Genomic DNA, 144,179 nt, shown 5'->3' with positions numbered 1-144,179 from the left:
TGCATGTTTACCCTGGGTATCACTTCTATGTCACTGTTAGACAGAGGCACAGTATACTAACCTTGAAAAATGTCATGGCAAACTCCACTTAAAATGTGTGTTAAAAGCCAAACACACTCTGGCTTGGATAATAAATGCCCTAGGGCAGATAGCCTAGTATGAACCTATGAAGAGAATCACACACACCAACTAGTACAACTGTGGTCAATGTGGAGTACTGTTTGGCAATGTCCACCCAAGTTGGTGAATACACAGCAATGTTGGACAAGCCTGGTTTAAGTAGGCCATAGCTGAACAAAATGCAACATGCTCATAGTTGCCCAACTGGCCCTTAACCAGTCTGGTCTGCTCAGTATGAACATTTAAAGCAGTGATGTGACTCAGACCCATGACACTGTGCACTATAGTGAAAGTACTGAACCAGTACACCATGACAGTATTGCAGTGTTCAGCCAGTATGAAAGAATGTTGACAAGTCTTTGCAAACTATCCCATGGAAACACTTCAGGCACAGCACAATCCCTGTTGAATTATGACACAAAGGAGTCTGGCAGTAAGAACACAACATGACTTCCAACACACACAGTATAAATGTCAATATTGGTCATGTTCACACACAGCCACAAATGTAGTGGACTTCAGATCACAGCATATGGAAAGATCACACTGGGCATGCTCACACACGGATAAATGAGACATATGTCAGGCAACAAACCATGGAAAGCCTGAACTGGGCATGCTCACACACTTAGGCCATGTCTGAGTATAGCAGTCAGCCACACATATCTGGCAGTTGTATATGTTAAGCCAGGAACCTCCCACGATCCAGCAATCTGCCCTGTGCACACAGTTAAATGACAACAGACACATATATTAATATACTGGAACTTTGCCATGATCAAACATATTACGCAGATACACAAGTTGTTCATAGAAACTGGGAAAGCTACAGCAATAAAGACCTGCAAACAGTATCAGCAACAAATATTGTGCATCCCCAACATAAACATAGGTGCAGAGGTCGATACTAGGCTGTCTGCCCTAGGGAATTTATAAGCCTAGGCAGAGTGTATTTGGTGTCCGCCTCCCCATTAGAGTAGCCTACTGTGCCTCTGTAAAGTAGGTCACAGAAGGCACCCTTTAAGGCTAGTTTGCTGTGCCTCTGTCAAGCAGGGACACAGTGGAGATCCCAGGGGTGAATTTGCAATCTCCCATCCATGCGGCTGGATTTTGCTGGAAGAGGGTTGGCGAGGGGCTATGTCTAACTTTAATTGGGATTCAATTCCAGAGTGAGGGGAGCCTCTGGGTAATGAATCTGTCCCTGCAGCATGTCCTATTTAGTTTTGTGCTGAGGTTTAAGTCCCTGGAGTGTGTAGCTCTAAGGGTCTTGGATGTTATGAGGTGGAGCATGTCCATTACTTCTGGGTTTGACATGGCTGTGTATGTCAGGCATAGATTACCTCTGAGTAGGCATTAAGCAACTGAGTAGAGCTGGAGATCCTTTAGTTGAGCTGCATAGGACATCTGTGTGTAGTCCATGATCCTCTTGGGGAAGTACTGTTGTGGACACTGTAGTTGCTGCAGGTGTTGGGTAAGGTACACCCCAAAAGGGCCATTGTAGTCAAACATGGGCCTGATGAGTGACTAGTAGAGGGCCACAATGACCTCCCATGATCTACATGCAAACCCCCATGTGATAAGGAGGGCTATATAAAGGTCTTTGCAATTTCTCTGTCAATGTGATTAGCAAAGGAGAGGTTATGATCTATGTTGGTCCCCAAATCTGTAAATACATCTTCTGTACTTAATGGATTACCACTTATGTGGTGATTTGTGTGCACCTTGTTTTCCCCAAAGGGGATGACTATGCATGTCTTAGCATTTAGCACGAGGCCATGGCTCTGGCAACAAGCATCCATCTCTGTGAGACCCTTATGGAGGAAGTATGTGTCAGCTGCAGTGTTGCTTATGGCCCCTGGTTAGCAGTCATCTGTGACGTTTGTTAGACATAATCCCCCCATGTTAGTCTGAACCTCAGAGAAGTACATACCGAACAGGACATATCCCACAACTGAGTCCAGTGAGACACCAGTTGTAACTGGTCTGGAATTGGACATGGCACCTGCAATTCTGACCATGTGGGTTCCATCCCTGAGGCAGATAGCAACACATCTAGTGATATAGGGGTTGATATTTAAGCTGGTAAGCATATGTATGATGCCTGAGTGGGGTATTGTGTTGCTGGCTTCTGCAAGGTACAGGTAGACTGTGTGAACTACCTTGCCCTCATCCATGGCTTCAGTAACAATTTCAAAGATATGAACTATGTGTAAGAGGCAAGATCTGCCCTTAACAAAGCCGAATTGTGTATGATCCACTGTCTGGCGGCTCACAATGTTTTTGATTATGACTTCCATGATAATACGCTCCATAGCTTTTTCTACCACACTAGTCAGGTGTATGGGGTGATAGTTCCTGTGGTCCGTTGTGGCACCACCTTTGTGGAGTGGGAGCACTGTATCTGTATGCCATTTTCAGGGTACATATCCTGTAGTAAGGCTAAGTTGGAACAGTGACTTAATGTGAGTGTTCAGTTCTACTCAGAGCTCGTGTAGGACACAGCCTGTTCTACTCAGATCTCGTGTAGGACACAGCCTGGGACACCGTCCGGTCCCATACATATGCTGTGTTATTTGCTGTGGAGAGGGCACCTTTCACCTGTGCATCTGTGATGTCAGGAAGTTTACATTAATTTGGGATGGGCATCTGTACCCTTGGGGGGTAAGGGGGGCATTTGTGCAGACTCTGTCTGCCAGGGTGTAGGCTATGTCTATAGGTTTGGCATATTTTGTGCTGTTATGCAACAATTCAGAGCATATCTGGGTTGTTTCCACACATATTCCTGACATAACTAAAGAAGGCCTTGTGATTATCTGTAGTGTCTGGTCAATTTCACTGTCAAAATGTGCAAGTAATGATTATATGAGGGATTGAAGTGTCTTGCCAATACTGTTCAGAGATGTCCTCCCTCTGTGGGATATTTCTCTGTTATGTAGTAGCTTCCTCCTTCTGTTGTACAGCTTATATATGGCCGGGGTCAACCAGACAGGTCTCCTGTTTTGGAGGAGTCATGGTTTTTATTTGGGATAGCATGATCAATGCATACCTGCAGGTGCTCATACAATGCGTTTGTAAAGGACTCTGCAGATTGGGCTGTATTATCCTCCAGCATGGGGCCTTTGAAGTATTCCACCCCAGTCTTCACAAGTGCAAAGTCTGCTTTTCATAGGTTCATAGGTTGGTACTAGGCTATCAGCCCTAGGGCCTATACAAGCCTAGCCATAACAATTCCCTGGCTATTTCTTTCCACATTATTTACTTTCCTGGACCCCTGTCTAGCTGGGCAACTGACGTGATCCCTGGGGTGAATTTCCTTTTTCCCATCCAATCGTCAAGGTTCCTCTTGAAGAGGTCCAAAGAGGCACTCTGCTTGACATGTATGGGCAATCTATTCCAGAGTCTGGGGAGTCTCTGGGTCAGGAACCTATCCCTCCAGCATGTTTTGTTTATTGTGATGACAAGGTTTAGATCCCTGGAGCGTGTAGCTCTGAGGGATTGGGATTTCTTTAAGTGTAGCATGTCCAACAGCTCTGGGTTTGACATAGCCTTGTATGTTAAGCAGAGATCCTCTGAGTAGATATGTGACAGAGTATAGCTGAAGTTTTTAAGGCGGTCAGCGTGGGGCATCTGCTTTAGGCCTATGATTCTTTTAGTGAGGTATTTCTGAGGCCTTTCCAGTTGTTGCAGATGTCTTGAGAGGTACATACCAAATGGGGCATTGTATTCTATAATGGGTCTAATGAGGGATGAGTACAGTGGGACAATGACCTCCTTTTTTCTGGATGAAAAGCCCTTCGTGATGAGGTGTGCCACATAGAAGGATTTCCTGACTGTTGTGGCAATGTGGTTATCGAAGGTGAGACCACTGTCCACCTGTATCCCTAAGTCTCTTATCACACTTTCTGTGTTTAGTGTACTGCCACCTATATGGTAATTCATGGATACATGAGAAATTCTTTACAGTGATTTCCTTGGCTGGGTGTGGGGATGGGATATGGATGTCCAGGGAAAGTTGTTTATGGTCTGATCTTAACAATGAGGGTTCTACCTCTGGTGTGGAACATAGAGTCCCCATGTTGGTGATGATCAGGTCCAATATGTATTCCCCCTTGTGGGTGTGGTGACTGGTTGTGCCATAGCACATGGATCCACAAACTGTAGTGGCTGTAGGGTGATGTTGTTGAGGGCCTGAGTAGTATCCCCAGTCAATATTTGTGTACCTGACGTCAACCACTATAATGGTGTGTGTGAAGACCTTAATATCCTACACTGTTCCCAGAAAAGCCGAGTGCGGTTCCTGGGTATGGGTGGGTGGTCTGAACTACACACCAGACCAAAAGGCAGTTTTGCACAATGGTAGTTGTATATGTATGGCCTGTCATGCTTAGTGCAGTGGTACCAACCCAGAGGTGTGTGTATCTGTGATGTATATGGATACACCACCTACTTGTGTTGTGTGTTACAAGTCCTGTGGTCATGAAGCATGGCATAGAACATAACCTGGCAGTGCCAGTGTGCATATGTGACCCTGAACTAGGCATCTGTTAATGCACAGATATTGTTATCCCCCATACTGAGGGATAGTAAAAGATGTACATTCCTCTTTGGAAAGACTGATGATGTCAGCACCCTATAAATACAGCAGGAGAAGGGAAATCATCCACTAATGTGAATAGCGTGCTGCGCTAATGCGTCTCTCTCTCAAGTATCATAACATAGTTAGGTAGGGGTTTGAATCCTGCAAATGCTGTGTGTGTGGGGTGCCAGGGGGGTGTGTATGTATGCAATTCTCTGTGAAAGGAATGCCCTTTTTGAAGACTGGGATAACACACTAAAAGATGTACATTCCTCATTGGAAAGACGGATGATGTCAGCACCCTATAAATACAGCAGGAGAAAGGAAATCATCCACTAATGCGAATAGCGTGCTGCACTAATGCGTCTCTCTTAAGTATCATAACATAGTTAGATAAGGGTTTAAATCCTGCAAACGCTGTGTGTGTGTGTGTGTGTGTGTGTGTGTGTGTGAGGGGTGGTAGAGGGATGTGTATGTATGCAATTCTCTGTAAAAAGAATGGCCTTTTTGAAGACTGGGATAACACACTAAAAGATGTACATTCCTCTTTGGAAAGACTGATGATGTCAGCACCCTATAAATACAGCAGGAGAAGGGAAATCATCCAGTAATGCAAATAGCGCGTTGCGCTAATGCGTCCCTTTCAAGTATCATAGCATAGTTAGGTAGGGGTTTGAATACTATAAATGACATGTGTGTGTCCGTCAATGTGTTGCATGTTTTGCTTTTATTATTGTATGACATATTATTATAAAAGTAATTTCAATGCACACATCAGGTATGTGTGTGCCACATACAGATATGTACCTGTGACCTTTAATTGTTCCTATGTGTGAAGCCTGCCTCATATGATTACATTTGTTACCTTTGCCAGCATGTGCCGCAGCTTACCAGACCTTAGGCCATACATGTATGTTGGTGACAATGCAGGCTACTGCAGTGATCTGTGTCCTAGGCCAACTATGTGACACACATCCATGAAAGCTTTGATAGATTAATGTGGGTGAGGGTTCATGTCTGGAGTATATGTCAGACATGTGAAAACACAGCAAAGTCTGTGAGTGATGGACATCCAGTGTAGGTGAATGGCAACGGTTGCCGATATGCATACAGACACCGTCTTGCTTAGGTGATACACCGAGGGACTGCAGAATACCTTTGGAAATGTGAATATCACAGGATAGACAAGATAACACTTGTCCACATGTACACACCATTACCCATTCTACATGATGGGTGCTACCACCTACATGGTACTGTTGGACTACTATGTTAACTACATGCTGATGACAATCCTACAGTTGCGTTACAGCAATATAGCATGGCTTAAACAACAGGTATCTGTCTGTATGATACCCTTGTGGTGGTTAGGTGTGTGTCATGTGTAGAATGCATTGTAGGCCACTGTATGCATGGACATATCCATAGTGTGTTGACATGTACGTGAGACTGCTATATGCCAAAGGGTATTGTTCCCAGGGATGTGTGGGGCTCAGTAAGAATGGCTACTGGTATAGTGTAGTACTGCAGGGATATCACTGACACCAGGTTCCTACATCTGTGTATCAGTTGAGGAGACAGCATGTAATGACCACGGAATGTCAGGCTATGTAGGCTGTGTATAGTACCAGAATGCACACCATTGACATATGGAAACCGTATCACCCACAGCATACTGTCAAACCATGTCATGTTCCATGCTAACCATGTTCACAAATATACACCTGCAACTCTGTGCTGCAAACATCACACATGTACTGTCCACACCCCAACACATGCAGGCACAGGTACACACAACAGCCATGTGGCACATGTGCAGACAGTACACCTTGGGAATTAACACTGGTGTATACAAAACTACAATGACAATCATAGTTAATGCATCATGCATGCTCGAATATACCCACAACGATATCATTACACTGTACTGTTAACAACATGATATTATTACTACAGTGCTATGTAGTCACCCTGTGCATCAGCACCATGCTATCCTGTTCCTGCATCAATGTTACAGATGGCAGGAGGTGGCACAGTTTCATCATATGCACAGGCTGTGTATTTGGTTTGCCAGAGTCTGCCACTGACACATCCAATCGACATGTATGTGTGTGTGTGTGTGTGTGTGTGTGTGTGTGTGTGTGTGTGTTAGTGAGGGACAACAGTACAACATGGGGCAATGTTGATGCGATGTGTGTGTATGTGTTAGCCCTAGGTGTTAGCATTATGTGTGTGTGTATGCTTGCACACAGTTCCACCACATGGCTGCCATATACGGGTGTTTGTGGACAGCCACAGACTGTACCTGCCAGGTCATACAGATCACGGTCTCTGGCCACGGACACTGTACCTGTGCCTGGCAGGGGTGCTACGGACAGTATCAGGTACTAAGCCAGACTGGGTACTGTCATAAGAAGCAGTGGGTTGTTGACTGGACACATGTCCCTGCTGGGACTGTCCAGAGCCATGTGCACGTGGTCTTCTAGGACGGTGTAATGACAGCACAGACCCAACATTGCTGAGGCTGGTACTGGCACTATGGGAGCGGCTGTGGGTTTGTTGTCATCCGCGACGACTGCCAGCTGATGATGTTGCTGTCATATGTCCACGTCGATGCCTCAACCATCCTGCATTGTCCTGGCTCCTGGACATGTAGTTGTGGAAGAGATCTAATGTGCCCCCCCAACGTCTATCAATGACCTCGCTGATATTACGGATGGCAGCCACAACGTCATGCATAGTGTCATGCATAGCGGTGCAATGTGCTCTAAGCTCCCTCAGACCCTGTCTGGTGTACCGTTCCATACGTGCCTGTGCCTGCATTACAGCCCGGAACATAGCTGAGGTTGATAGACCTCTGTGGGCACACCTGACAGGGGCAGTATGACCACGGATTCTCCCACGAGAACCCCTGGACATCTGCCTGTGTGGTACCATGTCAAGAATCTGGCCATGGCTGCTGTGAGGGGATGCATGTGCCAATGATACCACACTACCCTGGTCAATGCCCACTGTATGCTGTCCCTCAGCTAAGGACATTGGTGACAATGGATGTATCGGCAGGATGACTGTGCGCATTGATGGGGTTGACTGCTGTGTAGTGTCGATTGGCTGAGCAACGACAGACCCTGTCACACCTCCCTGTGCCATTACACATGTATCATCATTATCACTATCCCCAGCAGTGGCTTCAGGTTCCCTGCTGCACTCCAACAGAGCAACATCAGAACCTTTGAGAGGAAGATAGGAAACACAGTTTACAAATGTGTACACGATGTTGGCACATATGCACACAGGCACAGGCACACATGCATACAGGCGCACAGGCACACAGGCACACATTCACACATGCACACAGGCACAGATGCACACATGCACACATGCGCACAGGCACACATGCGTACAGGCACACCTGCGCACATGCGCACATGCACACATGCGCACAGGCACACATGTGCACATGCGCACATGCACGCAGGCACACTTGCACACATGCACACAGGCACACATGCACACATGCGCACAGGCACACATGCGCACATGCCCACATGCACACAGGCACACATGCACACAGGCACACATGCACACATGCGCACATGCACACATGCGCACAGGCACACATGCACACATGCGCACATGCACACATGCACACAGGCGCACATGCGCACAGGCACACATGCACACATGCACACAGGCGCACATGCACACAGGCACACATGCACACATGCACACATGCGCACAGGCGCACAGGCACACAGGCACAAACACAGACACACCTGAAATCCAACACATACGCAATACTGTTTGAGGGTGGGTGACAGTATCACAAGGAAAAACATCACTGCACACGTGTCAGCATGCAGATTATGTGTTGAACAGGAACATGCAGTGCAAGTGTAGACAGCCCTTGTTAATAACAGTATACATGTACTTGATGGTTGTGTGTAGTTGTTCAGTGATTGTCTTCTCCCTGGGACACAATGTGTACAAGGACATAACAATGTTGTGCAAGTGTTACAAGCTGTGGGTGCATATATTTGCACACACACACACAACACATGACGGAGCTATGCAATAACTGCTATGTGTACTTTTGTGGTCAGTGGAACTGGATGTGGTGTAGTAACGTGAGCCATGATCAACATGCTTCTTGTGGTCAGTCAACAATAATAATGTGTGCCAGACAGGCAGCTAGCATGCTGTACCTGAAGTGCAGTAACATGACTACATCCACAATTACACAGCCACTTGTTACATGTGTGTGTAAGGTGGCCAATAGTGAGCATTGCCTAACATGAATGTATTATTTGTTCAAGACTGTTGCACAAAGACATGGCAGGCTTCTACCCCTCAGGTATATTATGTGTGCTGCCTAGAGGATAAGTGGGATACTGAAGGGTGGCCATACAGCAGGTATCATAATTGGACATGTGTAGCAGGCTAAGGTGTAGTGTCTATGCCACACATGTGTGTGTTGTGTACATGTGTATCAGGTATGCCTATACAATGTCCAGTACTGTGTTGCCACATATGTGTGTCATGCTCTGTGTATTGCATGTGAGTGAGGCAGCTACTGAGAATAATGGGATATGCAAAGTCTCACAGCAAAAATGCACAGCATGCATTATGCGTAGGTGTTACATGTGCACACACTACACCTCCATATGACATGCACATGTCATTAGCAATAGTATTGTTATTACACACTCACCAGCATGGATTGGCTGCCTTGCTGTCACTCCAGAGGGACCTGCAAAAATATGACAGTGATTGCCAGTGGCCACAACTGTGCCATTGATACTGTGAGTATGATAAAGTACAGTAGTACAACAGGTGGCTTTCACAGGTGTACAGATTATGCTCAGAATATCAATCTTGCAGAAGAATAGGCAGGTTAACAGCTACACACACAGTACATATCTCACACATGCATAAACTACCAGTACAGAGAACAGTCAACTACAGATATGGTATGTTACCTGCACACTCCATTTCAACATGCTGGGTGGCTCCGGCCTCCATGATGACACAGGTTTGTGGATGTAGTTGTTGTTGGCCTGGAGCCACAACACTTAGGAGGTGCTCCTCCACACTGGTGACGGGGGGGGGGTGGATAGGTACCCCACCACTTGTGGCAAGTTGTTGTCTGCGGATATCAGATGCATGCTGCTGGACATGTCTAATTAAAATACCTGCAGTGATGGCATACCTGCTCATATGTCCAGTTATGCATGCCTATATCATTTACCCAACGGACAAGATCTTGCCACAGTGCAGCCCTCTCATGCTGGTTCTGGCTGGCCCTGGAAAACAGCACAGAGAAATTCTGCACCAGGCTCTGGTGGATCTCCTGATCCTCTGCTGCTGTATAAGGTGGGTTACGCTGATATACCATCACCCTGGAAGGAAAAGAAAAATATGTGAGCACGTCATGTGGCACACTTAATATTCTAATGTACTGATATCACTTAACTGCCATATATAGCATCTGTCTGTCTATCAGGGGATACACATGTTCGATGCCACATATCAGTGCTCAGCCCACAACTGTCTGACAGTGCCTGCCACACTCCATACAACAAACTAGTATACACCATCACTCGGCACAATGTTTGGGATACAATGCACAACCTCACACTGGGGGTATGTATCAAGCTAATGGATGACATTGTCATCCCATGCAATGAATGCAATGCACATTTAACAGTTTAAACGGTAATCCACCCTAGTCTTTGATGCCATACCCCTACCTGACATACGTGCACAGTTGTTAATATAGCCAGCATACTGCTGTCACAGAGTATACATGCTGCCAGGTACACACACATACCCTGTAACACACATGTGATTGCGGCCATGGTACAGGCATCATTACACACACATTACCATACATACAACACACAAATGTATGATGACACAGATGAGCATTAACTGTGTACCTTATAGTACTGTGTGCCCCTACTTACAGATACCTATGCATGAGATATGTAATCTGTGCAGACTACAGGAAACACACCAGACAGTGTTACCAGGGAATGTGAACATACACTATACTGTAGTGTTTAGGCCTACAACTTCAGGTAGTACAACAGTTCATATGTGAGCTGGATTCAATAGCAGTACCATTTACTGAGCATACATGTATTGCTTCAGCCTACGATGGGACACCGCAGTCATACACAGGGAACTACAGCACAACATATGCCAATCTATGTTTGCATCCCGATAACTGACACATCTTTCTCTGGCCTCACACCTACGACACAAACTACCATGACAGACACAAACCCACGCTAAGCTATCACACCTTTACAGACCTTGCACACAGTCAGTGTCACACTCATTCAACCTCACATAGCTGGTATTGCACTGAGTACATGTGTGTGTGCATTGTGTCATAGCTAGGTACTATGCTATTGGCCCTGGGCCTAGGGCAGCCTAGCCATATGCTACCCTGCCCTTTGGGACACATGTAATGTGATTTTACTTGTTCCTGTGAAATGGTTACACAGAGGTGACTCACAGGGCATATTACCTATCTCCATAACATTCATCAGGGGTATGTATGATGTCTACTAATAAGAAGCCTTGTTTGTTAATGCTGGGTGGTTTAGTCCAGGGTATGGCATATTTGTGTATGGAAACCTGTACCTCCAGCATGTGCTGTTTAGTGCGGTGACAAGGATTAGGGTCCTAGGTCATGTAGGCTGGACAGATTGTGAGGTGTTGCCATGGTGGTTGGCCGACTGGTATGGGTGTGACATAACTCTGTATGTCCAGCAGTGGTAACCTCTGTGTAGGAAGTATGCAAGGCACTCTAGCTGTGGTTTTGTGAGTCAGTCTGCATAGGGAATGTATTTGAGGGCATTATCAGTCTTTGTTAGGTATGTCTGTGGCCTTTCCATTTGATGTAGTTCCCATGGGAGGTACATACTGCATAGGACATTGTGAGGTGTAGAGGGACACACTGACTTACATTTCCCTACCTGACACACCTTTTGCGATGACACGTACCATGTACAGGGATTACAAGACTAGTGTGCCACTGTGGATATCAAAGGGGAGGCTATTTTACACCTGTGTCCCATGTTCCCTTCTGACACCTACAGTGGTAGGCAGGCAAACACCTATGTGGTAGTTAGTGGGTAACATGTTTTGGAATGGGGTATGGTACTGCAGTATCAACACTGGTGTTCAGTCCATGCCTTGGTCACCAGGCACCTGTTGCAGTACATCTGCCCCCATGCCCCCCTCTCTCACTCTCTCTTTATATATATATATATATATATATATATATATATATATATATATATATATATATATATATATATATATATATATATATATATAAATATATATATATCAATATATACATATCAATATATATATATATATATATATATATATATATATATATATACATACATACACACCGCTCTATATAACCATATCTATATATATATCTATATATATATATATATATATATATAGATATATATATATATATATATATATCTATATATATATATATATATATACATATCTATCTGTATATATGTATGTATCAATTATATCTATATGTATATACATATTCTATCTATCTATCTATATATCTCTATCTGTACATACCTCTCTATCTATGTACATATATATATATATATATATATATATATATATATATATATAGATAGATATGTAGATATATATATATATATATATATATATATATATATATATATATATATATATATATATATATATATATATATATATATATATATATATATATATATATCTACACACACTTCTAAACATCCATTGCTGTACATATACATGCACATGTAGGCACATAGACTGCCCACCTTTCATGGTGGGAATATCACTTCTGAAACAGTTGAAAGACATACCATTCTGTAATGATATTGCACAGTGTTGTGCAGAATGCATTATGCTGTCCTCAGGCCGTATAGCTGTAGCAGGCCTCACTGGCTCAGTCCCACAGACGTTCACCACCACATGACAAATATCTGCACTGCATGCAGTTTTCAATGCCACACACACTACAACCTATATTGATATGTGCACATAGCAACCGTCAACTACATATGTATGTCCAGCCTTCACTAACAGTTGCAGTATGTCCCTTGCCCTATGCACATCTGCATATACATATAGATACAGACTGCTAACACATATGGAATGTTCACAGTATGTTGATTTTTAGATTATGTAGTTTACATTACCTTTGTCTCTGACAGCTTTTTTCTTTTGGCTTGCTGGCTGGCTTGCTCGCTGGCCTTTGGTCTCTCTCTCTCTCTCTCTCTCTCTCTCTCTCTCTCTCGTAATTGCAGTTCTCACTGTGATTTCAGGACACTGCTATAAAATGATAGGTTAGGTAGGCATAGGCCTTTCAGGTTTGCAATGTGGGAACCATGCTGGTTTGCTGTGGACACTGTTGTGTCAGTCAGAAGGTTGGTATATCTCTCATATCTGAGGCTGTGTTGTAGCCACTGAAATGCATGTTGTACTGAAACCTGACTGTTGTTTCTTCCAGTGCACTCTTCTCAGTGTGTATGTTAACTCACACCTGCTAATGCTAACACTGGTTACATGGGAGTATGTACTTTCCTGTGGGATTTGTGGATTAACTGACATACAACAGTAGTTCTTCCAATGTGTTGCTATGGCTTTTCTATTTTCCCTTTACATTCACTCCTTGAATGCTTGATATTTGTCTTTACTGGAATGTGTTGCTATGGCTTTCCTATTTTCCATTTGCGTTCACTCCTTGTAATGCATGATATATTTCTTTCAGCATTAAGTTCTTGTATGTTTGGTGCGATTTGGTGGTACTTCATGCAGTCTGGTAAGTCCAAGGTCTGGGGTTTGTCACTTACAAAGGTAGTTTATTTTGCTGCTGAGCAGTACTGGGGCCTTGTCATACAGAGTGAAAAAGGCACTTTTAAACAGTTGTAAGCAGGAAGCAGGAGATCATTGGGGACACCAGCTAGGGATGTGCAGGCTGGGTGTAGGGAAGGTCCATAGCTGCACATTTCTTTAACTGCAATAGCTGTACATATGTTTGACATTTGCTGTGACATTTCAAACGTTCCACCCCTGAGAGAGGGGTGAGGACAACTAAGCATATTGTCCTAACAATTATGAATATCAGGCACATGCAGTGCTTGTGAACTGCTATACTGTCATTAGTATGTTAGATGGCTACATCCTTTGATATTTCTGTGTTGTACTCCTACATAAGGGCATGCTTGTGGAAGTAATTCTACAGCTATTCACAGTGTGTAACAGGAGACAGGCTGATATGCCTGTGTGTTTCTGACACTTCCAGGCCTCAGATACTCTCAGGTATATATTTGACCAGCCTTAGGGAAAGGTAGATATCAGTGGGATACACCTGTGATATATTTCAGATATTCTGCAGTTGTGACTGTGGGGTATTTTGAGCATATGTATTACTACACCATTTCTGACATGCAAGTAGTGTCTACTGTAACTTATTGACAGTTACTATTATGTGGGATTACCCACCTTTCTGCCTACTGTGAGTACATTTCACAGGGAGTCAGTGGGGCACAGGTAACATTTGTTTGCAAATCAGGGACATCCCTGTAAATCAGTCACAGTTGGGAGGTCTGGCCTCTTACCTATTCAAATATAGCAGTGTTTATCCTGCTCTGATACTGTGTGGGGTTTGTAAGGTGCTACTGTAACATTATTACCTACTAGCATGGCTGTTTCCCTTATCACACTAATGTAATGCAATTCCACAAGAATTGCCAGTAAAGATACACAGAACAAGCTTTGTGTAATGGCCTTCCTATTTTCCCTTTACATTCACTCCTTGTATTTCATGATATATTGCTTTCAGAACCACACTCTTGTATATCTGCTTTAGCTGAGTGGGAATTCATGCAGTCTAGTGTTTCCAAGACCCTGGGTTCGAGACTGACAGGGGTAATTTATTTTGCTGATGAGCAGACTACAGGCCTTGTCATACAGAGTGACTAAGGCACTTTTAAGCAGTTGTAAGTGGGTTTGCACGAGTTTGCGTGATGCTTAGCTACTCTTATCTACGCTTAGCTAAGCACACACAATCGCACACCCGCTGACTACTACTTAAAAGTGCTTACTCCAGCTAACACCCGCGCTATTTTCTTTTAAAGAAAAGAAAATGGGAAAATAGGAAAGTGGTGAAAAAGGGGTCACAAAGAGGGTAGGACAGTAGGAAAACAAGCTCGGGATGTGCAGGAAGGATGTAGGGAAGGCCCATAGCTGCCCAATTCTTTACCAGCAACAGCTGTGCATATGTTAGAAATTTAGAGTGAGATTTGACACCTTCCACCCCTGAGAGAGGGGTGAGGACAACAAAATATGTTGTATAGCCAATTGTAATTATCAGTTTACATGTCCAGCAGACATGTATGTGAAATGGGCAGCTATGTATGGGGCGTAATTTTTTTGTGGGAACAGAGTGCCCTTTTTTTATTTTTTTTTTCAGGTGAGAGTGGAATGTGAGGTACAGGAAATAGGTATATTTGGGGAGGTAGGTTGGGGAGGTTAACAGACAAGACAAACAAGACGCAAACAGAGGCGGAGTATGACACATGTGGGGGGTAAACACAATTGAATAGGATGGATGTTTGGATATCGCGAGCCCATGAGCCCACAGATGGCAACAGTGGAACTGAGATCCTCACCCATGGGCAGTTACCACTGCGCCTTCACAGCCCAGGCCAGAGCTGTGCTGGGGGCTGGATAGGATGGGCAGGCACACCTGTGAGTTGCGCCACTCTCGCCTCAAGCTGGCATAGGGGGATCAGTCATGGAACACCTGATCTCACTATGCACCACAGACCGGACCCTATGGAGGGTGAGTGGAGGCTCTCCTCCGGCCACACTTGCAGAGGAGGGACGAGCCCCATCCTCTGCACTGCTTCCACCCGAAGGTGGCACAGGGCCACCGGAGGAGGAGGTCCCGGCCTGGGCACTGGTGCCAGGTGCACTCGCCAGCTGAGGTGGGAGAGGTGGGTCAGCTGGAACCCGCCTTCCCTGTTGTCCTATGTTTAGCAGTATTGTATGGTATTTTGGGTTAGTAACAAACAACACCATTCAAAATTAGTTGTAACAGCATGCATCAGTATTCCCATTAACCAAACACACATGAATTCTGAACATTGAGCAGCAAGCATAACACATGCATATTTAGAACAACAGTGGACATTCCAACAGCATGCAGAGTTGATTGGTGGCAACAGGCCATCAGGTTTGGATATGTGAACAGGGCACATGCATCAACGTACATGCAGATATGTATAATCCAACAGGATAAATGTCCATGGGAATTAATTGTGAATACACATACCCAGTTTGGTGTGGAATGGCATAATTTGTAAAAATAGGGTAGGGTGGAGAAATATTACATTAACAACTTAAACTACCTATACATATACTGTACATTCCTAGTAGATGCAGATATATATCCCCTACATGTATTAGTACAGTTTCCTGTATGTAACCTTAGGAATGTTGGTGATGGGGATGTTACTGCGACATTATTATACATTCCATTTTTATTCATATATGTTCATATCTGGCTGTGATCAGGTAAAGCATCCTGCTACATTTAATAAGAACTAAATGACCAAAAAAATGTAAAAACGAACCAAGCAGCTACAGCATGGACTGTTTAATGTAAGCACTTTCAGTTAAGGATATTCCTCCACCTTCTTCAGACATATACAATTCAACAAACCACAGCACCACTTTTTATACACAATGAGTAAACTAATTAAAAGCAATTAAATAATTAATTGTTGTAAAAACCTCATTACCTACAACACAATTAGTTAAAGAGCTAATACCTTTAACCACACACTGAATATTTTAAAACTGTGTATATAGTGATATCATTGACTAAACAGTGTTTACTTATGGTATTAACAATATTAAAATTAATGAAATAGTACAAACTAAAAAATAGTAATAAAGTGAAATAAAATTAATTCATTTCAAATTCTACTTCTATCAACCCTCCATAATGCATGTAAGTATTTTCTTGTTATATGACCATTCAATACAATTGATTAATCCTACATTTTTTATATGGGAAGCTCTATGGGAAGTTGGTTGCACTATTATAATTAATATTTATGGATGAACTTATAAAGTCATCGTGCTTCCCATATATAAAATGTAGGATTAATCAATTGTATTGAATGGTCATATAACAAGAAAATACTTACATGCATTATGGAGGGTTGATAGTAGTAGAATTTGAAATGAATTAATTTTATTTCACTTTATTACTATTTTTTAGTTTGTACTATTTCATTAATTTTAATATTTGTTAATACCATAAGAAAACACTGTTTAGTCAATGATATCACTATATACACAGTTTTAAAATATTCAGTGTGTGGTTAAAGGTATTAGCTCTTTAATTGTGTTGTAGGTAATAAGGTATTTACAACAATTAATTATTTAATTGCTTTTAATTAGTTTACTCATTGTGTATAAAAAGTGGTGCTGTGGTTTGTTGAATTGTATATGTCTGAAGAAGGTGGAGGAATATCCTTAACCGAAAGCGCTTACATTAAACAGTCCGTGCTGTAGCTGCTTGGTTCGTTTTTACATTTTTTTGGTCATCCTGCTACATTTGATTTATATGGGTCTAGACAACTGTGGATGTTCAGCATTCCATAGAACCATACTATCTCCATAATGCAAGGGTACAGCAACATATCCAAATTGTGGGACGGACGCAGTCCAGGTTCTGTACTTTATTAAAGACATTTCACTCTTTGGTTGTGGCTGTCTCATTCATTTCATTATGTAGTGAATGCAGTATACCTTTATTCCAGACTTATTACAGCTTTCTTGGTAGTTTCAAACTCTCTCATACTCTCTCACTTATTTTATATTTACATTTCAGGATAGTACTTAATTCTAGGCTTTATTAACATTTATTACTGGGTTACAACAATCCTTTCCAGTTGACTCACATATTTCATATGGCAGAATTTACAAGGATGTATTTGACAGTTGTCTATCCTTTGTGGATTGATTACAACACTCATTTTCAGGCTGAAGCAGTTATCTGATATTACAATACAGGTGGAAACTCTATTTGAGACTTGTTTAATCTTTATTACTGGATTGCAATACTCTTTTCCATACTGCATCACTTATCTAATCTTACAATACTAGCAGAATCTTTCTTCTAGACTTATTTCACCTTTATTACTAGGTTACGACACTGAACTGTTTTACAAGCTGTCCCACTTATATTCTATAACAATACCAGCAGAATAATTACTAACCTGCCTGGTGGAGCAACCTTGCCAGCCTATCAGCATAGGCTTGCCGATTCGCGGAACGAATACCTGCAGCTGTAATATAAATGAAGGAATATTGTAACATACCTATCCATACTATAGGCTAGGATAGCATTTCTTACATACTTACTTACATGGATACTTACTCAGTAGTGGGGCATTGGGCATTTGGCGGGCCTCCTGGATCCATCTGTTCAGTTGGTCCTCCTTTCGTCACTTCAGGTCCGCATGGTGGCGATGGACCTGTTCACCAGTCCTCGGAATGCCTGTGGCACTGGTGAGATCATGTGCCAACCGGTTCCACACCTCTGCCTTATACGCTCCCCATTGAACCTGGCCCTGCATGAGTTGCGCTTCATGATCATGGACTAGGAGCCAAACCATATATTTTGACTCCTCAACACCCCACCTTTGTGCTCTAAAGCAATTTCCCTCTCCTGCACCTGCCATCCTGACTGCAAATGGGTACCACAATCAGTTATGGTGTGTATTCCCGCCTATGGGGCTTATATATGCCGGTTTTCCCACACTTATCTGTGATTGGCCATTTTGGATATTTGTCTGCTTACAGCAAACCTGCTTTGTCATGGTTATATTTTCATTCATTCCTATATGCATGGTAATACTGTATTGCTCAGTACAGCTGTCATGGCTTAGTGGTTCAGTATTATGACTATGATGCACAGTATCCCAGGTTCGATCCTTACCATTGCTTTTTGATTTTACTACTGTCTAGACAGGCTAGTAGGTGTGTCTGTGTAAAGGCGACTTTGCGACAGGTTGCCCAACGGTAAGCTGGTTGGCATGCTGAGCAACTCCGCGCAAACGGCTTACGCTGGGTAATGCATTATTTAGCCATAAGCACTCATATTAAGCTTGTTAAAGCGCCGCTCAGCTACGGGCTCTCATATTAAGCTTGTTAAAGTGCTGTTCAGCTACAGGCACTCATATTAAGCTTGTTAAAGCGCTGCTCAGCTACGGGCACTCATATTAAGCTTGTTAAAGCGCTGCTGAGCTACTGGCGATTATGATCCTTTTTATATATACATCATATAGGTTTTGTTCATAAATACATGGGCCATTTCATTACATTTTACTTAAATTAAATTTATATATATCGGGGAATTGTTTCATACTTATTTAAAGAAAAATGGAGGGGGATGTTGCGGGGCTCGAACCGTGATTACCTATTCTTTGGGCGATGTCTCTACCGCTACACTATTGCTACTTTGCTTAATTTGCATATGTAGATCTTATATGCTTTTCAATGTCATATCTGCTAACTGTGGTTGAGCGAAGGGCATACCCGCACAAACGAGCGCAAATGCGGGCAAACATTTTGGAAATTATGAAAAAAAAGGAAACTGCTATTTTTACATTTTACATATTTTCAGTAGGGTTTATTTAGTCTGTGGGGATGTGTGGTGTTGTGTCCCTTGACATTTCAGCAGACTCGCTCGTGGGTGGTTACTTTCAGGACTCTGACTCTTCTGCGGGCGTGTCCCTTTGCTGTACTCGGTGATTGGACACGCCCCCTACTTTCCTACACGGACCGTATTAGACTTGGGTATGAGTTAGCATGCCCTCATGAATATGCATGACATGCTGATGTCATACCGTTCAACTGCAGCCTCCGAGTAAGACATATTAAGTCTTACATGGAGGTTTCGTGAATCCGGCCCATTAACTGTTGTTTTTGTTTTATTAATTTATATAGATATAATTTTCACATTTTTCCAAATATCTCAACAATCAAGTAACACAGACAGAACTCCTTACCCTCATGTGAAAGCTCTCAGCAAGATGAATAAAATGCTGCTGACAATATATGCATAACATGAGTGTTTGTGGAGATATTGTAAGTTGATTACAAAATATTACAAACATAACAGTCATTCCCCCGGCTTCTGCAAGCCCTGCATGGCATGCAGGACTAGTGCAGGAGCTCCAGCAGGCAATATGTCTGCCGTGCGATCCAGGAATAACCTGTAGGGGGCATGCAAGAGCACTCCTGGACTAGTCCTGCACAGACTCAGCTCCTGTATGCAAATTATCCCATTTGCAGGAGACATGCATGCAAATGAGGTGAATTTGTGATCCAGGAAGCTGGAAACCAGCCGTGCAGGACTAGTGTAATCTGCAGAAATGTACTCCGCCAGTAACGGAGTAATTACAAAATGGAGCCATGACAGCTCCAAATAAAGGGTGGATATCATGTAGAATGCATGCCATAAGGCCATTGGCATGGAAAACACTTGCAAAAATAAAAAAAAAATCAACTTTTAATTTTTTTTAGCCAGTCTCGGCTGTTTAAACTTAGGGCAGCAGTGCGTAAATGGGATCGGGGGGAAAATAAGAAAAAAAACATAAAATAAGCATTCTAACCAAAATCACTATTTTGCCATTATACTCAATGACAGGCAGAAGACAACATGGTCAGTGAATAGTGGTTAAGGGGGAGGCTTAGTGTGGGACATGGAACTATGCATTAGCAGGCAATCCTATGCAAATGAGGGGAATGATACTGAATCCCAGATTTCCCCTGCATGCTAGTCATCAGCTAACAGTGTAAGAGCAGGAATAGCTTGGTGCAAGCCTAGTAGTTAGCTGACATCATAGGAGTGTATGTCAGGCATATTCTAAGCGGATTGGAGCCATGTGGCTTGGGTTTGCTCCTAGCTTAGCAGAGCTAAGCAAGGGAGTGTGTCCTGAGGCTGCCTAGCACTTTTTACATTGCCTAAGTGTGTGTGTGCACTGTGCACCGGGTTTTAAAGACAAAAAAAAAGTAAACCAGGAAATAGCAGCTCTGTGCACATTTGAGCACTGTGTTTGCACGGTATGCCCCCGGCCTTAAACAGGAAGGTGATGGGAAGGGATAACAGCAGTAGGAAGGTAATCTAGGAGAACTAGCATAGCTGGCAGGTGAAATGTATCAGACTCAGCCAATTACACAGGCAGCAGACCAGCCCAGCTGGGATCACTACTATAAACTATGCAAACACATTTCCCTTTGTTTTTTCCCATACTCTACATCATAGATGTATACAAGCAGGGAAATTTTAACAAACAAAACAACAAAATGATAGGGGCTGCAATAGCTATCATACAACAACACGTGGAAGAGGCTGAGGGTGGTGAGGATGTGAATGCTGTCAACCAACCCACAGTGAGGAGATGGAAAAGGGTGTACAGACCCAGAGTAACCTACCAGGGGCTACATGAGTTGGAGATAGTGGAGCGCTATAGGGTGGACAGGAACCTCTTACAGCAAATTGTTGAGCTGTGTCTGCCACTCCTGACACATAGAGCTAACAGAGGGCAACCCATCCCAGTGGATACCAAGGTATGTGTAGGCCTAAGAATACTAGCTACAGGTACCTTCCAAAGACCAACTGGGGATATGATGGGGATCTCACAGGCATCAGCATCCAGGGTACTCCACCAGTTCCTGGATGCCATGTCAGCACATGCCGGTGAGCGCGTATATTTCCCCAACACCTGTGAGGCGTTGGCCAGCAATATGCAACTGTTCCACTAAATAGCAGAATACCCTGAGGTAGTGGGTGCTATAGACTGCACGCACATATGAATCAAAGCACCAGCCGGTGAGCGGGGTAGGGTCTACATCAACAGCAAGGGCTTCCCCTCCATCAACTGCCAGGTCATGTGCGATGCCCAGGGCATTATAATGAATGTGTGTGCTGGCTGCCTTGGAAGCTATCACGATTCCTACATCTGGCATCTGATGCAGCTGTACCAGAGATTTGCCAGTGGGGACATCCCTTACGGTCACCTATTGGGGGATGCTGGTTACGTACTGGAGCCGTGGCTGATGACACCCATCAGAAATACACACACACCTGAGCAAGAACTCCATAATGAGGCACACGTACAGACCAGAATTATAATAGAGCGTGTGTTTGGGATGCTCAAGTCATGGTTGCAGTGCCTGGGCACATCAGGTGGAGCCTTGCAGTACTCACCAGCTACATGAACCCAAATTGTCATCATATATGCCATCCTACACAATATGATCCTGCAGAAACAGCTGCAGCAGGAACAGCACAGGGCAGGGCCACACAGCTCCCCACCATTGCCAAGGCCTGCACAGGCACAGAGTGACTCAGAGGAGGAACAACCTGAGCCTGCCCCAGTAGGCAGAAGGAGGCATGCCCAGTATGCCCTGGCCTTGGCAAAGAGGCAATGCATAGCACATACACTGACAGAGGAGGGACCCAGGGAATTACACCTCTCTCTGACTCACACATACAGTAAAATGGATGCCAAACATGACACTACCTGTAGTCAACCATGTGTAGGGAGTGTACTATGTGCATCCGACATAGGCAGCCCTGCAGCACCACCCTCAATACTGGCACACCCACAAGGTAAGTCACTCAACCTACCAATTGCCGAATGGAGTAGTATGTGTTGTTACCTGTATCTATGGTATGGATGTGAGCATGCAAGGGAATCGGGTGGCTGAATGGTATGCCAGCAGATAGTAGACACCTATAGTGGCACCATGAGATCTGTAACAAATACTGATGTCACCATAGTAGCCAGTACTACACAGGGCGACAAAAGCCACTGCAGGAAATGTGCTGGGCCACATGTGTGTCCATATGACTCACACATACCAGTCAGGGAGGTACACATAGACAACAACAGTCTCAGCCAGCAGGACAGGTGTAGACAAATGCAAACAAAGGCTGTGGTATGGCCTTTGAATGATGCCTATGGGTAACCCCCCCACCCAGGCCTACACAGACAGACTACATTAGGTCAGGCAGTGGGATGTTAGTTCTGAAAGGTAGGAAGTCAGAAACTAATATGTAGGTCAATCAAACCTAAGACCTGTAGTACACTGTTATGCCTCTAGTCAGCATGATAGGTTAGAATACAGAATGAAATGGAGTACCTGACATACCAGTACAGTCATAGAAAATGTGTAGAAGTGTCAACTGTGCCTCCCCATCCTATGTAGAGATGTAGAAACAGTCAGGTGTGCCCCCCCCAATCCTATGTAGAAATGTAGTAACAGTCACATATGCCCCCCCATTCCTATGTAGCTATGTAGAAACAGTCAGGTGTGCCCCCTTCCCCCAATCCAGTGTAGAAATGTAGTAACAGTCAGGGTTGCCCACTCTCAACCTCTGTGTAGAAATGTAGAAACAGACAGGTGTGCCCCCTCCCCCAATCCTGTGTAGAAATGTAGAAACAGTCAGGTGTGCTCCCCCAACCCTACATAGAAATGTAGCAACAGTCAGGTGTGCCCCCTCAAACCTATTTAGAATTGTAGTAACAGTCTGGTGTGCCCCCCTCCAATCCGATGTACACACGTCGTAACAGTCAGGTGTGCCCCCTCACAACCCTTATGTAGAAATGTAGTAACATGTATGTGTAGGTATAATACCAGTGGAGCACAGATGCCCAGTGTGGCCAAGGTAGCAGGATAGATTGTAGCATTTGCACTATATGCAGGTATGTGTGTGTTACTTTGGTGTTTGTTTCATATTGTGTGAGAGTGGTCAGTATGTATGCATTTTGAGGTATGACCTGGTGGCCATTGCCCACTACTTCTGATGACAGGGCCAAGTCCTCACCACTGCAGTGCCAAAGACAATTCCCACCAGTATAACACATGCTAGCAGTAAGCCATTGTAAACGTATGGTGGTAATATGTGTCAACATCTGAAAGATTGACATGGCATGGCTGTTGGCCTAAATATACAAGCAGTACACAGGGGAAAGAACCCCAGGCATACAGTATATATTGTGTAACTGTGAAATGGACACACCATTGAAATTGTACAAACAGGTATACATCACATTATCTGGACCTGTAGTAGGGGATACTGGTGTTGTCTGTCCGAACACTTACAGATCACAAAGGAGGTAGGACTGATGTATTGGGAAACAGCTGGTGTACCTGCACATGCCAGCATAACTGGAATGCCCCATGCATATCTGTGTGTCAGATGCAAATAGTGTCCATAGCATGCATGCACCCAGCTTACCCAAACACCACCCACAGGTACCTCCCTGGTCATATCCATGCTGTGGGGAATGGGTAAAATATGACCCCACCAGTGTATCATGATAGCAAAAGAATGCACCATGCAATGCAGGTGTCCCATGCAGGTGTGTCCCTAGCCATAGGTAGCACCCTGCCAGCATCCACACCACCTGATCAAGACTGACAGAAGGTATTGGCATGAACACCTAGCACACCTACCCTGTCACCCCAGGGGAATATGCTGTATGGTGGTCTGAGACTGTTGGACTGACAGAATGCAATGGCCTGTCACATCTGCCCTGCATCAACACCAAATGGCCCACAGGCCTCTGCCAAAAGTCTGTGTCTTACATGTACTGCCAATGCATGTTATATCATGGACATCCAAATAACATACACTCCACATAAGCCATATGCAAGGCCATGTGGACAAACCACAGTACCATGTCCACCATGTCCCACTGCATGAACTGTGGACCAACACCAAAACACAGCTGTGATGGGGTGATAACCTTAGAGAAAGTATCAGAGAATGTATGCATAATGTATGGAAGAGGATAGAATAACAAGGGGGGTGGGAGCATGGGCAGCATGGAATGTGCAAGGTCCGACACAAAGCTGTGTGCACACACAATCCCTGGCTGCAAACACATAAATGGGTGGCTACATAATTGCCCGTACACCACAATAGGGGTAATGTTCTGACTCATGGCCCCAGCCCCTGGGTAACCTGTGTGAATCTGTAGAGCTGTGAGGTATTGCAAGATAAGGCCATACTGTCATGTCAATGGATGTACAAGTATGGGATCCTCTGCCAGCACTGTACCAAGGTGCTGAATCGGATATACAGACCCAGCAGCAAGGGTCTGCAGCTCCCTGTCCAGAATGGCATAACTTACCATGAATATGTAAGCATCTGCCCACAATACCAGTCACAGCTGCAGTAACCCTTGTCCTCCAAGACATCACTGTGAGCAAGAATGTCCACCTGACAGTACATGAGGACAGAAAACATCACAGTGTATAACAGTACACATGTCTGAATATCTCTGCTAAAAACAGTACCATGTAGCTGAAGCAGCACAGACACAGTCACCTACAGTAGACACAATCCCCTGCACAGTTTGTCCCCATATTGCCAAATGATCGATGAATACCCTGCAGAAACAGTTTGCTACCTGTAGGTATACAACACTAAGGTCTACACTGGAGTACAAACTACCTGAACTTGATCCACACATTCAATACAGAAGAGCATACTGAGCATGCTCACACACACAAACAAATGAAGCCCATGTCTGCAAACAACAGTGGATCATACATATCTGGCAGTTGCAGATGTTAGTGCGTACAATCTTCAGTATGCACCAGTCATACTTTGCACACACAGTGGATAGGAATACAGACATAGATCCAAGGAAAACACACTATAATAAGCCAAAAGTAGATGTACATAGATGTGTGGAAGAGAGTGACTGTGACAAGGAGCCATCCATCATGAGGCCTGTCCCACCCAGCACACAGCCAAATGGCTACAACCACATGAGGTGGAAATATCACTCACTGTAGACAATAGTCACCGGTAACCATCAGCATTACAGACTATGTGGTGCAAGTGCTAGCTGTGCAACATCACTGTACAAGGAAGTAGTCATCTAGCAGCTGTATACACGTACCTGCGGAATATACCCCTGCGTGTGCCCGCATGTGGTGTGTCAACCTCTAGATGAACTGGTTATGGCCCAAGCACACACACTGCCCTCCCCCTAGCCCTACTATGACAAGCCTGCTGAGGTCATCCACTTTGAAATACACTTTTGGGAAAGGTGTAGTCCAGTAATCTCCAAGGCGCATCCTATAACTGCGTACTGCTGTAGTGTGATAAACTAGTTAGGTAGGAGTTCTAATGGATGTTTGTGTGTGTATTTCTGTGTCTGAATAGGGAGCAATGCTTTTTAGGCTAGTCACACTCACTACAATTTAAATGCCCTACTTTGGCAAGCCTGCTGATGTCATTCACTGTGAAATGCATCTTTGGAGAAGAAGTACTCCAGTAATCCTCGTGGTGTGTCTTAAGACAATGTAATGCTGTAGTGTGATATAGAGCTCTGGTAGGGGTTCTATTCCCACACATGGCAGGTGTGTATGTGATTCTATGCCAGTGTAGGGAGCAATGCTTTTTAGGCTAGTCACACTCACTACAATTCAAATGCCCTACTTTGGCAAGCCTGCTGATGTCATTCACTGTGAAATACACCTTTGGTGAAGGCATATTCCAGTAATCTCCATGGCGCATCCTCTAACTGCATAGTGCTATAGAGTAATAAACTTGTTAGGTAGGAGTTCTAATCCCAGACATGATGTGCATGTGTGTCTGTGTTTATCATTTGTATACTGTGTGGAGGTGGCTGTGAGTGTGTAACAAATGGGCTCATTGTGGAGTGGGTTTTGCAAATTTCTTATATGGTGGCCATAGTATATGTCACAATGTCCACCTTACAGGGATAACAGATGTGAAATAGCCGAGAGGCTGGGGTACAAATCCATACCCCTACATGTGACATCAAGTCCTGGTGAACAAAGTTGGAAACGCTTGTATTACCCAGAGAACACTCTCAACCCATGTCTCATACACACACACACACACACACACACACACACACACACACACACACACACACACACACACACTTGCCTAGGCAACAACCGCTATGTTGGTAGTACCCTGCATATTGCCCATTGATAGTAACCATGGTGTGAATGCAGTGAGCTACAGAGTGCATGGCACACTGTCTATAAGTCCAGTAGGCATGTACATGCAGACAGTGCACCTTCCCTATGTTCCCCGCTGGACACCTGCAATACCTATGGTGCCATCAAATGTGACCCACAAACGATATACCATGCCTTAAACACATGCCCTATATGGACAGATGCCACTGACACCAAAGAATACCTGTATCAAGCTATCAATGTAGGTGCAGGGTCAACCTGCTGTCCATTACCAGTTCCCGCCACATGAGGCCAGGACTGGCACATCTGATGATAACAATCTGTGTACACAACATGGGCCACAAACCCCAGGTACAGTTGCACATGTCACTGTACATACATGTGGGACATGTGCACATTCCAGACACAGTCCATGTCATGGACTAAGGAACACATACATGGCACTCAATGCACAGGAATGGCCATACACAATAGTTACCCAGGTGATTGGATGGTGGATACAATACCCACCTGTGTGGGCCAATCCAGACACTACACCCCTGAACCACACTGCAGACCATTGTCATGTAGTCTGATGCCAAAGTATACCCATCACCTAATTTTTATAGCCATCTGGCACAGTATACCACTACACACTCGTGAAGCAATGCACCCATGCATGTCAGTACTGGCACCCTGTGTCTGTGTGTGGTGTATGATGCTTATGGCCACATTCACACTCACCACAACCCTCATTGGCATACTGAAGCATGCTGTCTGATGTCAAAACGCCTCCATATACCCTTTGCTCATATAACCACCAGATAACTCCTGTGGTGCATGTGATAACTGCACGGTATTGTATTGTGGCAATCTAACTAGTGAGGAGTTGTATTCCTGACCCTGCCAAGTGTATCAATGTGTGTGGGTCCCTGAGAGTGTGTGGCTGTGTTGATGCTGACACCTGTTCATGCAGACAGGCACATGTTCTACACCTACCATATAGCTACCATATCACTATTGCAGATGTCACTCACCATCACATATACATTTGGTGGGCTCCTTAACATGTAACCTATGTGGTGCATCCAATGACTGCATAGACATGTGATAGCAAATACATAATCAGTCAGGTGTTTGATACCCTGTACTGGTACATGCGTGACACAAACATGCTTAAATTTACTCTCCCACCCCTCCCTGACCTATTTTTGCCTCTGTCTGCCTCTCTCACTCCCTCTCTGGTGGATGTGGAGACTTACACCTGCTTTGCTTATGCAGCAGCATGTGTATTGTAAGTGATGCTCATGATCAGCTGATGGCCTCTGCATGAATTGCAGCCATCCTCTAGCTGATTGCATGTGGAACAGCTGTGGTAACATTCCTATAGCCAATTACATGGAAACACACTCCAATATCTAGGAACATCATGTTGGTGTTGGGCCTTTTCATTCACTGTGAGCAGGACCTAGATCTGTTGTTTGGCAAACAGCATCACAGATGGATTGGGGATTTACCTCTAACAACATACACTGTGGAAACAGGATAACACACAGGAGGGGGATGTGGTTGACATGACTACAGAATGTAAGTGCTGCTATACTGCATTTGGAGTAATGTTGGTTTAACAGGGTGTGTGTGTATACAGCTGTCCTACATGTTTTAATACCTGTCATGTCAGTGCTATGTTTATGAGGAAACCCCCATCTTTAGGGTCATCTGTAGACTGGACAGTGTGTGGTGTCTTTTGTTTCTTGTGTTACCCACAGAGCACCTATCTGTGAACTGCAGAAGCATAGTGTGAGGATTGCAGTCAATACATGGTGACAGCCATGAGAGTTACTGACTTCATATCCCTCATAGGACATATGTTGCAACAAACCCTGTTACAACATATATGTATGAGGTTATCACAGCAACATGTCAATATTGGCCATGTGTTTGTGCCTCCAGCTACAACTCTGTCAATCTTTGTACATATATCATGCAGTAAGAGGTGCATATGTTCTGTACACCATATTTATTGACATCATATCGGATTACAAGCCAGTGAGATATCAGACTGCTAAACATGTTATGTATAGTAGGGATTATATTTGAGGATATAACCTGGGCATTCTGTGGTTGTCTGCACAGTACTGAGGTCTGTGTACATATGGAGATTGTCGACAGTGTGTGTATTGTGAATATGTACCTTGGCTGTGTACAGACTGTGGTAGATATCATTGTTCTTGGTCCTGTTCTATCTGATGTTACATGCTGCTCCAATGAATGTTACCCTATCGGCTTACATGTTTGTAGGGCCAAACACACATATGTCCCATGCCACAGACAGGCATTGGATCACACTGTGTAGCAGCCCAGTATATGTAGGGTTAGTGTGTGAGTGGCACATATGAGAATGGTGTTGATCATATGGGCCATATACTGTAATATTACACTAGCTTACCATATGTGGCTGGGGCTGTGTTCACATTGGTTGTGGTTATGTACTTTCACACAGGTGTCTGTTACTCTCTGCTGTGAAATGCATGTAGAACCTGCTATATTTACAGGTACATGTGTATTCCCCCATAGGAAATGTAGGCCAGTGTTGTGGCAGTCTGCCTGTAGCCTGCACAGTGCTTTGTTACATGCCTAGCAGCTTAGTGTACATACCCAGTAAGATGTTATGTACAGATACTTGCCAGATGTACTGCTGCTGGGCCACCATAACAGTCATGTATGTCAGACAAAGCAGTGAGATGCTGTACAGATGTATGTCACTAACTACTGGGTAGTATGTGGCCATGGCACCTCTGTACCAGTGGTTATTATGTGTCAGGACAGACAGGGATGTGTAAATGCATAACCTATGGGGCCAAATGTATACCACTATTTACGTGATATACCCATCTACATGGCTTTTAACATCCACATTGTCAGGCTTGGTCCACATGTCTTGCACTAAGGGGTTCTATGTATACCTCTGGATTGACCAGAGTGTGTCAGACTGTCCACATATATGGGCCATATCTCTGCTGTAGTCTACAGGATCATTACTGTGCTAGCAGTGGTACTGTATTATGATGTCCTTAGGATGTCTATCAGTAGCCAATGGTGCACATGTTAAAAGCAGATGTGACCTCCCACACACAACATGTCTGTGAAGACAATCTCTATTACAGTAACAATAGTCTACAAATATACCTGAAATGCATACCTGACATCCCCTTGCACTAATAGGTTGGGGCAATTGGGGCTGAGGTAGGTCTCCACTCCATGTTCAGGATATATGGTGAACATATATGTATATATAATTATCCATATATTTATATAGATATATATACATATACATATCAACATACATAGATGGATATTTATACGTACATATATATATATATATATATATATATATATATGCATATAAACATTCAGATATATACATATAAAGAGCAATATATGTCTACACATATACAGATAGAGATACATGTGCACATATACGTATGGATGTCTACATATGTATTGACAGTAATAGATGTATCAGAAGAGATATGTATGCACATATAGTTATAAATATCTACATATATATCCACGTAAATAGGCATAGCTGTACACATAGGATGTGCATACATATATATCTATATATACACATATATATATATATATATATATATATATATATATATATATATATATATATATATATATATACATACGAAGAGATGTACACATGGCCATATATATGTTGCACTATATAGATGTGTATACAGACATATGTATGAGTATACATGTGTATGTACATGTAGACATATATCGACTTATTATATGTATATATCCATATTGCTGTCATGTGTAAACCTCACGGTTGTGTATACCTCCCAGATGTATCTCACCATATGTATCTGCTATGTGTACATTATGATAAAGCTACATATGCGATGCAACAGTCATATTAATAACAAGTACTACACAATTGTGGAACTAAAGGCAATTGTTCAATACTACTCAATATGTGTATTGACAGATATATTGGGAAAACACAAGCTGCCTTCACAGTGGTCATGGCATAGTGGTTATGTGTTGTGACTATAGTGTACAGGGTCCTGGGTTCAAGACTTGCAAGAGTCATCCATTTGTTGCTGGGCAGAACAAAGGCTGTCGAATACAGAGTGGTTAAGGCAGTTTTGAGAAGCTTTAAGTGGGTTTGTGCGGGTATGATTGAAGTTAAGCGGTGCTAAGCTATGGGTAAACATATGGGCACTTACACAGTGTAGGCTTCACTTACCAGTGCGCAAATCAGCTCAGCTGTTACATTGCAGCAATGTTGATACTTGCTAAGCATGGCTTAGCCCTGGTAACCAGTTCACACCACCCAATCTGATAACATAGCAGGGTAATGACATTTGTAATAAGTGCATGTATTGCCATGTACAATACATGTGCCTATGTGCTGTCATTACCGTAGCAAGGTGTGTGAGTGTCATGTGTGGGACACAGACATATATGAGGCCTGTACAGCACTGCCATCTATGTGAATGTGTTACATACAGGTGTAGTAGCCCGGGGTATGTGCTGTCACACTGGCATGTAGTGTATCATGGCAGCACTACTGTTGACAGTGCTTACCCAGGCAAGAGCAGAGTGCTAAATGTAGTACTGACAACAGGCACACCTGCAGGCATAGCTGGACTCTGAGGCCTCCCTGTTGTATCCCTGGAGTGTGAGCTGTATCACAGTATATAACCCCTACTGGGTAATGATCTGACATGTGGAATGTGACTGTAGACTACCTTCTGTACAGTATGTTAGTGAGGGTTTCTGACATGAAGTTATTGCATACATATTTTTGTCAAACGTCTATCTGTCAACACACTCATCCTACTGCATAGCTACTTGCCAAGCTGGTGACTGTCAGAACCCTGTACAGATGTGCAGATGGCAGGTATCCAGCTGGGATATGAACAGGCAACCTAAGCTTGAATGACACCGACCTGTCTGCCCAGCTGTGTAAAAACTGGAAGAACTGGCACATATTGGAGATGACACCCTGTACACACCACATGCCATGGGTACTTCCACTATACTACCACAGTCAACAGAACATGCTTGGGTACAGGTCTCTATCACAGACACTAGCCATGTGTTGTAATGCATGTTGCATACATGTCAAATTGATCACTTCAGTGGCCATGTGCAGGATGCACTTGGAGGATTGGCTGATGCATGTCATTCTCAGCCTGAGGGCTACCACAGTAGTGTCTATTGATAGATTATCTGCTGCCACATGGCAGGTGGCAGGATATCACTGTACACACACCCCCTACACAACCCATCTCTCCTTGAACAATAGCTAGGTACACAGCTATGACCACCTGCAGTGATGCACCCCTGTATTGACACATGTGTATGTGTGCATGACTAAGTATATCAGTGTCTGTGTGTTAGCACACCTGTACTTGGGAATTCCATGAAGGCCTTCACATCCACTGCAACACCCATAGCCATAGTCAGTTTTGGCTGCTGCTGTATGGGACAGTACATGTACCCTGTTATGCTCCTCTCCATACTGGCTACACAAGCCTTGCAGTACCAGCACAACAATGTTGTGCAAATGGGTTGATAGGCATGGGATACCCATTGTGTTCTGGCAAGTGTGTGTATGTGTGCATGTCCGTATATCTGTAGGGTACAACATTCCGAGGCCACATACTCCTATTACAATACCCATTGCCACACAGTAGTACAGATAGTGTTGTTGCTGCCCATAGGTGAGGCATGACAATGCAACACCCTACTATGCGTGTGGCATGTGCATTAGATGCATATCCCTGTAGTACCACTGTTGGGGTATACTATGGGTTGTATCGCAGTCATGGCCAATGTGTGATGGTGGGTATGGCAAAGTGTCATCATGGGTTTCAGGGAGTACAATATCCACTGGGGGATGTGGGTGCTGTGTACGCTGTCATTACACCAAGGTACACCCGGTATATGTCCCATGTACCACATTATGGTTACCACTGTCACCATCAACTATGCACGTAACTGATATCACAATCCAGGCCAGTTATACATGTGCTGTATGCAGCCTACCTGTAACACATTGGACACACGGTCAAGTTAGTTAGCAGTGATAGGCCCTGGTCTCTCAGATGTGTCTGCCTGTTATGTGTCTGTTAATGTGTATATGAAGGTATGTCACACTACGTATTGTCCATATACACCCATTACATACCCTATTAGCATACTGTATATGTCTAGGGATGTTGAGCATGTAACATGTAACATGAGACACACCTCACCCTAAACGCTGTGTGGTGTGTGCAATGTAAGCCACACACTTCAGTATCACTACATACCTAGGTAGGGGTCTAGTCCCAGTATTGCCAAGTAACAGTGTGCGTGTATGTGGATGGGTCTACATCAGGTTGTAGGGTATACATGCCCCAGTGGGTCACCTGTCCATGTGGCACAGGCAGTGACTGTTATACTAAACTGTGACATGTGTTCAACTGTACCCCAGATATGTCACAGCCATGGTGTCACCACAGTGCCATACCCCATTGTGGAATACAACTGCAGACCATTCTCGTGCTGACATGTACATCTACAACACAAATGGATAACATTATAGAGGCCGCAATCAACCAGTGTTACTAACAGCTATAATGCATCATTGCTGGATGGCTACACCACCTGTCATATATCCATTACACTTCACTCCTTACATGTTACACTGCAGTACTGTGGTACACTGTAGTACAGTCACTGCGTGCATCTGAACCATATTAGCCTGTCCCTGCATTGATGGTATGGATGACAGGGATGTGGCACAGGTATCATATGCACAAGGCATCCTCATGCTGTCACATGTACACCTACAACACAAATGGATAACATTATAGAGACCACAATCAACCAGTGTTATTAACAGATATAATGCATCATTGCTGGATGGCTACACTACCTGACATATATGCATTACACTTCACTCCTTACAAAATGTTATACTGTAGTACTGTGGTACACTGTAGTACAGTCACCATGTGCATCAGAACCATATTAGCCTGTCCCTGCATTGAGGGAAAGGATGACAGGGATATGGCACAGCTATCATCATATTCACAGGGTGTGTTGTTGGTTTGCCAGAGGCTGAAGGTGGGCCATACATTTGACACCATGTGTGTGGGTGAGGGGTGTACTGAGTTGAGCTGGGCATGGTGATGTGGTGTGTGTAGGTATGGGGTTGCCCTATGTGTGTTTGTATAGTGTGTGGGTATGCATGCACACAGTTCTGCCATGTGGCTGCCCTACACAGGTGTTTATGGACAGCTGCAGACCATACCTGGCAGGGTGTGCAGTTCACTGCCTCCGCCCATGGACATGTGGACTGTGCCTGCCAGGGATTCCATGGACAAGACCAGGTACAGGCCTCAATGTGCTACTCTCACCTGCCAATGACAAATGTCCACTGGTACCAGGTCCCTCCTGGGACTGTCCAGGACCACGTGCATGTGGCCTGCTGTGGTATGGTGTGGACAGCACCCCCCACACTGCCGGGGCTGGTACTCTCACTACGGGTTCCCCTTGGTGTCGTAGCATGTCCACGTTGACTGCTAGCTGTTGGTGTTACTGGCCTACGTCCACGCAGCTATCGCCACACCCCCCACCACATGTTCAAGCATGGACATACCATGGGCAATGAGGGCCATCATTTCACCATGTCATCTATCCATGAGCTCTGTATAAGCATGGATGGCACCAGACAGTCCACGGATGTTGTCACTTACAGATGTGAGAGCAGCCCTCTGCAACCTCAGACCCTGTCTGGTGTAACATTCCATACATGCCTGTGTTGCCATGACAGCCTGAAACATGCACTGGCTGGTACCAGCTATGTTGCCTCTGCCAGGAGCATGATGTCCAGCATCCCTACCATGAGCACCCTAGGACATCTACCTATGTGGTGCCCTGCTGGACATCCGGCTATGCCTGCTGTGACCAGACACAGTAGGCATGGTTAACACACTTTCCTGTGCACTGCCACCAAATGCCAGCTGTCCCTCCACTACAGACTGGTGATGGGGTATGTATAGGCTGTTGATTGCTTCCACTTTGTACAGTCCCTATGGTAGCCAGACTGTACTGCATGATATATTAGTGATACCGGCCTGACATCATACAGGTGGGAAGGAGTACTGTTAACATCTTGTGCCCATGTTGTGTCAGGTCCTGGTTATGGGATCTGCAACAGTTGGTAGCGTATTGCAGGGCAGACATGTTTGGCTGTGTGGGGGGGAAATACCTATTCATAAAAGACGTATGCTGTTTGGGCCCCCTCAACCCCATTAATGGTGCATGTGGACATATATGTTTTGGTTATGTTCCCATTTTTATCTACAGATGTATGTTTGTATATACTTATATATATATATATATATATATATATATATATATATATATATATATATATATATATATATATATATATATATATATATATATATATATATATATATATATATATATATATATATATAGACATATAGATGTAGACATATATATCTATATCTACATATATAGTTATGTATATACCTATTTAGATATTAATATATGTACACACATACATCTACATGCTTACATTTCCTGCACTGTTTAATGACTGGGCAGGATGATATGTTTGTGAAAACATCAGGGCTGCATATGTCTGACATGGCTTAGTGGTAAATCACTTTGGCTATGTTGTGCAGGGTCCTGGGTTTGAGCCTTGCAGGGGCTATTTGTTTTGTTGCTGGGCAGAGCAAGGGCCATTGGATACAGAGTGATTAAGGCACTTTTAAGCAGTTGTAAGCGGGTTTGTGTGGGTTTGCATGGAGGTAAGCAATGCTAACTGCCACTTACAGTTTCTTATACTCAGTTAGCTTCTAAATTGCTTAACCTGTGTAGGCATTGCTTACCCCCGTGCAAACAGGCTTAAACCCACTTACTGCTGCTTAAAAGTGTTTACTCCTGCTTACCCCCCGTTAATTTCCTTTAAAGAAAAGAAAAAAGGGTTGATAGGAAAGTGGTGAAAAAGGGGGACAAAGAGGGAAAGACAGTAGGGGAAAATAGCTAGGGATGTGCAGGAGGGTGTAGGGAAGGTCCATAGCTGCCCATTTCTTCTACAGCAACAGCTGTGCATATACACTGACTTTGGAGGTAGATTTGGACACTCAAACCCCTGAGAAAGGGGTGAGGACAACATTAATATGTTGTGATGCCAGTTAGACCAGACTACATGTGTCCAGTGGACACGTGTGCAAAATGGACAGCTATGTTTGGGGCAATATTTTTATTGGGGAATAGATTGTCCTTTTTTTTTTTCAGGTGAGAGTGGGATGTTGGGGAGGGATAGTAGGTATATTTGGGGAGGTAGGTTGGGTAGGTTAACAGACAAGACAAACAAGATGCATACAGGGGCAATATATGACACGTGGGGGTAATCATCTTGATGGGGAAGGGTGTTGGGAAATCGGAAGTTGATGAGCCCCCTAGTAGAAACAATGAGACTGAGATCCCCACCCATGGACAGTCACCACTGCACCTTCACAGCCCAGAAGGTGGCTGTGCTGGAGGCTGAGTCAGAGAGCCAGGCCTATCCTCCAGTCATGACACGCAGCCCTTGAGCTGCCGTAGCAGATCTCCAAACTGCTGAGCAAGCTATCTATGCAGCACGACCTGGACCTGGCGATGGGTGACAGCTTCCTGTCCACGCCTGCTCCTGGGGGGGGCAAACCCCATCCCCTGAGGCGGTTCCACCTGAAGGTGGTGCAGGACCAATGGATGAGGAGGTCCTGGGTTGCGCCCCAGACATGCTGGTGCCAGGTGCCACGCCCAGCTGAGGTGGGAGAGGTGGGTCCGCTGGGACCCACATTCCTATACGTGCTATGGTGTTTATGGTGTATCAACATATGTGGGTTAGTAATAGTCAACACATTCCATGGTTAGGTATAACAGCATGCATAGATATTCACATTAACCCAGACACCAGATACGGGACAGTTGCATAGCAAATAGAACACATGCATATATGGGACCACAGTGGTAATAACAACAGCATGCAGGTACATTGATGGCACCATGCCACCAATGTTGGAGTAATTCAAAATAGCACATGCATGGAAACAGATTTAAATAATTATCAACCAATAGGACATATGTTCCAACAGAACAGTGAAGTCATCACATACCGGTTGAGGTAGGTATTTAGTTTATTGTTGGAGATATGCTGGGGGGAGTGAAAGACGTCAATTAACAACTAGTATATTCCTGTAGTTTGCATTACTTTCCTAGTCAGTGCTGTTATCTGTACCTTACAAGTATTACTACAATACCCTATTGCCTTAGTTTGGACAGTGATATGGCTGTTATCATCTTTATACATGAACTGGTTTTACCTGCAGTATACACTTCTTACCTGATATACCTGTGGAGGAAATGTTTAACACTAACTGTTTCTACACATACTCCCAGATTCCAGGTTGATGGTGTGCACATACCTGTCCATCCCTTTCTGCATAGACTCTGGCCATGTCTTGACCACATGAAGGTGAACAGGGACATATCTAGACTATTGCCCTCTTCAACCTTTAGTGACTTACAACACTCTTATACAGGCTTTCCTACACAGTTATATTATGTAGCACAGTGTGGGTGACACTGATCAGTGATACCTTATTATTCAGAGCAACTGCAACACTCACAATTCCATACAATACCAGAGTAAACAGTACCAGTACAGGATATCAAGCTTTTTATTTCTTGGCACAGTGTTCGTATCCGACGTACCTGTGGGAGCAATGTTTGTTTGCACTACCTGAATTTTGCCACACAAAGTACCAGATTACACATTAGTATTATGCACATACATCTCACTCTGTTACTGTACACACGCTGGTCACAGCTTGACAACATGTGGGTGTAGATAGGACATACTTGGCTTATTACTCTCATAACAGTTTTGGGAGTTGCTAGAGTGACAGGTTTGTTCTCATAGATTTGTGACAATCAGTTGTATTCCCTGTTTGCTGCCTAAACATCTGAGATCATCCCACTGACTGCCCAGGGGGACAAGGTGACAGGCAGGAGATACGGGCTCATATACTGGACATTCTCGTCTTATCTGTACAGTTGTGGGGTATGATTCTGTATGCAGCTTACGTTCACTCCCAGGATTCAGACCATGGCTGTGTCTGCTAAAACTAAAACACTGTCCATCACAGTTGTGTGTGCTATATAGATATTGCTGTGTATCTCCTATCTACTTTCTATCTTATAATTCTCCTGTGGTTTTTACATTCTCACCTTGTATTACAACACTCTTATGCAGGATTTCCTAGACAGTTATATTTTGTAGGACAGTGTGGGCAACAGTGATTAGTAATACCTTATTATTTAGAGCAACTCCATCAGTCACAATGCCATACAATACCAAAGTAAACAGTACCAGTACAGGGTATCATTATTTTATTTCTGGGCACAGTGTTCATATCTGACAGACCCGTAGGAGCAATGTTTGTTAACACTACCTGAATATTGCCACACACAGTACCAGACTCCACATTACTATTATGCACATACATCTCACTCTGTTACTGTACACACTCTGGTCACAGCTTGACAACATGGGGGTGTAAATGGGACATACATGGCTTATTGCTCTCATATGATTTTGGGGAGTTGCTAGTGTGCCAGCTTTGTTCTCATAGATGTGTGTCAATCAGTTGTATTTCCTGTTTACTGCCTATACGTCTGGGATCATCCCACTGATTTCCCAGGGGACAGGGTGACAGGCAGCAGATATGGGCCACATTCTGGACATATCTGTGCAGTTGTGGGGTATGATTCTGTATGCAGACTACCACCACTGCCAGGATTCGAGCCATGGCTGTGTGTACTAAAAATACAACCGTTCATGTCTCAGTTGTGTGTGCTATTTGGATTGTGTTATCAATCTTTTCACTGTTTTCTGTCTATGTGTCTCTCAGTTGAACTAAATAACCTCTGGGGATTACACCAGTCATATACAGACATTCCTACACATTTTATTCATGCTGCACAGTGTGGGTAACAGTGCTTAATACAACAGTACTACTAAGTGATTGCAAATCTACATTACCATATGATACAAAAGTATACACATGCAGTCCAGCAGTTAGACCTTTACTGTCAGGCTATTATGCTTTTATTTACATACAAACTATATGAGACTCTTCCTGCCATATTCTCCAGTGTATGCTGTACTTGCGTTAAACAATACAGGTTTTATACTGGCAATTACCTTTCTAATGCTTTTAGATTTATTTCCTATGACAGTACATGCAAGAGTATTAATGACTTGCCCCACGTCGCAACCTCTCCAGGCAACAGCCATGGGCTTCCTTGTTCACAGCCCACTCACTTGCCACTGTGAAGGACATACGCGGAATATTTATCCATACCTATCTATAATATACATGAGCTGACAATTATTACACACATAGTGGAGTGAGACGTACACACAGCTGGGACAGCCCCTGCCTTCCTAGTCTCTTGGATCCACTGCTCCAAGAGGTCCCCCTTACGTCGCTTCAGTTCGGCATAATGATGCCTGACCTGCTCACCAGTTTGGGGTATGCCAGTGGCAATGGTGAGGTCACGGACGAGATGGTCCCAGGCTTCTGCCTTATATTGGTAACCCTGGTACTGTCCCTGCAGCAGTCTCTGCTAATGGTCATTGACAAGGAGTCCTGCCATGACTCTGGACTTCTGGATGCCCCAGCACTGCACCCAGAAGTGTACTCCCTCTCCCCTTTCTGCCGTGGTGCCAGCAAGGGGAAGCTACAACCAGTTATGAGATGTATTCCCGCCTGTTGGGTTTAAGTAGGGCCGAATTCCCGCACTTTTCCATGATTGGCCAGTTTTGAAAAGGCTAAGCTATGGACAAACCTGCTTACCTAAGGTTGGCATTGTTTAAAGGGGTATACCACTGGGCACATTGAGTTAGCTGGCCTAAACATTGCTTAGCGTTGCTTAAATTTGACTTTGCATTATATCTGCTTTTTGGCATTGATTTATTATTCATTACATCTTATATATATGTCTGGTATCCATGATGCATGTGTACGTACACTGTATGGGGTCCTTGTGTTTAGTGGAGGACTTCAACACTCTGTTACATTTCACCTCACATCTGGGCATACTTCAATACTCCAGTTCACATATTTCTGTTATGTAGTGGGTTATAGAACATTTGACTGTATACTGATTCCTTTCACATGTTCAGTTTGATTTTACTACAGTGAGGATTTGTTTGGTGATACCTCATTCTTATGTACTGCTGTGATGGCTTGGTGGTTGACTATAGTGTATAGGGCCCTGGGTTCAAGACCTGCAAGGCTGTTTATTTTGTTGCTGGGCAGAACAAGGGCCATTGGATACAGAGTGATTAAGGCACTTTTAAACAGCTGTAAGTGGGTTTGCACGAGGGTAAGCAATGCTAACCTCCGGTTAAATATGCTTACAGAGAGTTAGCTTCAATATTGCTTAACCTGTGTGCGCATTGCTTACCCCCACGCAAATGGGCTTGAATCTGCTTACTAGTGCTTACGTATGCTTACTAATGCTTAATAGTGCTTACACTTGCTTACTAGTGCTTACTCCTGCTTACAACTGCACTGATTTAGACAGTAATGTCTAATGGTTCTTGGGAAGGTGGGGGATTTGGAAGCTTTGTGGAGTTATCATTTGTTACACATTTGACCTTCCATTTGTATCCATGATTCCTGTGTACATATACTATATGGGGCACATGTGATTATCTGTGGACTTTGCAACATCATGACACTGACACCTCACATCTGCATTTAATGCAATACTCAAGTTCACAAATATATGTTATTTAGTAGGTGATGCAACTAAACTATTGGTCATAACGTGATTTGACATGGAAAATGGAATGTTCTGCAGTGGAACTCAAACTGGGAATGCCTGCTTGCAAGACAAATGCTCTGCCCACTACCCTATTGCAATACTGCTTCGTTTGCATATATCTTCCTTGTTATCCTCTTCAGCCATTTAAGCTGTATTAACTGTAGCTAAGCAATGGGCAAACCCACGCACCTACGATTAGCTTTAATCAGATTCATAAAAAATAAATGGTATATTTATTTTCTTTGTATTTACTATTGCTGTTGTACACGTGGGGGGGATGTTGATGGGGGTATGAGGACACCTATGAGCGGTCTCTCTCATTCTTTTGGCCTTTCTGCTGTTCTTCATTGCGGGGGCGTGTATATTCTGAAAGCTCTGCTCTCAGACATGCCCCCTGCACTCTTACACGCTCCATGTATGATTTGGAGCTCAGGCAGCCCATCTTCATTAATATGCATGGCGTGCTGCCGTCCTGCTCCTAAACAGCCCCTTCCATGCAGGACTAAGCTTGTCCTACACAGAAGATTAGTAAATCCGGGGGACTGTGTTTACTGTGAGTTATAAAATTCAGTTTAAGACTTATAACCTAACAAATACTTGTTGTTGTTGTGTCTTTGGGCTTTTCCTGGTTAGGGGTCGCCACAGCGGAACTCCGGTCTGCTAATGATTGGCAGTAGATTTTTACATGCCGAGTTGCCGGCCCTGATGCATAACCTTCAAAGAAGGTACGCCCATTCACGCATGTCTCCACACAGAAGACGCTCTTGCTGAGAATCGAACAGGGCAACGTCTTACTGTGAGGCGACAATGCTACTACCACTATAAAAATAATTTGCGCTGAAGGGTTTGCCATTTATACTTCTTTCATAACCACTATGGTTCCAGAGATAGGAACATTTTGCTCCATTGGAGTGAATAAGTTGAATATCTAACAGAAGCCAAGCTGAGCATTACAGAAATAAAGGACTTACTGTGGGAATAGAACCTCCAAACACACAGCAAACAGGAGTGGAATTACTGACATCACTTTGTGTGTCAACCAGCCTATACTACATCCTATTGATTACATAGGCACATTTATTGTAAAGCAAGTGTAATGCCATAACAATAATTTTTGATGCATATTTACTTGCAGTGCTCACATATTTCAAACTCATTCAGAAGGTAATTTATGTGAACAGTTGCAGTTATTAAAGAACATTTAAGATGGAGCTTACATATTTTGTTTTTCCATAAATATTGCAAGGGAATCACGATGAGACCAAGGTTAAGAAACTGCATTGTATGGCTCAGTCACAAACTGTTGTGGATAATGAAGAAATGCATAGTCATCTGCAGCCTAAATGTATCATATTTTGTAACAGAGAAATGTTCTTACAGAAGCTTTGCTAAACAAAACATGCCTAAATGTCTAATAGAAACCATGGTGGACATTACAGAAATGAAAGGACTGCTATGGGAAGAGAACCCCCAAACAGAGCTACAGTTGTTAGTAATGAGAGTGCTACCCCTTCAGCCAAACCACAGTGTAAGGACTGCATATGCATATTTCCAAGAAATCCAGTGTAAAATCCATAAGTCACTCATTTTTAATGCACGTCCACCTGCAACATTCACATATTTCAATTCTAACTCAGACAGAAGGTAATGTATGTAAACAGTTATTGCTGAACATTTAAGACTGAGCTTATATATTTTGTTTTTCCAGAACTATTGCAAGGGATTCACAACAAGATTCATGTTAATAAACTATACGGAATGAAACAAAAATGTGGATAACAAAAAAATTGTGAGCATCAATGCACTCTGTTAATGAAACACATACACATTTTCATACATCAGCACCCAACCATGCAACATAGTAATTTTATGTGAAGGTAATATAAATAAGTGCAAAACTAATCTTATTAGCAACACTTTTAGTAGTTCTGAACCCACAGACACAAAACTTCAATTCATGATACTACATTGCTTAACCAGTTCAGCTAATGGTCAACAGTGTTGCTCTGATTGCACTAGGGTCTCTTAATAAATACCACTGCTAAACAGATGTCTCAAACACATACAGTCATGAATGAGAAATGCTGTTACTATAAATTCCTGCCCACATGCATTTCTGGCCTTGCTTATTTGTGGATAACATTTGGATGTGCAGTTGGATGGCCATTAATGGTTTACTACTATATCATTTTTACTACTACATTCTATTTTTTTATTGCAGCTAACTTACTGATAGCATCACATATATACCTTAAATACACAGGAATTAAAAATCAGTGTAGGATGAATATGGCACTTAACTGTAGACATCCAGGAGCCATAATAGAACCTTGGCGATCCTCTGGTGCAGCTACTCCTGGGCCCTATGATGAAGGTCAATATATTGGTGGTGGACCTGCACACCAGTCCTAATGATACCAGTCCTTCTTTGGAGTTCTCTCACAATCCATTTTCATATGTCAATCTGTGCAGTGTTCCTTTGGCATGCCCACATCCTCTGCTCATGTCTCACGTAGACTGCCACCATCTGGAGTGCTTCCTTGTTGGTCCAGTCGGGTGCTTGGATACACTGTACCTTCCTGTCCATTGAAACCAACTTCAAATGGTAGAAAGAGATTCAATATAACATCTTGCACAAAATGCTTACTGAGGTACCTCTCAGTTCTCAGGTAGGAAGGGTATGATCTGGAAATGTGTCAGTATCACATTTTAGAAGTGGCACACAGATGGTGGTAGCAGTCTATTGGTGGGCATTGGGTACATGTTCCATATGTGCACATTCACTGATAACTATTGACATGTTTGCTGAGCACTGTACACTTACACCTAACTATTGGGTAATGCACCAGACTTACATGCTAATGTAATTGCAAAACATTGTATGCTAATGGGGTCTATATTATATCCTCAAAAGTTGTATAGAGTGAATGCTATCTACAGCTAAAATGCTGTGCAGTGAACTGTAAATAGTGAGATCGCACTACAGTGAAGATCGGAAAATTTGCCCTTTACTCACTGTAGTGCGATCTCGGAGTTGGTATATATAATTAGTGGGGGGTGTTAGGGGGTGCAGCCCCCCACAATAGTGATTCACTGAACGGAACTTTCACTGTAGATAGCATTTGCTGTTTACAGCTTTCGAGGATATAATATAGACCCACGCTAATGATGCTCATTAATTATGTATGGCACAAATGGTACTTAATAGCTGTTTGTGCTGAGGTAACCTCACTGTTAGGTATAGTTTCCTGAAACTAAGCATAAGATAAGCTGTCATGGGGTCAGATGCTTATATTGCTACTGTAAACTATTGTACTTTTTATTACTCTATGATGTTTATAACGTCCTGTAAATACCTTTTAAGTCATGTTTCATATAGTTTGCAAAGTGAAATCATCTGAACATCAATATGTCAGTTACAAGAATGGGAGTGTTGGCTTTCCCCCATATGCATACACATGGATACATATTCATCATTGCCAGGGAGGTTTTCCCCATATTCAAGTGCATGAATACAGTCTCACCAGCCCCAGTGAACTGTAGATATGGACGTAATCTGCCTCTCTCTGCTGTTAATTCATTTTCACCTGTAAGCCTATAGTACTGTCAGCATATAATGTCAGTTTACAGGACTGTCCACAAATTGTATGTACAGAGTATGACTTGTGGATATTCACTGATGCTTATTCCTACATTGGAAGCTGCTATACCATTCAATGTGATTGTGAGGACATCCTGATGAGTTAGCCTTTTACTTTCTTGTTGTTTTCACATCTTGCTATCACAGCAAAGATATTCATGTTCATATGCTTACTGTGGTGGTGGTGCTGCAGTAGCGTTGTCACCTCACAGTAAGATGTTGTCCTGTTCGATTCTCAGCTAGAGCGTCTTCTGTATGGAGACATGTGTGAATGGGCGTACCTTCATTGAAGATTATGTGTCAGGGCTGGCAACTTGGCACGTAAAAATCTACTGCCAATCATTAGCGGACCGGAGTTCTGCTGTGGCGACCCCTAACCAGGAAAAGCCGAAAGACACAACAACATGCTTATTGTTCTGAGGTGCTGTTTGTCACATACAGCTACATAAGTTAGTTACATTTGGATACACAATTGTGCTGATCTTTGTTATTGATTACATTGACATCTGTTTCATGTCCACAATGGTTGATGTTGACATGGTAAGGATAGTTGGTCCTGCATATTACTACATTATTATATTATTCTGACTACAGCTGTGAATAAACCAAAGCAACCAAAGCTGTCTCTGTTGAAGTGTTGATGCCATGGTTATGTGATTGGCTCATAGTTGTCAACAGTTTTACAGCACTGGGTTCTATTTCCACCTCTGCATATATGACATATCATAAAATATGAAATGGAATATTTGCTGTTCACATGTAGGCTTTACATGTCATCATGTATACTCATTAATTGCTTCATGCCATTTATGTTCGGCCTGCTGATCTGTATATGAAAGCAATACAAATGGCATTGTATAGTATATGGGGGCCAGGTTCCTATGAGTACAATGAAAACACATTTTGTCGAATGCGTTTTCGTCGACACATGTAGAGTGAACAGGCAAAACAGCGAAGCGGCTATTCAGCGGAGTCTTTCCCTGGGAAAGAAGTCGCTTGACCGCTTCATTGTTTTGCCATGTTCTCAAGTGTAGTGTGGTCCCTTGTCCGGTATAGCTCCCGAGTGTGATTGTGCAACAGTTACTGACCTTAGGGTTAGGGTGCGGGTTAAGGTAAGTGCATATGTATGGAAGTGTTTACTATTTTATGTTTTGTGTTAGATATATGGTTGAGTTACATGTGTATGTGTTTTCAGCTGTTTACTTTTGTTTTGGGGGGTAGAATTAGGGTTAAGGTAAGTGTGTATGTGTTTGGAACTGTTTATGTAAATGTGTGAGAGCTACTGACCTTAGGGTTAGGGTGCAGGTTAAGGTAAGTGCATATGGTTTAAAATGTTTATGGTTTCTTTTTCGTTAAATGTATGGTTGGGTTATGTGCATATGTGTATTTAGTTGTTTACTGTTTTTTTTTGGGGGGGGTATAATTAGGATTAGGGTATGGTTTGGAAGTGTTTAATGTTTTTTATTGCGGGGGTTGGAACGATTTCTTTCCCTAGGAAAGAAATCGCTGTTCTGTGGATTCGACATTTTCAGCTTTCGCTGAAAATGTGTCAATGAAACATCGTTCGCTGTTTTTAGCATTCGATGTTGCAATATAGACCCATGGGGGCCATTATATCAATATTTGATTCAAAGGTTGATCTTTCAAAAGGAGCACTACATGCATACACCCCGATATGTGGAAATCACCTTTTTACAGATGTCTACAAGACACATGCAGGATAACTTTGCCCACAGGGAAGACAAAATCATTCTGGAGGCCCAATGACAACATGGCCAAAATTTGCTAAGACAAATGTGTGATACATTCTGGTGGAACCAAGTGTGGAACAGCATTATAAATATGGTGAACACTGTGGGTGGGTATAATCTGTCAAGGGAAGCCTGTCACTATTGTTGCTCTGAAGTGATCCTTTATGCACCCAACAGACTCCATCGCTATGCGGGGGAAGAAATGTCACTTGAGATGGGCCACCTTTACCTCCCCTGGATGAAACAACAATATTCCTGGCCTCCAACCATAACACTTGCAAGGATCATCACTATTGCTGGGGAGGGAATGAGGCAGGCGTTCTTAGATGTACGGGTATAGCCACTATTCACAGACAGCATAATTCAATTGTCATTCATGGACATTCATTCACACACATCTTATCTGTTTTTATGCATGTCACAACAGCACAACAAAGTCATATATGCCTGAACATCATGCACGAGGGAAGAACTGATAAGACTACTAGAATGCTTTTTTAAATAGACACTGCTTAGAGGACACTGTCAGCACCATGTGCACTGATGTTTTATTCACTTTCACAGTTACAGCAACATCTGGCTAACAACATTACAGATTAGGTATGTGTCTCTGCACTTAGTTAGGCTGATGAATATCCTTTGCCTGCCACCAACTACTGTTATATGTGAGATGTACTCATTTGTTGCTTGTGTTCCACTATAACCCATAGGTTCAACACTACGTTGATTGCTACTAGTCTCATCTGAGGATGACAGACCTGGTAAGCTAGTCTACATAGTTGTTGTACTGCAATATCTGTAAGCATCACAGTGACCATTATGTGTAATGTTTTTTATTCACTTTCACAGGGCCATCAACATATGGCCAGTGTCGGCAGACATCAGGTACGTGTCTCTGTACTCATTTAGGTTAATTTTGCCTGTAATGCCTGCAGTTAAGTGCAAGATGTACTTACTTGCAGCTTGTGTTCCTCTATAACTTACAGGTTCAACACTACATCGATAGTAATTAGCCTCATCTGAGAATGACAAACCTGGTAAGACAGTCTGTGTAGTTGCTATACTTCCATATCATCACGTCATTGTGACCTTTATGTGCAATGTTGTTTTGCATAGGACACTTGCTTTATAGGTTCATAGGTATGTACTAGGTTAAAGGCCCTGGAGCCTATGTAAGCCTAGCCCAAGAAGATTCTCTGGCATCATGTCGCCCAAAGTTAGTTCCCAGTGTCGTTGTCAAGCAAGGCCACTGAACTGATCCCCGGGGCGAACTTCCTATTGCCCATTCACTTGTCAAGATTTGTCTTAAAGAAGGCCAGTGAAGTGCTCTGCTTGATGTGAATGTGAAGTTTGTTCCAGAGTATGGGAAGTCTTTGGGTTAGGAATCTGTCCCTACAGCATGTTCTGTTTATTGTGGTAATGAGGTTTAGGTCCCTGGAGCATGTGGCATGGAGGGATTGAGATTTCTTTAGGTGTAGCATATCTAGCAGCTCTGGGTCAGACATGACTTTGTAGGTCAAGCAGAGATTGCTTCTAAGTAGGCGATAAGAGAGAGAGTATAGCTGTTTTTTTTATCTGTCCATATGGGGCATGTGTCTAAGGCCTAAGATCCTCTTAGTGAGGTATTTGTGTGGCCTTTCCAGTTGTTGTAGGTGTCTAGTGAGGTACATACCAAATGGGGTGTTGTATTCTATAATAGGTCTAATGAGGGATGAGTAGAGAGGGATTATGACCTCTTTCGTCCTGGATGAGAAACCTTTTGCAATGAGATGTGTCACATAGAAGGACTTTCTGACTACAGGGGTAATGTGGTTATCAAAGGAGAGGTTTCTGTCAACCTGTGTCCCCAGGTCACTTATCCACCTTCGGTGTTTAGTGGACTACCGCCTATGTGGTAGTTCATGGGCACTGAATTTTTCCCAAAGGAAATGACAATGCACTTTTTGGCATTATGTTTAAGGCTATGGTTCTGGCACCAGTTATTGGTGTCAGTGAGGCCTTTTTGTAGAATGTCTACATCATTTGGAGAATCAATAATGGCTCCCAGTTTGCAATCATCTGCGAACTTGGTCAGCCAGAGTCCCTTTGTGTTGGCTTGAACTTCAGAGAAGTAGATGCCAAACAGGAGTGGATCTAGGACTTCTCCCTGTGGGACACCACTTGTAACTGGTCGGTAGTCAGATTTGGAGTGTGCTACTTTCACAGTGTAGGTTCTATCAGTGAGCCAGTTGGCAACTCATCAAATGACATAGGGGTTTATGTCTAGTTTAGTGAGTCTATCTATGATTCCTGAGTGAGGGATGATGTTGAAGGCCTTGGCAAGATCTAGGTAGGCTGTGTGAACTACCTTGCCCTCATCCACAGCTCTGGTGACAGACTCGAAGAAGTCTATCAGGTTGAGCAGGCATGATCTACCTTTCACAAATCCAAACTGTATGGGGTCCAGAGTTTGGAGATTCCCTATGTCCTTATTTATAAGGTTCATAATGATGCACCCCATAACCTTACATATCAGACTCGTCAAACTAATGGGGCAGTAGTTCCTAGGGTCTGTAGTCACTCCCCCTTTGTGGACTGGGATGACTGTAGCAGTGGACCATTCAGTAGGAACAAAGCCTGAAATGAGGCTGTGATTGAACAGGGTACTCAGGTGTGGTGCCAGTTCACTTTGTAATTCATATCAAACACAGTCAGGGATATTATCAGGTCCCATGGAAGCTGTATTCTTGGCTTTGGACAGTGCGGTTTTTACCTGTGTAGCTGTGATAATAGGGACTTGGCATTCATCAGATATTTTGATAGGCCCTTTAGGGGGTGAAAGGGGGTAAACTTTGCACTGAACCTGTCGGCCAATATGTTGGCAATATCAGTTGGTTCTGTATATGTATTGTCATTGTGCTGTAACTCAGAGCAGATCTGAGTACTGGCATGTAGATTCTTGACATAACTATGGAATGCCTTGTGGTTGTCTTTAGAATCTGCAGCAGTTTTGTTTTTGCAGCTAGCTTTAGAGGATTTGATGATGGATCTCATTTTTTTGCTGAGGCTAAGAAGGGAGTTTTTCCAGTCTTGGGAATTCACCCTTTTCTGCAACAGTTTTTTCCTTCTGTTGTAGTTTGTTTATGTTGGGGTTGGGGGACCACTAGACTGGCTTCCTTTTTTGGAGGAGAGTGTCTTGGTTCTGTTTGGTATGGCCCGTTCCATGCACTTGTGTATGTGCTCATACACTGCATTGGTGTATGATTCAGCAGTCATGCACCTATTTTCCATTTGCATGGATGTCGTGAAGTTAGCCAACTCTGTTTTTAGAAGCCCAAAATTGGCTTTGGAGAAGTTGTTTATGGTGGATTCCTTTGGGGGGCGGGGGTGAGGGTGGGATGTGGATATCCATGGTGATTAGCTTGTGGTCAGATCTAACCAGGGAGGAGTTGAGCAACTGTTACTCATGTTAGTAATGAAAAGGTCAAGGATGTTTCTACCCCTGGTGGGGGAAAGAATGAGTTGGTCCAGGGCATTGGAATTAATGAATTCCAGAAAACATTGAGCAAGTGTGTTGGTACATGAGTAATTTTCCTAGTTAATGGAGGGGTAGTTAAAATCTCCCAGTATAACAGTATTGGGTTGTAACCTAATATTTTCCAGTGTGTTTAGGAATGTGGAATGGGAGTCTTGGGACATGGTGGGAGATCTATATATAGCAAGCTACAACCTGGATTGCAGTTTTACCTAGTGTTAGTTGTACCTGAAGTATCTCTGATGTGTTATGTTGGGCTACTAGTCTGAAGGTGTGCATATCCTTTATGAATATGGAGACACCACCGCCTTTAGTGCTTCGGTCCAGGTTTAGGGGCCGAAAGGTGTGGTATGAATTATAGCCTGGTAGTGCTGGGGTGCTCTCTGGAGCCTTGAACCAGGTCTCGGTCACTGCACAGATGTCGATGTTCTCCATTTTAAGGAGTGCTTTGAGCGAGTGCATTTTGAAATTTAGACTTCTAGCATTGAGTAGCATAACCCTCAGATTCTGTTTGCTTGTAGCTGTTATGGTGGTAATTTTTGTCTTCAGGACATTGCCTAAAAAAGCCACTATAGGGGTGGCAAGAGCCTTGGCCAGTATCCAGATTCCCTGGGGTGACAAGTGCAGGATATAACTGGTGAAGCATCGAGGTCTGTCGATCATGTCATCCCAGGCAGACAGATACCGGATCCCCTTAGAATGACACCAGAAACTTAGCCAATTGTTGAAGTCAATCATTTTCTTCTTGTACTGTGGTATCATTCTTGGTGATGGTAGGATGCTACTCAGAGCTAGGGTCATACCTGCCTGGGCTACAAGATCCGAGAGCTCCTCTATGTCTCTTTTCATGTAGTCTAGGGTGGTACATTTCATTCCCACCAACATGGACAATGACAGAGTCATATTTGTACCTGTTGCAGATTTTTATTGAGCACTTCTGTGAAAGTAGGTGTGTGTTTTGTGTTACTATGTGAGGGTTGTGGTGGTGTAAATTATGGAGGGGTATGTGTTCAATGTGGTGTGGTGCAGGTGTTAACCTTCTCCTCTTCACTGGCAAATCCAGTCTTGGCTGGAGAGTGTTTGGCTTCCAATTTGGCTATATATGTGCAGCTCTCACAAGTCATAGTGTTGAGAGGTAAGAGGAGAAGGTTGTCTGTGTACATGAGGCAGTTGCTACATTGCCTCAGTATGCCCAATTTCACCAGGTTGACAGGAGAAAGCACAGGGAACTGACCTTTAGACATGCCTGGATATAAGCTCAATATGCTAAGTACTGAAGCCTTTTACAGGAAAAATGTCAGTCAAGTGTCTGATTCTGTACAGAGCACTGCCAAACACTTAAGGAGAAGCTATTATGTAGACCCTGAAAATTTAAGGATGAAGTATTTAGGCAGATATTCTAAAGTTAGGAAGAAGTCAAGCAGTACCTACTGAAAAAAAGAATTAGCTTGTCAAGAATGGTGAAAAGAGGGGAGTCGCATGAATGGCTACTGCCTGGCTACTACTAATGCTGGTTTCAGCACAGCTTCACTCTGTTGGGATAGAATACTCCTTTGCTTCTTCTCTCACCAGAAGTAAAATGTTAACACCAATTCCAAGAAGAGAAGCAGACCACAGCCTGTTTGATGATCCACAGTCTTGTTCCAGATGTTGCAAGGGTCTGCAGGCTTGTAGCATTTTTCTGGTAGATGCCTCGAATAGTAATCAGACCAATCAGGTACGTTAAGCACAGACACTCACTCTCCAACCAGAAAGAGTCAGGAATCAATGCACTCTGCTCCTACTCTCACCAGGATCAGAATATAAGCACAGATTCCAAACTGTCACCTATAAAGCAGTTATTAAGCTTTCTGGTGATCAGCAGTCTCCAGGAAATAATCTAACTGCACTCCTTCTCTCATAAACACTAATCCCAAGATGACTACCGAAAGGCAGAATGTGGGCTTTCCAGTAACTGGTGGTCTTGCAATAGATGCTTAAAGGTAAGATGAAAAAAATGGTTTATTCTAAACACTGCAGTGTGCACTGGAGAAGTTAGATGTGAAAGTAGGTAACTTAAGTTTTGTCTGTCTAAAAAGTTAAGTTTTAGTGGAGAGTCACTATTTTTAAAACAGCAAGATAGATTGAAAGGGGTGGTCACTTTTTTATTCTGGTACTATGGAATACAGTAGGATGGCCAATAAATTTAAATAGTTGAAGGGGAGAGATTTCACAAAATGATAATTTTGTGCTTACACCAACCAATAAAAGCAGAGAGGAAATGAGATATATGGTCAAATTAACATAAAGGGCAGGAAACTAGAAAGACAGTGACCGGGTGGGAGGGTGGAACAAATTTTGTCTGACTCACAAGAGACAGAGCTGTGGTGTCTTTTCAAGTTTTAATATGCAGTTAAAAGCAGAATACAAGTAAAACACAGTGTAAAGAAAACAAATCACAGTATACAAAATAGAAAAGGGCAATAAAGCAATGCAGAATACAACAAATAAAAAGCAAACCAACCTTTCCCTCATAGCAAACTGCAGCAGAGTCTGGGTGAGCCTTTCCAGTAAAGCTCTGAAATGTTTTATTTTATCCCTTAAATAGAAGCTTTAGTTCCTAGCTCCACCCCCCCAGTTCACAGATGATTAACCTTAACTGACCTCTTCTAACTTATGTGTGACTCCTTAATTGACCTGTTCTAATTTTGTCTGACTCACAAAAGATAGTACCAGCCATCAGTTATGTGCATCTCTTTTTTGCTGAATTATATGCATCAGTTTCAATGTTACATGATGACATGTATGTGCTTACAACTGATTTGTTGAGTACATGTCTCTTTTTATACCACATTGGGATTTCAAGTTTCACCACTGGAGGTGGAGTCAGAGGATGACATGTTGAAGATGTCATCATGTATGTGTGGCTTAACATTGGCCTTCATTATTTGTTTGATTTTTCACTAATATGGCTTATCAATGCTCTCTAGGAACATTGTACCACCAACAGTCAGTATGACCCAGTAAGTCAGTATCACCACAATTAGTCAGTGTTGTTAGATATTTGTCAAATTATTTCACTTATGTGTTGCCTCATTTTCCTTCTGTAAAGTAATATGACATGTGTCATGTCTGTATTTGGAGCGTATCCACTTTCTGCCTCCTCCATAAACCAGTTCACTTATTCTGTGGTGGGTTGTGATGAGACAGTGGTGCATGAGACACTGCCTAAAAGGGAACAGTCAAGTGGTTCATGCTATAGCCTCCAATCAGGGGGATAGTGTGGCTGGCCAGTTTGATGATGCAGGGGCATCTGATGTTGGACATGATAATGACAGTGAACTGCTGTCCTAAGCTAAATCTGAAAGTGGTATTGTCTCTGTTCCCACAATGGACTAACAGTGTCACTCAGACTGCATGTGTGAATGTAGCTGATGTGCGAGGATGTTTGTCAGATGGTATAAACTCACTGTTACAGGTACATGAACGTTCACAGAGATGTCATGGCAATGACCTGCTCACACTTGCTAAGCTACCAATCATGTAGCACAACAGCTACGTGTGTTGCACGAAGGTCAGAAGCGCAAACATGGCTAGATCATAGCAGCACTGGCTACACAGTATGATAGTGTGGTATCTATTACATGCTCTGTTAAAAGCCTTGTTACAGCAGTGTTAGAGCAGTATCATAGTTCTAAATGGGTGTTACATGCCCTGACCCTCATGAACAGATTACCTTGAATGGGGAGAGGCTGAACCCCCCTCAGTAGACCCACACATTGCCTTTGTACATTATTGTCTGTGCTGGAAAACTGACCTATTCAGAACCCACTAGTCATATCCAGTCAGACACATTGCATGTACTGCTCATAACCACACTGTGTCCATACCTGTTGCTGTCACCACATTCAGGTTGTTAGTACAGCACTGTGGTCATAGTGTTTCCAGACATGGCAAGGGTAGCCAAGACTGTATTTTTTAACCCATCAGCTGGGTGCCCTAGACTGTGTTAGTGTAACACTGGCAGTTGATGTGCCCTGTTGTGTTATTCTAACCCTGTGGCAATTATGACCTCTGTGCTGACCACTGCCTACTCTACATGTTAGTGGTTTCTCAAATGTCTGATGCCACAAGCTTTTTCTGCTCATTTATCTTACATTAGTGACTGTATTTATGCTGTGTTTTGCTGTACATATCTGTTATTGTGATATTTTAGGTAATATATTAACTATTGCACTGCTATATGTGAGACTCACCTTGCTTCTATTTTAGCAGCTTTTGTTAGTTGACATCTGTCAAACATTTCTCCCAGTCATCAGTATATTACCTTATTCTTATGGCATTGATTTATGCATTAAACATTCCATTATTGTCTGCTATTACTGTATACACAAATATACTTCATTGTGTATACAGGTGATACTTGTGGCATTATATTCTGGTACTGCACATGCCTGGCCCTTGGTACAATGTGCATCTCTGTTTACATATTCACCTTTGATATCCACTTGCTGAAGTGTACTTCCCCTGTGTGCCTTTCCATACATACATACCTGCTTGCACACATATATCTATGCCTATGTTGTCATATCCCATTCAATGTTGCATGTTTCATAGCTAAAATGTAACACTTGTCATTGTTGCTTTGTTGAATTTCACATATTCATTCATCAGGCTGACACATGTTGTTGCACCCACCTGTGCATTATACTGTTGCTTTATGTGTAAAAGTGTGGGTCAGACATGTCCCATGATACTTATTATGTGTCTTGTCAGATATGTGGCTTTGTTGTCAATCCTTGCCTTGTTGTCACTATTGCAGCTACTGTCTGATGCATAGGGTGGTGTACTATGGTGTTATACATTTCCATGACATGTGTAATGCATCTCAGGGTTATCAGCTGACCCCTACAGTAAGATTCTGTTGGTTATGATACATTCCCCCCAAATGCACAATCCTATATTTATTGAGATAAGAATAGTTAAACTGCTACCTACACACACACACACACACACACACACACACACACACACACACACACACACACACACACACACACACACACACACACACACACATGCACACACACTAATTAAATGCATGATGACATCCTACCTTGCCAACAACATCTTCTGTTGTGCGCACCTTAGACATGCCATACATATGCCACTGCAGTCACCTTTGGTGGTATACTATACCTATAGTAGTCCGATGGTGAATGGTATTCTGTAACCATCCAGACATGCCCATTTCTATAGCACACATGTATAATGTTTTGTAGGTGAATATTGTGGTTGCGATCTTTGTGATGTTCAGTCTGGACAACTAATAGCTTTTTTCAAGTACTTTTGTTCTGTGGTCCTGTAATAGGGAATCACTGCTTTTTCTGTGCACTTCTTTTCATGTAGCTTGTCATGATCCAAAGTTGTGAGCCAGATGCTGCCATGCTGCTTGAGCTAGGTCAGACTGCTGCAGCCTAGGTCACCCATGCCTATTTCTTTTCACCCTTGTGTCCTCCTGATCATCCTGTGACAGCTCTGATAGCTCCATGTCAGATATCTGAAGTTCTTGGTGTAGGTCATCCACACCTGATGCTGGCAGGCCACTGTGTTTGGATGTTAGCATGTTATGCAGCATGGAATACATGGTGACCATCTGTGATGCCTTTTCTGGTGTATATTGTAGTGCACCTCCAGATGTATTCAGACATCTGAATCTTGCTTTCAGCAAATAGTGTTCCATGTCATAGTGTGTGTTTTGTTGTGTGCATCCTCAGCAGGTGTTAATGGGACTCTGTGTGGTATCATAAGGTAAGTCTCCAGTGGATAACTTTAGTCACCTCTTTGTAGGGTGGAGAAAACCCATAGGTAATCATCATGCTTACTGTTGACAGGTCTAAATTCTGATTACATCATAGCTTTGGTCATGTACTTACCAAGTAGAAGCTCCTCAGGAATTTCACCATGTCAGAAAGTGACCCTCATATCACTTTCTCTCCACTCCATATTGCTGCATTATAGACCCTACCATGGTATGTTACCATTATATTGATAATGACATCTGCACAACACACAATCTGACAATTGAGAGATAGCCATCTTTTCCTATTGATGTAATGTTTAACATCAGGTACCACTGGGGTTTTGATTGGGGTATGATTCCAGTCATTTGTAATGAGGACATGGGAGAATTTGGCAATGGCATGGCAGTTCTCCACTTCATGGCTGATGCTGCGAAGTGGATAAATTCATCTACTTTCCTGCACATATTGCTAGAAACTGTCCAAGAATGCAACTGTTGGCTGTCTAGGACATTCCTGCAGTGTCACCCATATTCTTCTTCTTCTTCTTTCGGCTTTTCCCGGTTAGAGGTCACCACAGTGGATCACCTGTTTCCATTTCTTCCTGTCCTCTGCATCTTGCTCTGTCACACCAACCACCTGCATGTCCTCTCTAACCACATCCATAAACCTTATCTTAGGCCTTCCTCTTTTCCTCTTACGTAACAACTTCATCCTTAGCATCCTTTTCCCAATATACCCAGCAACCCTACTCAGCACATGTCCAAACCAATGCAATCTCGCCTCTCTGGCTTTGTCTCCAAACTGTCCAACCTGGGCTGACCCTCTAATATACTTATTCCTAATCCTGTCTACCCTTGTCACACCCAGTGCAAATCTCAACATCTTTAACTCTGCCACATCCAACTCTGACTCCTGCCTTTTTGTCAATGTCACTGTCTCCAACCCATATAACATAGTGGTCTCACTACTCTTTTGTAGACCACCTCTTTCACTGTTACTGGTACTTGTCTGTCACAAATCACTCTTGACACTCTTCTCCACCCACTCCACCCTGCCTGTAGTCTCTTCTTCACCTCTCTTCCACACTCGCCATCACTCTGAACTGTTGATCACAAGTATTTAAACTCGTCCACCTTCACCAACTCTACTCCCTGTATCCTCACCATTCCTCTATCCTCCCTTTCATTCACACACATATATTCCATCTTAGTCCAGCTGACCTTCATTCCTCTCCTCTCTAGAGCATATCTCCACCTCTCCAGGGTCTCCTCAACCTGTTTCCTACTCTCACTACATATCACAATGTCATCTGCAAACATCATAGTCCACGGGGATTCCTGTATGAGCTCGTCTGTCAACCTGTCCATCACCAGTGCAAATAAGAAAGGGCTCAGAGCTGATCCTTGATGTAATCCCACCTCCACCTTAAATGCATTTGTCACTCCCACTGCAGATCTCACCACTGTCACACTACCCTTGTACGTATCCTGTACCACTCTTACATACTTCTCTGCCACTCCCGACTTCCTCATACAATACCACAACTCCTCTCTAGGCACCCTCTCATATGCTTTCTCTAAATCCACAAAGACACAATGCACCTCCTTCTGACCTTCTCTGTACTTCTCCATCAACACTCTCAGAGAAAACATCGCATCTGTAGTGCTCTTTCCTGGCATGAAACCATACTGCTGATCACTAATCATCACCTCCCTTCTTAATCTAGCTTCCAGTACTCTTTCCCATAATTTCATGCTGTGACTGATCAGTTTTATCCCTCTGTAGTTACTACAGCTCTGCACATCACTCTTATTCTTAAAAATCGGTACCAAAACACTTTTTCTCCACTCCTCAGGCATCCTCTCACTTTCCAAGATTTCATTAAACAATCTGGTTAAAAATTCCACTGCCATTTCACCTAAACACCTCCATGCTTCCACAGGTATGTCACCTGGACCAACAGCCTTTCCATTCTTCATCCTCTTCATAGCTATCCTTACTTCCGCCTTGCTAATACATTGCACTTCCTGATTCAATGAAGCTGAAATGTCCCAGAGGCCAATATACCCAGACTCAGACACACTTTTATTCTATTAATACTGGATTATCCCATAGACTGCACAAAGACGTGTAGCACACACATCCTGCACAGAGTCTACACCAGCTCATTTTCTAATCTGTATCTCTATTATTTCCTGGTGAGAGAGCTGGCTTAACTGTAGCCTGGCTCAGTGCCTTGCTGGCTGCTTCCTCGGATGCATTTCTGATTGTACTCTAGCATGGCTTTTAGTATCCCAGCCTTCTGTAATCCACTGAATGCAGCTTGTATTTTTTAGAAATATACTGCAGAAGCAACAGGATTGCTGAGCAGTTTGTATCTCTTTTTTAGAAATGTTAAGCATGTATGGCCTTTCATTAAACATTACATTTTTGGCACACTAGTCTGTTACATTTTATTGTTGTTAGGTGCATCCATTGTGTTTTGGAATCTAGTGGGTATGCATGGAGTCTGCAGTTATCTTACTCTGAATAAATTATTACTCACTCTTGTCATTACACCCTTTATGGAATAGCATCTGTCGATAATATAACATTCTTTTGTAATCCAGGTCTACTTAACAGAATTAACATTATGATAAGGTATGCTTTCCTGAAGTATTGTCTCAGATGGTTGTAAGCACTATACTTGCGTGAGGAACACAACATGCTACAACATGATATTCTTCAGTGTATATGTTGGTGTAAAGTTCCAAAACTTGAACAGTAGTTAAATAAATATACAACATGAGCCATTTCAAGAGTATAAGATATTATTATGCTCCATTGACTAGTCTTAAACTATACAATTTTATTCTTCAGAAACACAGATTATATTCAGATTAAATGTATTATGATAGTACAGCCCCTACATATGCCAATTGTTTGTCTCTTAGTGGGGGCAGGAACATCTGTGTAAAATTAAATAAATAAATAAACAAATAAATAAATAAATGCATTAATTAATAAATGTCATCTTACAAAATATTTACTGACTGTGGGCAGGATTCACAAAGCCTCCGTGTAAGAGTTACAAGGCTTACACGGAGGCTGCAGTTAAATGGTGTGACGTCAGCATGTCATGCATATGCATGAGGGCATGCTGAATCACACCTAAGGCTTACACGGTCCGTGGAAGACAGTAGGGGGCGTGTCCGTAGGCCGAGCCCTGCAAGCGGACACGCCCCCAGAAGCGTAAAAGTGCCCAAAGTAAACCCCCACGACAGAGTACATGGAAATGTGAATAAACACAACACAACACATGCCCCCACAGACTATGAACATAAAATTATATAAATGAACATGTTATATGTTTCTTTAATTGTAAAGATGTTTGCCCATGAGTGCGCTCGTTTACGCGGGCGTGCCCGTAGCTCAGCCACAGTTAGCAGTAAGTGGAAAAGCATATAAGAACTAACTATGTGAAATAAACCAAAAAGCAATAGCATAGCGGTAGAGATGTTGGCTGAAGAGCAGGCAGTCATGGTTCGAGCCCCAACAACATCAATTTTTATTTTTAGTGAAATAAGCACGAAACAAGTCCCTGACATATATGTACACATATAAAATTATATTTTATGTAAAATGTAATGAAATAGGCCATTTATTTTGAAGAAATGTGAGATAACATAATAATAAAAAATGCCAGATGTGCCTATAGCTGAGCTACAGTTTAACAAGGTGAGTGCATCTGCCCGTAGGTGAGCAGTGGTTTAACAGATGTGAAATGAGTGCCTGAAGGTGAGCAGTGGTTTAACAGGTGCAAAATGAGTGCCCGTAGGTGAGCAGTGGTTCAACAGGTGCAAAATGAGTGCCCGTAGGTGAGCAGTGGTTCAACATGCTGAAACTGTGTGCCCCTAGCTGAGCTGAGTGTAATATGCGTGCTGAAAGCCAAATGAAGCGTAAACCAGCGTAACCCATTTGCGCAGAGCTGTGCACCGCGCCAACAAGCTAACTGACGGGCAACGTTGAGCAAGCTGTAACAAAACTGCCTTTACACAGGCACACCCCCTAGCCTGTCTAGACAGTCATAAAATATAAAAAGCAGTGGCTAGGTTAGAACCCAGGATACCATGCACTATAGTCAAGGTACTGAACCACTAAGCCATGACAGCTGTACTTAAAAATGCAGTAATAGCAAATATATAGGAATGAATAGAAAGAGGAGCATGACAAAGCAGGTTTTGTGAAGCTGATACAATTCCAAAATGGCCAATCACAGATAAGTGCGGGAAAAACTGCATATATAAGCCCCATAGGCGGGAATACACAGCATAACTGATTGTAGAACTAACTTGCAGCCAGAATGTCAGGAGTAGGTGAGGGTAGTTGCTTCTGAGCACAGAGGTGGGGCATTGAGGAGTCCAGATATATGGTGTGGCTCCTTGTCCACAATCATGAGGCCCAACTCATGCAGGGCCAGGTCTTGTGGGGAGCATATAGGGCTGAGGCATGGGACCGGTTGGCTCATGATCTCACCAGTGCCACAGGGATTCCAAGGACTGGTGAGCAGGTCTGTCACCACCATGCAAACCTGAAGAGACATAAGCAGGACCAACTGAACCTTTGGATCCAGGAGGCCAGGCAAATGCCCAACACCCCAGTACTGAGTAAATTACATTTAATTATCTATGTAAGAAATTAACCTAGCTGATATTATGGAGATGTGTATTCCAATATTACTTTATTTATATTACAGCTGCAGGTGTCCGTTCTGCGAACCGCAGAGCCTATGGCGATAGGCTGGTGCGGTTGCGCCACCAGGCAGGTCAGTAATCCTCTCCCTGTAACTGTAAATAAATATAAAAGTATGACAGTTAGCAAAAGAGTGTAGTGTAGTCACTAAGTAATAAAATGTGCAAGTAACAGTGTAAGAGTGTTTGCAAGTATTGCTTGATTACAAAAGTGTGTTGCAGTCTGTAATCCAAACAGAAAAATGAAAATGTCTGAAATAAAGTCTGAAATAAAGATGCCCCACCTGTAATATAATAGTACACAACATGCAGCAGGCTGAAAAGTACAGCTGCAGAAGATGAGCAAGTCACATGTGTGAAATAAATCCCTGTTGAAATACTGAAACATGACAGAAGTGAGACTGTTGGAAAGGATTGTAATAACTACAGGTAAAACATGTCAATAAAGCCTAGAAGTAAGTACCATCCTGAATTGTAAAATTAAAACAAGTGAGAGAGCGTGAGAAAGAGTTATGAATCCACCAATAAAGTAGTAATAACTCCTGAATAAAGTATACTGCAGTTAGTACAGAATGAAATGAATGTGACAAGCAGAACCAAACTGCGAAATGTGTTCAAAATGTGCCTGCAGCTGGAATGTGTATCCCAAAATCTGGATATGTTGCTCTCAGTCTGCAATATGCAGATAGTATGAATGTCTGAAATACCAAACATCCACAGTTGTCTATAGCTATATAAAGCAAATGTAGCAGGATGATGTAGCTGAACAAAGCCAGATATGAATGTGTATGAATAAAAATGAAAATGTATATTGATGTAGCAGTAACAGTCCTATCACCAACTTGAAATAGTTATCACATAGGAAACTGTAGGTAGAACAGTAGTGTGTATATATCTGCAGCTATTAGAAATGTACAGCATATGTATTGGCATTTGAAGGTGTTAATTATATTTTCTTCACCCTACCCTATAACCACATATAATCCATTCCACGTGAAATTCGTATGTGCAATCACAATTAACACCCCTGGACATCTGTCCTGTTGGGTCATACATATTTGCATGTATGTTGATGCATCTTCCCTGTTCATACATCCAAACCTGATGGCCTGTTGCCATCAGTCAACCCTGCATGTTGTTGGACTGTGTATTGCTGTTCATATTATGCATGTGTTATGCTTGCTGTTCAATGGTGTGAATATCTGGGTGTTTGGTTAATGGGAATACTAATGCATACTGTTACAACTAATTGCGAATGGTATTGTATGTTACTAACCCAAACTGTTATGACATAATGCAAAACATAGGATGACAGGGAAGGCGGGTTCCAGCGGACCCACCTCTCCCACCTCAGCTGGTGAGTGCACCTGGCAGTAGTGCCCAGTCCAGACCCTCCTCCGGTGGCCCTGTGCCACCTGTGGGTGGAAGCGCTGCAGGGGATGGGGCCCATCCCCCCTCTGCAATTGTGTCCGGAGGAGAACCACCACTCACCCTCCGTAGCGTCCGGACTGTGGTGCGTAGGGAGATCCAGGAATCTGTTCTTGGGCCCCTACGCCAGCTTGAGGCACAGGTGGCACAACTTACAGGCATGCCTGTTGCCCGGCCTACATAGCCCCCAGCACAGCCCCATCCTGGGCAGTGAAGGTACAGTGGCAACTGCCCATGGGTGGGGATATCAGTTCCACTGTTGCCATCTGTGGGCTCATGGGCTCTGGATATCCAAACATCCATCCCCTTCAATTGTGTATCCCCCCGACATGTGTCATACACCGCCCCTGTATGTGTCTTGTTTGTCTTGTCTGATGACCTACCCAACCTACCTCCCCAGCTATACTGACTTCCTTTACCTGACATACCACTCTCACCTGGAAAAAAAAAAAAAAAAAAAGGGCACTCTGTACCCACAAAAAAATTATGCCCCATACATAGCTGCCCATTTCGCACACATGCTGCTGGACATGGAAACTGTCAATTACAATTGGCTGTACAACAAGTATTATTGTTGTCCTTACACCTCTCTCAGGGGTGGAAGGTATCAAATGTCACACCAAATTACAAACATATGCACAGCTGTTGCTGATGAAGAAATGGGCAGCTATGGGCCTTACCTACATCCCTCCTGCAAAACCTAAGCTTGTTTCCCTACTGTCTTACCCTCTTTGTGACCCCTTTTTCACCACTTTCCTGGCTCCCCATTTTCATTTCTTTCAAAGAAAATAGCGCGGGTGTGCGCACGAGTAAGCACATCTAAGCAGTTGTAAGCGGGTGTGTGCAGAGCTGAACACCAGTGCACATGCGGGAGCTCCGCGCAAACCAGCGCTAACCCGGTTACAACTGCTTAAAAGTGCCTTAGTCACTCTGAATGACAGGTCCTGTAGTCAGTTCAAAAGCAAAATAAAATCCCACTGTCAGTCCCGAACCCAGGACCTTGGAAACAGTAGCCTGCATGACTTACCAATAAGCCATGCCTGTTATATAAGACCATTGTGCTGCAATAAATATATCATGTAATAATAGGAATGAATGTAAAGGGAATATAGGATGTGTAGTACACAAAGCATGTCATGTATATTTACTGTCAAACCTAGTGGATTTCTATAATAGTAGTGTGTGAACAGAAACAGCCATGCTAGTTGGTAGCTAGTAGGTAATAATGTCAGTTATTATATATATATAAATATATATATATATATATATATATATATATATATATATATATATATATATATATATATAGTTGTAGGTGTCAGTGTACATACACACTTAGTACAGGAAACAGGAGAGATGAATGGAGAAATGTTAATCTACAACACAGCCTGAATTATGAGAGAGATACTAACCTTTACACTCACAGAACAGTGTCCACAGCATACCAGCATGGTCCTCGCCCTTACAATCTGAAAGGGCAACGCCTATCTCACATACCCTTTTATAGCACTGTCCTGAAATCACAGTGAGAACTGCAATCAGTACACAACTGGCTGCATGCAATCAGCAAATGCTGGCTAACAATTGGTGCAGAGGGCATCACATGGACATATGCAGATACCTACAAAAGCATCCTGTACTCCCAGTCCACACATGCAATACTTTCATTGCACCATCTGGAGGCAGAGAGAGAGAGAGAGAAAAAGAAAGAAAAAAAGGAAATAAAAACACAAACAAAAACTACACTTAAGAAAAACTAAGTTGAAGCTGTCATCAGTGACAGTATCAAGCTGGGCTAGCAGCAGCAGGAACCTATACTAATGGTAACGCAACCAGCTGTGACAAACACAGGTAATGTAAAGTAACAATTTAATAGTCTACATACTGTGAACCCTCCATATGTGTTATTGGTCTGTATCTATATGTATGTCTATGTGATAAGTTGTGTGTACATTGTTTTACCCAAAGGGGATAACTATACATTTCATGCCATTCAGTGTTAGGCCATGATTCTGGCACCAGTTGTCCGTTTCAGTGAGGCCTGTCTGTAGGATGTGTGTGTCAGCTGGTGTATCGACTATGGTGCCTAGTTTGCAGTCATCTGAAAACTTTGCCATCCACAACCCGCCCATGTTTGCTTTCACAGCTGAGAAGTAAATGCCAAACAAGAGGGGTCCTAGGACAGAGCCCTGTGGGATACCACTTGTGACTGGCTTTGAGTCTGACATGGCTCCCGCAATGTTGACTTTATGGATTCTGTTGTTCAACCAGTTTGCAACCCATCATGTGACATATGTATTAACATTTAAGCTGATGAGCTTGTCTATGATGCCTGAGTGGAGTATTGTGTTGAAGGCCTTAGTCAAGTCCAGGTAGGCTGTATGGACTGCTTTGCCCTCATCAATGGCTATAGTGACTGTTTTGAAAAAGTCAACCAGGTTCAAAAGGCAGGATCAGACCTTCACAAAGCCAAACTGGGTGGGATCAAGTGTCTGTAGGTCCCCAATATCCCTGTATATGAGTTCCATAATGAATCTTTCCATAGCTTTGCAGACCAGGCTGGTTAAGCTTATGGGGCGGTAGTTCCCAGGGTCAGTAGAGGTGCCTCCTTTGTGGAGTGGGACCACTGTTGCTGTACGCCAGGGTTCAGGTACATATCCCGTAGTAAGGCTAAGGTTAAATATCAGTTTTATATGCGGTTGTAGCTCCTCTTGGAGTTCATGTAGCACACATCCAGGGATACCATCAGGTCACATTGATGCTGTGTGTTCTGCTTTGCTGAGGGCGGCCCTCACCTGGACATCTGAGATGACAGGGAGGTTACATTCAGCTGTGATAAGTATTTCTTCTTTTGGGGGAGAGGGAGGGGGGATATTTGCACTGAACCTGTCTGCCAGAATGTTGCCAATATCTGTGGATTCAGTGAATTTTATGTAGTTGTGTACTATCTCTGAGCATATCTGAGGCTTTTGGTCCATGTTTCTAACAAAACTGAAGAAGGCCTTCTGGTTATATTTAGTGTCCTTGGCCATTTCTCTCTCAGAGTTGGCCTTGGATGTTGTTATGAGCGAACTTATCTTATTACTAGTGCCAACCACAGATGCCTTCCCTTTATGTGATTCTGCTCTGTCCTGCAGTAGCCTCCTTCTATCGTTATACAATTTGTCTTTGGCTGGGGTCCACCAGACAGGATGCTTAACCTTTGTGCATAGGGTCTGGGTTAGAATTGTGTGTGCATGTTCCATGCATTCTTGGGGATGTCTGTGGGAAGCATTTGCAAAGGGGTCAGCATTGTGGGTTGTGGCTTCCACTGGCCCAGTGGGCTGCATGGATACCATCTCAGTCCTAACAAGTGGAAATCTGTCTATTCACATATATTTCAAAGTAGTCCACTGTGCTGGTGGTGGTGGTGGGATATGTATATCCAGGCCGATTATTTTGTGTCCAGATCACACTAGTGGATGACGTTCCACATACAGTACCTTGTTATGAACCCCCAGAGTGAGGTGGTGCATTGGACCTGTCTCAGTGTGCTGACTGATGGGGCTTGGTGCTATGTTGTATGGAATGTGGCAGGTATTGTTGCACAGGTGTCGGCTGAGCACTGATATCTGGCCATGTACATGTGTATCAACCAAGAGACACACACGTGCTACATATGGGAGTAGTAGTATATCAGTACAGTTGAGTATCATGTATAGTATATGTGCCATATTTTGCTGACATAGTTTGCTGATATCCTGTTTGTGTTCTCTTTCAGGGACATGGCGCGTCAGCAAAATCCTGCCTACTCTGCTGCAGAAGATGAAGAGATACACCAGAGCCTGGTGCAGGATTATGACATACTGTTTTCCCGCACCAGCCAGAATCAGCAGGAGAGGGCTGCACTGTGGCAAGACCTTGTCCGTAGGGTAAATGACATTGGCACGCATAATAGGACATATGAGCAGGTACAACATCACTGCAGTGATCTAATCAGAAATGTCCGTCAGCGTGCGTCGGATATCCACAGGCAACAGGTCGCCACAGGAGGTGGGGTGGCCACACATCCCCCCCTCACCAGACTGGAGGGGCTACTCCTAAGTGTTGTGGCTCCAGCCCAGGAACATCAGCAGCAACACACCTGCATTATGATGGAGGCTGGAGCCACACAGCAACACGACATGGAGCGTGCAGGTAATATGCCATATGTACACTTGACTGTTCTGTACACTGTTAGTTTATGCATGTGTAAGGTGTGTCCTTGGTATGTAGCTGTCAACATAGTATGCAATTGTGCAGGTGTGATATTGTCAATATCAGCAGCTGACATGTGAAAGGCAACTGTTGTACTACTGAACTGTATCATACACAGTATCAATGGCACAGTTGTGCCCACTGACACTAATCCCCTCATTTCTGCAGGTCCCTCTGGTATTACAGCAAGGCAGCCCAGCCATGCTGGTAAGTGTGTTTTAACAATACCTATAATAGTCCTGATAGTGCTAGTAATAATAGTGTACCTCAGTAGTGCTCTGTGTGTATACTGTGGGGTGTGCATGTGTGCATGTGTGCGTGTGTCCACGTGTGCACGTGTGCATGTATCCACGTGTGCACATGTGCACAGGTGCATGTGTGCATGTGTGCATGTGTCCACGTGTGCATGTGTGCAAGTGTGCATGTGTGCATCACTGGCAACATTGTGTAGACATTGTAAACTGTGTTTCCTGTCTTCCTCCCACAGGTTCTGGTGCTGCTCTGGTGTCCTGCAGCAGGGAACCTGAATCTGGTGCCACAGGTACTGATAATGATGATATCTGTGTAATGGCACAGGAAGGTGTGTCAGGGTCCATCATTGGTCAGCCAATTGACAGTACACAGCTGTCAACCCCATCATTGCGCAAAGTCATCCTGCCAGTACATCCTATGTCACCAATGTCCCTAGGTGATGGATAGGATACAGTGAGCATTGACCAGGGTAATGTGGTATCTGTGGCACATGCTTCTCCACACAGCAGCCATGGGCAGGGTCCTGAGATGGTACCACACAGACAGTTGCCCATGGGTTCTCGTGGGAGCATCCTTGGGCGTACTGCCTCTGGCACACGTGCCCAAAGAGGTCTGTCAACCTCAGCTATGTTTCAGGCTGTCATGCAGGCACAGTCACGTATGGAAAGGTACACCAGACAGGGTCTGAGGGAGCTGAGAGCATGTCGCACATCCATGACTGACAGTATGCTTGACATCGCGGATGCTATCCGTAATTTCACCGATGTCATAGACAGATGTTGTGGGGACATATTACAGCAGCTCCACAACTACATGTCCATGAGCCAGGGCAATGGTGGACTGTTGCGGCGTCGACGTGGCCGTATGCCAGCAATAGCAGCAGCTGGCAGTCAGCGCAGATGACAACAGGCCCGCGGACGACCCCATAGTGCCAGCAGCAGCCCCAGCAATGCTGGGTCTGTGCTGTCATCAGACCGCCCCAGAAGACCACGTGCACGTGGCTCTGGACAGTCCCAACAGGGACCTGTGTCCAGTCAACGAACACCCGCTTCTGATGACAGTACCCAGTCTGGCTTAGTACCAGATACGGTCCGTAGCACCCCTGCCAGGCACAGGTACCGTGTCCGTGGCCACAGACACTGATCTGCATGACTTGCCAGGTGCAGTCTGTGGCTGTCCACACACTCCAGTATATGGCAGCCATGAGGTGGAACTGTGTGCATGCATACACACATGTGAAATGTTAACACCTAGGGCTCCCACATACATGCATACACTGCACCAACAGTGCCCCACCCTGTACTGCTGTCCCTCACCAACACACATACACATACATGTCAATTGGTGGTATCAGTGGCAGACTCAGGCATACCTAGTTCACACCCTGTGCATATGATGAAACTGTGCCACCTCCTGCAATCTCCAACATCAGTGCAGGAACAGGTTAACATGTTGCTGTTGCTGATGCACAGGGTGACTACATAGAAGTGTATTACTAGTATCATGTTGGTAACAGTACAGTGTGCTGATATGATTGTGTGTATATCCCAGCATGCCTGATGCAATAATTGTATGACTGTCCTGAATTGTTATCTACACCCATAGTAAGTACCATAGTGTAACAGCTGCACATTATTGCATACCGGTGGTAAGGATGTCAACAGATAGCCACATACATAGGTAGTACAGGGGAGAAGGTAATGCAAGTAGTGATACGCAATGATGGACATGTACACTAATGGTGGCATGTTGCCCACAACGACTATGCAATGTGGATGTTTGCACATGTTGATATGTGTGCAGTACCAATTTAATTTAAATTAAATTAAATATTAAATAATATCAGTTTTACCATGGACATCTGAGCTGTGCATTCCTGGGTACATGTTTATAGTGCCTGCATATTTGCACTGTTACCTACTGGAAGTGGTACCCCTTCTTTGTTGCACAATGGACTACTTCCAGCCCTGCTTACTGTAGCTTTGTTTGCATGCATGTTTGCTTGAGGTTCCCCGGAACACTGATTCCACCTGCAATGCAGATTTACAGAGCTTCTGTGGATTCCTAGTGACATCTGCATAGCGTACTATACGTAAGTCAATGTCTCACTTGACAGAACGTCACTGTCTGTCCTGTTCGCATGTACGTTGCCTGTGACACATTGCATATGACTTACCTGGCATTTACCCACGTGTGCAGTCATAAATGCCAGCGCTATGAAATCAGTAGCAGTACACCCACACATACTCACCTTCAGTATGTTGTTCCCCATTGGCCCTATGTGTTGGTAATCACCATGGCAATCACACTACTATGGTAGCATGTGCAAAGGTAACCTGTGAATCACCTCTATGGTCCAGTTGTGGTATATGTGAGTCATGTGGCAATGTCACAGCTGCCACATGTATGCAGTCAACCCTCTCCCCTGGCCAGGAACATACAACACATGTGTGAGATGCAACCACATAGCCAATCTGGGGACTGAGCACTCTGAACCCAGTACTGCCATACCCTGTCAGGTGGCATGACATACTACAGTGACTACAATACCAGTCTGACATAGACCTGCACTGACAGCAATCCGAACACACTGGGGCATACTTGGAGCCTCAGAATAGCATCCTGCCTGAGGATCACACACCTCCGCAGCTGGCACATAGGCATACGTCAAGTCGGAACAGAGCACATGCCACACATGGCACACACATCCCGTGTGCCAAACACTCACAGCCTGTAGGGCTACACAACACACCTGCTACAGATGTGTCAGGTACCTCTCTTGGCCGGTGCAGTGGGGTCCCGCTCAACAGGCTGTACATGGTGAAGGTCATAGTGATATGCCCGTGGGGCACTATGGTCCACCACATAACACATGCATACAGGTCAGTCAGAGGCATGGACACATATGACTCAGTCATTGTCCATGCCACTATGGATGACCTGAGACATACCTCCCTGGACTACATGATAGGGAACATAGAAGGGCTCTCTCAGCATGTGGCATGGGCTGGTATGAGCCTGACCTTGGTTGCCATCATACCCTCACCAGGTATGCTACCACATTATGTAGGAAGGGTGTTCTATGTCTACATTCTGCTCAATCTCCAATGTCATTCATAGGGTATCCAATGGCTGTCAGCGTGTGCTTACATGCTAGGGAAACCACAATGATTTGCGAGGGGCAGCTTGCACGTGTCACCCATGGGCCATTGTATATTGGCGAAGCCTCTTGATACACACATAGTGCCTTTTGCTGCAGGGCACAAATTACATAGCCACCTCCGCGGGTATCACACGAGATAGGACACTAACAGTAATGCTACACAACACCAGCAGTGTACACCGCAAGATGCATGCACTGGACACTGTCCTCAGCACGGTAAACTGCAATATCTGTGCAGTAACAGATTCCTGATTCACGGCTCACAGGTGCAACCCATCACTGCCAGGTTATACCTCATACCATGCCTGTCTTCCCCTACACATGTACCACACATGAACAGGGGGGAGGTATCTCAAGGCACCACAGATACACACACCTCCAGGTTGTTGGCACAGCACAAAGCATCAGGGCCTATCCATGTGCAGCTAACAGTGTGTTGGACTGCCTTCTGGTTCATAGCCTGGCACACACAACCCTCCCATACACAGGAAACCCACCTGTCCTCCCTAACAACACTGGGAATATGACGGTCTCTAGATATGTCTTTATATGGCTGGACTGCATCCAGCCGAACATTGTGTGTGAGCATTACTGTAGCTACAACACACTAGCTGAAAGGTTCCCAGCATGTAGCCACTGAATTGCAGTGGAACAACATGTTACCACTCCCACAACAGGTGGGAACATGCAGCACCTGTTCATCGACTACATGTAGACTGTATGGCCCAGACCAGATGTGTATCCCCCGCTGTTAGGATAATACCATATACAACTCACACTGTATATACACATACTGCATGCAGCCCCTGCACAGTAAGACACAGTCATAATGTTATGCAGTGCAAATACCATTTATTCACTTGAGGCACGTGTCAGACATGGTAACTATTGAAGGTCACAGGTATATATGTGTATGTGTCACGCACATACATCATGTGTGCATTGCCATTGCTGGTGTAAGCAATGTCATGCATTGTTATGAACAACAACCCACACATGGGCATTTTGTGTGACACAAACACACGTGGCAGTTGTGGGTTTCCAAAACATACCTATCTGTGCTCTGACAGTAGTAATAGACCCAGTAGCGGAGCGCACTATTGGCATTACTGGGTGATTAGCCCTGTTTGGCTGTACTGATAGTGTGGTGGCATCACCTGTGTTTACTGGGGGAATATGCAGCATCTGGTGTATTGTAGTAGTTGCCAAAAGGAACTGTTCTCTCACACTTGCAATTACACACACCCTACTACCCTCCCTCACCCATTGTTATGAACAACAACCCACACATGGGCATTTTGTGTGACACAAACACACGTGGCAGTTGTGGGTTTCCAAAACATACCTATCTGTGCTCTGACAGTAGTAATAGACCCAGTAGCGGAGCGCACTATTGGCATTACTGGGTGATTAGCCCTGTTTGGCTGTACTGATAGTGTGGTGGCATCACCTGTGTTTACTGGGGGAATATGCAGCATCTGGTGTATTGTAGTAGTTGCCAAAAGGAACTGTTCTCTCACACTTGCAATTACACACACCCTACTACCCCCCTCACCCATTGTTATGAACAACAACCCACACATGGGCATTTTGTGTGACACAAACACACGTGGCAGTTGTGGGTTTCCAAAACATACTTATCTGTGCTCTGACAGTAGTAATAGACCCAGTAGCGGAGCACACTATTGGCATTACTGGGTGATTAGCCCTGTTTGGCTGTACTGATAGTGTGGTGGCATCACCTGTGTTTACTGGGGGAATATGCAGCATCTGGTGTATTGTAGTAGTTGCCAAAAGGAACTGTTCTCTCACACTTGCAATTACACACACCTTATTGGCATTACTGGGTGATTAGCCCTGTTTGGTTGTACTGATAGTGTGGTGGCATCACCTGTGTTTACTGGGGGAATATGCAGCATCTGGTGTATTGTAGTAGTTGCCAAAAGGAACTGTTCTCTCACACTTGCAATTACACACACCCTATTGGTATTACTGGGTGATTAGCCCTGTTTGGCTGTACTGATAGTGTGGTGGCATCACCGGTGTTTACTGGGGGAATATGCAGCATCTGGTGTATTGTAGTAGTTGCCAAAAGGAACTGTTCTCTCACACTTGCAATTACACACACCTTATTGGCATTACTGGGTGATTAGCCCTGTTTGGCTGTACTGATAGTGTGGTGGCATCACCTGTGTTTACTGGGGGAATATGCAGCATCTGGTGTATTGTAGTAGTTGCCAAAAGGAACTGTTCTCTCACACTTGCAATTACACACACCCTATTGGCATTACTGGGTGATTAGCCCTGTTTGGTTGTACTGATAGTGTGGTGGCATCACCTGTGTTTACTGGGGGAATATGCAGCATCTGGTATATTGTAGTAGTTGCCAAAAGGAACTGTTCTCTCACACTTGCAATTACACACACCCTACTACCCCCCCTCACCCATTGTTATGAACAACAACCCACACATGGGCATTTTGTGTGACACAAACACACGTGGCAGTTGTGGGTTTCCAAAACATACCTATCTGTGCTCTGACAGTAGTAATAGACCCAGTAGCGAAACGCACTATTGGCATTACTGGGTGATTAGCCCTGTTTGGCTGTACTGATAGTGTGGTGGCATCACCTGTGTTTACTGGGGGAATATGCAGCATCTGGTGTATTGTAGTAGTTGCCAAAAGGAACTGTTCTCTCACCCTTGCAATTACACACACCCTATTGGCATTACTGGGTGATTAGCCCTGTTTGGTTGTACTGATAGTGTGGTGGCATCACCTGTGTTTACTGGGAGAATATGCAGCATCTGGTGTATTGTAGTAGTTGCCAAAAGGAACTGTTCTCTCACACTTGCAATTACACACACCCTATTGGCATTACTGGGTGATTAGCCCTGTTTGGCTGTACTGATAGTGTGGTGGCATCACCTGTGTTTACTGGGGGAATATGCAGCATCTGGTGTATTGTAGTAGTTGCAAAAGGAACTGTTCTCTCACACTTGCAATTACACACACCCTATTGGCATTACTGGGTGTTTAGCCCTGTTTGGCTGTACTGATAGTGTGGTGGCATCACCTGTGTTTACTGGGGGAATATGCAGCATCTGGTGTATTGTAGTAGTTGCCAAAAGGAACTGTTTTCTCACACTTGCAATTACACACACCCTATTGGCATTACTGGGTGATTAGCCCTGTTTGGCTGTACTGATAGTGTGGTGGCATCACCTGTGTTTACTGGGGGAATATGCAGCATCTGGTGTATTGTAGTAGTTGCCAAAAGGAACTGTTCTTTCACACTTGCAGTTGCACACACCCTACTACCCCCACACCCACACACACAAGTGCTATTTGCAGGATTCATACCCCTACCTAATTATGTTATGACACGTGAGAGAGACGCATTAGCAAAGTGTACTATTTGAATTATTGGGAGGTTCCTCTTCTCCGGCTGTACTTATACGGTGCTGACATCATCAGTGTTTGGAAAGGGTAATGTGCATCATGTAGTGTGTTCTCCTGATTGCCAAAAAGCACATATCTTTCATACAGACTTGCACACACACAAATTCCCCTCATCCAAAGCACACGCATTTACCACTTGGAGGATTCAACCCCCTACCTATGTTATGACACTTAAAAGAGACGCATTAGCAGAGCGCTATTTGAATTACTGGGAGGCTTCTCTTCTCCAGCTGTACTTATAGGGTGCTGACATCATCAGTGTTTGGAAAGGGTAATGTTCATCATGTAGTGTGTTCTCCTAATTGCCAAAAAGCACATATCTTTCATACAGACTTGCAAACACACCAACTCCTCTCATCCACACACACTTGCCATTTGCAGGAGTCAAACCCCTATCGAGCTATGTTATGACACTTGAAAGGGATGTATTAGCAGAATGCGTTATTCAAATTACTGGGAGATTTTCCTTCTCCAGCTGTACTTATAGGGTGCTGACATCATCAGTGTTTGGAAAGGGTATTGTTCATCATGTAGTGTGTTCTCCTAATTGCCAAAAAGCACATATCTTTCATACAGACTTGCAAACACACAAACTCCCCTCATTCACTTGCAGGAGTTAAACCCCTATCTAGCTATGTTATGACACTTAAGAGGAACACATTAGCAAAGTGGGCTATTCGAATTTCTGCGAGGACTTTTCCTCCGGCTGTACTTATAGGGTGCTGACATCATCAGTGTTTAGAAAGGGGAATGTGCATCCTGTAGTGTGTTCTCCTAGTTGACAAAAGGGACATTTCTTTCATACAGACTTGCACACACACTAACCCCCCTCCACACACACTGGGCATTCTGCAGGATTCAAATCCCTACCTAACTATGTTATGACACTCGAGACGGATGCATTAGCAAAGTGCACTATTCGCATTACTGGGAGGTTTCTCTTCTCCTGCTGTACTTACATCATCAGTGTTTAGAAAGGAGAATGTGCATCCTGTAGTGTGTTCTCCTAGATGCCATAAGGGACATTTCTTTCATACAGATTTGCATACACACTAACCCCCGATCCACACACACTAGGCATCTACAGGATTCAAACTCCTACCTAACTATGTTATGACACATCAAAACTGACACATTAGCGGAGCACGCTATTCGCATTACTGGGAGGTTTTTCTTCTCCTGCTGTACTTTTAGGGTGCTGACATCATCAGTGTTTAGAAAGGGGAATGTGCATCCTGTAGTGTGTTCTCCTAGTTGCCAAAAGGGACACTTTTTTCATACAGACTTGCACACACACTAACCCCCCTCCACACACACTGGGCATTTACAGGATTCAAACCCTTACCTAACTATGTTATGACACTTGAGACGGACGCATTAGCGGAGCGCGCTATTCACATTATTGGGAGGTTCTTCTTCCCCTGCTGTACTTATAGGGTGCTGACATCATCAGTGTTTAGAAAGGGGAATGTGCATCCTGTAGTGTGTTTTCCCAGTTGCCGAAAGGGACATTTCCCTCACACAGACTTGCACACACAACAATCCCGCTCACCCACACACACTGAGCATTTGCATGGTTCTAACCCCTACCTAACTATATTACGACACTTGAAGGAGACGCATTAGCAGAGCACGCTATCCGAATTACTGGGCATCTGTTCTGCACCTGCAGTATTTATAGGGTGCTGACATCTTTATTTATACAGAGGTATGTACATCTAGTACTACCTGTCAGGTGGGGGATGGCATATATATGCATTTGCAGCCACCTACTTCAGGGTCAGATATGCACATCGCACTGGCAGGTTATGTTCTATACCATGCTTCATGACCACAGGACCTGTAACACACAACACAACCAGTCCAGAACACCCATCCCACATCCAGGACACACACTTTGCTTCCCTGGGAACAGTGCCAGGATATGCAGGTGTTCACATACACCATTCCAGTTGTTAACGTCAGGTACAGGCATATTGTGTGTGGGAACTACTCAGGCCTCTACAACATTACCCTACAGCCACTACAATTTGTGAGTCCATGTGCTATGGCAGAACCACTCACCACAGCCACATGGGGGAATACATATTGCACCTGACCATCTGCAACATGGGTACTCACTGTTCCACACCAGAGGTAGATCACCATTGTTGATATCTGACCATACCCACCTTTCCCTGGACATCCATATCCCATCCCCACCCCCAGGCAATGTTGTCACTGCAAACAAACTGTATTTATCACAAGCAGACTTTACACTTGTGAAGACTGGGGTGGAAGACTTCAAAGGACCCATGCTGGGGGAGTATACTGGCCACTCTGCATAATCCTTGACAATTGCATTCTATGAGCATGTGGAAGGTTTGCATTGATCATGCTATCCCAAATATACCCATGACTGCTCCACAACAGGACACCTGTCAGGTGTACACCAGCCATATATGAGCTGTCCAACAGACAGAGTAAGCTAATACATTGCAGAGCTGTAGCCCACAGAGGGAGGACATCTCTGAACAGTATCGGCACGACACATCAATCCCACATATTCATCACGACACAGTGTTGACAGTGAAATTGTCCAGACAATGCAGATAAGGCTCCCCTCAGTCTGTTATTGACACCCACTTACTGTTAGAGGTCCTCAGCAACCCTCTTCCAGCACACACCAACAACATGGATGTGGCTTAGCACATTCAAACCCTGGGATATCCACTGTGTCCCTGCTTGACAGAGGCACAGCACACTAGCCTCACACGATGCCTTATGTGACCTACGTTACAGTGGCACAGTAGCCTACTGTACTGGGGAGGCAGACACCAAGCACACTCTGGCTAAGCTGTCATTCCCTAGGGCAAACAGCCTAATGTTGACCTCTACACCCATATGTTTAATTGTCAGACGCACATTATTTGTTGCTGATAGACTGTTTGCAGGTCTTTATTGCCATAGCATTCCCTGTTTGTATGAACAACGTGTGTATCTGTGGAAGATGTTTGCATATGGGAGGGATCCACTATATCACGTATGTCTCTGTAGTCATTTAACTGTGTGCACTGGGCAGATTGCTGTAATGTGGTTGGTTCCTGGAATAACACGTACACATACCAGATATGTGTGGCCAACTGCTAAACTGTGATTTGGCCTAAGTGTGTGAGCATGCCCAGTTCAGCCTTCCCATGGCATGTTGTCTGACATATGTCTCATTTATCAAAGTGTGCGAGCATGCCCAGTGTGTGCTTTCCATATGTTGAACTCTGCAGCCCACCACATTTGTGGATGTGTGTGAACTTCAACAATATCTCCCGTTTATGGTTGTGTGTCATGTTGTGTAGTTACTGTCCAACTGCTTTGTGTGTGAACACAACAGGGATTATACTGTGCCTGCAGGATTTGCATGGGATACTTTGCATACAGTTGTCAACATCCTTTCATACTGACCTAACACTGTAGTACCGTATAGTGTACTGGTTCAGTACTTTCACTGTGGTGGACAGTATACTGGGCTTTAGTCCTATCACTGCTTTACATTTCCATAGTGAGCACAACAGCCTGGTTAGGGGCCAGTTGTGCACATCTGACCATGATGCATTATGTTCAGATATGAACTACTTATACCAGGCTTGTCCAACATTGGTAGCGTATTCCACAACATAGGTGTACATTGGCAAACAGTAGCGATGTGCCCTAGGCCATTTCTAATGCTAGTCGGAGAGTGTGTTTGTCCTTTGACACACATTGTAAGTGGAGTTTGCCATGACATATGTCATGGTTAGTATACTGTGCCTCCGTCTACCTGTGACATAACAGTGATACCCAGGGTAAACCTACCATCTCCCATCCACTCATCACGATTCCTCTTGAGGTGAATCGATGAGTGACTCTATGGATAACCTGTACTGGGAGTTTACTCATGAGTGGGGGTGGCTTCTGTGTTATGGATCATGCAGTACAGCTTGTCCTATGTATGTCAGTGCTGAGGTTCAGGTCTCTCATGTGCATAGCTCACTGCCCTTCAGATTGTACAAGGTGCAGCATGTTCATTGATTCCAGCTTGGACATGGCTTTATACATCAGGCACAGCTTGCCTCTGGGTGGGCAGTATGGCAGTGTGTGGAGCTGCAGTTTGTTTAATCAGGCAACACATGGCATCTGTTCAAGCTCTTTGCTACTCCTGGTGAGGTACTGTTGGGGACTTTACAGTTGATGGAGGTGTCTGCTGAGGTACATCCCACAGGGGCTATTGTAGTCAATTGTAACGCTGATGAAGGATGACTGCAGAGCCACAATGACCTCTCCTTATCTAGATCTGACAACCTTCATGATTAGGTGGGTATATGGTATGTTTCTGTGAACACTACAGCCACATGTTTGTTCAATGCAGGATATCTATCACCTTGTGTCCCAGGTCTCTCATTACATGTTAGGTACATAATGGGTTAACACCTATGTGGTAATTGGTGGGCACTTAATGTATATCCACGGGGGTTGACTATACACTTTTCTGCAATTAGCTTGCTGACATGGCTATGGCACCAGTTGTCTGTTTCTATGTGGCCCTTTTGTGGGATGCTTGTGTCAGCTGGAGGGTCAGATATGGTGGGCAGTTTGTAGTCCTCTGCATACATGTTCAGACACAGTCCTTCCATGCTGGCCTGTACCTATGGGACATATATACCAAACGAGGGAGGTCCCAGGACCAAGCCTTGTGGGATGCCACTTATATCATGTTTGTAGTCTGACATGGCTGCAGCATGTCTGACCATGTCAGTTCTGTCCTTGGTCTGGTTTGCAACCCCTCTACTGACATAGGGGTTTATATTTACGCTGGTGAGGATATCTATAATGAACACGTAGGGTATTGTATGGAAGCATTTGCAAGGTCCAGCTACGCTGTGTGGACCACATTGCCCTCATCAATTACCTTAATGACAGTTTCAAATGGGTCAAACATGTTTAGGGGCAGGATCTGCACTTAAGAAAGCCACACTGGGTAGGGTCCAGTGTCAGTAGGTCCCCAATATCTTTATGTTTGCGGTACATGCTGATCCTTTCCATTGCTGTGCAGACCAAGCTTGTCAGGATTCTGGGGTGGTAGTTTGCAGTATCCATTCAGGCAACACCTTTGTTGAGAAGGACCACTGTTGTTGTACACTGCTCTTTGGGTACATATCCTGTGGTAAGACTGACATTGAGCAGTAGTGTGATTTGGCATTCCATTCTTCTTGGAGTCCATGTTGGACTCAGCCCAGGACACCATCTCATACCATTGCTGCTGTGTGTTTTGCTTTGTAGATGCTGGCTGTTACCTCAGCATCTGCAATGTCAGGGGGCCAGCAGTCTGCTGGGATAGATATTTTGCATTCTGGGGGGGGGGTTGCACTGCACCTGTCAGGTTGTATGTTGGCAATATGTGTGTGTGTTTGGTATGTTGTTTGTAATATTTGTGTGATTCAGAGCATATCTGTGAATTCCCAACACGGTTCCTACCATCAGTTGAGTAAGCCTTGGGATTATCCTTAGTGTCCTGTACAATTTGTATCTTCATAGGTTCATAGGTTCATACTAGGCTATCCACCCTAGGGCATTTGTAAGCCTATCCAGAGTGTGTGTGTCTTTTGCCGCCCCTTGCTATGTGAATATTATGGCCATTTATGATTTACTTTACTGTGCCTCTGTCTGGATGTGGCACAGTGAAGACCCCCAGTGTACATCTACGATCATCCATCCACTTGGCAATATTCCTGTTGAAGAGTGTCAGTGAGGGGCTCTGCCTAACATGGAGTGGGATTCTGTTCCAGGGTGTGGGGAGCCTCTGGGTTATGTATCTGTCCCTCCAGCACATCCTATTTCATTATGTGTTGAGGTTGACATCTGTCACTCTCACAGCTCCAATGGCTTTGATTTTTCTGGGGTGGAGCATGTCCATTACTCCTGTGTTGGACATGGCCTTGTACAACAGACATACAATGCCTCTGTGTAGGCAGTATGTGAATGCATTCAGCTGGGGTGTCTACAGCCAGGCAGCATATGACATATATTTGAGACCCTTTATCCTCTTGGTGAGGTACCTTTGAGGTCTTTCTAACCAATGCAGGTGTCAGGTAAGGTACATCGCAAATGAGGCATTGTACTAGATTATGGGTCTGATAAGAGAACAGTACAGGGGCACAATGACCTCTGTTGACGTAGATGTGAATCCTTTCATGATACCGTGTCCAATATAGACAGTCTTCCTAGCCACATTGGCAATGTGAGTGTCACATAACAGGTTACTGTCCACTTGTGTCCCTAGGTCCCTGATTACTCCTTCCATACATAATGGTTTACCACCTATGTGGTAATTTGTGAGTACTTTGTTTGGTATTTGGTGGGACATTCATACTGTCCAGTGTCTTCAGGACATCTTTGTGGGGTTCCTGTGTGTGAGAGTGTGGTCTGTAGCAAGCTACAGACTGTACAGCAGTTTTGCCTACGGTTAGGTGCACATGGGTGGTCTCCGATGCTTCATGCATTGTCAGTTACCTGGACGTATGGGTGTCTGTGCTGAATATGGATACTCCCCCTCCTTTTATGTTTTGGTCCAGGTTTTGGGGCCATAACGCATGATATGAGGTATAACCTGGTAGTGCTGGTGTGCTGTCAGTAGGCTTGCAGCAGGTTTCTGTCACTGCACAGACATCAATGTTCTCCATACTGGGGAGGGCCTCAGGAGCATGCATATTGTGGTTTACACATCTGGCATTGGTCAGCATTACCCTTATGTTTCTTACCACTTATGTTTTCTAGGGTGGTGGGTTAGTCTTTTCAGCCTTGCCTACGTATGGCTCTATGGAGGTGGCAAAAGCCTTATCCAATATCCAGACGCCCAGGGGTAACAGGTGCAAGCCATCCCTGGAACAGCAGCATTGCTTGTCATGCATGACATCCTAAGCAGACAGACATTACATCCTCTTGGACTGACAGCAGTAATTGTGCCACCTGTTAAAGCTGATCATTTTGTGTTTGTACTGTGGCATCATTCTTGGTGAGGGTAGGATGCTGCAAATGACCAGTGTCATACCGGCCTGGAGTACATACTCAGAGAGCTCATCCATGTCTCTTTTCATGTAGTCCAGGGAGGTACATCTCAGGTCATTCACACCAACATGGACAATGACTGCATCATATTTCTACTTGCTTTGGGGTGACCTGCGTACTTGTGTTATGTGGCGTATTGTATCAGCCTACAGGCAGCTTACTGTACCCTTTCCCTTGTTCAGTCTGGTGAGTGGGACAGCAGTGTGTCTGCCTATAGAGTCACCTATTACAACTGTATCAGGCATGTTGTTTCTCCTTCTGGCCTGTGACTGTTTGGCACACCAGCTTTGTGTACTATGTGTTGCATGTGCTATGTTTGGAGGTTGTGGTTGCTTGGGGGTCTGCTTTGGAGGCCTCTGTTGGTGTGGTGTGTTTGTAATTAGGGCCTCCGGGAATGTTTTTCTGTGTTTATGTGTTTGGTTTGCAGTTGTGATAGGTCTATGTGAGACTGGGTTTGTGGTGTGTGTGGTTACCTTCTCCTCCTGACTAGTTTTGACAGTACTGAGTTGAGGGAGCTCAGCCTCCGGTTTGGATAAATGGTTGCATCTCTCACATATATTTGTATTTCTTGGGGGGAGTTGAGGGTTGTCTGTGTACTTGGGGCAGGTGTAACATTGCCTCTGGAGTCACAGATTCTACTTGTTGTAGCTGGCCTTAGTGGATTGTATGTGTGGACATATTTTATTGCCATACTACTGATCAGTGATTACTTCCCTTTTTATGTTTGCTCTATCATGTAGTAGCTTCCTCATTCTCTTGCATGGTTTGGTAAAGGCTGGAGTCTAGCATGCCAGATGCCTGCGTGTATGGCATTGTGTCTTGTTGTTATTTGTGATTGCATAATCCAAGCATTCCTGGCTGTGTTCATGGAATGCCTGTATAACAGGTTCTGAGGTGTGTCCCATATTTTGCACCTGCACAGGGCCTTTGATGGATTCCACATCAGTTTGGATGGATGCAACTTATGCTTTACACATGTTTTCACTGTGGTTTTCTGGCCAGGGACTGTGGTCAGGATGTGTATATCCAGTGTGATTACTCTATGGTCTGGTCTTACCAGTGAGGGATACACTTCTCATCTTGCCATCCAGTACCCATGTTGCTGATTATCACATCCAGTATGCTTACCCCTCTTGTGGGAGTGGTACATTGTTCCTGGGCATTTTGGTTTATGGATTCTAGGAACTTTTCTCCTACAGTGTTGGTGCTAGTATAATGCTCCCAGTGTATGTCTGGGTATTTTCAGTCAACCAATATAATGTGGTTTGGGGGGCTTGATATATTCATGTATTCCAACATAGGCCAGGTGCAGTTCCTGGTGTTAGGATGGTAGTCTGTAGCAGGCTATAAACTGGGAAGCAGTTTTAGCCACTGTTACTTGACCATGGCTAGTCCATGCTGCTTCTTGTTGTGGTACCAACATGGGGGTGTGGTTATCCTTGACAATTATTGCTAGTCACCCTCCTTTTGTAGCTTGTTCCATGTTTTGAGGCTGTACAGCACAGTATGAGGTGTAACCTGGTAGTGTTAGGGTGCTGTTGTAAGCCTTGACCCAGTTTTCTGTTACAGGACAGATATCAGCATTCTCCATACTGGGTGCGTTTACACTGCACGCATCTTACTCTTTAGACTTCTGGCATTGGGTAGCATTACATCTAGGTTCTTATCCCTTGTGGTACCTATGGAGGTGGGTTTGTGTTTTGAGCCTTACCTATTCAGGGCACGCTGTGGGTAATGACAGCCTTTGCCAGTATCCATGAGGCCTGGACTGATAGGTGCATGCCACCCCTAGCAGGTGGAGCATCATGTCATGCTCAGCATGTCATCCCAGGCTGGCACACATTGGCTCCCCTTTGACTAACTGCATTACTTCAGCCAATTATTGCAATTGATCATCCCATCGTCATATTGTGGCATCATGCTTGGTGAGGGTAGGATGTTAGTCAGGGTCCTCAAGTGTGCATATACTACATGGTGTTACATTACCTAACACATGGCATTCATGCCTCAGGTGGTGCTGCAGGGCTGCCTCTGTCAGATGCACATATTACACTCCCTGTACATGTTTGAGAGCAGGTTATGTCATTTTAGGCATCCATGTTATTATATGAGTGAGTCAGAGAGGGGTATCATTCCCAGGGTTCCTACTGAGCCAGTGTATGTGCTATGCGTTGCCTCTTTGCCAAGGCCAGGGCATACTGGGCACGCCTCCTTCTGCCTACTGGGGCAGGCTCAGGTTGTTCCTCCTCCGAGTCACGCTCTGCCTGTGATGGCCTTGGCAATGGTGGGGGCTGTTTGGCCCGGCCCTATGCTGGTCCTGCTGCAGCTGTTTTCGCAAGATCATATTATGTAGCATAGCACATACCATGACAATTTGGGTACATGTAGTTGGTGAGTACTGCAAGGCTCCACCAGATGTGTCCAGACTCTGGAACCGTGACTTGAGCAGCCCAAACACATGCTCTATTACATTACGTGTTTGTGCGTGTGCCTCATTATGGCGTTCCTGTTCAGGTGTGTGTGCATTTCTGATGGGTGTCATCAGCCACGGCTTCAGTGCATAACCTGCATCCCCCACTAGGTGTCCGTGTGGGATGTCCCCATTGGCAAATGTCTGGTACAGCTGCGTCAAATGCCAGATATGGGAATCATGGTAGCTCCCAGGGCAGCCAGCACACATATTCATTATTATGCCCTGGGCATCACACACAACCTGGCAGTTGATGGAGGGGAAGCCCTTGCGGTTAATGTAGGCCCTACCCCGCTCACCGGCTGGTGCTTTGATGCATATGTGCATGCAGTCTATTGCACCCACTACCTCAGGGTATTCCGCTATTTGCTGGAAGAGACGCATATTGCTGGCCAATACCTCACAGGCATTGGGGAAATATAAATGATCACTGACATGTGCTGACATGGCATCCAGGAACTGGTGCAGTACCCTGGAGGCTGATGCCTGTGATATCCCCATCATATCACCAGTTGGTCTCTGGAAGGTACCTGTTGCTAGTATTCTTAGGCAAACACATACCTTGGTTTCCACTGGGATGGGTTCCCCTCTGTTGGTTCTGTGTGTGAGGCGTGGCCTGCACAGCTTGACAATTTGCTGCAGGAGGTCTCTGTCCACTCTATAGTGCTCTACTATCTCCAGCTCATGTAACCCGTGGTAGGTGACCCTGGGCCTGTACACTCTTCTCCGTCTCCTCACTGTGGGTTGTCTGGCACCATCTGCATTGTCACCACCCTCAGCAAGTCGCCTATGTCTCCTTATGACAGCTATGGCAGCCCCTAGCATTTCTGCTGAGTTCAGCTTTTTCAGTTTTCACTTCTAATAGCTTACTCCTGTCTTGCAGTGTCTCTTGAGAGATACATCCTGCACTGCTATTTGCAGAGTTTTAAGTGCTTGGCTGAGCTACTATTCTACCTGTGTAATTGCCTGCTTCTAATTGTTTTCACCTGCTAGCTCCAGCAGTATTCCCTGCTAGCTTCCTACTAATTCTGTTGCTTGCTTTTTCCTTTCTGTTTCCTCAGGGGGGAGCAATGTGCATACCAGCAGAAACACGCTCACAGTGGCTTACACACACGCGCACATGCTTACAAGGTTCAGAATCTGCTTATTCGGGTTAAAACGCGAGCACACCAGCGCAAACAGGCTTACAAGTCTGCCAACAGGCTCTCACATGCTCAGTCTGCCCTACACGCGCGCACACTAGTGCAAACAGTCTTACAAGTCTGCCAACAGGCTCCCACATGCTCAGTCTGCCTTACACGCACACACACTGTCCTACCCGCGCCTCATGGCACACACACGTGCACATGCACGCCCAACAAGAAACTTTGGTGTAAGTAACAGTGTACACCTTCCATTTCTTGACTTTCCCATGCTTATCTTGTGGCACTCCTCTTTCCATGATCTGTGTCTGACATCTGTCATGTAACACTGACCTCCAATGAACTGCATTTCTTTCTACCATTCCCCCCTGTGATGTCACCTATCTCCTACTCTATTCCTCCCCCTTATGTATCTCTTACACTACTCAGAATGTGCTCATTTGCTATGTGACAGTGGAATTCAGTATCCTAACACTCATTTACATCAGATTGCTTACTAATGCTTAGTTACATGTCTTAGACTCAGCTTCCCCCCTTAGCAACCACTAAACAGTGGCCATGTTGTTTTTGGTCTGCTGGTCCCTGCATTGTAAATCCATGTATTGCATGAAACCCACATTTGTAGGTTTATAACCTTCATTTTTATGTTTTATACAGCGCAGCCCGTTTGCACAGGGCTGTGCTGCGTTTAAACATCGGCGATCGCCGAAAACAAATATTTATTTTTCATATTTGCATCGGGGTACCATGCCAATGGCCACATATTTGGCCATTGGCATGCTGCCTGACACATATGCACCCTTTCTTTGGAGCTGACATGGCTCCATTGTGATTTTTGCAGAAACGTACTCAGTTGTCAACTGAGTACATTTCTGCAGCTAAAACGGCTCTTACACGGGCTGCTTTCTGCTTCGTGGATCGCTACTCTACCTCATTTGCATGCCTTTCGGCTGCAAGTGAGGTATTTAGCATATCCACGCCCAGTCCATGTAAGAGACGTTTTAGCTGGTCTCTTACACGGAGTTTCGGGCTGTTCCTGGATCGCGAGACTTGCATGGAGTCTTACACGTCTCTTACACTCCGTGCAAGCCTTCGTGAATCCTGCCCAATGTATTTTAAATCTGGTTTGTGAATTCTGAGATATTGAATCAGTTTCAATGAGTATTAGATAGCAATCTGTTGTGGGGTTACTGTTTTCATTTACTGGCAGAAAAGTGAGTCTGCCATTTTGGGGTGTCATTGTTTATTATTATAGGTATAAATTCTGTTTTTTAATTGACTTCTGCATTTATTTGGTAATGAACCTATACATACTAAAAATATTCCTTAAAAACCTCCTATATAGAGTGAGTAGAAATACAAATGAAGAACAGATTTTATAGCCTTGCTTCTTACAGGTCATACGTTTATAGGTAAGTACTAGGTTAGCTGCCCTTATGTGCCATTTAAAGCCTAACCACTTTCAAATTTTGGTATTCAAATTATCCTATCCAATTTGATATTAGATTGGTCTTACCTGTCTCATGATTGATATTTATCTATTACTCCTAGTGAGAATAACTGAGATCATAGAGTAGATAATTTGATGGGAAACATGCATGGGAAAAAGCATTTAGTAGCTGCCTCTGTCCATTAGTGGTACAGAGGGCAGTCCTGGTATAAACTTCTGTTTACCATTCATAGATCCAAGTTGTACTTGAATATGGACAGGGATGAGCTTTGTTTTATATGAATAAGAAGTCTATTCTAGAGCAGCGGTATTCTCTGAGAGATATACCTGTACCTCCAAACCATTCTGTTAATGCTGTAGAAGAGGTTTAGATCCCTACACTAAGTATTTCTGATGCCATTTGACTTTCTGATGTGAGCAAAAGCCATTAGTATTGGGTCAGAGGATGCACTGTATGCAAGCCATTGGTCACCAATTATCAAAATAGAGGCTACTGAGTATAATGACAGGGCTTTGAGTCAGTCCATACAGAACATATTGTTTGTCCTTGTATCATTTTAATAAGGTATCGTTTTGGGCATTCCAGCTGTTGCAAGTGTCCAGACAGATATGAAAGGGAACATTGTATTCAATTTTTCACATAATGAAGGTTGAGTAAAGTATCCCTAGATCTAGACACAATCCCTTTGTTTATAGCAAAATAATGAAAGAATGAAAATAAATATCATTTTGCAATTCTGCTGTTTATTTTTTTCTGTATTTCGTAAGAATCTTGCATTATTTGTTACATTCCTCACACTTTAGTAGAGTTTCAATGCTGAATTGTTTCCACTGTTGCTGTAGTACTTAATTACATTGCGTCTGAAAGTTTTACAGAAGTGCAGTATTTATAGATTGTGTGGTTTCCCTGCACTTGAGCTCTAAAAGCAGCATTTTTGCATTAAGACGATTTTCCCATGGAGAGGCAATTTCGTGCTATCTCTGTGGCCAGCCTGGTGGATATGAGCATCCTGAGGCAATGTAGCAATTATAGATTCATAGGAGGTTACTAGGCTAGTGGTCCTAGTCTCGTTACAACCCTAGTCATGTTCATCCCAAGTATCCCTGTTTGATCTTTTTGGGTAGTTTGCAGAACGAATTTATGAACAGAGTGGGTCTGTGATCAACACCGGCTACCCCTGTTCATGAGGAACACAGGTGCAGCTCCAGGGGTGAATTTGCAGTCTCTCATCTAATTAACTAGGTTGCATTTGAATAGGGTCAGTGAGGAGCTCTGTTTTCCATGAATAGGAAGTCTAATCCCGAGAAGCAGCAGTCTCTTGGAGACATATCTGTCTCTCCAGCATGTTCTATTAATGTCACAAGCTAGGTTGAGATCCCTAGAGTGAGTGACTCTTGTGCCATTTGACTTTTGGATGTGCAGCATTTCCATTAGGGCAGGGTCAGAGATTGTCCTATAGGCCAGGCACAAGTCACGTCTCAGCAGCCTATAAGATGCAAAGTAAAATGACAGGACTTTCAGCCTGTCCATGAAGGTCGTGGTTTGGAGTCCCTGCACTTTCTTAGTGCAAAGCCTTTGAGATCTCTCCAGCTGCTGCAGGTGTCTGCTTAGGTACATGCAAAAGGGTGCATTATACTCTATTACTGGTCTGATGAGGGTTGAGTACAGTGGAGTTATAACATCCCTTCACCAAGATGCTATGCTCTTGCTTATAAGGTGTGCTATGTAGAACGCTTTCCTTACCACTATGGAAACTTGTTGGTCGAAGTACAGATTTATATCAACCTGTGTTCCCAAGTCTTGTACCACTAGATTGGAGCTCAGGGATGCACTATCAATATTGTGTGGTATGGCTGGTGCAGTGGTGCAGCAGTTAGCATTGTCACCTCACAACAAGAGGTTCTCTGGTTTGATTCTTGGCTGGGGTGCCTTCTGCGTGGGGTCTTCATGTCCTCCCTGCATTCATGTGGATTTTCTCCAGGTGCACTGGTTTCCTCTCACATTCCAAAGACATGCATCTGGAGCATTTCTCCCCAGGCCTCTGCTGAAAATGGGCTCTGATCCAATTAGACTTTCCTGGTAAACAAATATTAAATATTGTAATTTGTAGGGAATTCTATTTTGCCAAAGGGAATAATAATGCATTATTTTTGCATTTAGTTTTAGACCATGGCTTTGGCACCAATCATATGTTTTTGTTAACCCTTCTAGTAATATGTTAACATCATTGGGGGACTCAATGATTGCTCAATGATTGCTCCCAGTTTGCAATCATCAATGAACAGGGTGAGCCAGAGCCCATCTACTTTGGCCTGGACTTCTGAGAAATAGATGGCAAACAGTAAGGGGCCCAGCACAGACACCTGTGATACTCCACTGGTGATGGGTATACTGGAGGAGTTGGAGTCAACAATTTTGACTGAGTGTGTTCTGTTCGTGAGCCAATTAGTTACCCATCTAGTAATGCAAGGGTTAATCCCTAGCAGGGATAGTTTCTCAATGAAGCCAGAACAAAGAATTGTGTCAAAAGCTGTGGCAAGGTCAAGATAGGCTGTGTGCACTGTTTTACCTTTGTCTATGACTTTGGTAACATTCTCAAATATGTCGACCACTTTTAATAAGCATGATCTACCCTTAATGAAGCCAAAATGGGCTGGGCCTTGTATTTGGAGGTTGCCTATGTCCTTGTTGATAAGGTCCATTATAATTATTTCCATGGCTTTGTAGATGAGGCTGGTTACACTTATGGGTCTGTAGTTTCCAGGGTCAGTTGAGGGCCCCCTTTGTGCAGGGGGATTACTGTTGCCATTCTGCAGGAACATAGCCAATTCTCAAGCTATGATTAAAGAGAATGCCAACTGGTTCCACTAGTTCTTGTTTTAGATTATTTAGTAAATAACCTGGGATATTATCTGGTCCCAATAAGACCATGATTTTGGCCTTGGTGTGTGCAGAGGTGAGCTGTTTTCTAGACATAACTAGGCAGAAGTATGCTTTGGGATATAGTAGGTGGGGATAGGGGGTGAAGTTTACAATGAATCTGTCAGCTAGCAGGTAGGCAATTTCATTCGGTGTAGTATGAGTTATCCCCTCTATGATGATGTGAGCTAGTACCAGTTATGCCAGAGAGAGTAGGGCAGTGCATTTGTAACATATGCCAGCATAACTAGTTGAAGTTTTCTGAATAATTTTATGCCATTTGAATATCAAACTGATTTGTACAGATGCATGTGTTAAAAATGTATTTGTGAAGTTACTTGTGCTAAAAATGTATCAACAGTAGGTCCTGCTGGACAGAAAATAAATAAACATATATATCAAATTCTGTTGTAACTGATGAAATGTATATATGTTAACAGAGGATGCTGTAAGAGAAGGGGTTAAGCTCAGCCCACCTAACCTTGAGAAAAATAGCATGAAATTAAATGACTTGGTTTAGGCCATAAAGATTTTATCTCACAGGTCTGAATGCAGCCAGAGACACAATGTCTGGGATGAGATCCTGCTCTTATTTTCCTTAGTGATGAATTAATTGCTACCCTGGGGTGCCAGAGAATGTCTTGTTAGTCTCTGCAGGAAGGGTGGAAGTATTGGAATTGTTTTACAGTCTCCAGATGCCAGAATAAACCTTGTCAAAGCTCTATGTATGAATTGTTACATATCTGTGCCAGATCCTGGCTCAAGTTTCTAGTCAGGGGGGTGCTGTGGGAACCACTTAATCAGGTGACCAGATGTGATGTCATTCTGTAGCCAGCACTGAAATTGTATTTAGATACTAGTGAGAGATGTGACAGCTCACACTCAGCACTCTATTTTGGAACTGACAAGACCATTTACCCACTTCATCTTGCCATGCTTTAGTAAGTAACTTAACTAGGGAACAGTAATTATTCAGTCAGTTAGGAAAATATAGTGAGATTAGCTAAAACTATTGCTTTACTGTATCTGCCTGAGTCTTTCCATCTGTGTTACTTTTTATATTTCCTGTGACTTGAAACTCTGATGTTTATTGTAAATAGATAATCAGTATGTTCATTTTTCTATTTTATTATTTATTATTAAAATATATGTATACCTTTCACTGTGGCTGGTCTTTCGGAAAATATTTTAACCTTTGAGAGTAATTGCATTTATTTGGTAGCACTGTGGGTTCAGGCTCCTGAAAGTCTTACCAACTGGTTAACACTACCATTTGTATAAGTATTACTTTTACTAAGAGCAATTGGATACCCTGGTAAGAACTTTAGAGTAGCTGGCTGGTGGCAGTGAATCTACCTTTGAGTCTGGGTGGAGGTGGCATAGCGGGTAAATCTGTGCCAGCCTTTCCCAGATGTGTGTGTGTGTGTGTGCGTGTGTGTGTGTGTGTGTGTGTGTGTGTGTGTGTGTGTGTGTGTGTGTGTGTGTGTGAAAATCAAATCTCAAAGAGTGTGTGTGTCAGCTGGAACAGGGACACAGACCATTGATTTTTGCAGAGAGAAAGGGTGATCATCGGATCATAAAATATTAGGAACTTACTAGGCTAAGGACCCTAGGGCCCTTACAAGCCTAGCCAAGTTTTACCCTTATTTCCACAATCACTACCTATTGCCCCGGTCCAAGAGGGACAAAGGTAGAACCCCCCAGGGTGAATTTGCAGTTACACATCCAATTGTCCATATTGTGTTTGAAGAGGGCCATTGAGGTGCTCTGCTTGACATGAAGCAAGTGCCTGTTCCAAAAGAGTGGTAACCTCTGGGAGACAAATCTGTCCCTCCAGCAGGTTACATTAATGTCACATACCAGGTTAAGGCCTTTAGAGCGAGTAACCCTTGTACCATTTGACTTAAGGATATGCAGCATTTCCAATAAAACAGGGTCAAAAATTGCCTTATATGCAAGGCAGAGATTGCATCTGAGTAGCCTGTATGAAACAGAATAAAGTGACAGTGATTTCAAATGATCCTCATAGGACAGATACTGAAGACCTTGAATTTTCCTCGTGAGGAACCTCTGTGGTCTCTCCAATTGCTGCAAGGTGCTTGGAAAGGTACATACCAAAAGGGGCATTGTACTCAATTATTGGCCTGATGGGGGACGAATACAGGGAGGTTAGAACTTCTTTTTTTCTGGAGGCAATGTTCTTACTTATGAGATGAGTAATATGGAATGCTCTTCTTACCACTGCGGAGACATGGTGATCAAAGGTAAGGTTGCTGTCAACCTGTGTGCCCAGGTCTCTCACCACTGAGTGCATACTTAGGGCATTTTTATTGATGTGGTAGTTAGCAGGAACATCACTCTTACTGAAAGGGATGATAATACATTTTTTGCATTGAGTTTAAGGCCATGACTTTGGGTTCCTATTAGAAGACCGAAGACAAATTCTTTCAAAATGCGTCTTGGTTGAACTTAAAAGACTGAAACGGCAAAATATCGAAGTGGCCTTTAAGCAAATTATTTCCCTGGGAAAGAATTCACTTGGCAGCTTCATTACTTTGCTATTTTTGGCACTGTAGTGCGGTCTCGGAGTTAATATATTTAAACAGGGGGGTTGTGGGGGCAAAGTCCCCCACTTAATGTAATGTTTAAAGTGTTTTGTTTTTTATTTATTTTTTTGTTGGAACAGCGTTTTTTTCCCTTGGAAAAAAATCGCTGTTCTGACAGTTCAACATTGTAAGCTTTCGCTTACATAGGGTTGATTAATCACTGTTTGCCTTTTTAAGCATTCAGTGATCTAATATAGACCCATGAATTTGGCACCAATCATTTGTTTGTGTAAGACCCTCTTGTAGGAAGTTGACATCATTTGGAGATTCTATGACAGCTCAAAGTTTGCAGTCATCAGCAAACTTTATCAGCCACAGATCTTTACTTTTAGCTTCCTGATCCCTGTGGAAAATCACTGGTTACTGGTCTGCTGTTGGAGGTGGATTCCCCTATTTTGACTATATGGGTTCTATCAGTGAGGCAGTTAGTGACCCATCTAATGATATAAGCGTTGATACCTAGCTGGGTGAATCTGTCAATGATGCCTGAGTGGGGGATAGTGTCAAAAACCTTGGCTAAGTCTAGGTAGGCTGTATGCACAGATTTCCCCTCATCAAGGGCCTTGGTGACTGTCTTGAAGAAGTCCACCAGGTTTAACAGGCATGAGCTCCCTTTGACAAATCAAAATTGAGTAGGGTCAAGTGTTTGGAGATTACCTATATCTTTGTTGATAAGGTCCATGATGATTCACTCCATGGCCTTGCAGATAAGGCTAATCAGGCTAATAGGTTTATAGTTCCCAGGGTTAGTGGAAGCACCACCTTTGTGCAAGGGGATAATGATGGCCATTTTACATTTAGAAGAGATGAAGCCAGTGCTTAGACTATGATTGAAAGTAGAGTCTTATTTGGGGCCTAGCGTGGTAGTCCAGCTCCAGAATTGCAGTGTGTTCCCTGTGTGCTCTAAAGGGAAATTGTGCTTGGTGCAGAGAGCTGCATATGAAAATATTGTGTGCATCTATCTTTGTTCTAAGTGTACATACTCCACCAGTGCCAGTGGTGAGGATTGATGTTCCTTCATTACTGGTCAGGAGGAGGGATGTCACACTATCTACAATCAGTTCAGCACAATAATAGCAGGGCATTCCTTTTAGACTTTGGACATAGGTAAATAATGCATTGTGATTATCATTGACTAGGGATGCAATTTTTTATTTTCAAAATTTGCTTTAGAGGATTCTACAAGATTTCTGAATTTTTTTTAATTTTTTTGTTTAAGTGTAGGAAGGAACACTTCCTCTGCAGAGTGATATCCGTCTTGCTTTTGGACAATAGTTTCTTCCTCTTGTTATATAATCTGTTTATACTTGAAGTCCAGCATGGTCACTTGTTTTTATGGGAAAACTTGGTTTTGTTCTGGTCAGGTAAAGCAGTTTATGCAGTTGCTTAAATGTTTGTACAGGGCATTTTTGTACACTTCTGCAGAGTGATTATTGATGTTTGCAATTGCAGGTGGTATGAAGCTTTTTATACCATTGTTTAGTAGGCTGTGGTTAGCTTTGGTAAAGTTTTTTTTATATTTTTTTTTCCTGTGAGGGTTTCAGTTCCAGTAGTTACTTCAAAAGAGATTGATCTGTGGTCTGACCTAACCAGGGAAGACTTCATCCATGGGGGAGTACAGTGATCCCCCCAAGCCCATAGTGGTGGTTCAGACTATCTGTTCCAGAGCATTTGTGTTAACAAAGTCCAGGAACCTCCAGGCAAGCATATTTTTGCTCATGTATGTCCCCCAGTCTATAGAAGGATAGTTAAAATCTCCCATGATTAAGGTGCTAGGCTGTATGGTGAGGGATTCTGGTAAAATGAGGTAGGCGGTGTGCTTATCCTGGTTCATAATGGGGGATCTAGAGCAAGCAATGATGTGGTATGATCCTTTCCAAATAGTTAGTTGGACATGGAGTAGTTCGAGGAAGTCATGCTGTTTGACCAATCTCGAAGTGTATTTGGTTTTAATGACAATGGATACACCTCCACCTTTAGTTCCTTCCTGCTGATTTTGAGGTCTGAACGTATGGAAGGCATTGTAGCCTTTCACGGCCTGGGTGCTCTTAGTGGCCTTAAACCATGTCTCGGTAACTGCACAGATAGCATCCTCCTAGGTGAGGAATACTTCCAGGGACTGCAGTTTTTTGTTTAAACTCCTAGAATTAAGCAGCATGACCCTGAGTTTGTCTTGATTAGAGTTTGTTGCACTGGAAAATGTGTTATTTTGACATTGCCTAAAAATGGCACTATGAGGGTGGCAAGGGCCTTTGCCAGTATCCAAAAGCCTAGGGGGGACAGGTGCAGACCATCTCTAGCAAAGCAGTGAGGTCTGTCTACCATATCCTCCCAGGCTGACAGATACTGGATCCCCCTGCACAGACACCAGAAGCTAAGCCAATTTTTGAAGTCAATCATTTTCTGTTTATAGTGAAGCATAATGCTGGGTAAGGGTAGGATAGTGCACTGCCCCCCACATTGTGGGGTGTGGGGGTCATAGCCCCCCACCTATTTTAAATATTTTGAACTATATACATGGATACTTGCAATTCCAATACATTACTCTATTCTGAACATAATATATATTCACCCCCCCCCCTTACTATATCTACTAACTCCAGGGTCACACTACAGTGGAGAAAAGGCCATATATAACTTTCAGTGAAATGTCTTTCAGTGAATTGTGTTTTCAGTGAATTGAGCTTTCAGTGATTTGTGCACAGTCATTTGACTTTCAGTGAAATGTGCTTTCAGTGAATAGTCCTAGACCTGTCTGGGACACATAATCTGAGAGTTCCATCATGTCTCTCTTCATATAGTCCAGAGGGGTATATCTAAAGTCATTCACTCCAGCACTGTGTCATGTATACTGACATCACTTAATCCTGAAACAAACAAACACAGTATGTGAGAGATGTAGTTACACTATCAAAATTGAGACGCGGCTCATATACTGACAAATCAAATGACAAACAGGTTATCAGCACACACACACACACGCACACACACACACACACACACACACACACACACACACACACACACACACACACACACACACACACACACACACACACACACACACACACACACACACATAATTTCACTCACTAAATATAGCCTTAACACATAAACACACAAATTTGGAAATACTGGCAAGTAACTTACCAAAACCGCAGAGGCCTCCCATACTCTGACCTCAGAGAGCACTTGCAAACAAAATCAAGTCAACACCAACCACTACACATAAATATACACATCACAGTGTCTCCTCAAGCAAGCCTCTAAGGTGAAACATGACAGATTCAAACATCATGGTCATAGGAGACTCAGACAGACAATCCCTGCACCAGAATGGATAAGGAGAGGGTTACATTCAGTTGCCTGTCAGGAGCTACGATTTTCCAAATCATGGAGAAACTCAGGTCACAGAATGACAAGTACCAGTATGACTCAGTTTTAGTCCATATGGGTGTGAATCACCTGAAATTTACCTCCCTTGACTATATGAAGAGAGACATGATTGACCTTTCTGAATATGTGTTACAGACGAGTATGAGCTTCACATGGAGCAGCATTCTACCCTTACTAAGAATGATAACACAATACAAACAGAAAATGATTTACTTCAATAATTGGCTTAGCTACTGGTGTCATTCCAAGGGGACCCAGTATTTGTCAGCCTTGGTCGACATAATCCACAGACCACACAGCTTTGCCAGAGATGGTCTGCACCTGTTGCTGCTAGGCTTTTGAATACTGGCCAAGGCATTGGCCACCCCACTAGTGCCTTTTTAGGCAGTGCAAAACCAAAAGACCTACAAACATAGCAACTTCATCTAATGCCAAGCTGAAGGTGCTACTGCTCAGTCTTAGGATTCTTAACAAGAAAATGCTCTCCATGGAAGCTCTCTTTATCCCAGAGAATGTTGATGTCTGTGGAGTTACAAAGATGTGGTTCAAGGCTGTTTAAGGCATTCTGGCAGTGCAAGGCTACAATGCCTATGACATATTCAGACCACCCTCTGAAAAGAAAAAAAAAATGAAAGGAGGAAGTGTTTCCATTTACATAAAAAAAGAATCACACCACAAGATTGGTCAAGTAGGATGACTTGCTTGAGCTGCTCCATGTCCCGCTGACCACAGGCAAAAGCCCCCACCATATCATTGTTAGCTACAGGGTCCCAACCATGAAACATGAAAATCATTCTGCATACCTGGAGTTACCAGAATCACTTATCATTCAGCCCAACATACTACTCATGACGATTTTAACTACCCCTCCATAAACTGGGAAACATACACGACCACTAACATGCAGGCGCAGAGATTCCTGGACTTTGCCAATGCAAATGCTTTGAAACAGCTGGTCTGCACTCCCGCAAGGGGCTCAAATATCCTTGATGGAGTACTCAGAAACATGGGGTAGCATTGCACCCTCCCTAGCGTAATGTCCTTTTTCATAAGTTTGGATTATAACTTAGTCTCTTTGAAATAAATGTAACAGTAGAACTCCCATAAAACCGTAAAACCCTAAAGAATTTTTCCATAGCAAACTACCTTCTATTAAGTGATAGCATAGGTAATTTTAAAAACTCACCCTAATCCTGAAAAAATGAAAGCCTATGCAGAAGTATATACAGATGCCCTGTACAACCACTTAAACAACTGCATAGAAATGGCAGTACCTGACTGAATTAACCCAGGTCTAGCCTGAAAAACAAGTCACCATGGTGGACACCTGGTATAAATAGATTATACAACAGAAGGAAGAAATTCCTGTCTAGAAGCAAGTGAGAGGGTGTACAACAGAGAAAAAAATCCCTCATTAGTCCCAATATGCAAATCAGGGAACTAGTCAAGTCCTCAAAAGCTAAATACCAGACTAAAATAGCCTTCCAAGCAAAGGATAACCACAAAGCATGTTTTAGTTATGGATCATAGGATCATAGGAGGTTACTAGTCTAATGGCCCCAGGGACCTTACAAGCCTAGCCAAGTTTAACCCATGTTATGTTCAAAATGTTGACAAAAACATTCAGCAATGTGCTGAGTTAGCTGTAGATGGCACTACCTATACTCTGACAGAAGAAATAGCAAATCTACTATCTGATAAATTCAGCTCAAATTTTACCCCCTCACCAGTCACCCCCCATGACGTACCCCTTCCATTCCTTTGCCTGTTATCACAACAGAATAGGTCATCACTGCAATGTCTAAAGCTAGAAACATGGCTTCAATGGGGCCTGACAGAGTCCCAGGGTGCCTATTAAATAGCTTGAAACATGACCTAGTAGACCCACACAGATCTGTATTTAACCACAGTCTCCAAACAGGCTTTGTCCCAGTAGAGTGGAGTAGAATATCAGTAATCCCTCTGCACAATGGTGGGATCATCAATGGACTCATGAAACTACCAATCCACAAGTCTGAATAGCCTCATATGCAAGGCTATGGAAAGGATAACTTTGAATCTGATTAACAATGACACAGGAAATCTCCAGACTCTAGACGCAACCCCAGTTCAGCTTCTTCAAGGGTGAGGCATGCCTGCTCAGTCTGGTGCACTTCTTTGAGAAGGTCACCAAGGCCATGGATGAGGGTAAGACAGAGCATACTGCCAACATTTACCTGGCCAATGCATTTGACACAATATCTCACTCAGGTATTATAGCTAAACTCACAAAATTGAGCATAAACCTGTACATCACCAGATGGATAGTCAAATGGCTCTTGGATAGAACACATGTTATTAGAGTGTGGGAAACCACATCCAGCAAGAGGCTAGTAACCAGTGGAGTACCACAGGACTCAGTGTTGGGCCCCCTCCTGCTTGGGATATACTTCTCAGATGTCAAGACAAATGTAGATAGCCTTTGGCTGACCATGTTTGCTAATGACTGCAAGTTGAGGGCAATCATTGGCTCGCCAAATTATGTTGATATCCTACAGAAAGGACTGGAGCAGACTAATGATTGCTGTCAGAGCCATGACCTCAAGCTAAAGGGAAAAAAATGCATAATAATACCCTTTGAAAATCAAACACCCCTGCAAATTACAACATTGATCACCATGTGTACACAATGTTGAGGAAATCTTTCTACGTGGCTCAGCTTATAAGTAAGGGAATGGCATCCATATCTAAGGATGTCATAGTGCCACTGCACTCAGCCCTCATCGGACCAGTAATCAAGTTCAATGCATTCTTTGGTATGTACCTTGCCAGGTACCTCCAAAAGTTGGTGTATTCCCAGCGGTTTCTCACCAAAGAAATTCAGGGCATGACTAACATGTCATATGCGGACCAATTAAAAGCCCTATCACTGTATTCCGTCTCCTACCAATTACTGAGGAGTGATCTATGCCTGACCTATAAGGCAGTCTCTGACCCAGCCCTGATGGAAATGCTGAATATTAGCAATACTAACTGCATAAGGTTACCCACTCCAAGGATCTAAACCTGATCTCTGGCATGAATAGATCATGCTGGAGAGATAGATATATGTCCCAGAGATTGCCCCTTCTCTGGACTAGGCTTCCTATTCACATGAATCAGAGCCTTTCCCTAACCATCTTCAAGTGCAATCTGGACCAGTGGATATGAAATCGCAAATTCACTCCTGAGGTGGTGCCCATGTCCCTTATGGACAGAGGCAGTCTGTAAAAATTGTCAAAACTGCACTTGCTAATCCTTGTTATCTTTTCCTTAGGGACAGAAGATGGGATAAAACCTGAGCAAAACATGTTAGGCTTGTAGGGGCACTTGAGCCATTAAACTAGTAATGTATGAACCCATAAACTGTGCAATATAGAAGGACTTTCTTATCAGAACTAGAGTCAGCATCAGAAATACTTTATTGATCCCACAAGAAATTGCTTATGCTACAACTGTACAGATAAACATAGACACAATGTAGACTAAACACATATGTTACATAATTAGATATGACAGATATTATACTTACTTATGTTATCCACATATATAACAGCAACACCTGACATAGGTACACTGTTGACCATAGCCAATGTACTAGATGAGTTTGGTACCACATATTGTAGTGACATAAAAAGGGGAGCCTTTTGTGTTAATTTCCACTGACACTACAATATGAGTATTGCACATTACAATACTTTAAATAAGGTATAGCATATTTTACAAAAGATAATTGCATTAATGATTAATATTGCACTGAAAAAGAGATATAAAAGAGAGATAAAAAGGATGGGGAAAAAAGAAACATGGGTGAGAGTTTAAGATTGCACTATGTGGTCTTCTTCAGTAGTGGAGGTGGTGCTAAAATGGCAGGAGGCATTACAGAGTCTGATGGCTGTGGGTAGGAAGGATTTCCTGTGATGTTCAGTGGAGCATTTTATGCTTCTCAGTCTCGTGCTAAAGGAACTTCTCTGTCCAGCCACCACTCTGTTGAGTGGACAGTCAATATTTTCCATAATGGATGTTAGTCGCACTAACATTTTTCTCTCAGCCATGGTTTCAAGGGTGTCCAATTCTTCTCCAACTACTGAGCTAGCCTTACTTACCAATTTATTGAGTCTATTTGCCTCAGGCTTCTTTACGCTAATCCAGCATGTCACTGTGAAGTAGATAGCACTACTGCAGCATAGTGTTGCCACCTCCAAATGATGAGTTTTCACAATAAGTGCAGCCTACTCTGACCCTTTCTATATGCCACCTGTGAGTTTTTGGACCAGTCCAGCTTACTGTCCAGGTGTACTCCCAAACACCTGTAGTCCTGATCAAGGTTTACTTCAACCCCCCTAATTGACAGAAGGGTCATTGGGGGATGATATCGTGATCTCCCTGGATCTACTACCAGCTCCTTCATTTTACTGATGTTCAGCTGCAACTGATTAATCTGACACCAGCTGACAAAGCTGTCCACCATCCATCTGTGTTCCTCCTCATCTCCATGCCTGATATTTCCTACTATGACTGAGTTATCTGAGAATTTTTGCAGGTGACAGCATTCAGTGTTATAGCTGAAGTCTGTGGTGTACAGGGTGAAAAGGAAAGGTGATAAAACTGTCCCCTGTGGTGCTCCAATGCTACATAGCACTGTCAGACATGCAGTCCTGCAGTCATACATATTGAGACCTATTGCTCAGATAATCCAGGATCCATGAAATTAAGGGACAATGGACACATGTTGGTTGAAAGTTACGTTACTGTCCACATAAGGTACCAATCCCATATGATTGTATTTAGACATAGGGGAGTATTGTCAATGTGGTAGTTACTTGGGGTATATGACTTTCAAAAGGATACAATAATGCATTTTTGGTATTTAGATTTTGACACCAGTTATTTATTTGGGACAAACCTTCCTGCAGGATAGATAAGTCATTTGGTGATTCACTGACTACTCCTAGCTTGTAGTCATCTGCACACTTATTCAGCCAGAGCCCTTTAATATTAGCTTTTACTTCAGAGAAGAAGATGCCAAACAGGAGAGGTTCCAGCACAGAACCCTGGGGGACTCCACTGGTGACTGGTCTCTTTGTCGAAGTAACTTCCTCTATTTTGATTTCCTGCATCCTATCTGTCAGATAGTTGGCAATCCAGTGAGTGATATAGGGGTTTATTCCCAGTTTATTTAGCTTTTCTACGGTGCCTGAGTGGAGGATTATCTCAAAAGATTTGGCCAGGTAGATATGTGCTATGTACTGTTTTACCTTCATCCATTGCTTTGTTAACCTTTTTAAAAAAAGTCCACCAGGATGAGTAAGCATGACATGCTCTTGATAAGTCCAAATTGAGACAGGTTCAGTATTTGCAGGTTCCCTATGTCCTTATTGTTTAGTTCCATGGTAAGATTTTCTGTGGCTTTGTATATGAGGCTGGTCAGACTTAAGGGTCTGTAATTGCCCGGGACTATGGAAAGCCTTTCCTTATACAGGTAATGTCTGTAGCTGTTCTCCATTTACTTGGTACAAAACCTGTATGTAGGCTGAGGTTGAACAATACTGTTAGGGGTGGTTAAATTCTGCTTCATGCTATTTAAGATGCATCCAGGGGTACTGTCACGACCCATAGATGCAGTATTTTTATTTTTATTTTTATTTTTATGATAGGGCTTTTAGGATTTGGGCATATGTGATAGCTGGAGCCTGGAGTATATATATATATATATATATATATATATATATATATATATATTTTTTTTTTTTTTTTTTTCATGACATGATACATCATTTTACAGACTGGGTATATTCTGGTCATTCATAGTAGCATGTAAGAGAATAGGAATGTTAGAAAAAAAGTTTAAGAAAGCTATGTTACTTCCAAGATGTATGAGTCAGCTTTGTTAGTGTAAGGTATTGTGTAATGTTTTTAATGTCTTGTTAAAATATTGGGATATACTAACAGCTGACCCTGAATAGAAGGCATAGTTGAAAGGAAAAAAGCATGTGCTCTCTTTAAAGGTGGCATGAATTTTAAATAAATGTTATAGAATCATGATGAATTTCATTTTAGTTTGTTGGGCAGCTTTTGTTGTGGCACCTGAAAGAGTTGCTAGGTCCACAAATACTGCAACATTATTTAATTTTAAATGTTACTGTACAATATGCCATCTGTAAGCTGTTACATTTAGCCTAGTGCAAGTTTGGGTCATCCTATGTAGGGAAAATAGAAACATTTAAGGAAAATAATACCATTAGCATCTGACATTTAAAAATTAAATGTGAATATACTGCATTATATTATCAAGTACTGATTTGTGGCAAAAGTCATTATTTTAAATTTACGGAGACAGTGCTGTTAATAATATCATCTGTGGTGGGGAAGTGCACAATTAATTACTCTTTTTAGAAAGAAAGTGGAAGAACATATTTTCTATGCATGTCCAGCCTAAGCTGAGTAAATTATTTTCATTGATTCTTGTCTTAAAACAATAAACCTTTGTAATCATCAAGCTGTTTTTTTATTATGGGCTGTTGGAAATTCATGTTGCGCCATTATGAGGTTATTTAAATGCACTAAATTTGTACTATTTCCTTGATAAAGCAATATTCACTGGTTTCAAAATATATGCTAGAGCTATTAAAAGTATGTCATATGAACGTGTGGAATTTCCTATTTTCTTGTGAGTTTCATTTGTTACTGTTCAAATAAAAGTTGACAGTATAAGCTTTGCTGACAGTTCCAAAAGTGTTGGGAAACCTTTGCTTTTGCACTTTAAATAAGGGACTTACTTTGTTTAGGTTGTCACTGTTCATTCATGTACCCCTTTGAACTCTGAATGTTTAGCAATATTTGTTACCTTTTAAAGTCAATTTTCTAAAAATAGATTTTTTTTTGCTATTCAACATGCCTTATGAACTATTTATTTAGTAGGCTGCAACTTACATCTGCCATGTAATTTTCAAAATCATTAGCATAATGGCCCATGTTGTGCCAGAAAATTGTTTTTTGACCAGTGTACCTGTCTGATTAGCACACTTTAAATAAAATAATAAAAGATATGTTGAGAAACTGCCAGTGGTATACCAAAATTGTTCTAGTATCACAAATGTGATCACTGTCCTATCTCTACAGGGCTGGATGTTTTCTAATGTCAGCATTAATGGGATTAATGCATCAAGACTTGGATAGTGGAAAGGAACTGCATTAAGTTGGTGACATTTATTGTTACCAGAATCTCAGCTCTAGTAGCAGCAGGATAGCTTTCTTCATTTTAGGTATAAGACACTAGTGGAATGGGTAGTCGATTCAATAGTACATTTAGGATATGACTCCAGCAAAGTCATTCCAACGAGCACTGAAATTAATATGGGGGAATCCAAGGGGCAGATGGTGAAGGTTAATGATTTAAAAAAAAATAATACTTTTATTTACAAGACAGGCTTTGTTTATTTCAAAGGCATGCCTCCGGCAGGGAGGGCATCCAGCATTGACACAAGAAGATTAGGAGTTTATTTAACATTCGTTAACCAGAAAAGTCCAACTTGGAACAAAGCCAATTTTCAGGAGAGGCCTGAGGAGAAATGCTCCAAATGCATGTCTTTGTAATGTGGGAGAAAACAAGAACACCCAGAGGAAACCCAAACGAACACAGGGAGGACATGCAGACTCCACACAGAAGGCACTCCAGCCGAGAATTGAACTGGAGAACCTCTTGCTCTGAGGTGATAATGCTACCGCTGCACCACTGTGCCATCCATCCCACATGCCATTCCAAAGCTGTGTGGGAATAGGAGTGTGGAGACTGTGTTAAATGTACAAATGTAGTTTCTACATACTAGAAGCTATATGAGTAAAGAGGGCTGCTTTTCTATACTTTGTGGAGAATACAGTGGCACAATGGCATAGCTGGAGATTTTAAAGGGATTACTGAGAAACACGGACTGCACTCCTGCTCTCTGTTTTCCTTATAAAAGTACATGTATGTCTTGGATGAGTAGTGGAAAACTGTATAGGAAGAATATTTTTCAATAATTTTGATCATATTGGACTATATTCCTTTCACATTGACTTGATGGTTTTATATTATATGCAATTTCTAAAAATTGCCTTCAGTATGGGGTTTTTGATTGGTTAAGCTGAATATTTGTAGTGGGATATTATTCTAAATTTGGCCTTCAACAGTTAATCACTGCTTTGATATTCACACCCTTTTTGCATTTCTGCATACATTTTACGTTTTCACATCACCACCATATTTTACACATTTTCAATTGTATTTTCATTTTTTGTTTTAATGGAACATTCAAAAAGTGGTCACAACAAGATAATTTCTAACATTTTAGTCAGAGTTGGCATTGCACCTATAGACCTCATATCATGAACTGTGCCACTATTACTGAGAAGTTAAGCCATGAAGATTGGTGCTGCCAACATTTTGCAAAAATCGCAAGCAGATCTCCCCCAAAAGGACTTATATGTGCAAAGACTTATCCCATGCAAAAATTTCAACTTCTCACCCACAGACTTCCTAAAAGAATTCTCCAACCTACCTTCCAATCACCTTCTTCCTTCACAGTCACAGTGATGCTCCTCAAGGTTATCTTCCTCAATTCTAGTCCACCAAATCACTGCCAAATCACACTCTTTCTTGAACAAATTCATCTTGGCTCTCCTTCTGGCCAATGCAACTTGTATCCTTAGTTTCAAAACCATTCTGGGGACTTCATCAATGTCACCCCCAAAGAAAAAAAAGTTGCTGTAACCTCAGGCTTATTGCCAATATCTTTTCTTCAGTACTGAAAACAGCATTTGTTAAACCAACACCCAAAAATCCCAAACCTACATCCACCAAAAACTTCAGACTCATCTTTAAGACCTCTACTTTTGTTAAAAGTCTGGAGAAACTAGTTTGCATTACCTATCAGCAAAAATAACACCTACTCTCCTACAAGCAATATGGCTTTTTGGCAAGTAGAAACATCTTGACAATACTATGGACCCTGACATACAAAACACTCATTGAAATAAAAACAAAGATTTACTGCTGCCATGTTCGTTGATCTAACCAGAGTCTTCTATATGGTTGACCACTCAATATTACTCATAACCATCTTATAGACATAAGTATCAGTCCAGATACTTTTCTGGTTAACAGATCCCTCGATGTAAAGATAGTCTCTTCCCTTCCCAGTTCTGCCTACACAGCTCCAGGTATTCCTTAGGGTTCAATTGTCTGCTTTTCTATATTTTTATAAATAAATTATCCCTGGACCTACAATACCTTTAACTCATCTTATACTCTAATGACATGATCATCTATAAAGGCAGCCCCTCACAACAAGTTATTCATACTCAAATACAAGATGACATTCAGCTTCTAAACAAACAAATGGGTCAGCAACAAGAATATTTTTCTAAACTACAAGAAAACCAAATGTATGCTCTTTGGTACAAAAAAAGACTTTCTACTGCCTCTCCCTCTCTCAACTTCTTTGATATTGACAACATTATCTTGAAAACCACAAACTCTTTAAGGTATGATGTATTTGCTTAGACAAATCCCTCAACTTCAGGAACATATTTGAAAAGTGAGATCCAAAGTCAACTTCCTCTTACTCTAGCCTTGCAAAATCTCATTCTGTACCAGATTCCGCCAGTGTAGCCATAGGTAAAGGTGTCTTACTCACTAAACTTGAAAATGGGCTGCATTTATTTGCTATCACCTCAAACAAAAACATAAACAGCCTGCAAACAATATCAAATAAAGTTTGTTATTTCATCGCTAATTCACCATAGAATGATCACCACTGCCACAATTCAGCTAAAGCTAAATGGCTCCATGTATAAACTAAAGCCAACCTTCTACTTGGCTTCCTACTTTTCAAGCAACTTTACCAAGATACCCCACGTCCTCTCTATATGAAACTCATTGCAGCCACATAAATCTACAACCTGAGAACCCAGTTTACTGCTGGTCCTTTCCAAATTCCTGTTACAAAACTGCATTGTGCAATTCAAGTTCAGGACAGAATGTAAACACTTTTTAAGCAGTCAATACAAATGCATATGCCAGGATGCTGGGAACATTACTTAATAAATATTTCTATAAGATAAAACTTCTCTTTTTCACTCTTCCCTCCTACTCTCTGCTGTAACACTTAAGTTTTTAGATTCACAAATATGTACTAATTCTGCAAAACTGCTAGGTTATCTTTATATAACATAATAGGACTACCATAAGTCTCTTTCTTCTTCTCTTGTGGATGCTGTTTAAATTGCAGTTGTTTGTTCCTATCCTCAATGTTTTTTCTGCCTGCATTCTTGTTTCTTTATTTGGAGTGAATTAAATTTTACCATTTTTAAGTCATTCCTTTGAACTTTTCATATTTTGTTTATTTTTTTCCAGGCATTTTTATTTTAAACCTTGTTGCATAAATCTTTCTCAGCAACAAAGGTCAAGCAATTACTTGCAGCCCATAACCACACCAGAAATGTGAAAAAAACCCCAGCAAAAGCCCAGATAAAACTCTACAGATTTATTACAGACAGTTAAGTGCTTTTGTCCCCAAGTGGGACTTCTTCAGAACAATGTGTTAAGGAAATCTAGCCACTTTAATCCACCACTAAACAGCAGCTTATGTTTGTTTGAAAAACTGTGTGAAAGGGACATACATAAACTACTCTCCCAACACACTGGTATGAAGAACTTCAACTTAACACCGCAGGAGCAGTGTTTACTTAAAGAATTGACTTCTGACAAAAGTGTGAGATATATGAAGCCTAACAAAGGTGGTGGGCTTGTAATTATGAATACTAATGATTGTGTATTGATTATGTGAATAGGATGAACAGTCTTTTATTTAGTGATACCTACACTGAAATTTCCAAGAATGAACTCAATGCTGCCTATACTAAAATGGATATGTCTTTGTGTGATTTGCTAATGCAGGGGAAAATAAATATTGAGAAATATGAGTTTATGGAGAATAAATGGCCAGTGGTGGGCAGAATTTTCATTATACCTAAAATTCATAAATGTCTAAGTGAGCCACCATTAAGACCAATCATGGATGCTAATAGAAGTAAGACATACTAAATAGCTAAATTCTTGGATGATCTACTTAAAGATTCTGTTTCCAAGTTGCCACAAATATGTTGGGATTCTTGGGACTTTTTGAGCAAAATTGCTAATCTTGAGTTTAGTGCAGACTATTTCCTTGTAACTATTGATGTACACAGCTTGTATTCTGTTATTCCCCACCATGAGGGCATCATGTGGTTGGAAGAAATTTTGTTTGACATTGAAGTATTAGATTATGACAGAGTCAATGCAGCTGTGACTTTAATGGATTTCGTACCATACAACCATGTTTTATTTTTTGAGGGCCAGTTATTCAAACAGCTTAGAGGAGTGGTTATGGGGGCAGCCAGTGCCCCCAGTTTTGCTAATTCAGTGATGGCTAATTGGGAACAGAATGACATTTTTAACAACCCCTTCAAAAATTGTTGGAGCTATTACAGCCATTTTTTTAGATGATATTGTTATTGTTTGGAATAATACTGAGGAGAAATTGAGTGCATGTTTGGAATATATTGTTTCCACCACTTTTTTAAAATGTTCTTTTTCTTATGATGCTGACTGTATCACATTTTTGAACATGATCTTGTCTAAAGACTATGGGTGTTTTATTTCTAACATCCATAGGAAGCCCATTTTCTCAAACAGCTACTTCCACTACAATAGCTGGCACCCAAAATTTCAGAAAAAAAAGACATGGTTAAAGGCCAGCTATTAAGGCTTACTCAAATGGTTTCCAATGATTCTCTATTTTTGATGGAGTGTGACAAATTGTTGCAGATGTTTATTAAGCGAGCCTATCCAACTGAATTTTTACTGAACATTAAGAACAAAGTTGTGGGGAAAAGGCAGAGGGGATTTATATGCCCTTGCTACCAAAACCTCTTAGAATTTGATACCTATAGAATAATGTATTGCATTTTAAAAAACTGGCATATTATATCCTCTGGAGAACACTTGAGGTTTATAGAAAAAAATAAATGTTTCAAGAATCTGCTGGAAAGAAAAGCCAGGAATATGACCAAGCACATTAATAGTGGTATGTTTAAATGTGGGCATTGTAGGCAGTGCCACTGTATATTAGTGGGGGATACCTTTTATATAAAAGGGCACAAATTTAAAGGGCATTTTAATTGTGAGTCTAGTTGGATAGTCTATATCACCTGTTGTGATTCTTGTCCTGATTGTTTTATAGGGAAAAACTCCAGAAAACTAAAGGAGAGAATTTATGAACATGACCTGGAGTTTAACAAGGCAAAAACTACTAATTCCTTGTACAGACACATACATGTTTGCCCTAGTCACAGATTTAAATTTACAATTCTAGAGAAGATAAAAAGAGACCTAAGGGGCTACACTATTGAAGAACACCATCTGCTTGAATTGTCTGAACTATTTTTTGTCACACTTTACTGTAAACTGTACTAATTCAACTGTGAAATCCACTATCTGTCAGCCTGGGATGACATGATTGACAGACCTCGATGCTTTGCCAGAGATGGTCTTCATCTGTCACCCCTGGGATTTCAGCTACTGGCTAAGGCTCTTGCCACCACCATAGTGCCTTTTTAGGCAGAGTTTCAAGGGCAAAATTCCCTGTGTAAAAACTCCATTTAAAAACAACCACAAGATTATGATGTTAAATGCTTGGAGTCTCAACATGAAACAGCATTCACTGGAAGCTGTCCTCACCTTGTAAGATGCAGACATTTGTGCAGTCATGGAGACCTGGTTCAGTTCAAGGCTGTGGAGAGCACCCCAGCCATACTGGGTTGCACCTCCTTCCACATGTTCAGACCTCAAACTGAAGGCATGAAAACTAAAGGAGACAGTGTATCAATATTCATTAAAGATAAATGCACCTCCAGATTGGTTAAACAGTATGATTCCTTGGAGACACTTCAGGTGCAAGTAACTGTTGGTCGGACACCTATTCAAGTCATTGCCAGCTACAGGACCGCCTTCATGAATGAGGACACCCACTCTACCTATTTAGATCTACTTGAATCTATCAAGATACATCCGAACACCATGGTTTGGGTGACTTTAACTACCCATCCATTGTCTAGGTAAATTACTCGTGCTCAAACTCACTTGACCAAAGGTTCCTCAACTTTGTTAACTCCAGTGCCCTGGACCAACTGGTTGACACCCCCACAAGGGGTGCCAACATCCTGGATCTGGTGCTTACCAATATGGCAGACCACTTTAGCACGCACACTGTGAGGTCCTCTCCGGTGAGATCTGATCACAAATTGATCTGATTCAAAGTAACTATCACACCTGTCCCCCAGCAGCAACTAAACTAAAACATTTCTCCAAAGCAGATTATAACCTTTTATGGGATGATACAAATAGCTTCACTGCACATCCACCCTCAGATGGAATTGGCAACTAAGCTGAGTTCTACACATATGCTTTATACAAACACCTGTATACCAGCATTGACTTGGCTGTACCTGATAGGTTCAAAACAAGCTCCTCAAGGAAGAGCAAACCTGCCTGGTGGACAAATGCCATTAACAGACTTTACAATAAGGGGAAGAAAATGCTGTCTAAGAGTAAGAGGGAGCGAGCCCTCCAAAACTGGAAACAGTCCTTCTTCAGCTTAAACAAGCAAATGAGACTTCTTGTGAAGTCCTCCAAAGCAAACAATGAGTCCAAATTAGCTTTCTCAACAAAGGACAACCACAAGGCATTCTACAGTTACATTCATAACCTAAAAGGAAAGGCCCAGATTTGTGCCAGACTGGTACTTAATGATACCATATATGCTGAGTCTGTGGACATAGCTAACTTGTTGGCTAACAGGTTTTGTGAAAACTTCATTCCCCTGTACCCATCACACGTACCCCATGGCATCCCTACACCTATCCCCCACCTTGTATCTCTAAAGAGCATGTTGTAAATGCCATCTCTAAGGCCAAAAATACAGCATCTATAGAACCTGATAACATCCCAGGCTGCATCCTACATGGGCTCCAACATGATTAAGCAATACCATTGGGTACTCTTTTCAATCAAAGTCTAAGCACCAGCTTTGTACCAGCTGAATAAAAACAGCCAGTGTTATTCCCTTGCACAAAGGTGGTAATTCCATTGACCCTGAGAACCATTGACCTATTAGCCCTACTAGCCTTATCTGCAAGGCCATGGAACAAATCATCATGGAACTTATAAATGAATATATAGGCAATCTCCAAACACTTGACCCTACTCAGTCTGGGTTTGTCAAAGAGAGATAATGCCTGTTTAACCTGGTAAACTTCTTTGAGACAGTTACCAAGGCCCTGGACTAAGGGAAATCTGTGCATACAGCCTACCTGGACTTTAGCCAAGGTGTTGACACTATCCCCCACTCAGGCATCATTGACAAACTCACCAAACTAGGCATCAACCCTTATATCATTAACTGGGTCACTAACTGGCTCACTGATAGAACTCATATAGTCAAAATATGGGAATGCACCTCCAACAGCAGACCTGTAACCAGTGGTGTTTCACAGGGATCAGTCCTGGGACTGATACTGTTTGGAATCTATTTCTCCGAACACAAGCAAAAACTAAAGGTCTGTGGTTGACAATGTTTGCTGATGACTGCAAATTGGGAGCTGTCATAGAATCTCCAAATGATGTCAACATTCTACAAGAGGGTCTTACACAAACAAATGATTGGTGCCAAAGTCAAGGCCTTAAACTCAATGCAAAAAAATGTATTTTCATTCCTTTCGGTAAAAGCGATGTTCCTGATAACTACCACATCAATAGCAACACCTTAAGTATGCACTCAGTGGTGAGAGACCTGGGCACATAGGTTGACAGCAACCTTACCTTATCTTTAACCACCATATTGCCACAGTAGTAAGAATGGCATTCTATGTTGCTTATCTCATAAGTAAGAGCATTGCCTCCAGAAAAAAAGAAGTTATAAACTCCCTGTACTCTTCCCTCATCAGGTCAATAATTGAGTACAATGCCACTTTTGGTGTGTACCTTTCCAAGCACCTGCAGAAATTGAAGAAACTAAAAAGGTTCCTCACAAGGAAAATTCAAGGTCTTCAGCATATGTCCTATGGGGATCATCTTAAATCACTGTCACTTTATTCTCTTATATACAGACTACTCAGAGGTGACCTCTCCCTTGCATACAAGGCAACCTCAGACCCTGCTTTATTGGAAATGCTGTATATCCATAAGTCAAATGGTACACTGGTTACTCGGTTTAAAGACCTTAACCTGGTATGTGACATTAATAAAACCTTCTGGAGGGACAGATTTGTCTCCCAGGGATTACCACATCTTTGGAACAGTCTCTCACTTCATGTCAAACACAGTACCTCCTTGGCCCTCTTCAAATGCAATCTGGACATTTGGATGGGTGACTGTAAATTTACCCTGGAGGTTCCACCTTGTTGCTGATCATGGAAATAAGGGTAAGAACTTGGCTAGGCTTGTAAGTGCCCTAAGGCCATTAGCCTAGTAACTTCCTATGATCCTATAGGAACACTTGTTGGTTAAGGAACTTATTTGGCAGTTGAAATTAAATGCAGCAGTGCTCCCTGGGTTGAATAAAGCTTGCTCTATTAGCCCTTTATTAAAGTTAAAAAGTTTGTATGTTTAGAAGTTTTTTTTAGATATTATTTATATTTTTAAAGTTGGCATTTTGTAAACATACATTTAATATCTGTTAAATCAAGGGGCTGTTTTTCTAATATTCAGCTATTTATCGCTCAGGTGCATATGCATTTGTTTTCGTATTGTTTTATGTATTTGTGTTTTTGTTTAAACACTAGGTTTTACATACACAACTTTAAGTGTTTTATTGTTTTATTAAACTGATTGGTTCATTGGAGGTCAAATGATTAGTTTGAGATGTATTTAAAAGGCTTGTGTTTTAATAATGGCAGTTCTGAAGAAGTCTCACTTGGGGACAAAAGGTCTTAACTGTTTGTAATAAACATGTGGAGTTTTATCTGGACTTTTGCTGTTTTTCACACATTTCTGGTGCAGTTATTAGTTTTATTCTTTTTTGTTTGACTTGCAGCCCCTTTACAATGTGAGATATATATATATATATATATATATATATATATATATATATATATATATATATATATATATATATATATATATATTTAGGATTACTGGCTTCAGAAATAACCACTGTGGTCTCCCACCAGTAATTATCTCTTAGCTGAGTAAAGTCTATTTACTGCAGTGACATCCTGAAGTTGAGTGGCTTTACATTTTTTTAAATGTAGTCACATTTTGTTTTTACAGCAGATCTCAAAAAAATATTGATTGGTGATGCAAAGGTGCAGCCGATGATGCTTTCCCTTTGAGTAAGCACCCAAAAGCTAATGTGAAAGATAATTTTTCTCATTGCCCTTGGAAGTACTCTCTTCTTAAAGAATTTAAATTACATTGATGAGATTGATCAGCCAAGTAGACACAAACAGCTGATTGGTTCAGAGAATGAGGAAGCAGAATGAATGCATAATGATGCCTTGAATTATGCATTAACCAAACCATTATAAAGTTTTTTAAGTCAACTGTGTCTCAGATGCCACTCCCTCCACTATCGCTAGTGGAAACCAGAAAAACACAGAGGCATCTGCCTATGACAACTGTAGGGTTGTAGGGGTATTTTCACTTGTGGAGGTGGGTGACAAGCACTCACACCATCACAATGCATACCCAGCACATGGAACATTATGAGCATTTACAGGATAATGGTAGAGTTTAAAGGAAAAATCCCCTGATGGCTGCCTAGGAGACAGTTATAACATGGCTGCGCTCTTTTCTCATACTGAGAACCCAGTGTTAAACACCAGTGGTGTGAGTTATGAGACAATAAACCACACTTAGCCATGCTGTGTTCTTTGTTTATCTCGTAGTCTCCATCCCCCCTCTACAAATCTCCCTGTTTATCATAATCTGTATATACCAATGAACTGCAATTGATTCAGAATGAATCTCAGGAAACACAGTTTAAATGATAACACTCACCTTCAGCACACATTTCTTTCTCCTCAGCACACTAAATCTTCTACTGCTTCACATTTCAACATATTCTTCTACATTAGCACCACCATCATGCCTGCTAAAACATATCACTTCATCTCCTGCTAACATTCAGCTCAGAGTATCATCACACTTTTCAATTGAAAGGCACTGTTTACGTAAGTTTCATAACATTTGTTGTATAATCCATTTCTGTTCTGACATGCTGATATTAAACCTTATTTTAACCATAAGTAACATTTTGCTATGACCCCCTAAGCTAAATACATGAACAAGCCATTATATTTCTAATTATTTTAGCTCTCTAGTGACATGTACTGAAACTCTTGCATTTTCCCTCTAAATTAAACCATAACGAGACTTGGGTAGTTCCTCAACAAATGATGTGCTCTAAATCTAGTTTATTTAAGCCCTCAGAGCATCTGTGATGAAACACCTAAAGTTTAGGCTTGGATATAACATGATTATCTTGATATAATACACTTACAGAAACCATATTAAAGCCCCATATCATTGCTAAAGATATCATCCCAACCTCTCAAGATGCAACATTTTTCACTAAGAATAAGAGGGTTGTGGTATGACTATACTATGCAAAATTAATTAATTGTACACTCTTCATTCATAGATATTATAGGCAGGGAATCAGTACAAATGTCTCAAAAAATAGTATTTGCATATACAGCAATGTTGGGTTTCACATCTGCAGTGAAAGATTTCAGACATGATGAGAAAATACAGACACCGAAGATACATGTCTGGGTATTACCCTTGTCTTTACTAACATGGCATTAACTGTAAGGTAAGAAGGAAGCACATGACATCACACATCCACTAGCCTTCTGGTTAATCCTTAACTCCAACACTACACTATGCATTACCCCCCCTCGATTAAGCTAAAAGCTATATGTATACTATACAGATTAATAGGTACTACAGTCAGTTCTATTCTAGGGACAACTTATGATAGACTGTTGAAGTTCTAGTCATATGTACAACAATATGACATTAGAAAATGGTCCAATACTACTAGTATGTGTATTTAATGAATGGCAGCTGTAGAAATCAGTCTTTGCTATCATAATAGCAGTTATTCCACTTTTTTGACTGCCTTTCGAAAAGATGGATGCTCTAAGGATTCTACTGGTAGATGAAGGTGTAACCTGTTCTGTAGATAATGCAGGTAAGTCCCCATAATCAGGTACTCCAGTAGCACTGAGAAACTGTGTAGTGACTAGTACAAAATCACAATCAATCAGTCAGTATACCTACATAGCTCCAGAACAGTCTCTCAGGTTGGCATTTGTGTCAGTTCTTGCTCTGAAATGTCCTTTTTTGCAATATTCTAAAAGAAAAGCAGTCTTGCTTAATGCAGACATCTTATTTGACCATGTCTGAGCATGCACATGTTCATCTCTGTTTTTTATGCTTTATGGCCTTGGTGCATTAGTTTAATTGACATCTTTTTGATGCTCTAACTGCCTGTCAAATTAACTTTGAATTTTGACTTCTTCAGGCTTCAGGGTAGAGAATACATTATCTAGTCTGCCATAATATGATTTTTACTTCTGTTGAACTCGTTGCCAGCCTGATTTCACATGTCTGCATTCTCTGCCCCATCAACAATTATGTTGACAACAAAACTAACTACAATAGAATGCTTCTACACTCAAGCTGATGGTCTTGTTTGAGCTGCCAACACACTTTTCATTATGTTTTTGACAATTTGCATAACTTGCCCATTACACTGACGATAACTTAGAGATGAAGTTATATGCTGAAACTCCCAGCCCTGTCAAAATAATAGAACCTACTGACCAGCAAACTGTGGACCATTACCAGATATTATGTCTTCAAGGATTTCACAGAGTAAAAAAAAAATGCCTTCAGCAGTATAATAGCTGCTTGCTAAGATATATCCCGTACTGGTTGACATACATATTTTGAATCATGGCTAGCATAGATGAACTGAGGCAAATCAGCTGGTTTACTCAATAGCTTGTCTGGCATTTCATAATCAGTCATAGTGTTTTTAATGTTACTCTTTGAAGCATATTGCAAATTTGGCAGTTTTGCTTTTAGTTCAATTACAGCAAGTTTGGTTATAATCTACATTTGTTGCATTCTGGAAAGAATGTCAGTATGACTGATTGGTATGCACTGTTTACGTGGTGACAGAGCATCAACTGTACTTCAGACTAGCAATATCTTCAACAAAAAAGAGATAGAAAACTGTTCAAGTGGTAACTAACACAGTTAATTGTATTTTAGTCTTATGATATTTATTGTATATTATGATGTGTGCAATATGTACTGTGTGCGCTTCATATGAATGTACCATGAAATAACTACTCGAAGTTGAACATTTCCTGGTGCTTGCAATGCTCATTTACCTTCTTTTTTTCTAAAGCAATGTAGCAACATAAGATGGTTTTCACAAAAACTTCACAGAAATAAAGTAAGTGGTTCCAAAAAACGGAACAATCATCATTCTAATCAGTTCCAGAACCAAACAACAGAACATTTGGAATTGTTTATGTATGGCATGAGTATTTTGTAAAGCACTCAAGGCAGCCTTGTGTAGTATGCAAACTTTTCAAGCAATTCAGCTCAAGACTCAGGCAACTTAGTTTCATCTGTTCTATTAGATTATCTAAAGCTTTCAATTCCATCTCCCACTCTCATCTACTAAATCATCTATCTAACCTCAACATCTCCCCAAAAACTCTATCCTGGTTTTCCAGCTACCTCTCATACAGGTCCCAAGCTGTGAAATGGGGACAAGCCTCCTCCAGCTTCCTTCCCACCCCCACAGGAGTTCCCCAAGGGTCCATACTTGGCCCTCTGCTATTTAACATCTTCATTAATGATTTCCATAAAGCCATCCCCAATACCAAAATTGTCCAATACGCAGACGACTCAACTTTGATCTGCTATGCCTCCAACCTTGCAGATCTCAAGTCTTTAACTCAAACCGCCTTCTCAACCACTGAAAAATGGATGCACCAAAACCACCTCTCACTTAGCACTAACAAAACTAAGATTCTTCTATTTACTCACTCCAAATCCACCCCCACCCCCACAGAAAAAAAACTCATTTAAAATTACTAGCCTAAACAACTCCATCATTGACATCGTTTCCTCCGCCAAACTCCTAGGGGTCACCATTGATGAACACTTGAAATTCAATACCCACATCCACCTTAACATCCAGAAAACCCACATAAAACTCGGCCTATTGTACAGAAACAATCAATTCCTCTCCCCCTCTACTAGACAAACCTTGGCCACTACATATCTCCTCCCATCTCTTCTATATGGGGCTACTCTGCTTACTAATCTATCTTCCACCCTAACCTCTAAACTGGAAGTATGCTACAATAAAATCTCCAAATTCACCACCAAGGCAAATTCACACTCTCATCACTGCACCTCCTTACAAACTTTAAATTGGCTTGAACTCCCTAATCAACTAGACTACCTCCAAATTGTCTCTGCCCACAAACTAATATTCCAACCTACAAGCTGCCCCACACTATCCAATATTCTTCAACCATATATCTAATGAGACCACTGAGATCTTCTTACCAAAACCTTATTTCCATCCACAAACCCAAGCGCCCAGCTGGTCAACTTCTACTCTCGTTTTCCCTAGCAAAAAAATGGAACGCCCTGCCCTCTACTCTGAGGACATGCGATAACCTACACTCCTTCAAAACACAACTCCATTGCTACCTACTAACTCAAAGAAAATGTAACTGCACTCTTCATTCTTTTCCTCCCAAGCTCTCATCTTCCTTCTCTCTCGGCTAAACTTCATACCTTACTAATTTCCCCCTTCATCCTTCATTATTAATGCATCAAATATATTTACTCCCGACCTTATACTTAATGCCACTCATCCTCCAGAAGAATACTCATTTTTACATCCTAGTTACTTAACTATGAATGACCCCAATATTGAATTCTTTTACCAGATGTCTGTGGAATTTCCACCTATTTTGACTGTAATAAAAAAAAAAAAATGTTTTTTTTTTCTTTGTATTTTAAGTTTTTGTATTTTTATTTGTATTTTCATTGGGATGTAGCATTTTACTCTGGAGCTTTTCTCCCTGGGCCTCCACTGAAAACGGGCTCTCGGGCCCAGTGGACCTCCCCGGTCACCAACTGTAATAAATAAATAAATAAATTTATGATTGCTGCCCATTATCACTTGTACTCACATGAGTGCCATAACTCCCACATGGACTAAACGGTATATTTTATTTGTCTAGGTTTAAAGCATCGTTGCCATATTAATCTTGAGCAATCACATAAAAGTATATTTTTATCTTTAGACTTCCACGTACTTAAATGTGGTTATGAGAATTCATGCATCTCAAAAGTCCAGAATTTCACAGAATGTTCAGATGTTTGCCTCATATTTATGGTCTGCCCCGATACAATGAGCAATTTTCTGGAAAATCATTGAGTTTGAAGTTATTAAATAATGACAGACATTTGAATTTTACACCCAAATTCTTCAGAAAATGCATGCTAATGCAAAATCTGTTATTCTACCAACTTTTGAAGTTTATAAGAGCAAACAGCCCACCGTGATTTTACACCTTTATACTCCCATTATTTTTGGCTTTGTCCAACATTCTTGCATGAACAGGTTAAGAGGTATTACAAGTGGTGTTCATTAAACTTCAGTGGAGTAGAACGAAGCACTTTGCCCAGTTTGGCACATTTGATCTGCTTCAAACAAATGTGATTCAGAGGCATTTATTTATTTATTTATTAACATTTGTTTACTGGGAAAGTCCAACTAGGCACGGGTGCCCTTTTGCAGTGGAGGCCCGGGGAGAAAAGCTCCAAGGTAACAATGTAATACAATCAGTAATTATAACACCAAATTTTAAAATGCAGTTTCAGTGAACACATAGCATAGTAGTCAAAATAATAACATTTGTATTGATATTCACAAACATTAATATACAAGAATTGCATTGAGAATTTACTGATAGAAGAGTGGTGTATAAGATAAGTAGGTAGGAGTCAACAGGTTCATAGGTATATACTAGGCTTACAACCACCAGGGCCTTTATAAGCCTAGCCAAACAATCCAACTCAATTGCATCCCCTGGTAACATGTTCGTCTTAATTGGGAGGTATGTTTGTTAGGATGTATATGTTATGAGGGATATGCTAGTTAGGAGGTTGTTAAAAATTTTGTGGGGAGGTATGCTAGTTAGGGAATGTTTACTGTTGCCTCAAAGAGACATGGGGACAGCCCACAGATATTTATGATTACCCATCCAGTGTTATTTAGAGAATGTTAACTGTCAGCCTCTGTCTGCAGGAGACATGGGGAGGGGGGGGGGCAGCTTGGGGATGAATTTGCTATTTTCCATCTAATGGTCAAGGATACATTTGAAAAGGATTAGCACTAGACTCTGTTTCACATGGATGGCAAACCTATCCTAGAGCATGGAGATCCTCTGAGTCACATAATCTGTCTCACTACTATGTTCTATTTATGTTACAAACAAAGTTCATATCATCAGATCTAGTGTTTCTGGTGCTGTTCATTTTGTGGATGTGCAAAAGCTCCATCAGGGCTAGTTCTAAGGATGCTTTATATGCCAAGCACAAATTGCCTTTCAACAACATGTAGGAGACCGAGTATAGATGCAGGGATCTAAGGCGATCTGTATAAGACACTGTGTTAATACCCTGGATTCTCTCAGTGGGAAGCCACTGTGGGCATTTCAACAGTTGCATATGCCTAGTCAGGTACATACTGGAGTGGGCACTGTACTCAATGATGGATCTGATAAGGGAGGAGTAGACTGGTACTATAACTTCCTTGGATCTGGATGTCATACCTTTACTTACAAGTTGGGCAACATAGAATGAATTTTCTTACTACATGCTCTTAAGGGCATCTTATAAATGGAGTAATTTGCCTGGCTAGATGTTTTCCCAAAAGGCACTATAATGCACTTTTTTTGCCCTGAGTTTTAATCCAGTTTTAGCACCAGTTATTTGTCTGTGTTAGACCCTCTTGCAAAATGTTAGTGTCATTGGGAGAATTTATGATAGGTCCCAATTTTCAGTCATCTTCGAACTTGATGAGCCAGAAGCCCTTGACATAAGCCTTCACCACTGAGAAATAAATGCAAAACAGGACTGGGCCCAGCAATGGGCCCTGTGGTACTCCACTTGTGACCTGCCTCTTGATGGAGGTGATCTCACCACTCCTGGGTTCTTGGGTCTTATCTGTGAGCCAGCTGGCAAAACAGCAAGTTGTGTAGGGATTTATGTCTAGTTCAATGAGTTTGTCCACAATACCTGAGTGGAATATTGTGTCAAATTCCTTAGCCAGGTTTAGGTGGATAGTATACATCATTTTCCCTTCATCTATTGCCTTGTTTACTTTCTCAAAGAAGTCTACTAGGTTAAATAGGCATGACCTTTATTTGACAAAACCAAACTGGGATGGATTCAGTGTCTGTAGTTTGCCAGTGTCTTTGTTGTTCATTTCCATGATAATTCATTCCATGGCTTTGCATATTAGACTAGTCAGACTAATGGTCCTGTAGTGTCTTGGGTCAGTTGATGTTCAGTGAAGGGGGGGCAACCATTGCAGTCTTCCATTCACTTGGTACATAGCCTGTTTTGAGGCTGTAGTTGAAAAGTGACTCAAGTGGTCCTGATAGGTCATGTTTCAGGCTATTTAGGAGGCAACCTGGGATATTGTTGGGTCCCATTGAAGCTGTGTTTTTAGCCTTAGTGAGCACCGGTATGACCTGCACACTGTTGATAGTTGGAGGGGGTGGGTTATGCTAGTAGGGATTTCACAAGGGATGGCAGCGAAAAAGTTGGGGTTAAAGTCTGTGATGAATTTGTTGGCTAGCAGATTCCCTATGTCAGTCTGCTCAGTGAATGTGGTACCATTTACTACCAGTTAAGCACACTAGCTGTAGAAGATCTTATGGTTGTCTTTAGCCTGAGATGATATCTTGACCCAGTGATTGGTCTTGTTGGATTTAATTAGTCCTCTTAGTTTCCCTGTTTAGTTTTATTAGTGAGATCTTATCGTTATGAGAGTTGCTCTTTCTGAACTTGGCCATGACATTTTTCCTTTTGTTATACACCCTGTTAAGATTAGGACCCCATCAGTGTAGTTTGTTTTTGTTGTTTGTTTTGGGCTTACTTTGGGTAGATATAGCAGCCTATGTACAGCCATTTATATGTATGTACAGTGTTTCTGTAAATAATTCTGCATAGGCTGTTGTGAACTGTGGGTTGGGTGGGGCATTGACTTTTTACAAACTGCTGCTTAAATGGATTAGTTTGCTTTATAACAGTTACTAACTGTCAGAACTGGTGTTAGCATGTTGGGGGCTCCCAGCAAATGTCAAGTTTGCAGACTCCTGGACACTTCTAGTCTAAGTATCACCCCATCACTGCCACCCCTCTGAACCAAGCTTTTAGTTCATGCTGCACAGTTTTTGAGGTAGCATGCACAGACTGAACTGTAGCTACATCGCTCTTACATTGAGAGAGGACAGTGTACCACACTATGTTGGCCCATCTCAAAGTGGGACCTTCTCAATTACTGGACTTTCGTTGCAGCAATGATACCTTACAAAAACTCTATGTACAGGGCAGGACTTAGGTGAAATGGCACCCTAGTAGCACTCTCTTTTTCACCCCTGCCCCCACTCCACACACAGACACCATACAAGCTCCAATGCTCTCTTGTGCCCCCCCCCCCCCAACTTCTTGGGCTCTCCACACCATGCACATTAGTTTTTATTTTTTTTGCTCCCTTTTTTCTACATTTTATCTTACTCTTCAGCTTTTTCAAGAAGCCATGATTGTCTATATGCTCTGAAGTGCATTGTATTTTATTTTTATTTTTACACAACCTTTTCATCCAGTGATGGCTTGAACAGGCATTATGATTAAGGAAAGAAAGTCAGTGCTGTTGTTCATCTTTAGTTTTCCTTGCATCCATTCAGCACACCTTTCCTGACCAAGACAGCACAGAAATAACTATTTAGGAAATAACTCAGATAAGCCAGGGCCCAAGAAGCCATATTGGTTATAGATGCTCTGGGATGCATTTAGAGCATTTTCCCAACATTTTAATCCAATGGTGTCCTAAACAAAAAACATGACTAAAAATTTCAGTCTTATTTTATCTTTCAAGGAAGACATAAGTTGTGCCCAAGGCTTAATGTTCAAAGATGGCAAAATAATAGCTCACAAGAAACTAACAAGCCAGTTGTTGTCTGGATACATAGGTCCAGTCTGGGAATACTGCCTGCCCACCTAACCCTCCCAAAAAAGGCAGTCATTGTCTATGCATCCCTCTGGTGTTAGACTGGGATGAAAGCAGAGGTTCAAACTGCCACAGTCATGTATTTCAGGTGACTGCTGACATACATATATATAGGTGCCTCCTCACTCCTCAGACTTAACTGTCAAAGGCAGCTACCTGTATACCTGTCTGATGTGAAAGTAAAAAAATAATTATAATAATGTATTCGACTTTGTTGCTCCTAGACAGTACACTGTCCCTACATAAGCTATAGTAACCTTCTTTGTACACCACTGAGTTCTCTTAGAAAAAGTAAAAGAAACAATGACCACACTGTCTTCCGCCCATACAACAGCTGTAATGTCATCATGTGGACACACCTCTGTGGTTTGACAGTGATGAAAATTAAAGAAATAATAACCACAAAATCCCCCTCCCACACCTAACCTAAAGCAGAATTCTGAGCCCACACATCTGAGCAGGGCTGGTTTTAGAATGGGTGCAGCTGAGAGCAGAGGCCATTATCAGCTTTATCATTATCAGCTTTATCCTAACTGGCTCAGTCCTGTTCAGGTTAAAGAGCTTAATCAGAAAATTAATATAAAAATGTATTAATTTTCTTATCATTTTTTTGCCAAACAGCAACAGATTCCATGGAGCCCCCAAACAGTCATGGATAATTAAGGGAGCCCCCACCGTATCAATTTATACAGTTTGGGGAGTGGGTGCCCCAGATTCCTTGAAGAGAGAAGTGTCTGAATGTTCTGTGATATATTTTATGCATTACTTTTGAAATGTAATTACTTGTTAGCTACATTTTTTATTGATACCCAGAAGAATAATGTATGTGTCCTGGCATTATTGGGTGTATGCAAAGATAAAAATCAGTGAGGTTTTTTACACACACAAACACACACACACACACACACACACACACACACACACACACACACACACACACACACACACACACACACACACACACACACACACTTCTTTCTGGCAATGTACTTGTGCCAAAGCAGCACCTCCTAAAACCTGATTCACTTCTATAATCCTCTACAATATCACTATTATCTGAGCTTTCTCTGACCTGCTCAGTGCAACTGCCTATGCCTACAACACTCCCACATTTAACATTCTAACTGTATTCCTACCTGACTAACTCCATCTTCAAAGATTCAATTGTACATAATGATGATGTGTAATGTTTGTGAACAACGTGAACCATTATATTTATTTTATTCCATTTTCTTGTACTGGAACTGTATACACACTGTATATTGTGTTATTTCTCATATGTACCGTTATTGTTTGTGGAGCTTTTCTCCCCAGGTCTCTACTGAAAATGGGCTCACCTAGCCCCAGTAGACTTTCCAAGTTAACAAATGCAATAAATAAATAAATAAATAAATATGCCATAGCAATATGAGTTTTGAACTTATTTCAGCAAATAGCAATACATTGTGCGACATTGGTACTGTCACACCAGATCAGTAAATACTGTTTAGCAGTCATCAAACAGCAACAGAGGTAAGTCACTTTTATTTACCTCAGTGAGGAGTAATGCATACATGTCAGTGTCTCTGATTTTACAGACCTTCCCATATCGTGCTCATAATTTTTCTCTGTCCTTCATAAAGAGTTTGATTTTCTGGTAAATCATTCAGGATTACAGACCGTCAATAATTCCAGACATCAGAGTTTTCTACTTCTTATTGTCAAAAAAAAAGCATGTTGATAGAAAAGGTGTTATTCTACTAACTTTTTTTAAATGAATTAGTTTTGAGCATTTTTCTGCTATTATTTTTGGTATTTTGCTGAATTCTTGCATTCTTCAGCAAAGAAATTGAGGGTTATAGTATTTGGTGTTCTACCAGTATTTATAAAATTCCCTGAAAGACAAAAAAACATCCCTGAAGATCGGAAGCGATCGGCTCTTCTTAAAATCCAAGGTTTGCACCAAATCAGCACTCTAGGCTGCTGATCTCCCAACTGCTTATCTTACTTATGTTCATTATCTGCTTTTTTCTAACAGGGTCAAACCATAGCCCTGTTCAGGTTAAAGAGCACAATCAGGAAATTAATATATTTTTCCTAATTTTCCTCAACCATTAGCAGCATTTGTGGGCCACAGTCAAGGATGATTAAGGGGACCCCTTTACAGCCACAGGTATTGTAGGTACCTAAAGCTGGATCTGTTGCTGATTTTAGTGGAGAGAATGTCCACATGTAGGGTTTAACTAAGCCAGGGGCACTATGTTAGTGGTAAAATAGTTAGGGGAATTATAAAGCCTGTTACTTGATAAAACACTGTTACTATAACCACAGATATCTTTGAATTTTAAAGGAGACATAAAAGAGTTATTACCCACCTAGTTTATTAAGTATACAAGATTGGTATACTAGCTTTTGTTAGTTTGACAGACATATTACAAAATATTAAAGTAAGATAACTTGCTATGGTTAGGGGGCCCCCAAGAACAGGGAGTCCCCAGTGCCACAGGGTTTGCTGGTGCCTAAAGCTGGCTATGAGCAAGTTTAAGTGTTAACGTACAAGAAGCAATGGAACAGTAATTTGGTTCTGCTAATTAGAAGTATGCATAATAGTTTAAGTACTAAGTTTAAAGTTAACATTTAAGTTTAAGACATTAATAATTTGCATAGAGCTGAATCTCATTAAATGCCCTGGCAAAGTTGCATGAATAACCTATTTGAGCAGACTATAAACACACAGCAATTAACTGCATGGTTATAGCATGTTCTGCTGAAGAAAGGGGTATGTCATGATAGGTGTTGGTTCCCATTGGACTGAATGGGTACAAGCCATGATATATGCTAATTCCCATTGGAGTGAATGGCTACAAGCCATGATAGGTGCTGATTTCCATTGGAGTGAATGGGTACAAGCCATGATAGGTGCTGATTTCCACTGGAGTGAATGGATCCAAGCTGTGATAGGTGCTGATTTCAAATGGAGTTAATGGGTACAAGCCATGATAGATGCTGATTCCTATTGGAGTGAATGGGTACAGGCCATGACAGGTGCTGGTTTCCATTGGAGTGAATGGGTACAGGCTATGACAGGTGCTGATTTTCACTGGAGTGGGTGGGTACAAGGAGTGATAGGTGCTGAGTCCCATTGGAGTGAATGGGTGCAAGCTGTGATAAGTGCTGATTTCCATTGGAGTAAATGAGTATAAGCTGTAATAGGTACTGATTTCCATTGGAGTGAATTGGTACAAGCTGTGATAGGTGCTGATTTCCATTAGAGTGAATGGGTACAAGGCATGATAGGTGCTGATCCACATTGGAATTAATGGGTACAAGTCATGATAGGTGCCTATTTCCATTGGAGTGAATGGGTACAAGGCATGATAGGTGCTGATTCCCTTTGGAATTAATGGGTTCAAGCCATGATAGATGCTGATTCCCATTGGAGTGAATGGGTATAAGGCATGATAGGTGCTGATTTCTACTGGAGTGAATGGGTACAGGCCATGATAGGTGCCGATTCCCATTGGAGTTAATGGGTACAAGCCATGATAGATGCTGATTCCCATTGGAGTGAATGGGTTCAAGCCATGATAGATACTGATTCCCATTGGAATGAATGGGTACAAGCCATGATAGATGCTGATTCCCATTGGAATGAATGGGTACAAACCATGATAGATGCTGATTCCCACTGGAGTGAATGGGTATAAGGCATGATAGGTGCTGATTTCTACTGGAGTGAATGGGTACAAGCCATGATAGGTGCTGATTTCCATTGGAGTGAATGGATCCAAGCTGTGATAGGTGCTGATTTCCACTGGAGTGAATGGGTACAAGCCATGATAGATGCTGATTCCCATTGGAGTGAATGGGTACAAGCCATGATAGGCGCTGATTTCCATTGGAGTGAATGGATACAATGTGGAAAAAGTGAAAATGGCACAAAAGAAACTGCAAGAAGCACCAAACCAGTAGCGTAGCCAAATATCTCCTTTAATCACAATAAAATTGAGCACTTTCATGAGAGTATAACAAACACTTCCTCAGAATATTAAAATGCTCCACACATTGAGTTTAAATAGCCATCCCTTGAAAGTAACATGACTCAAAAATGAATCCTATTAACATTGCCCCAAACTGGATTCAAAATAGGAATACAGTTACAATACAATACATAAACTAAACGAAAACTTATATAAATACATGTGTATATTAGTAAAAATGTTAAAACTAAATTAAAAAAAATACTCTTAAACATAGTATGACATAAGCCTAAGCACACTAGATATAGAAATAGAGTAATTTAAACCTGGGGGGTGAAGTGGCGTCCAATTTTAAATGCCAGTGCAATTCCCTACTTTCTATCAAATCATGCCACAGACCCCCCAGTAAACTGCTGTGAATGGTGTCAATGCCAAAAAATAAAAACTCATGATCAGGGTTCATCTCTAAATGACAGTATAAATTCTTTCCTTAAAACTACAAACAGTCTTTCCAACTTACAAACTGGGGCAATCTTTACACAAAGCTAAATATACTATACCCACTGACTTACATGTACAATGGAAATTAGTTTTAACTCTAATTTTGTTCACAACCACTTCTTTCCTTTCCAAAATAAAAGGACATTGAGTACAGGTGCCACGCTTGAAAGTACCCCATCTCTTGTCACTCATAGTGACAAATGGTGCATCATTACTTTCTAACAGATTTTTAATTCATCTAGCCCTTCTGGTAACAAATGGATGCCTATTATCTAGAGTGTTAGGAGCCCCCTCAAAGGCTTTAAAAATAACCTAGTTTTGTTTAATAATGTCTTGAATACTGGAATATTCATGGGTATATGTATTAATGAATGAACAAATATATTGATCTGTTTGCTCTTTTTGAGCTGCTGTTTCATGTCTGTCAGAAGTCAAATAGGTGTAATATTTCCCTGTCTCCTTTTATTAAAAACCTCATCATATATAGCCTTAATTAAATCAAGGTGATACCCTCTGACCATAAACATATTTTAACCAACTCAAGTGGAGATTTTAAAATATACAACTTTACCAGCTATGTATTCGATGAATGTTTGCCTTCTTTATTATGTAAAGGTCAAACTTTTGTGCCTACTACACACGCAAATATTGAGTCATTATTGATTGATTTAAAACTGTATTTGAGAAGGTTAAACTTTAAATTGTTATTTAATGGCATTGATGCTATACATGTTAATAATATTTTACGAAGAAACAGTAGATTTAATCCTGTATTGGCAATGCCTTTAATTATTTTGAAAAAATGTGTGAATTTAACTTTACGGACTTGTTACAAAGTAGAAAAATGAATGCTCAAGTGTGTAATTTAACTAGTGTAGAGCAGTATTTATTGAGAGAGCTTATGAACAACAAAAAGCTTAGGGTGATGAAGCCTGACATTGGGGTGGGATCGTTATTATGCCTAAAGTAGATTATTTAAATAAAATGTTTCTTCACGTTTTATGAAGATTTTTATGAACAGACTTCTTTGAGCTACATCAATATATGTTATGCGAAAATTCTTTTTTTTTCTATAGGACATGTTAGATCAGGAGGAAATTTCTAGAGAGACTTTTGAATATTTACAGGTTAAATTTCCTGTGATTCCCCCCTTTTTGGGATTCCCAAAATTCGCAAGTGTCTCATGGATCCTTCTATGAGGCCTATAGTCAGTGCTAAAACCTCCATAACTCACCCTATGGCAGTGTATATAGATCAAAAAGTGAAGGCTTTGGTTTTAAAATGCCACCACATTATGCAAGATTCTTGAGATTTTTTTTCCAAGTTGAGAGAGGTAAAATATAGCTCAACTTTGGCTTTTGTCACAATAGATGTGGTCTACTTGTTTAATGTGATTCCACAGGATTTAGGAAAGGAAATGTTTCATGATTTTATATACGAATCAGGAGTCTTTAATGCCAATGAAATTAATGTTTTAGATGCTCTATTAGATATGGTGTTAAAGAACAGTTTGATTCATTTAGATGGGCAGTTCTTTCAACAAAAGAAGGGAATTACAATGTGCTCTAGTTGAGCCCCGGTGTTTGCAAATATTGCCCTATTACAATGGGAAAAAACATTTTATATTTCACAATGACAATGTGCCACCCTAGCATTTTTATGCCAGATTTTTGAATGATATTTTTATTGCCTGTGATGTCAACGAAATAGATACCAATACATTTTTGGACTATTTGGACATCTCTACCTCAACCTCTCTAATTCCTTTATTTCACCCCTCTAACTATCTCAGATTGCAGTCAAATACATCGCTTGTAAACCTATATCTCAGCTGTAATCTTAGCCACTGTTATTCAAGGGTAATAGCTGTTAGATCAGCTATTAAAATACTTGCTAGTCTTTTTGGCACCAATGATATAAGTGTTGTACCATTTAACTAAATAATTTCATTTTGAGCTATAACTGTTTACTACTATTGTTAAACAAAACCTACTTATACTTCTTGTAACTTGTAATTAATTATTGTTTTTAATTGTTGTTTTTATTGTGGAGCTTTTCTCCCCGGGCCTCCGCTGAAAAAGGACCTGTGTCCAGTCGGATTTTCCCGGTCAACAAATGTAAATAAATAAATAAATGAATGAATTTACATTCCACAACTTCCTTTTTAAAGGTCACCCATCACTACAGTAAAGAAAGGATTAGTTATTTGGATGTTTTGGTACAAGGATAACAACAATCAATGTATACAAAGTTCTATCTTTAGAAAACCAACCTACTCAAATAGTTTACTGCACTATAGCAGTTGGCATCTAGCCCATCAAATGAGAGGGATCATCAAGGGACAGTACTTTAGACTAGCACACATGATGTCTAGCGATGCCCAGTTTTATGAGGAATGTGGCAATTTAAAAGAAATGTTTACAGCCAGAGGGTATCCACTTAATTTAATTAAGGCTATATATGGTGAGGCTTTTAATAAAAGGAGACATGTAACTATTACACCTATTTTGACTTCTGACAGATATGAAACAGTGGCTCAAAATGAGCAAATGGATCAATATATTTGTTCATTCATTAATACATCATCATCATCATCATCTTCTTCTTTCGGCTGTTCCCGTTAGGGGTCGCCACAGCGGATCACCTGTTTCCATTTCTTCCTGTCCTCTGCATCTTGCTCTGTCACAACAACCACCTGCATGTCTTCTCTCACCACATCCATAAACCTTATCTTAGGCCTTCCTCTTTTCCTATTACCTAGTAGCTTCATCCTTAGCATCTTTTTCCCAATATACTCAGTATCCCTCCTCAGCACATGTCCAAACCAAAGTAATCTTGCCTCTCTAACTTTGTCTCCAAACCTTCAAACCTGGACTGACCCCCTAATATACTTATTCCTAATCCTGTCCACCCTTGTCACACCCAGTGCAAATCTTAACATCTTTAACTCTGCCACATCCAGCTCAAACTCCTGCCTTTTTGTCAATGCTACTGTTTCCAACCCATATAACATAGCTCATTAATACATATACCCATGAATATTCCAGTATTCAAGACATTATTAAACAAAACTGGGTTACTTTTAAGGCCTTTGAGGGGGCTCCTAACACTCTAGATAATAGGCATACATTTGTTACCAGAAGGGCTAGATGTATTAAAAATCTGTTAGAAAGTAATGATGCACCATTTGTCACTATGAGTGACAAGAGATGGGGTACTTTCAAGCATGGCACCTGTACTCTGTCCTTTTATTTTGGAAAGGAAAGAAGTGGTTGTGAACAAAATTAGAGTTAAAACTAATTTCCGTTGTACATGTAAGTCAGTGGGTATAGTATATTTAGTTTTGTGTAAAGATTGCCCCAGTTTTAATGTTGGAAAGACTGTTCGTAATTTTAAGGAAAGAATTTATGAGCACATATACAATATTAAACACAAGAAATGTACTAATGCTTTATTTTGTCATTTAGAGATGAACCCTGATCGCGAGTTTTTATGTTTTGGCATTGACACCATTCACAAGAGTTTATTGGGGGGGTCCGTGGCGTGATTTGGTAAAATGTAGGGAATTGCATTGGCAATTAAAATTGAATGCCACTTCACCCCCAGGTTTAAATGACTCTATTTCTATAAGTAGCTTGCTTAGGCTTATGTCATACTATGTTTAAGAGTATTTTTTTTAGATTTAGTTTTAACATTTTTACTAATATACACATGTATTCATATATGTTTTAGTTTAGTTTATGTATTGTATTGTAACTGTATTCCTATTTTGAATCCAGTTGGGGGCAATGTTAATAGGATTCATTTTTGAGTCATGTGACTTTCAAGGGAGGGCTATTTAAACTCAATGTGTGGAGCATTTTAACATTCTGAGGAAGTGTTTGTTATACTCTCACAAAAGCATTAAATTTTATTGGGATTAAAGGAGCTCTTTGGCTACGCTACTGGTTTGGTGCTTCTTGCAGTTACTTTTGTGCCATTTTCGTTGGTTCTTGTTTTTTTTTTTTTGTTTGGGATACAATGTGGAAAAAGCTACTTTCTCTTCTGCTGGTCTTCACAGATGCTGTGCAGTATGGCATTTTAGGAATCACTGCATTGTGCAAACTCTAAAATGGTAAAGTCATCCATGGCATGCAGAGGCCCAATTTACATAGGACTCATCCACAGATTTCTGTATTTACACGCATTTCTGAAAAGCCAAGCAGTCACAATGTAGCTAAGTTCCTGAGTTGCACAGCAAATTTCCTGGAATGGCTTTTGACTTCTGTAGTACAGAAGGCCGCACAAAGTGTCTTTGTGTAGTATGTAAACTTCTGTGAATACTCTCCCACCACCTCAAATGTATTTCTTTTTCTTCACATGAAAGTCTGCGGAGCCTTCTGGACTTTGGATATAGTGAAAGCTATCAATTTAATATGATGAAACTGTAGGCTGCAAATGTTCAAGGCTCTACTTGTAGCATGTGTCCTTCTGGTTCATAGGGACACACACACACACACACACACACACACACACACACACACACACACACACACACACACACACACACACACACATCTGCAAAGTTTTAGGCCATCCTCTCCACTTCCATGTGTAAATCATCCATGATGATATACTGTATTTATTTTATTTATTTAACATTTGTTTACTGGGGAAGTTTGACTGGGTAAGTTGTCCATTTTCAGCGGAGGCCAGGGGAAAAAGCTCCACATAGAAACAACATAACAATAATTAAGAAACAGTAAGTATTAATAAGTATTTTAAACATTAATGAAACAGATAAAATTAAAATCACATAGTATACCCATATTATCACAGTACAAGTTAGTAAAAGCTCACAGGAATACCCAGTAATATATATATATATATATATATATATATATATATATATTGACAGATCACTTAATAAGGAAAAATAATTTGAGACAGTAGCAATTTTCAGTGATTACAGTCTTACAGTGGAAAGTTTAATATACAGCGGCACTGTATTACAGAAATGCCTGTTGGGTACTGCACTTTGTTTTGCTTAATGTTGTTATACTTACAATCCTTATATTCCCATAGGTACAGTAAGCAAAAGAGATATAGTGAAAGTGGAGAGTGGGAAGAGAGGGTGGGGTGGGGTGGGGAGGGGAGAAATAGGTTCAGTCAGGTGAGGAGCAGCAGCATAACTAGTTGCCATTTATGTGGGACTTCAGTATTTTTTGAAGTGTGCTGACCTATTTCCAGGAGACAGTATGGGATGTATTATTTAGGGATTTCTTTTCTTACTAAGCTCATTAGTCTGACAGAACAACCTTTAAGGTAGTCACTACAATTTGTTTTTTTACTGCTGAGGGACTACAACTGTTAAACCATCTCAGATACTTGTTCTAAGGCAAAGCAAGGAATCTGCAGTGAGACATAAGATGAACATTTGAATAGAATGCAAACCTGCACATTTTCAATAGCCCCTGCACAGTTTCATGCCTGTAGGCAGAGCAAGAGAGAGATACCCTGTAGAGACATATTCTTTATATACTATGCCATCTACACTTTCTACAGTTGTGAGTATTGGGTGTGCACAAATATCACATAATGTGCACATAGTTGTGTCCACTATTGTCCAGAATATGGTGACCTGACCATGAGGCATTGTTTTAATACATTTGATACATGCATTATTGGTAAAAGATCAGTACTTTTAAAGTGCCCTACCACACAGGAATTGCAGATGCATGTTACATGGACAAAACCATTATCAGAAGTAATTGTGCATGTGAATTAGCTAACAGGATGCATAGTGACTAGACCCACAGTTGCAGTATTTTACAGTTACAGCTTCCAGCGATAAAATTAATGACTTAGCCCTCCAGATGTTGATGTTTTTATTTATTTATTTGGTACCTGGTTAAGTGAACTGATCAATTCACCCTTGTCAGCCATGACCCAAACTCCAGGTAGGCAAAGTACATAGTACAATAAAAAAAATCAGTAAGATATTTGGAAACCAAGTGATACATCATATGATAAAAATACATATCAAAAGCAAATACACTTAAAAAAGGATTAGCAAGAATCAACAATATTCACAGCATTTCAAGCACTGTGGAAATATTTATAGTATTTATTTAACATTTGTTGACTGGGAATGTCCGACTAGGTTCCACAGAGCCTGTTTTCAGTGGAGGCCCGGGGAGAAACACTCCAGATGCATGTCTTTGGAATGTGGGAGGAAACTGGAGTACCTGGAAGAAACCCACACGAACATGCAAACTCCACACAGAAGGCACCCCAGCTGAGAATTGAACTGGAGAACCTGTTGCTGTGAGGCGACAACATTAACTGCTGCACCACTGTGCCGCCCTGTATTTACACGGTTGGATTTTCATAGCAGAGTGATACCTATATATAGAATTTGTAAATATAAGTCTACAAGCCTACAGCAACTTATCCAGTGTCACAAAAGCAATTACAGGCAGTTTCTTTTAGTAGATGTTCTATTTGTTTAGCCTTGAAGCCATCCACTGTTATTCTAGAATGTACTTTTCCAGTAGTTGATTCATTGCTGGGCCAAGGTTAGTGAAGACACTTCCCCTTTGGTAATGCCTTCCTTCTGCATTAACCCATGTGGTTTAGTGTCCTTAAGTGACCCTGCTCTGACTCACATGACATGTAAGTGGAGGATGCAGGACTCCCACACAGGTATGCAGATGCAGCTTTCACTCATTTAATTACATGCAGTTGAGCTGTACTCAATTTCTGTTTCATAAACTGGAAAACCTGCTACAACATGCTCAAGTGAAGGAGGATTATATTTAAATGCAACTCATTCAAGCAGCAAGCCAGCATGTATTGTCATAAGCTGTCAAGAATGAGGATAATGTGTGGCAATAGTGAAAACCTGAAGTTAATGGAGAAGGAAACTTAAATCCTCATAAAGGTATAGCATAGCATAACATGGCAGAACACTAACATCCTGACCATTCCTGGCTAAAAATGAAAGTTGTGTACTTACCATAAAGTTAGATCCATGTCGTCTGATTTTCATCTGTTTCGGACGGAAACAGACAACACTGGATTCTATATTGTAAGGACAGAAAAGAGTGGTTTGGTATAGCTGGTATAACCCTGTTTCATACCTAGTGGATGTGCTGCAAATTACACATAACTAACAACTTTTTTATTTTTCCTTCTACTGGCATAAGACTTGTCTAATAAATTCCCGAATTCTGACATTGTTGGTGCTCCCTCTTCAGAAAGGGATATTTTAGTCACCCATTACCTTTTTCTTTAAGACATGCTTCCTCATATCTCTGTTCATTCTGAACTCTAAAGATTCCCTTGTGGTACTTGAAAAGCTTGCATTAACAGATTAATTGGTAGTATTCTTTATATGTCCTCTAAATCCAAGTCCCATGTTTTGTTTCCACCTCTGTACTGTTGCTATAGTCATTATATACTGGACAAAAATAGGTTTTAATAATTACATGTAGCAAATTGAAGTCTTGTAGCTGTTTATGCACAATGATAACTTATTTTTTCTGATTGTGTACCTTCTGAGCAAGCTTGTACTCTGCCTGCCATTTTTGCTTTTTCACACAACTTACTTTCCTTTGGATCACTTGATATAAGAACCTCTGGTTCCTTTCTATTTTTGTTGCAGCCCTTTTTTCCTCTACTGGCTAAATAATCCTGTCACAGACTGCTGTTGGCTACAGGCATAATTTTATATTATTTGTGCACTGAATTTAAGCTGCTGTGTTTTAGACTGGTTTTCCAGGATTAATGTGTCCCTCTTTATCATGTATTTGTCTTGGTGAGCTTAATCTCTGTTGCTTATGCTTCTGCTATCACTAACAAGGCTTACATCTCCTTCCAAACTTTCAGAAATGTCACCTGTTCAGACATGGAAAAGGAACAACTTCAGTAGTTAGTCTTGCATTTCCCCACTGGTAACTACCCTTTTGTAAGTGTTGACTCCATTTGCTATAACCTCCTCTGTCATTTTTTAAGCATCTTTATTGAATTATCACTTATTGACAGCTATGGTGGTGCAGCGGTTAGCATTGCTGCCTCACAGCAAGAGGTTCTCCAGTTTGATTCTTGGCTGGGATGCCTTCTGTGCAGAGTCTGCATGTCCTCCCTGTGGTCATGTAGGTTTCCTCTGGGTGCTCTAGTTTCCTCCCACATCCCAAAGACATGCAGTAGGTGGATTGGACACTTTAAATTGGCCCTAGGTGTGAGTGTGTGCATGCGTGTGCCTTCTCTGGAAGGTTGGGCACTGGACTGGCAACTCGACAAGGTAAAACTCCACTGCTAATCATGAGTAGACAGATGATCTGCTGTAGGAACCCCTAACCGGGAAAAGCTGGAAGAAGATTAGATTATCACTTATGACATAGACAAATTTACATTGATATAAAAGGAATCAGACTGTATTACCAAGTTCATGTTTGCAAACATTACTTCACATATATTGCTATATATCATAAAACCTAGGCAACACTACATAAGTATTGTAACTATCTTACTATCCCATTACCTCCTTCAAAGGTGGTCTAACCCATTTTTTTGTCTTTCTTTTTGTGTGCAATTGGGTCAAATGCCTTTCTGAAATATACACCACTTTCTAGCTTATTACTTGGGTAATCCAGTCAAAAAATTGTCTCAGATCTGCATGGAATACATTACTGAGATGAAGCCATACTGTCTGCTCTAGCTTCTGAGTTTGTCAGTATATCTGAGTAAGGCAGACTAAAACTGCTTGTAGGATAAACAAACAGGAAGGAATATAAGTAGAAGAGATTCTTTTTTGTTTTTGACAATGAGGACCCTTTTTGTTAGGAATGAATGCAGTCATGAGAGGACATTGATTATACAGAGACGTTAAGTTTAAAAGAGCTCTCATGAAATTTCTTTATACTGAACATATCGTGGAGTTACAAAATAGGTTGCCAAGTAGCTTGTGGAGGTAAAGTATTGAAAATGGTAAAAGACATGATGACATATGTTAGCTTATTGTATGACTCATAGCTCAGAGCAGATAAGCCTAAAGCAAACAGGAGGTCAGCTAGGGAAAAAGAACACCTTAATGGTTAAGGCTAGATATTTTAATAAGTCTCCACAAAAAAGGAGTGAAATTGTGTAACTTAAAATGACACAGAGGTTGGATTTCACTGCACTGTACTGCTGTATGGAACATGTAAGGTCAGGAATACTTGATTTCTGTTTGGCAGACTAATTTTTATTGCCTTCCATAGAAAAGAGACATTATCAAATGTTAAGAGTTTCAGTGTGTGCTACCGAACTTTGCCCATGGTCACCTAACAAAGAGACCTTTATGCTGTAAAGTGGAGGCAACCAAAGACATACAAAGAATGAAACAATAACAAACCACTAGGCATTATGGAAGAAATCTGACAGAAGTATCTTTATAGAAAATAAAATTTAATCACATGGTGTTATAGGAGTTTTGTAATTATAATAAACACTACAAACTTTTAGTTATAAGTCTAAATCAGACAGTCATATGACAGATGGGTCCCCTTCAGAAACCCGAACGCTCACTTACCCAGTTTCAAAACACTGAGATGAAAAGGCCAACAACTGCACAAAACCAATGTCCTGGAACACTGACTTTCCACTCCAGGTAAGTAAGATAATGAAAGCCCTACCTAGTGAACTGGAAAGGAGGTACATGACCCACAAAGAGTATTACTCCATCAACTGCCAGGTGGTCTATAATGTACAGGGTATCATCTACAATGTTTCTATAAACCACCCACAAAGTTAGCACAATTTCCACATATGGCACACATGTGACTTGTACCAACTGATGACAACCATCAGAAATCCCTCCAGTCTCAGAATTTGAGCTACTTATCCCTGCTTTATCTCAAGTACAGCGAGAGTGAAAACCTATCTCTCAAACCTGCCTATACTGCATTGGAGAACAGAGTTTTTTTCCCCACCCGAGGAACAAGGACCCCGTCTAACTCCCTCCACTCTCAGAATTTGAGCTACTTATCCCTGTTTTATCTCAAGTACAGCTGGAGTGAAAGTATGTGTAATTAATAACACTACCAATAGTGCCCTATACTTGTTTATTTTATTGCATTTTGGTGGCTCAAAGTGCTCTGCCAGGAAAACCAGCAGCCTTCCACTCTCCATTCAGTACTCTTAATTCCCTTTTTTCGTCACCTACTGGCCAAAGATACCTGAACTCTTATATTTCCTCTAAACCGGGACACTCACTCCAACTCTAACCCTACTTGCACCAATTACCTCTGTCCACTAGGTGGCAGCCTGCTCCCTATAGGCCTTGCTAGCCTTTTTGTTTTCACAGCCTGCAATAGACACTGTCCTCTGTTTCTTAGTCCAAAGAATTGGTCCTAAAGTATAGCCCATAATAACGTCCAACACCTATTTTCTGTTTAGTTTCAGATACTCTCCTAGAACTATACTTATCTTACTGTTTTTTACATTCAGTAGATTACTCGTGGCTATGTACCTACTATAGCCTGCTGCGCTGCTACTGATTGTTCTTTTCTGCTTTACCTCTCTTGGCTCTGACCTCATTGCATCCCTACTATTCTCCACCCCTACCTTTCACCCATCTAAGACCTAGTTTCTTCATTATCTACTCTCTGCCTATATCCTCCCAGAATACACTTACATATGCATGCATGGTTCTCAACCTACCTATACTAGCTATAGCCCCTCCCATCTCCCTACTACTACTCCTCTCTCTCCCACCCTCCTACCACACATCCTCCCTTATCCCTATTAATAAATGCTGTCCTAAGGTGCCATTTCTACTATAGGATAGCCTGAGCTGCTGTGTGAACCTGGCCCAGTGCTTTTAGCTACTATAAGTACTGAATCTTACTTAATATTGTCTAGTAAATACTGCATATGATGGTAGAAGCATTTTCTTTTTTATGGCTATAACTGTGTTAAGGTAGCTCCTCCACTGTGAGACTCTGTTGTAGTGGATACCTTATAGTATTGTATCATACTAGTTTTTAATGTGCGACTTGATTGCTTTTTTAAATGTAGACATAAGTGGCTTGTACTTCACTGTAGCTAGATAATCATCTACTGGTTGTAATCAACTGCAGTCGTATAGTTTCTAGACTATGCTTGTATTTTCCTATATGGTGTAGAGAAGCTTAGTTAGTCCGTGTATTTTTCATTGATCTAACTAGTGCTTTCATTGTTAAACTGAGGGTATTTTCCAATTACGCCACACACGTGGAGCGAATAACCCAGTGTAAGGTATTATATCCAACGACTTACTTTACTCTACTCAAAGGCGTTATCTAACGCTAGGACCCCTTTATTTAAGCACCTTGTATGTCACCAATCTTAAATTAATAGCTCTTTTGTTGTTTTTCACAACTGCTGCTTACTGTTATATACCACCAGTCTTACATAAATAGTTTATTGTGATTTTCCACTACTGCTGCTTACTGCCATAGACCACCATAGCTTGATATGGTGTTATCTTAAGTAATCGCTACAGTTTGTTCAACTTTTTATTTATTACTGTAATTGCGGTCGTTTGCACGTAAGCCAAACTTACTTTTTATAATACTACAACTTATTTTTTGGTGCTAGGGACGTCTAGGACTCCTGGGTCTATTTACTGGCCTCAGCTGCTGCTCAGCGGCTCATAGTTACTACTTATGAGAGGTTGTTAACAGAATTTCTATTTGTTGGAAATGGAATTAATAAGGCATACTATAAACTATGGGGCACTATAAGCTACTCTACCCCACTCCTGATAACTCTCTAGGGAAGACGGTGTATGTATCCTTACCCATGATTTGAAGACTCGTTTGTCAGCCTAATTAGGTCTGTTTACCCTAGTGCGTATTTAACACGTAAACTCCTCTATTTGTTTTATTAATGGCTATAAGCCTTGGGTTTCTCTTATTCTACGCATTTACTAGCCTATACTACTTACTATATTTCTATAAACATATACTACTTTATATTTAAAAAAAAAAAAAAAAAAAGCCTTTGAGTTACTCTTACTCTACTCATTTACCAGACTATACTATTTTCTATTTCACATGGCTGAGGCCAGGGATATGTTATTTATGGACCTGTTCCTGGCCATGACTACTAATAATATATAACCTTTGTAATTACTGATTTTAATTGATGCAACCTTACTGGATTTTTTTTGTTTTAGGATTAAGTTAAGGACCCAGGCATTGTACCAATCTTACTCTGGTTACTGTTGCTTCTAGATTTAATTGTTTTATATCTTATTAAATGTAGTGGATTAATATGATATGTTTAGGCCTGCTTAAATTTACTCCTTAAAGAAGTATACTTAAAGTTGCGTTTCTACCTCTTTCTTTTCTCTCCCTCATTCTGTTCCTGTAACAGACCTAGCTCTCAAACCTGCCTATACTGCATTGGAGAACAGAGTTTTTTTCCCACCCGAGGAACAAGGACTCCGTCTAACTCCCTCCAGTCTCAGAATTTGAGCTACTTATCCCTGCTTTATCTCAAGTACAGCGAAAGTGAAAGTATGTGTAATTAATAACACTACCAATAGTGCCCTATACTTGTTTATTTTATTGCATTTTGGTGGCTCAAAGTGCTCTGCCAGGAAAACCAGCAGCCTTCCACTCTCCATTCAGTACTTTTAATTCCCTTTTTTCGTCACCTACTGGCCAAAGATACCTGAACTCTTACTCTTTCCTCTAAACCGGGACACTCACTCCCACTCTTACCCTACTTGCACTAATTACCTGTCCACTAGGTGGCAGCCTGCTCCCTATAGGCCTTGCTAGCCTTTTTGTTTTCACAGCTTGCAATAGACACTGTCCTCTGCTTCTTAGTCCAAAGAATTGGTCCTAAAGTATAGCCCATAATAACGTCCAACACCTATTTTCTGTTTAATTTCAGATAATCTCCTAGAACTATACTTATCTTACTGTTTTTTACATTCAGTAGATTACTCTTGGCTACTTACCTACTATAGCCTGCTGCGCTGCTACTGATTGTTCTTTCCTGCTTTACCTCTCTTGGCTCTACCCGCTCCATTCACCCTGCGGGCTCACTCCGCTCATCTACCCTACCCCCAAATCTCACCCACCCCCAGGGACCCTAACCTTATACATACAACCCACACCCTCTTTCTCCCCCAACCACTCACATCTATCCCCTAAGTAACCTCCCCTTACATCACTACAATCACTATTCCAACCAACCCTAGCTCATCATCTTCCCTCCAAATAACATCCACTAACAATTAACAATCATAATGTACACACTTACCTCCCGAATTCAACTAAATTTTCTAGTCACTCTCTTACTCCTACCATCTTTAACTGCAGCCCATCTAATAACCTCCTATGAACAGCCAAACTATTTTCATCTTCATCTCCCTAATAGGATAACAAGTACTATACCTCTAAATAACTTTCCTGAGCACATGCATATTACATTTCACAATAACTACTTACTTCCCAAATATCATAGATTGACTAATATCAAATATAACTATGTAAGAGCCAGAAAGCCTATCTACCACTTTGATAACCTTCAAAATCCACTAAACAAACGATTATATATCTCCTTAACAGCTGGAGACATCCGCCCTAATCCTGGACCAAGACAAAAAATAAACACAGAACCAGAAGCCCATGCCCCTATTACCCCTTCAATCCCATCTAAATCACATAACTCTCTCCTTATTGGCCACCTAAATATTCATAGTATAGGCAACAAAGTTACCCACCTGCATGCTCTCCTTGACTTCCATTTTTTGATATCCTTTGTTTAACTGAAACCTGGCTAAAACCATCAACTCAAGATACTGCAGTCATTCCACCTGGGTACAATATCTTGAGACAGGACCGCATAGCCAAAAAGGGAGGTGGTGTAGCCATTCTTACAAACAAGGGCTTCAAATATCTAGATTTAACCTTACCCACCCTCCTGAAGCCCATGTAGAAATAATCTGCACTAGAATACAACTTAACTTCAGTAAATCCCTAAATGTAATATGTATCTACTTACCCCCTGGTAAAAACATCAACACCCTGGAAAATATCCTTACACATAGTCAGAATTTCCTCAGGAGACAGTAATTCTAGATGACATCAATATTGACTGGAAGTACTGCTCCATGGAAACACCGACCTCCCATATTAACCTTCACGGTTTCTCTCAAACCATTAACTCCCCAAGTAGAATTAATAAACCCAACAACAGAGAATCTATCCTGGACTGGATTCTAATAAACAATCATCAACAACTGTATAATGCTGGAATCCTCCCTGATGATGTAAGCGATCATTCTCTTACTTATATTATCAGGCAAAAAAACAGCTTATCAAACAGAATCATATTTAGAACTATCAGAAGCAACAAAAACTTCAACCCTGACCACTTCCAAACTGAATTACAAGCAACTAATTGGTCACATTTAAAATATCTCCCACTGGATGAAGCAGTTACCTATTTCAACTCAAACTTTCTAGCAATCCTTGACTGCCATGCTCCTAAATGCTCTATCAAAATTAAATCTATAACAGCCCCTTGGCTTACAAAGGAAACCAAAGAAAAAATTCAGAGTAGAAATAAAATCTGGAACAGGTGGAGAACTACTAGAAACCCCTTAGACCAACAAATGTTCAAAGAAATTAGAAATAAAACTAAAAAAGCCATACTTGATGATAAAAAAAACTATTACGGCCACCTCCAGCAATCAAACCAAAACAATCCAAAAAAATTTTGGTCTAGCGTAAACAGACTACTTAGACCAGGCCAATCCTCCACACCAGCTTCTAGTGGTGCAAATCCTGACAATCCAAAGCAAACTGCTAATGCCTTTAATTTCTACTTTACAGAAACCATCCAAACACTGGCAAATCAGCTCAAAGCTGACAGTTCTTCTCTCCCAACTCATGCCACAAACTCTCTTCCAACACTCCACATTCAACCAGTTCCTACTTCCCTGATCTTCAAGCTCTTACACAAACTAAAACCATGCACCCCTTCAGCAGACCTACTACCCTCTGAATATCTACAAAAAGCAGCCAAAGCTATAGCATACCCTGTATCACTGCTGATAAATAGAACCATACAAGAAAGCACCATACCAACCACCTGGAAAATCTCCCACATCATTCCCCTACACAAGGGTGGAAATTCCATAGAATTTTCTAATTATCGTTCTATTGCGCTTCTCTTCCCCCTGGCTAAAATAATGGAAAAGTGTATCCATAAACATCTTCTCCAGAATAATCTTCTGGCTAATTGTCAACATGGTATCACACCCTTTCCTAGCACAACTACTGCCCTATTATCCTTCACTGACTGCATTAATTTCAACCGCAATAACAGCACTCTCTCCTCTGTTCTTTTTATTGACCTCTCTAAAGCATTTGATATGGTCAACCATAATCTACTTATTAAAATTCTACAATCCTTTTCTCTTGATACAATGGTTATAACATGGTTTCAGTCCTATTTAGATAATCGTCAACAGGCTGTCCTATGGGAAAACAACCTATCATCCCATCTCCCTGTTACCCTTGGCATCCCTCAAGGGTGAATACTGGGACAACTTCTCTTCTCAATATTCATCAATGACCTTAACCAAGCTATTCCCCAAGCAAACTGTATACAATACGCAGACAACTCAACAATAATCTGCTCCTCCAAATCACAAACCCAACTGCAGTCTCTAACCCAAAACATGTTTAATATAACAGAGAAATGGTTCCTACAATGTTGCCTCCTTTTGAACCCTAAACAAACTAAACTCCTCCTTTTTTCTCCTACAAGGAAGTCACCCCCAATCAATTTCTCAGTCTCTTCCAATAATGACATACTTATATCCCCTGATCCTACTACTAAACTTCTAGGGGTAACTATAGATAATAACCTAAACTTTGATACCCATATCAATAGTACCATAAAAACTGTTAACAAGAAACTAGGATCTTTTTACAAAATAAGGCCTTTCCTCTCTCCCTTAGCCAGGGCCACTATTGACCTTTCCTATCTCATCTCCACTCTTCTCAATGCTTCATCAATATATACAAACCTGTCTAAAAACAATCTACACAAACTGGAAACCTCTTATAACAACATTGCCAGATTTGCTACTGCTTCTCCTTTCAAGACTCATCATTGTAACAACCTGAAGCAGTTAGATTGGTTAGAATTTCAGAATCAGATCCACTTTAACCAATTGACTATTGCTCATAAGATCCTCTACCACCCCACAGATACCCCAATACTCTCTAGCCTTATCACCCAATATAGAAATCTTGACACTTTACGATCATCAAGGAAACTTCATTTTGCTACCTGCAAATCTAACAACATGGCAGGAAGTGCCCAGTTCTCTAATGCAGTGGGCAAAAATTGGAACCAGCTCCCTAATGAACTAACATCATTGTCCTCCTTTACACTGTTTAAGAAAAACACATTGGTTATGTCCCTCTTCTAATCCAGATTAACCCTACCTTACACCTATATGTCCTAATGTTGAAACTTTAAAATGTATCTGTAAAACAACTTTGATACCTGAGTTTCTATACTACTGTAGATTGTGCTTGTTATAAGGGGAATTTTTCTGTTTGTGTTTTATTGTATATATCTTTTTCTCTATCATTACTGTTAACTTTTTTGTCTGACAAACAATCTATAACTTACTATAATGTTATGTTATGTTCTATTCTATTTTTGTTTCTTGTCTTTTATGTGGAGCTTTTCTCCCCAGGCCTCTACTGAAAATGGACATGTATCCAGTTAGAGTAGCCCGGTAAGCAAATGTAAAATAAAATAAAAATAAATAAATAAATCCACAAAATAAAACAGACCACAGGTGCATCTGTGCCACATTGCAAACAAAGAGCACTATAAAAAGCATTGGCTGATGAAGGCACTCTTTGACTGTCTAGATTCATATAATGGCACCCCACAGACTGGCAACCATTCAGAAATATTTTCAGTATATGCAATGCTCACAGTATCATACTTAGGAGGCATTTATAGGAAAGTAGGCACTTGCAGGATCAACATCCCTCAGCACATCAGGCAGTGGAGGCTGGGTCAGATGAGGAGTCAAAGGAAGAGCAGCAGGGGAAGATCATGCCAGATGGATGCGGACACAGTTGTTTCTTGGCACTGGGAAAGAGGCAGCAGCTGGCATATAATTTCAGAACATAGTCAACAAGAGTAAAGCAGATACACTACAGTCAAAGTAATGCATGCAATGCCAGCACCAGGATGTACTTACCCATGCATAGGCCGACCATATTATGAATCAGACATAGGGAATGCATGTAGAATTGCAATAAGGGCAGAGCACAGTTACCATCATTTGACAAGTGAAGGAGAGAGCACATGTGTGGATATCTTTCACAGGAAAATGCATGAGTGCTGAGGACAGTTAAAAAGTAGTGCTATTGTGTGCATGCATGGACTTTCAGTGTAAGGGGGGCTTAATGTAGAAGGCTTCATGAATGGCCACTGTCAGTGGAAGTGTTTGTGTATGTGTGTTTGTGTGTGATGTACTGTGGGCTGTGATGATGTGGATGTGGGTCTGCTGTGACACAGTCTCAGCAGTAATTGCAGCATTGCTGCTTGAGATACTGGACCAGTCCAGAGTATGCTACTAGATGGTTGAGCACCCTGTGTATGCACCCACCCACAAGAGTTGGCTCTACCAGTACTTGGATTGGTTGGATTATGACACTGTTGCTGTGCAATGTGAATGTGAGTAATGTCTGCTTAGACATGTGCTACTGCTGTGACTGCCATGACTATGGGGATGCTGTCTCCTGGGCATAGACACATCCACAAAGGTTGTAGCCATGGAATCACTAGTTCTGCAGAAGTGTTATGTATGTCATCTACTCTTGCAATGGCAACCAACTGTGGAGGTAGCAATGGAATGTCTTTGTGAGTGACACTTCAGGCCTGACAGGTGAGCTTGAGAGGACATTGCATGTCCCAGTATGTTAATGAGTCTACCAAAACAATCGGACATATGGGACAAGCACTCCTACAGGTCATCTTGTACAACTGCATCACCCTTACTAACTCTGTCAAGGCTTTGATGGTTCTAGTCTTTGCTTGCATGATGGCACTGCATATATACTGGGTTGTTGTCATTGACACATCAACCTCAAAGGGAGGATGGTAACCATGTTTGCAGCAAGCAGCAGTACCCAACCCCTGCATGTACCTCAACAGCCATGGAGAGGCTGGGGGCAGATTCTGACATGTCCTGTGGGGGAACCACACATCCCTAACTGCTAGTGTTCCCAGTAACCTGTCCAACCCTGACTGCTGTGTGTGTCTCCCAGGTGTCTTCAGGCATAAAAGTTGTGTCCATAGTCTGTGTAGGGGATGCAGTGCTCATATTCCCTATATCACTCACAGATACACACACACACACACACACACACACACACACACACACACACACACACACACACACACACATGCACACACTCTACTTCTTGACTGGGCCAGCTCATCCCTGCCATTAGCATTATAGGATGTACATCCCCCAACATCATGCGGTGGTAGTTTCAAAGTAGTGGTGCCAGTAAAGAATCACCTGAGAATACACCAAAGCACAATACCATGTAACACCACTCCAATGGTGTAGCGGGATTAAGACGTAATTATTGACCAGCTGACTCGGGTTTGATTAGCAGCTCAGATCACTGACAGAGCAGCAGGAAGGGATGGGTAATACCATCCCAGGTGTGGGGGGTGATTATGTGGGTATCTTTTGTGATGATCACTGGTAGACACTAGGGATTTTACAGTTAGGAGGTGTTGTCCAAAGAGGGTAGGGTGGCGGCATGGCTGAGTTGCTGTTAAGGTTGGGATGAAATGCTATATGGTTCCTCTGTATGCCTGACCAATGAATGCTAGCAAAGAAACTGTGAGGGAGAGAGCAATGGGGTTGGTCAAAAATGAAACCCTGCCAGATGTTGATGGTCAGACCTCCAGGATTCCCTTAAGGTCAATGCTGCCTCCATCTCTACCACAGAGAGGTGGCTGGTAGACCCAGCGATGGATGTGGGGCATTGGGTAGGGAGCTAGAGAATGACGCAGTAGGAAGAAAAAGCTTCCCCCATAAAGAAGCACAATATCCTGAAAGTATGACCCAGTGCCAGAAGTATACATGAAAGTGAGGTGTACAAATAGTACTATTTTAAAAGCAGATATTTAAATTGTGTACCTTCTGCAGATAGTCATTCAATATGTTGAACAGTGACTAAGGGGCCAAAAGGCCTTACAGGTAAGCTTACACTAAAAGAAAACTACACACCTGGGTCATCTCTATTAGATATTCTTGTCGGCTGTTTAACCTCAGTCAAAATATCAAGCATTTCATTGTGGGGCCATGTGGAGATGCCACTGTCTCTGACAGAGGCCAGACATTGCTTTGTCTCTGTGAGAGGTGGTTTGACCAACAACCCATCATCCATCAACATACCTTCTTGTGCCATATGGACAGCTCTTTTTTTAATGGCATGTATAGTGTTAGTGGGTCTGTGATACACTTCTTCTTAAGTACAGTGCTGAACACTGACTGCATTAATACCCACCAGTAGATCTTTCCAGGCATGTTCCCTGCAGGCATTATTGAGAGTATCCTGTCCAAAGAACCATCATTCATGGAGATGGAGTGCCTAGAATTGTACCTTACTCTCTGCATCACAGAACGTTGCTTTCTGTGTACTGTTTCAGCAGAGTCTGCAGTGTTCTTCTACTTAGTCTGTTTTTTAGGCATTCCTCTGTAGGCTTGGAAAATACTGGTATTAACATCTTTTTATGACTGGCCCTTAAAAAACCTTATGCAACGATTCTCCTCCTTGCCCATATAACATTTTGCATGTCTGACAGTCATATACCTCTATCCATATTGTTTAAGTAATGTCAGGCACATCATTTTTCTGAGCAAATGTCCCCTACAGTAAACACTACAACTCACCAATGTGACGACTGTTTTCTCTCAGGGTTAAAAATGATTTCTGCATTAAATGTATATGTAACATATAAAAGTAGCAAATGTTTTTACTCAAAATGATAGCACAAGGTGTATTTCCCATTATGCTTAACAACTGCCTTATCCTTGCAGAACTCCTCCTCTCAATACACCTTTCTATAATGCTTAAAGGTATTGGCCAAACTATTTCATTATGTAGATAAATATGAGAGCAGTTAACAGCAACCATATTTGACAAACTAAACTTGTAAAACATAGCACTTACCTTCAACAAGCTGAGATTTAGTTTGCCTTAATAATTAGTCTAAGAGTTACCTGTTACAGGTTTTCTTGTTGCTACTCAATGAATTCTCCCATAGTTTGATGGGCTTAATGCCTTCCCTCACACTGTTATCATGCAAATTTGGCTGCCTGGCTGGACATAATGATTATGCAAAATAGGACTCAACTCATTATTGTTTCTGAAATGCTCAGCTGGTACACTGAGATAACTTGCTAAACCCTGCACTTAATTCTACTTAATTCCATTGGAACATCTGTGCACCTGCA

The sequence above is a fragment of the Protopterus annectens genome, chromosome 5.part1, assembly GCF_019279795.1.
Source record: "Protopterus annectens isolate FY-2018-M chromosome 5.part1, PAN1.0, whole genome shotgun sequence".
Taxonomy (NCBI): domain Eukaryota; kingdom Metazoa; phylum Chordata; order Ceratodontiformes; family Protopteridae; genus Protopterus; species Protopterus annectens.
Note: the sequence above shows the minus strand (reverse complement) of the source record.